The sequence below is a fragment of the Sminthopsis crassicaudata genome, chromosome 1, assembly GCF_048593235.1.
Source record: "Sminthopsis crassicaudata isolate SCR6 chromosome 1, ASM4859323v1, whole genome shotgun sequence".
Lineage (NCBI taxonomy): Eukaryota > Metazoa > Chordata > Mammalia > Dasyuromorphia > Dasyuridae > Sminthopsis > Sminthopsis crassicaudata.
The window spans coordinates 32744895-32889073 of NC_133617.1; the positions used below are offsets into that span (position 1 = coordinate 32744895).

General features: G+C 40.7%; 3 protein-coding genes and 1 non-coding gene across 4 annotated transcripts in view; all 4 read left to right on the forward strand.

The window, feature by feature from the left end:
• The window catches only part of BCL7A (BAF chromatin remodeling complex subunit BCL7A), a 34204-nt gene extending 29964 nt beyond the window's left edge, over positions 1 to 4240 (forward strand). Inside the window, exons 5-6 of the mRNA XM_074298187.1 lie at positions 1824 to 1945; positions 3890 to 4240. Of these exons, the coding sequence (XP_074154288.1) occupies positions 1824 to 1945; positions 3890 to 3961 (194 nt within the window). The 3' untranslated portion in view covers positions 3962 to 4240. The remainder of the gene's footprint in view (positions 1 to 1823; positions 1946 to 3889) is intronic.
• A 36243-nt stretch (positions 4241 to 40483) lies between these two features.
• Positions 40484 to 107190, forward strand: MLXIP (MLX interacting protein). Its single transcript, XM_074298199.1, has 17 exons — positions 40484 to 41066; positions 77857 to 77963; positions 78498 to 78583; positions 79033 to 79122; positions 79563 to 79604; positions 80777 to 80948; positions 81885 to 81974; positions 82542 to 82633; positions 83384 to 84017; positions 84373 to 84479; positions 84710 to 84893; positions 94076 to 94200; positions 95583 to 95684; positions 95801 to 95928; positions 96100 to 96223; positions 101107 to 101236; positions 101355 to 107190. Exons 1-17 carry the CDS (start codon positions 40600 to 40602, stop codon positions 101483 to 101485), a joined length of 2811 nt encoding a protein of 936 aa, XP_074154300.1. The 5' UTR covers positions 40484 to 40599; the 3' UTR covers positions 101486 to 107190.
• A 21261-nt stretch (positions 107191 to 128451) lies between these two features.
• Positions 128452 to 144179, forward strand: part of LRRC43 (leucine rich repeat containing 43) — a 28640-nt gene continuing 12912 nt past the window's right edge. Inside the window, exons 1-6 of the mRNA XM_074298215.1 lie at positions 128452 to 128797; positions 136140 to 136400; positions 139103 to 139213; positions 140847 to 140986; positions 143191 to 143429; positions 143998 to 144179. The exon at positions 143998 to 144179 is cut by the window's right edge and continues 6 nt beyond it. Coding sequence (XP_074154316.1) covers positions 128699 to 128797; positions 136140 to 136400; positions 139103 to 139213; positions 140847 to 140986; positions 143191 to 143429; positions 143998 to 144179 — 1032 coding nt within the window. The 5' untranslated portion in view covers positions 128452 to 128698. The remainder of the gene's footprint in view (positions 128798 to 136139; positions 136401 to 139102; positions 139214 to 140846; positions 140987 to 143190; positions 143430 to 143997) is intronic.
• On the forward strand, positions 140083 to 140189 carry LOC141552438 (U6 spliceosomal RNA). Its single transcript, XR_012485218.1, has one exon. It is a non-coding gene; the product is annotated as a U6 spliceosomal RNA (small nuclear RNA).

The window sequence follows — 144179 nt, forward strand, 5'->3', positions numbered from 1 at the left end:
TAATCTCTGTTCTAATATCTAATTTCTAACTGAAACATTGTGTTTTAGGGCTCCTCAGCCCTTATATTCTCTGTTCAGCATCCTATCTCTAAGTGAAATGCTGTGGGTTTTTTTGGGGGGGGGGTGTTCTTAAGAAATAGAATATTTATCCTGTCTGACTTTGAAAGGGAACTGAGATATTTCAGAACAACTTGATGGAGTCAAAAGGCAATGTCCATTTTTCTCTCTTTCATAGAACCACATGGTTCTGAGTAGAAATTGAGGCTGGAGCTGCCGGCACCACGGCTGCAGCTTTTGTGTCCACTAGATGGCACCGGCCTCAAGCCACTGGTGAAAGTGGAGCCGCCGCAGGTCTCTGGCTGAAACTGGACACCTTTGTTCCTGCCTGGGTGACTGGGGTCAAGGGCTGCAGGATATTCACCAGCAGCGCCAAGGTGGCTGGTCCCCTGATTGCTGTAGACCTTCCTTGCTTGCTTTAGGGTGACAAGGCTTCCCTGGCTTACAGGATGGCCCAGCAGCGGTGGAAGGGATCCGGTCACCTTTCTGGCTGGGGTGGGCTTCCTGCTTCTGGCCCGAGAGGCAGTGGGCAGTCAGCACAGGACGATGCAGCCGCTGGATGGACTTGTTTTTGTTTGACTCTCCTTATTTGTTATGAGGGAGGTTCCCTTGGGAATGAGGGAGTCCCAGTTGGGAAATAACAGTGATGTAAGAAAGAAAGTATCAGGGAAACACTTCAAAAAGGGGGGGGGAAGGAAAAAAAGACCAACAAATTGTGGTCTGTGCACAGAAAAATACTTATCAGAAGTGACAGATGTGGACTATTCAAGAAAGACTCATGAATGAGTGAAAAAAGGAAATAAACAACCTCAGGTGATGTAAATAAAAAGAGATGACTAGGTGGCTTTGTGGGTGGAGTGCCCCAAGTTCAAATCCAGCCTCACACTAGCTTGGTGACTTGCCCTGTTAACCATGATTCACCGGGGTAGGAAATAGCAAACCCTCTCTTTGCCGAGAAAAAGCTTTGCCCGTGGGGTCATGAAGATCTGGACATAACAAAAACAAATGAAAAGAACTAAAATGTATGAAACTGAACAAAATTTAATTATAATAGTGAAGTTAGTTCCTGTAAATGAACAGGTTCCGTAGATAAGAGCAAATATTAAAATTCAAATCCTGTCTCAGACCGTTGTTAGTTGTAGGATCTTGGGCTAGTCACTTAACCCTGTTTGCCTCAGTTTCCCCATTTGTAAAATAGGAACAATAATAGCACCTGCTTCACAGGTTGTTTTGAGGATCCAGTAATATAATATGTCAAGCTTTTGCTATAAAGTGCTATAAAAATGCTGCCTGTTACTATGAATAAAAAGGCAGGAAAGTACACTTCCATTTCTGCTGGAGAGGTGAGGAATGAGGGGATGATTTTTTAAGTGCCTGCTATGTGCTAGAACCTGTGCACTTTATGTGTTTCATTTGAGGTATACACATGCATATGCATGTGTAAGTATTGGTTAGCTTTGTGAAACTAGGTCATCTATTGTTTCCTATCAGCTCTTCTATTGGGGAGGAGGACCCTTTGTCCAGGAGGGGGGCCCCTCTGAGTACAGACAGATGAGGGTTGGTAAAGCTCTGGAACCAAAGGGGCCTAAGTCTCTCAGCCATGTCCAGAAACAGAGGGAGGCTCCCCAGCGGATGGTTGGTGGGAAAGTGTCGACTTCCCAAACAGACTTTGGATATTACTATTGCTATTGGATATTGCCATGACTATTATTACTGTTGGATATTGCCATTGTGTTTGACCGAGAGCTTTTTCTTATTTCTTTCAGATACTTCTGATGAGCAGAATTCACAGTCCTCAATGGAAAATTCAATGAACAGTTCGGAGAAAGTCGAAATGCAACCCTCTGGGGACAACGATATAACCACAGAAGCATCAAATAACTCTCAGGTACTCTCATTTCCCTGGGTCTTTTGTTTGAAGAAGTGGAGGGCACATTAAAGAGGCATTATTCCCATTGATTTTTATCACTGTTTGACATCAAAGCAGCCCCAGTGCTAAGTCAAACACTTCAACCGGTTCTTTATTTGTGCCTTTTTTTTTTTTCCCCCTTTTGTGCCTTGGTCTGAGCTGTTGAAGAAGTTGTCTGTTATCAGGTAACACAATGGAGTCAAAAAGACCTGAGTTCAAAGTCAACCTCAGGCACTTATGAACTGGGTGACCCTGGGCAAGTCATTTCACCCTCAGTTTCCTCATCTGTAAGATGGAGATGATTATGGCACCTTCCTCCCAGTGTTGTGAGAATAAATGGAATGAACATTTATACAGCATTTTGCAAACCCTAAGATACTATATAAATACAAATGATTGTTAGTAGTATTATTGGTATTATTTCTAGGACCAGTGAACCCAAACTTCCTCTTCTAGAACTAATCAAAAGCAAGAGTTCTGAGTCAGGGCATTTGCTTCCTGAACCTTGAGAGGTGTTGAATCTTAATCCCAGACTCAGGCCTGACTAGTGGCCAGAGAAGGGCTTCTTCACCTAGGGCCCATCCACTTTTTTTTTTTTTTTTAGATTTTTAGTGACTTGGATCTTTTTGGGAGTCTAGTAAAGATCCCTTCTCCGAAGAGGTTTTTTTGGGGGAAAGTAGGGGAAAGTAGTTAGATGGTGCAGTGGAAGAGTGCCAGATTTGGAGTCAGGAGTTCAAATCTGATTTCACAGTGGCTCTGTGATCTTGGGCAGTATGTTAACCCATGTTTGTTTCAGTTTCCTCATCTGTAAAATGGGAATAATAGTACCTGCTTCCCAAGATGTTGGCAAGAATCAAATGAGATAATATGATGCATCTTCACCAAATCTTTCTTCAGTTTATGACAGTCTAAGATTATGAAACTTGAGCCTTTTTTCTTTTTTTTTTCTTTATTTAAAAAAAAATTGATTTTATCATCACCTTCATTTCCTACTAATCGTTGGCCCTGCATTTCAGCAGAACCAGCCACCTCTGCAAAAAAGGAAGATAATTGCTTGTCTCTTCTAAGACATCACACAATAAAATATATATTATAATGGGGTTTAAAAGTGTCCAAAGGACTGAGTTCAAGTCCATCTCCCACACTAATTTGTGTCCTTCAAAAAGCCATTTGACATTTTGGGGATCTCAGTTTCCTCGGATGTAAAATAGGAATAAAAATCTCTTCACAGGTCTGTTATGAACAGACTTGTTATCTCAAGTGAGATAAATTGGTAAGAGGTATTTATTGGGCTTTTATTTACTTAGAAACCAAAACTTGAATTCAGAACCATTATACCAATACCTCACAACAACTCTGGGAAATGGTTGGTATTATTATCCCTCTTTTAGGGTTGAGGAAACTCAAGCAAGGTTTGCCTGATTTACTAGGTAAATGTCTACTTAGATTTTTTTTCCCCTTAGTTATTTCCACTCACAAAAACCAGCTACTGTGCTAAGGGTTTTTTGTTTTATTTTGTTTTGTTTTGTTTTTAGCTGAGGCAATTGGGGTTAAGTGACTTGCCTAAGGTCACACAGCCAGGAAGTGTTGTGTCTGAGACCAAATTTGAACTCAGGTCCTCTTGACTTCAGGGCTGGTGCGATGTACTAGGGTTTTAAAGAAAGGGATTGCAATCTATAATTCTGAATTCCCAGCTTCTGGAAGTATGCCAAAGTGTTTCAGCCAGGATGTGATTCCTGCCATCTTTGTTGATCCAAATTCAGCCTTTTTTTTTTTCTTTTTTTTTTTTAAAGAAAGCCTAAACCCAGTTTCCTCCTTGCCCAGAGGCCACTGGAGACAACTGAGGTGCATTCTCACACTGTCTAACCTAAACACTGCATTATAATCTCAATACTTTTTTTCTCTTTCCTCCCCTTCTTTCAGGATTCTGAAGGAGCACCACCTTCTAAAAAGATGAAACTAGAGGCTTCCCACCAAAATTCCGATGAGATTTAGACACGGAAGTAGATTTTTCCGATCCCATTTTTACCGAAGGTACACCAGTGGGGGCTTCACTCTAGAACACCCTGACCTACGCAGCTTCTCATGGATGAGAACAGAACTCCTAACTTTTTAAAAGTTTACTGAGCAAAAAAAAAGAAAAAAAAAAGAAAAAAAATTCCAAGGAGACCTAGGAAGATGTGACTTCTCTCAGACACTGAAAAAAATACAAAATGGAACACTGATTTATTTTATTTTATTTTTTTTTTTCCTGTGAAAGCAAACGTTCAGAGGTTCTAAGTTACTGTCTTTGGCAAGATTGGAGTCACCAACTCAGGAGGGTCTAATGCACTGTTTCTTTAAAAAAAAAAAAAAAAAAAAAAAAAAAAAAGGTCCCAGTTACATTTGTGTTGCTGCTGTATCTTTTCATTTCTCTATTTAACCATGTAAGATATTTAAGGATGGTACAGGTCAGTTACTTGCTTCTTTTCTTGATCGTTCCAGCAATTCCATCTGCTTTGTTTTTGTGCCTTGTGTCCCTGAGAATAGCTCTTGAGGTCTGATTTTTTTCCCCTTCTCCTCAAAAACTCTCCCGCTCCCAAGCCCCCCTACCTCCCCACTTGCTTTTTGTGCCCTCTTGTTCCCAGGCTGCTGCCAACTCATGATCCCTGCCCCATCCTTACCTCGAGAGGGAGCAGAGATTGGAGGAAAAGCAGAAACGTTAGCCATTTTCCCCCTTGGAGAAGCGGAGGAGCCTGAGGTGGTGTGCACAGATTTGGGGTTTGAGCCATCCAGCCCTGAGCTCCGGCCCGGGTACTGGAAGCCTGTGGGGATTTTCCCATTAGGTAGTAGGGCTGGGGTGGGGAAGAGGAGAGGTTCTCCCAAAGTGGCCTCCTCCCATGTCCCCAGAGAAGGGGTCTCTGGCTGGGGATGCTGCGCCAGCTCCCCAATTTGCTGCTCTTTTTAAAATCAATCTCTGGGAAGCCGAGCCCCTTCCTAGGGGACATCACCCCGCCCCTCTCCACTTGGCCATAGCTTTGGGATCAGGTTAATGATTGTGCAACCCCCCCCACCTTGAGACTTGTCCCGGCGCTTCCACTCCTCAGTCACCCTGATATGCATTTCTTAGCCCTCCAAAGTGGAAAATGGCGTTTTTAGAAATCGATGTATTCTCTGCAGGCTCTGTACCAAGGTCTGAGGCTGGGAAAGAGGGAGGAAGATTGGGGGAGTCCAGGAGGGGCTGGTGCTGACCTTGCTTTTCATAGGATGTTGCTTGGGCTTGCCCTCTGCCTCCTCCCAGCCTTCACCCTTCCATCCTGCCAGAATCAAGCCCCCCCTTTTTTGTTTATTCCTTCTCGCCCAGCAGAAAGGGCATCCTTCAAACAGCTAACGCCTCCGCTAGAAAAATGGGCTGTGCATGGAGGAGATAATAACCTTTGCACCCTGTTGGGAGAACAGCATCAATACTGTTTCCTTCGGTTCAACTGCAAGTGCCCCTTCTGGGTATGGTTAGGAAAGCTGGCTCCCGTAGAATAGAAGCCTGTGGTTCGGTCTTGGACTTTGGAATCTCTCTTCTCAGCATTCTCTTTTACAGCCTTTCCAGTTGTGGATTCTCTCTGGAAGTTCATCCCTTTTACTCCGATGACACTTCCTACAGGCGGCTGACCTGACCGCCAGAGTCTCCAGGCTTGATTTTCTATGACTTTCCAAGGGGGTCTGGCTTTTCTTTTTTAAATAAATCTATTCCTGCACTTCGAGAAAAAAAAAGTTTAAAAAAGGAAAAAAAAAGTTCCTGCATTTCAAATACCTCATGCAAAATTTCTCCTTAAATAAAGGGAAAACAACTCAATCTTGAATTTTGAGTTAGTGATGCTCAAAGGGTAGCTCTCTTTTAAAAACTTAAACAAACATCCTCGTATCCATGAATTTTTCTTCCCTGGGCAGACATACATGCTGTGAGAACTGTGCATTGCAATTTCTGAAAAACGAAGGAAATAACCTCAATTCCCCTTTCACGTGGTGAGGTGAAAGGCTTTATCTGCAAACCCTACGATGACCTTTGATTATGGCTCATCTCTGTTTGGATAATATGAAGGTGCATTTGGAGCTTTCTTTCCTTTTCTTTCGGGAGACCAGAGGTTCCGATACAGACAGCCAGAGGAAAAGTGGTTTTTTTGTTTGTTTTTTTGTTTGCTTGTTGTTTTTTAAAGAAAGGGCGAAGTTCATTGGGGTCGTTCGCATCTCTTCAGCGTCATCCCCTCTCGAGGACCCGACGGAGCGAGATGGAGCAGGGATGAAACGCTGAGACCGTTGCTAGTCTTTCTCTGAAGTGCCTGAAAGCAGGAATGGACCCGCTGCCACACTCGGGGAAAAGGGGGTCTTGTCGGATCCCAGCGGTCAGGAGGGTACTCCGAAAGACACGGGCAAACACAGGCTGGCCTGCCCTGGGCTTGACAGTGACCGAAAGTTCTTCTGCTGACCACGTTTTAGAAATAGTGCAAAAATCCAGATGTGCTTCCTGGGCGGAGCTCACCGAGCCACCCGGTCCCCGCCACCTGGCATACAGGGATCTGCGGCTTGAGCAGAGGGCAGGGAGAGAGGCCCACAGGCCTTCTGCATGGACCGGCCCCTCCCAGGATGAACCTGACTGTGTTCCCTGGGGGAGGGGCCTGTCTCGTGCTGGACGCCGCAGTGACACATTCCAAATAGTGCTGGCACTTCATGAAACCAACCATCAGTGACCCTCGCGGCAGTTAGGGTCTCTCTTCTGGGTGGTGTGACCTCCTTTCATAAAAGTGGAATGGTTTGGAATGTCAATGATCTCTAAGGACCTGTTAGAAGGTGTAAAGATTTTTTTTTTCAATGCCTAATCGTTTTGGGTTTTGTTTTTTTGGGTTTTTTTGGTTTATTTCTCCCCACCCCCACCCCTCATGATTTTTTTTTTTCTGGTGTGTTGTATAGAGGTATGATTTTTTTTTCCCACTTATTTATTCCATCAGTAGATATGGTTTGTACAATGTACAATGACTCCCATTTAAAAAATAAAAGAAAAAAATTAAAACATGAATGCCATATCCCTGTTGTCTTGTGTTTGTTGAGTCAGAATCCGCTATAATAGGAAGAAAGGCCTCCAGGAGCCCAGGTGGAAACCCACCTCCAATTGGGTCCTAGCAGAGCAGCCCAGGTTGCGGCTAAGTAACGGCCTACTGGGAAAGCATCGAGGCAAGAGTTCAGCTCAGTTGTTCTAACTCAGTGAGATGCCTTTATTAAGGGTCTCCTGTGTGCCTGGTTCTCAGGACAAAGAAACGTGCCAGAGGAAAACCCAGTCTGGAACAAGGAAAGAGCTAGACTGGGTGCGGCCGTATGGGACACTCAGGGCCATGGGACAGCGCTCAGCCACGGGGGCTTCTGTCTTTCTGGTCCTGGGCCAAAGCTCAGGAGATGGTTGCCGGTCTCTGAGTCCCCTTCATTATGGCCCCCGGGGCAGGGACAGCAGTGACAAACCCTGACAATTCCAATTAACTGCAGAACTGCGCAACCTCATAAAAATGGCTAGCACCAGGTCCAGGAGAGCCTGCTTATCCCGGGAATTTGGCTACAAGACGGGTGACATTCACCTCCTGAATTATCACACTCCTCCAGAGCATCTTTGTTCTGGGAAATTCTGGCAAATCTCAGTATCCTGCTGTATCTTTCCACTTGCTCTGTGTGCCTCAGTTTCCTTATCTGTAAAATTAGTGGTTTGCCTGTTTCCTTCTCCAGCTCACTTTTCAGACCAGGAACTGTTAAGTGACTTGTTATGGTCACATAGCTAATGGCTGAAGTCAGATTCGAACGACTCCAGCGGCACTCAGTCCACTGTGCCACCTGGCTGCCCACCCCAATTTACTTATCAAAGAAAACAATTGAAGTTTTTCTGTGACGATCAAGGCCCTCCCAACCTGGCACCTAGCGACCCTTCTCAGCAAACCTTATCTCAGATTATTTTACTTTAAGCACAGGAGGCTCCAGCCAAACTGGATGGCTGTTCCCCTAATCCTCTGAGGCTTTGTTTATACCATGAACCAATCAACGAGGATATGCTGTAGTGACAGGCTCTGTTCCGGGTTCTGGGAAGACAAAGAAAAAATAAGTCGTAATCTCTGTTCTATCAGAGAACAAACATATGTGTGTAGGACGGTCTAAAAGTCTTAATGATGTTTTAACCGATTAAAATTTAAAACCACACTAAGACTTTTTGGGAAACCCTATATAAGTAAATACAAAAATAGATTCAGAGCCATTGGAGCTAGGGGAATAGGGGGAGGGCATTAGTAATCAATGATTAAGCTTTGAAGAAAATAGGATTCTAAGGAGTGAAATTGAATCGAAAGTGAGTTTTCTTGTGTCCAACTCTACATGACCATTTGGGGTTTTCTTGACAAAGATACTGGGAAGGGCAGCTAGGTGGCGCAGTGGATAGAGCACCAGCCCTAAATTCAGGAGGACCCTAGTTCAAATCTGATCTCAGATACTTAATACTTCCTAGCTGTGTGACCCGGGGCAAGTGACTTAACCCCAGCCTCAGAAATAGAAAAAAAAAAAAAAAAAAAAAAAGACAAAGATACTGGGGTACTTTGTCACTTCCTTCTCCAGCTCATTTTACAGATGAGGAAACTGAGATACACAGGGTTAAATGGCAAGCTAGATTTGAACTCGGGCAGATGATTCCTTATATGAATAAGGATATATGTGAATTATATAAGGTTACATATGAATAAGACTTATTCAAAGACCACCACTTAGGGGAAGCTTTTCCTTGATCAGTAATAGCCTTCCAGCCTAAGCTGCTGCTTCTTTTTTTTTTTTTTTTCTAAGCTTTTTATTTTCAAAACATATGTGGATAATTTTTCAACACTGACCCTTATAAAACCTTCTGCTCCAAATTTTCCCCTCCTTTCCCCCATCCCCTCCTTTAGATGGCAAGTAATCCGACACATGTTATACATGTTAAAATATATGTTAAATCCAATATGTGTAAATATATTTATACAATTATCTTGCTGCCAGCTCACTATTATGCTGAATGCTGAGGATGAAAAAGGACAGAAACTACAGGCCCTGCCCTCAAGGAGGTCCCATTCTAAAATTCAAAAGGCTAATAAAGACTAACTATGGTATTAGATAAGTTGGAGATAATAGTGTTAGAAATTGGCAATAATCAATAATGTTATAAATAGGAGGCATTAGCATTTGTTCTGGCCCCCTCTAACGCAAGTAACTTCTTTTCCTGAGTTTTTGTCTTCTGGTCTCCTAGACTTTAAGCCTGACGAGGGCAGGCAGGGTTTCTCTAAATTTTGCATCTTCCCCCAGCACTAAGCACAATGCCCTGTATACAGCAGGCATTTAATAAAGAATTGAATTGAGTTTGAATATGGCAAGGGTTCATATATGAGATTTGGGATTAGGAAAGTGACTCAACATTCAGCTCAGACTCAACCACATCTTCCAGTGGCTTCCTGGAGCTCATCTCCCTGGAAATAGAAGCCATTCCTCGTCAATCATGTCTTTCAACAGCCCATTAAGTGTGGAAAGCCCTCAACACTGGGGATCCTGACATGGGATACAGGAGTTTCTCACCAGGGGCTCTGCACTAGTTAGGATCTTCATGTGCCCCATGGCAATCAACCAGCTCAGTCCTTGGAATTGCACAGCACTCCACGGTACATTTATGAAGCACTTACTGTAACTTTACAAGGCAAAAATACTGTTTCTGTTCTCAGGGAGCTCATAGTCTAATGGGACAGATGCCATGGAAATTGGATACGATACACAGAAGCGATGGAAGGAAATCTTATAGGAGAAGGTACTGCTGAAGGAGACGCCGCCTGAAAGTCAGCTTTTAAACTGAGTTCTGAAAGAAGGCAGGGAAAGCAAGAGTTAGAAATGGAGGGAAGGGCATTCGTGACATCAGTGACCAGTGCAAAGGTGCAGAGACAGAAGATGGGACGTTGTACATAAGGAACAGCAATAGATTAAGAGGATTAAAGCTTATGGACGGGAGTAAGATGTCTGACAATTTACAGTATAGGAAGGGGATAGGATGTGAAAGCTTTTAAAGTCCAAGTGGGATTCTCCATTCAATCCTGAAGATAATAGGGAGCCACCGGCTATCAAGCGGCCACACTACAATTCTGAAGGATCACTTTGACTGTCCAGGACTACCTGCAGTGGGGAGAGACTTGCGGGAACAACCTAGAAGATTCAGGTGAGAAGGGACAAAAGTCTTCTCCCTTTGAAGAGAAGGGAACATAACAGTGACCCAGAAGTCTTAGTTAAGTTTAACATTTAGGCATTTGGGACATTCTGACAGTGAAAAGAGAAGAAGGAAACATGCATATATTAAGTACCTACTGTATATCAAGCACTATGAGAAATACTTTACAAATATGATCTCATGGGATCCACAGCAGCCCTGGGAAGTAGGTGTTGTTATGATCAACATTTTACAGTTGAGGAAACTAAACTAGTCAGGGCCTTAAGTACCTTGCCTGGGTCACACAGCCAGTAAATGTCTGAGGATGGATTTGAACTCAGCTCTTCCTGTTTTCAGGCCTGGTGCTCTATCCCCCTGAGTCACCTCCTAAAGGCCCTGGGTTTGATGCCTGCTTCCTTCCTATTTGTACTTGAGCAAGTCCTTTCATTTCTCTGGGCCTCAGTTTTCCTATCTGTAAAATGAAGAGGGTAGGAGAGATGACCTTCAAAGTTCATTCTAGCTCTAACTTCATGATTCCACATCTCCCAGGGGATCCATCCCAAGTCTAGTCCTGAGGGACACGGAACTTCTGGATAAGACCCGAGTTCAAATCCTGCCTCAGATATTCACTAGTAGTTTCTCTAGGGCCAAGCCACTTAATTTCTATGGTCCTCAATTTCCTTTTCTGTAAAATGAGGATGATCGTAGCTCCTATTTCCCAGCGCAATTTCAAAGATCAAATGAGGTAATAAAGTACATTGCAAAATTTATGTTTATTGTCATTAACCCACGTATATGAGTATACATAATCTAATCTATTGATTACCTCCTATTTATAACATTATTATTGCCAGTTTCTAACACTAAAGTAGCTACTTGTATGAGAGAGGGACAAAACAAATGCTAGCACCTTCCTTCTATCTGTGTGCTGGTGGTCAATCATCCAGTTGTATCCCACTCTTCATGCTTCCATAGCCCATGGAGTCTATGGGATTTTCTTGGCAAAGATGCTGGAGCCATTTCCTTTTCCAGTGGATTAAGGCAAAACAGAAATTAAGTGTTTGGCCCAAGATCATACAGCTAGTCACTGACTCTCCCTTAAGCCCCAGTTCCTCATCTATGAAAACTGGATGGCTTGTCTTGAAGCTCTTTTAGCTTTCGATATAAGATCCTGGGAGCCCATCAAGCCATGTGATCTCTGGACCTCTGAGGAAGCGCTTACAGACTGAGGGAAGGCTGCTTTCCTTTCCTCTAAGACTGGGATGTTGGTGGGGGGAGAGAGGAATAATGACCGTCCTCTGCCAGCAGCTTCTAGGAGAACTGGTTCCTTTGGGAAGAAGAAATGTATGAATTTAGCCAAGAGCACAGCTGCCGCTGTTCGGATAACAGATGCTTGGTGCTTTATCTAAATGGCCCAGCTCTACCTGAGCTTTATTACTATGTCCTTTTAATTAAGTTTTCTAGCAATAAGTGTTGCCTAAATCATGCTGTGCATTTCTTTGTGAATCACATGGAAGGGAGGAGAAAAGACTCTTAATGGGAAATGGGACCCGGGCTATCCCTTAGCCGTACGTACTTGGAAATTTCCTGGGAATAAGATGGTGGGCGGTTCAGAGATATGTGCCAAAGGCAGGATGTGTTTATGAAATGTTACATGAGAACCATTGGCTGGATGGTCAAAGGATTTGAATAGTTCTCAGAAGAACTGCCAGTGACAGATGGACACAAGAAAAAATGCTCCAAACCTCTGAATCATATTAGACGTGCAAGTGAAAACAACTTTGAGATATCCCCTCAAAACAGATAAATTAACAAAGATGACAGTAAATGGGAACAGTTAATATAGAATTATTTTAAGTCAATGTGAAGTTGGATTTTTTCCTGTTGGGATTTGAACTGGACTACTTGATCCAGATAGCAAATGGGAAGAGGGAAAACTTTCCAGAGATGGGTAATGCTGCATTTCTCTCTCTCTTTCTTTCTAAAAAAAAAATTACTGTTGCATCTATAATCTATATCAAATTGGGGTTGCCTTCTCAATGTGGGGAATGAGGAGGGAGGGAAAGAATATGGAACTGAAAATTTTTCCCCCACTGCACTTGAGCATTTATTATTATTATTGTTATTATTATTATTATTTTACCCAGTTGCATTAAAAATAATTTTTTACATTTGTTTTTTAAAATTTTTGAGTTCTAGATTCTCACTCATCCCCACCCACAATTGAGAAATCACATGTGAAGTTATGTAAAACATTTCCATAAAAATCAAGTTGTGAAAGAAAACATAGCTCTCCTACTCTAATGAAAATAAAAACCCTCAAGAAAAATTAAGTTTAAAAAAAAGAGAGAGAAAGAGAGAATGCTTCAATCTGTATTCAGAAACAACCTGGAACTCAACATTTTAAAAACAAATGTTGAAAATTATTTTTACATGTAATTGGGGAAAATAAAATACCAAACAAAATTTTAAAAAGAAAAAATAATAAATTATTGCTGCTGAATTTATTGACAAACATTTTACATTCCTAATTCAATATGCCTCTGTAACTTGTCCAAAGTTGTAGCTGAGATGGGGAGAAAGGAAGAGGGAAAGAAATAAGGATTTAAGGTTTAAGAAGACAATGACATTACGCCATTCTAGACCTTATTGCTTTGACTCAAACTGTCTTTTTAGCTAAACAAAGATGTCCGGTTACTTCAAAAAAATATGTAAGCAAGGACATTAGCTATCCATTAGCTAAGAGCCAAATGGCTCAGGTCATTATTCTGACCTTTCCAGTTACCGATGACTGTGGCACAGCAGAAAATGCTTGAAGTTTTAGCATCTCAATTGATCATGGCCCAGTCCTCCTTTCCTAGTCATCATTTATGAAAAGGCTGAAAATACTAATGTCTTTGATTTTCCCAGAGACATTACGATGGGAGTAACTGTAACCATCAGTTACAGGAAATGGCGAAGTTTTGAATGCTGTGGATCAGTTCACTTACATTGGCAGTCTACTTTCTAGGGATGTGCTCATTGATAATGAGCTCTATACACTCATTGCCAGAGCTAGCTCAGGGTTTGGGAGGCCCTGGAGGAAAGTGTGGGAAAGGAGAGGAATCAGACGGAGTGAAGGTCCACAGAGCCATTGGGCTGACATCATTAGTGTTTGCCTGTGAGAACTGGACAGTCTAGCAGCACCATGCCAGGAAACTGAATGACTTCTATTTGAATTGTCTCAGGAAGATTCTGAAAATCCCCTGGCAGAAAAAGATTCCAGATCCCGAGGTCCTTTTTTGAACTAAACCGCCAAACATTCCAACTCTATTGCAGAGGGCACAACTCCGATAAGACTGTCCAAATGCCAAGTGAAAAGATTATTTTAAGGAGAACTCACACAGGGCAAATGCTCACAAGGTAGTCAGGAAAAAAAAACGATACAAGGACACTCTCAAGGTCTCTGTGAGGAACTTTAGAATAACTTATATGACCTGGGAGACACTGGCACAGCATGGTGTGCCCTCAGCAGAGTAGGTACCATACTCTATGAGCAAAACCGATTTGAATTAGTCCAAAGGAAACATGAAATATGCAAAGTTAGAGAAGTCACCCCAAATGTTCATATGGACTATTTGTGTCTTATCTGCGGCAGAGCATTCCAAGCCCATATTGGTCTGATCAGCCACAGCTGGACACACTGTAACTCGATTCTAACATAGTGATGGTAATTTGGTTCTCTTTGAAAAAGGAAGGATGACCACAACAACAGAAGTTCAAAATATAGATATCTACTTTATTTCTCCTGCCACTAGAAGAAATCTTCCACTAAAATCCTCAGTTGATAAAATTCAATTCACTCTATTTATTTATGAGTATTTGTCTTACTGGCATTATATGCGAAAGTTGTGAATGACCATAAGCATTTCCCTGGTATCTAATTATTTCAATATGTCTTTATTTTTAGAACAAGTCATAACACTAAATTCAATCCCATTCTGCCATTACATAATCTACAAATGCTTGCTTAGGAGCAGTAGGCAATCTCTAGCACCATATTTGAAAAGTAAATAAAAATGCATATAAAACAAATATTCCAAAGTTTCCATGGGAACACATCTCTTAGTATGACTCCCATATCTTAGTCTAATTCTTAAAACATCGTTTCTTCTTTTTACAATTTTTATTTTTTTAAGATTACATATGCATATATGAGTCAAGTTGGGAGAGAAAAATGAGAGCAAAAGGGGAAAACCACCAGAGGAAAAAAACCAGGAAAAGAGTATGCTTTGATCCTCATTCAGTCTCCAAAGTTCTCTGTCTACATGTGGATGGCATTTTCCATCCAAAGTCTACTGGAATTGCCTTGGATCACTGAATTGCTGAGAAGAGCCAAGTCCATCATAGTTGAACATTCTACAAGCATGCCTTTGCTGTATACAACATTTTAATGGTTCTGCACATTTCACTCAGCATCAGTTCATGTAAGTTCTCTCCAGGCCTCTCTGAAAACATCCTGCTGGTCATTTCTTATAGAACAATAATATTCCATAACATTCATAATCCATAACTTATTCAGCCATTCATCCACTCAGTTTCCAGTTCCTTGCTACTACAAAAATGGCTGCTGCAAACATTTTTGCACTTACGGGCTCTCTTTACTTTTTTACGATCTCTTTGAGGTATAGTAATGACACTGTTGGATCAAAGAATATGCAGTTTTATAGCTCTGTGGGCATAGTTCCAAATTGCCTTCTAGAATGGTTGGATCTTTTCCCAACTCTACCAACAATGCATTAGTGTCCTAGTTTTCTCACATCTCCTCCCACAAGTTGTCATTACTTTTCCTGTCTTAATTTACATTTCTCTAATAAATAGTGATTTAGAGCTTTTTTTCATATGAATGTAGATGGCTTTAATTTCTCTACCTAAAAATTGTCTGTTCCCAACATAGTCTATTTTTAAAAAATATTTCAAAACTCTGGTAGGGTGGCTAGATGGCAAATGGCACAAAACCTGGAGTCAGGAACATGAGTTCAAATTTAGACTCTTAATAGCTGTGTGACCCTGTTTGTCTTCGTATAGCTGTGTGACCCTGTGTGTCTTTGTTTCCTCACCTGTAAAATGAGCTGGAGAAGGAAATGGCAAACCATTCTAGTATCTTTGCTAAGAAAAACCCAAATTTTTTTAAACCATTGAATGAAGAGTAAGATACTGCTAAATAACAATGATAAAAACTCCAGCAGGAATTAAATTAATAGTCCCTCAAAATGTTCTGAAGCAAGCTAACCTTGCAACTAATGACTACAAACAATATTAGTGCTAGCTAAAGTACAAATTGTTGAGTGATAGATACTCCATTCTACTTTCAACATGACGTATCCATGCTGCTTAATACAAGCCTAACATAATAAGTGCTTAATAAATGAAATGATGTTATAAGGGAAGGAATTAAACATATATATAAAGGTTTTTCTACTTAACATTATTAAATAAAAGAAGTGGCAAATTTTGAGAAAGCAAGAAGATCAGACAATTATATATGTCAAATGTAAATTATCCTAATAGCATATTCTTATAATAGGTTCTAACAATTAGGTGAAGGACTTCATGTATATAATTGTATTTTTAATTCTCTGTACAAAGCAGACGTTCTCCGGAGGGTTTTACATGCTTGACTTAAGGAGTTTTCTGTCTTCTGTGCTACTTTGGAATGTTTGGGTTTTGATTTATCAGTTGCTATTTGAATTTTAAAAATATTTTTGTTGAATCCTTTCGGTCTCCATGACCCCGTTTGAGGTTTTCTTGGCAAAGATATTGGAATGGTTTGTCATTTCTTTCTACAGTTCATTTAACAGATAAGGAAACTGAAGCACACAGGGTTAAATGAGTTGAACCAAGGTCATACAGATAGTTAAATATCTGAGGCTAGGTTTGAACTCAGAAAGATGAATTTTCCTGATTTCCAGCCCAGTGCCTCACCAATCTGCCCTTAGGAGGTTTAAATCTAAGATGAAAAATGAGATAAATGAATATAGTCTTAAAAAGTTCAATGGCATTGGCCAATAATCAAAAGAGATAATTTTACAAGTCAGATCCTTTTAAATTCTTTTTAAGATTCTTCGTTTAGCCTGTTTTTGGCAGTTTCTATTTTAGGTGCAGGGTTTAAGTAAACATAGAAATTCTCTGGAGTTTTGAGTGAATTATGGGTTCCTGATCCTTCAGCTGGTTATTGAAAAACTAAATTTAGAAGGGTAGATTAGTGAGGTCTGTTGGTGGGTTTTTTTTTCATTTTTTGCTGTTGTTTTGAAATAGCATATTTTGGGGGCAGTTAGTAGCTACAGTGGATAGAGCACCAGCCCTGACATAAAGAGGACCTGAATTCAAACTGACCTCAGATATTTAACACTTCCTAGCTGTGTGACCTTGGGCAAATTACTTAACCTCAATGTCTCAGCAAAAAAGAAGAAGAAGAAGGAGAAGGAGAAGGAGAAGGAGGAGAATGAGAAGGAGAAGAGGAGAAGAAGGAGGAGGAAGAAGAAGAAGGAAGAAGGGAGGAGGAGGAGGAGGAAGAAGGAAGAAGAAGGAAGAAGGAAAAAGAAGGAAGAAGGAAGAAGGAAAAAGAAGGAAGAAGGAAGAAGATAGCATTTTTTCCAATTACATATAAAGATAGTTTTCAATATTCATTTTTAAAAAAGGTTTTGGGGGCAGCTAGGTGGTGCAGTGGATAGAGCACCAGCCCTGAAGTCAGGAGGACCTGAGTTCAAATCTGGTCTCAGACACTTAACACTTTCTAGCTGTGTGACCCTGGGCAAGTCACTTTACCCCAACTGCCTCAACAATTTAAAAAAAAAAAAAAAAAAAAGGTTTTGACTTCCAAATATTTCTCCCTTTCTCCCTTCCTGCCCCCCTCCTCAAGCAATAGATTACACATGTGCAATCACGTTAAACATATTTCCACGTTAGTCACGTTGTAAAAGAAGAAACAGAACAAAAAAGGGAAAATCATCTCAAGAAAACAACAAACAACAAAAAAGTGAAAATAGTATGCTTTGACTTGCATTCAGACTCCATAATGCTTTCTCTGGATATGAAGAGCATTTTCTATCACATCCATTGGAATTGTCTTGAATCACAGTATTGCTGAGCAGAACTAAGTCTGTCATAGTTGATCATTGCACAATGTTGCTTTTACTGTATACAATGTTCTCCTGGCTCTGCTCACTTCACTCAATATCACTTCATGTTTTTCCAGGTTTTTCTGAAATATGCCTGCCCATTATTTCTTATGAAACATTAATATTCCATTCCATTCATATACAACTTGTTCATCCATTCCCCAACTGAAGGGCATCCCCTCAATTTCCAATTCTTTGCCACCACAAAAAGAGCTGCTACAAATACATCTCGGTCCTTTCCCCTTTAGCATAATATAATAAAAAAGAAGATTGTAGTGAAGTTGCAAATCTATTATGTATAATTTGCTATTACTGTCAAATGTAAAACAAAATTATCATGTACATTTTTTCCCTTTCCTTCCTCTCCTGATCCCCCCCCCATCTCCCATTGTGGAGATAGCTGCATTAGACTCAAATATGTATGTGAAATCATTCTATACAAGTTTGTATTTATCAGTTCTTTCTCTGGATGCATATAGCATCTTCTGTCACATGTCCTTTGTGTTAATTTTTGTGCTTGGCTTTTTTAAAATGGTAACTATACTTTAATATATTTAGTATAATAGCAATGCTATGTATATTATTGTTTGCATTTAAAAACTACCTGGGGGGGGGCAGCTAGGTGGCGCAGTGGATAGAGCACCAGCCTTGAATTCAGGAGGACCTTAGTTCAAATCTGGTCTCAGACACTTAACACTTCCTAGCTGTGTGACCCTGGGCAAGTCACTTAACCCCAGCCTAAAAAAAAAAAACTCCCTCTGAGAAGGTTTCCACAGATTTTTGCGAGACTGACAAAGAAATCCCTAAAACAAAAAAGATTTAAATCCTCTGTTCTAGGATGAAGATCAGTGAGATCAGATCCCAGATGCTCACCTATATCCATCCATTCACATTTCCCCTCAGCTTCCCCTAAATGCCTTCCGCCCTGTTTATATTCTTTCCCGTGGTTTTGCTTCTTTCCTATACCAGATGCTGTGAAGTTCTTGGTCTTATTGAATTACCCTCCTCCAACCTCATGTTATGGAACCCTTCCCACTTTTCCCTAAGACAGAGAAACCTAGAGCTATTAGTAAATCTCCAGTGAGAAAACATTAGGCAGTTTTAAGCATTATATTGTGGTCATTCCCATCTTTTCTATCTCTTAGCAATATATAGATTCTGGAGTTGGAGATATAAAATGCAGTAAATAATGCATAGTGGAAAATGACTTGGTCTCAGAATCAATTGTAAAGACCTAAGCTGAATCCTGGCTTGGTCCACTGTTGATTTTTTTCTGGGTAAGTCATATATTTTGATATTTTGCATTGTTAGTGGAGTTGTGAAAGAATCCGGCCATTCTGGAGAGCAATCTGGAATTATGCCCCAAAAGTTATCAAACTGTGCATACCCTTTGACCCAGCAGTGCTACTACTGGGCTTATATCCCAAGGAAATACTAAAGGAGGGAAAGGGACCTGTATGTGCCAAAATGTTTGTGGCAGCCCTTTTTTATAATGGCTAGAAACTGGAAAATAAATGGATGTCCATCAATTGGAGAATGGTTGGGTAAATTGTGGTATATGAAGGTTATGCAATATTATTGTTCTGTAAGAAATGACCAGCAGGAGTAATACAGAGAGGCCTGGGGAGACTTACATCAACTGATGCTGAGTGAAACGAGCAGAACTAGGAGATCATTGTATATTTCAACAACAATACTGTATGAGGATGTATTCTGATGGAAGTGGATATCTTCAACATAGAGAAGAGCTAATCCAATTCTAATTGATCAATGATGGACAGAATCAGCTACATCCAGAAAAGGAACACTGGGAAATGAGTGTAAACTGTGAGCATTATTATTATTATTTTCTTTTCTTCCCAGATTATTTTTACCTTCCGAATACAATTCTTCCTTTGCAACAACAACAACAAAATTCGGTTCTGCACATATATATTGTACCTAGGATATACTATAAGATATTTAATATGTATGGGAATGCCTGCCATCTAGGGGAGGGGGTGGAGGGAAGGAGGGGAAAAACTCAGAACAGAAGGGAGTACAAGGGATAATGTTATTTAAAAAAAAATTACCTATGAATATGTATTGTCAAAGAAAATGTTATAATTATAAAAATTAATAAAAAGAGCCTCATTCATCAGAACTGATCATCGCATAATACAAGGTCCTTTTTATACCTAAGGGGAAGAGGTAGGCAGGAGATTGAAAGTCCTCCCCGACCCGTGCTCAAAAAGGTCTTTTTAAGGAGTTTAACTGGGATTCTCCCTTCTGTCTTGCAGTTTACTGGAATTCAAAATTCCAGCTCTATTTCTGTCTTTAACCAGAGCTCCCAGAGTATCACTGATCCTTACAGACTATTATACCTCAACAGCCTGTTCTGTCCCAGCCTGTTCTACTTAGGGGATGTATTCTCACCTTATCATTTTCTTTAAGCAGGAAGCATGGTTTGATTAATTTGCTCAATTGACCCCTCAACCTTGGAGCATTATCATCAACTATAATCAATAAGGCACAGAATTAGTTATTGGAAGAGGCTTCCTGTTAGGAGAGACCTCCTATGAAGTCCTGGCTCAAGAGTCTCTGGGCTTCGTTACTCATCTGAAAAATGAGTGGGTTGAATGTGATGGACTCTGAAGCCCCTTCCACCTCTCCATCTGTGATTCTTTGGTCCTAAGAAATAGATTCTACTGTGTGACTTAATTTCTCAGTCCCCTATTTATTTTTTCTAGCTCTATAAAGTAATTTCTTGGCAGTTTGATTGGTATGGCATTAATCAGTAGAATAATTAAGGTAGAATTGTCCTTTTTTAATATTAGCTCGGCAGACTCATGCACAGTTGATATTCTTCCAATTGTTTAGATCTAACTTTATTTGTGTGAAAAGTGTTTTTTAATTGTGTTCATATAGTTCCCGGCTTTGTCTTGGCAGGTAGACTCCCAAATATTTTATTTTATCTACCGTTATTTTAGATGGAATTTCTCTTTCTATCTCTTGCTACTACTGGCCTTTGTTGGTAGCATATAAAAAAGTTGATGATTTGTGTGGGTTTATTTTATATCCTGCAAACCTTCTTTTACCTCTGATCTTATTAGGAATTCTTCTAGCTTATCCCCCATTATATATAATGCTTGCTGATTGTTTTAGATAGGTACTACTTATCATTAAAAAAAATATCCCATTTATTCCTATGCTCTTTTTATATTTTGTCAAATACTTCTCTGCATCTATTGAGATAATCATGATTTCTGTTAGTTTGATTCTTGCTATGGTCAATTATGTTGATATTTTTTCTGATATTGAACCCAACCCTGAATTCCTGGTGTATTTAGATATAAATATAAATGGTCACTTGATCACAGCATATTATCCTAGTGATAAGTTGCTGTAATTTCTTTGCTAATATTTTATTTAAGATTTTTTTGCATCAATTTTCATTAGAGAAATTGGTCCATAATTTTCTTTCTCTGTTTTGACCTTTCCTGGCTTAGGTATCAGCTCCATTCCTCACTGCCCCATGTCTGATTCACCTTCTCCTCAACCCAACCCCTTTGAGGTCTCATCCTAAAGCTATTCATCCCTTTTACTATACTCCCTGGAATGCCTGTTCCATAGACAACAAACTTGGTTTTTTTCATCTTAAAACTCTTCCTTTCCCACTTCTTACTTCTGACTTTCAAAGGATCTGGGTCCCTTCTGAGGACACACCCTCCCTGGACTCCCCCTTCAATATCAGATGCACTTTCACTCATTCCCCCAGGTGGGGAAGTTGGAATATTCTTTCTCCCTGTTTCCATATGGGAGAAAAATAGAAACCATAGTTATTTTGTTACATTTTGATAAATTACCTAGGATATACTATAAGATATTTAATATGTATGGGAATGCCTGCCATCTAGGGGAGGAGGTGTGGGGAAGGAGGGGAAAAGCTGGAACAAAAGGTTTTGCAATTATCAATGCTGAAAAATTACCCAGGCATATATCTGGTAAATAAAAAGCTATAATAAAAAAATAAATGCCAAAACCTGAAATAATTTTGGAAAGCCAATTATTAGATTGCAGGTAGGAAGAGAGCTGGAGAGAAGAAATGGCCCCTTTGAGTTTTTGTGAGTTACACAATATATAGAGTTCCGATAAAGGAGTAAGGACGTTTGTCTGATTGGACTCACAATAAAATGGACTCACAATTGGACTCTCCAAGAGAAGGGCAGTTGGAGGTGGATATCAAGCAGAATTATAGATCTAACTTGGGTGATCCTAGTATTCCTCATAACCATCTGAAGGTCTCCGACATCAGCCTGATCTCTACAGGAAACTTTAGGGTTAGACAATTTTCTAGATACATATAGATTCAACAATATTAAATAAAGTTTTCCCAACAATGTAATAAAATATTTCCCTCTATATTCCCCCAGCTTAGCACAATGGCTATCATACAAGAGGTGCTTAATAAATGCTTATAGACTATTAATCAGCCATGATACCTAGGGAGAGAGAGAGAGAGACAGAGAGAGAGAGAGAGAGACAGAGAGAGAGAGAGAGAGAGAGAGAGAGTGAGAGAGAGACAGAGACAGAGAGAAACAGAGAGAGAGAGAGAGAGAGAGAGAGAGAGAGAGAGAGAGAGAGAGAGAGAGAGGGAGAGAGAGAGAGAGAGAGAGAGAGAGAGAGAGAGAGAGAGAGAGAGAGAGAGAGAGAGAGAGAGAGAAGGAGAGAGAGAAGAAGAAGGAGAGAGAGAGAGAGGGAGAAGGAGAAGGAGAGAGAGAAGAAGAAGGAGAGAGAGAGGGAGAGAGAGAAGAAAAGGGAGAGGGAAAGGGAGAGAGAGGGAGAGAGGGAGAGAGGGAGAGGGAGACGGACAGGGAAAGGGAGAGGGAGGGGACAAGACATTCCTAGGGTCACACTAAGCAGGGACAACATTTGAATTCAGCCTCCCACTCCACCACTAGCCACCATAATAACAACTGCCATTTATTTATTTGGAAAGGCTCTGTGAGTGATCTCCTTGGCCATAGGTAAGTGCCATTGGGGGAAATCCCTTTAGTAATGCAGCTGTGCAAAAGATCTGTAAGTTTGTAGTCATAGAGTTGCCTGGAGGCACTGAGATCACATGTTACTAAGGGGTAATCACAACCTGAAGATCACATGTTACTAAGGGGTAATCACAACTCTTGGAAATCCATTGGCTGGAGTCCCAGGAGGTTCCCTTAGGTACAATGTGGTGTTTCTGCTGAGCTCTTTGTGGAGCCCTGAATGGATATCCTGTCTGCCCTTGGCTCCCTAGGCAGATGTTGTCATGGAAACTGCTAGGCTGGGGGAGGATGGGAAGTCCTGTGAACTTGGGGCTGGTCACAGAGCCAGGGACCCCAAGCCCCCTCCCCACTCTGACATCTTGAACATTTGTTGACATTTTTATAGTTCTTGACAGTGTGCAAAGCACTTTCCAACAAAGGGAGTATGCTGAAAAGAGACAATATTTGGGAGGGTTTAACAAAGTGTCCAACACATAGTAGGTACTTAATAATAAATGCCGGTTCTCTTTCCCTTCCTCCTCCATTGGGCTTCACAAATCCCATGAAATAGGTTCTGCGCTCCAAGAGTTATTCTCACTGCAGTTTTACACATAAGGATCACGCTAACCTAACACTCTCTAGCACTCTATCCAGGGCGCCTCTCAAAGAACAGTGGCTTGGGAGTCAGGAGACCAACCGATGCTGGTCCTGATTCCGCTTATAACTCTCTCTCTGCCTTTGGCTGAGTGACTTCTCACCTTTCCCATCAAGGACCTAAACGGGCAGGTTGGATCAGATGGTCTGTAAGGGCTCTTCTAGCTCTGATTTGCTGGGAAAGCAGTATCCTATGGCCTCAGTTCTCTTATCTGTAAAATGAGAGTAATCATACTCTTTTACCGAACTAGGAGTCCAAAGACTTTTTGTCTTTGAAATCCCACTGAGTGGTTGCAGAGTTGAGTGAGTCACTTCACTTCTGTACTTTTTAAGATTAGCATCTGTCAAGAAAGGACTTGGCTGAGGATCCAGAGCTGGGTGACTTTGGATTTATTTCTTTTCTTCTCTTCTCTGGGAGTTAGTAGAAACAACCTGAGACTTGATTCTTGGATAAATGCCAGTCAGTAAAAACCAGTATCTGGCCCAGAGACTAAATTATCTTTTTTTTTTTTTTTTTTTTTTTTTCTCTGTACAACTGAGGCATTTCCAGATCAGTTATTTCAAGATGATTCAGGGTTTTTTTTTCTTTTGGGGGGGGGGGGGGCTGAGGCAATTGGGAAAAAGTGACTTGCCCAAGGTCACACAGCTAAGTAGTGTTAAGTGTCGAGATTAGATTTGAACTCAGGTCCTCCTGACTTCAGGGTTGGTGCTCTACCTATCATGATTCAGTTCTTACAAGGAATTGGTGGAAGAGTTGAAACTAATGCTCAAGTCTGATTTGCAGCTTCCTGTCTGGGATAGGGATTATTATATCAGAGATTTAGAATTAGAAAGGATTTCAAACTTAAGCCCTTAAACCCTTACTTATTTATTAGTCTTCTACTTCTTTCTCTGAGTACTTTACTCTTTCTCTTTCTGTTTTTTTGTCATTTTAAATTTTAAAGGTTTAATAAGTTAAACCCATATGACATTAATTAAATTAATGCTTCCACTTAAAAAATATTTTATAGTATTTTTCCAAACACATGTTAAGATAGTTTTCATTATTCACCCTTGCAAAACCTTGTGTTTCAAATTTTTCTCTCCCACTCTCCACCCTCTTCAAGACAGAAAGCAATCTAATATAGGTTAAATATGTGTAATTCTTGTAAACATATTTCCATATTCATGTTACACAAGAAAAAATCAAATCAAAAGGAAAAAAAAAACACAAAAAAGCAAGCAAGCAAACACCTGTCTCTTTGTGTCTGTCTCTCTTTCCCTCTCCCTCCCACTTTCTCTCTCTCTATTTACCCAAGCATCTTTTCTCCCATTCAACAATAAAAGCAGAAGAAAACCTTAAAGCAAATACACATAGTCCAGCAAAACAAATTCCCACACCTACCATGTCCCAAACTGTGTGCCTCCCTCTGCATTTAAGTTCATCACTTCTCTGGCAGGAGATAAGAGCTGAGTTTCATTTTTATTTCTCTGGGCTTGTGGTTTCTCATTATATCAAGCAGAATTAGAAAGTCTTTCAAAGTTTTATTTTCCTTCTTCATAATGTTGTCAATATTTCCATCATTTTCCAATTCTTCTCCCTTCCATTGGAAGCAGTCCATAGAGATCTTCCCACTTTTCTATGATACCATCCAGTTAATCATTTCTTCCAGCACAATAACATCCCATTCTGTTCATGTATCACTATTTGTTCAGTCACTCCCCAAGGGGTAGGGACCTCCTTAGATTATAGTTTGGGGCTATGAAAAGAGCTAGGATAAATATTGTTGGGCCTCTTCCTCATCTGTTGATTTCTTTGGAGCATAGTTCTCCTAGTGGTGTGGACAAGTCAAAGGGTATGCACAACTGGGCACTGTAATCTAATCTAATTTGTATTTAGAAAAGGGATGTCAACTGATTGACTATCCACATATCTATAGATAAAGCAATTATTAAGTGTTTACTTGAGCTGGAATCCAGCAAAATAGTCTGTATCCTACATTCTAGTATGAGGAAGGAAGGAAGGAAGGAAGGAAGGAAGGAAGGAAGGAAGGAAGGAAGGAAGGAAGGAAGGAAGGAAGGAAGGAAGGAAGGAAGGAAGGAAGGAAGGAAGGAAGGAAGGAAGGAAGGAAGGAGGGAGGGAGGGAGGGAGGGAGGGAGGGAGGGAGGGAAGGAAGGAAGGAAGGAAGGAAGGAAGGAAGGAAGGAAGGAAGGAAGGAAGGAAGGAAGGAAGGAAGGAAGGAAAGAAAGAAAGAAAGAAAAAAGGGGGGGGAAGAAGGAAAAAAACAGTTTCTGCTCTCCAGGAGGTTATAATCTTATGATGGAAGTCAACCCAGAAAAGAAAGCTCAAGTGGGCTGGAGGGGTAAGGATGGAGCAGTCAGTCAGAGGACTCTCAATGAGATGTCTCAGCTGAGCTCTCTCTTTAGAGGCTTTGGAGTTCCTGGCCCTGCTCTCCAATCCAGGAGGCAGAGAGGGTTGATGGGATTTTACAGGCTCTGCATCCTCATTTTCAAAGCCAAAAAGACACAAGATAGACATCTAAGATTTTCTGGAGTTCTACTCTGAGGGAAGGGCATGCCACACTAGAGGGAATAAAACCGGTCTGATTCCCTCTCTTTGGGGTCAGGCCATTTCCCAGGCTGAATCTGGGCTCTGATCCCTGAGCCAGAGAGCCTTGTGGGAAGGTCCCTCGCCCACTGCTGGGGTTCAGGTCTTTGTATCCCCAGTGAATAGTACTGTCCCTGGCTTATTGAACACCTTTGCATGGATATGCCCCTTTCTCTCCTCTGACACTGTGAGCCCAGCCTGGTGCAGGCCCTCATCCCTCACAACTGGATTACCACCATAGCTACTGCAATACCTGAGGTAGGTCTCTCCCCACATTAATTCATCTTCCATTCAATCACCAATCTGCTTTTCCTAAAGCACAGGTTCTACTAGGTCCCTTCCCTACTCACTTAACTTAATTGGCTCACTATTGCCTCCAGGATCAAAACTCACAGAATGCTCTGTTTTGACAAAGCCCTTCATAACCTGCCCCTGTAATGCTGGAGAAAATGAGGCAGGATAGAGATTAGAGAGTTATAATAATTTAATTTATTGGAGAGTTTAATTGATTGATTGGATCCGACTCTCGTCTCAAAGTATCCAGTATCGAGTGTCTGGTTCCTGAGATTCTTTATAGGGTTTAGTGGTTTAAAAAGAACAATGACAGGATGGGGGAGCAGAGTGAGCACGGACATTCTGATAAGTTGGGAAGGTCTGGGGTCCTGATGTCTAAGACAGATGGTCTTCTTATCTAGATTAAACATTTACAGTTTATAACCCTAGAGTAGCTAGTCCTAAATTATATTAGGAGGTGGGGGCGGGGAATGATGTTGCAACCAGGCAGAACAATTCAGGGAAACTGAGGTAGAATAATCAAAGGAAACTGTGGCAGAACACCCCTTCCACCTTTCCAGTTTTCTTATACCTCGAGCTTTTTGATCCAGTGAGAGTACCATTTCAAATGTGACCTCAGGCATTTACTAGCTGTCTGACCCTGGACAGGTCACTTAATCCTGAGTGCCTCAGAGAAAATCCACCAAAACAGGGTCAGAAAGGGTAGGACACAACTGGAAAAAAAAAAAAAGACTCAACAACCAATATCCAGGGTCCCTGTTCTTTAGTCATTTCAATATTGTTTGACTCTCTGTGACCCCATTTGGGATCTTCTTGACAGAGATTCTGGAGTAGTTGTGATAAGGTCAAAAAGGAGTTCAAGATAAAAATCATTAACAGGAAATTCTTGCCTGAGGAAAGGTTAAAGGAGATAATTTGAGATACAAACGATTAAGAGAAATTCCTGTCTTATTTACAAATATCTCCGGAACCTCTTGGATAACATCTCTGTGCAAACATTGTTTTGATGACCGTAGTTATGTATAAAAGGAAGTTCTGAAAAATGTATTCCTCGCACTCGGTCTACACCAGCCTTGTGCCCGCCAACTGGCGTTCCCTTGCCAGGCAGTTTGGTCTTCCTGAAGGCCAAATGCCTGTGTATCCCTTTACTATCAATAAAGACTTTGTTTTGATACAGCATTGAGTAGCAAATTCATTCGCTACGGAACCCAACCTTTCGTTACTCTGGGGAAGGAGAGAGGTTAATCAGACCCAGGAGGAGAAGAGCTGATCCATCTCGGCTTAGAGCCCCAATTTACTCCTCATCATTTGGTCATTTCTTTCTCCAGCTCATTTTACAGATGAGAAAACTGAGGCAGGGAGAGTAAAGTGACTTCTTCATGACCCCATTTGGGGTCTTCTTGGCAGAGACACTAGAGTGGTTGGCCATTGTTCTCCACTTCATTTTACAGATGAGAAAACTGAGGCAGGAAGAGTAAAGTGACTTGCCTAGAGTCACCAAGCTAAGAAGTGTCTGAAGCCATATTTGAACTCAGGCCCTCCAGATTTAAAGGCCAGCGCTCTATCTGGGGTACCACCTAGTCGCCCTGCATGTTGCCTCAGTCAGAGATAAAACCTGAAGAAATGGTGGACCCCACTTTTGACCTGAAATCATTGCCTTGTGAGCTTTGGAGACTCATTACACCCACGTGCGTCTGTTTCTTCATTTATTAAATGGAGCTGGGGAGGAGGGGGACCAAATGGCCTCCGATGTCCCTTCCAGCTCCAGACTTCGAGCCCAGGACTGGCCGGGGGTTCTCTCGGCTCCTTCTGACTCAGGAGCTAGGAGTTATGAATAGAGATCCTGTATGGGTATCCTGGCTAGGAAATAACAATGGGGCCCTGGTAGAAAGGCCACGTGCCTGAGGACTGGCCAGAGTAATTGGGATGGGAATGTTTTTCAGACAACTTCCCCGAGATGGCAGCAGCCCTTTAAAGTCACCAGACTTGTTTATTTGTGAAGGGACTGTGCCAGATGGCTCTCTCTCCAGAGAAGGCTCTGAATAGTCCCGCGCTTTCAGGACACAATATTGGGGAAAGCCCCTCATTAAGGAGCCCCCAAGTCTCTGGGGCCATTTTATTAGGTCTGGGGAGCCAGTGACGCAGTTATGGGGACCCTGAGATGTCCCCTTTCAGGGAGGTTCTTTAATAGAGAGTTGAAGGCTGATTTAGAACTCTATGGGGCTCTTGCCCTCCCTCTTAGGCCCTTCCCAGGGCTCTCCTGATCCCCAGAGCAGTAAGAGGGGGCATAAGTAGGACATAAGAAATTTAAATGTGAAAGACAATTTCTAGAGGTTCTTTCTCCCTGAGGCTGAACCCCATGAGCTGAGGGTACCGCTGTAACATATAAAAAAGCCATGTTGCTATTTTCCTTAAATCTAGAAATTAGAGGGGGGGGCAATTGGATGAAATGACTTGACCGGAGTCACACAGCTAGTAAGTGTTTGAAGTTAAATCTGAACTCAGGTGCTCCTGACTCCAGTGTTGGAGCCCAATCCACTAAACCAGATAGCAGCTACTCAGCTGACCCCTGGATAGAGAAATGACTAGTTTTGCCTCCAATGACTGTCTTCTCCCACTCTTAATCCCAGCCCTAGAAAATAGTGATGTATTAAGGAACCCACAAACCCATGTGCCCTCATGACGTTGGTTATAGGCTCAGGCTATTGTTCCCAGGGACTTTGTGCTACTGTTTGGTGTAAGTCAGAAAAAATTTGGATAAACCTAGACCCAAGACTTTGGAGACTAGCCAGGGAGATCGTAGGGAGGGCAGAGTGGGGAGGGCATGGGGGCCAGGCAGAGAAAATGCCAGGAACCAAAAGATAAAGTGGTTTTGTTGTTTTTTGTTTTTTTCCTGGAGTCAGCAGTAGGATAGACCTGAGTATATATTTTGGAGTAAGGTAGAAGACTGAAAAAGTAAGAAGGGGCTGGGTTATGAATGGCTTGGAAGGCCAGAGAATTTTTTATTTAGTTTTGGAGGCAATAGGGAGCTACTGCAGTTTATTGAAGAGTGGGGAAATGACATGATCAGACTTGGACTTTAGGAAAATCACTCTGGTGGTTAAATGAAAGAAAGTTCAAGTCTGGTCTCAGAAATGACCATATGTCACTCCACTCTGTTTGCCTCAGTTTCTCATCTGTAAAATGAGGATGATAATAATAATATCCATCTCCCAGGATCATTATGAGGGTCAGATGAGGTAATAATTGTAAAGAGCTTAACACAGTGCCTGGCATCTAGGGCTATATTTGTTGTTCGGTTGTTTTGGTTGCGTCTGACTCTCTTTGACCCTATTTGGAGTTTTCTTGGCACAAATAATCTATTGATTGGCCATTTCCTTCTCTAGCTCATTTTACAGATGAGGAAACTGAGGCAAACTGAGTATAGTGACATATCCAGGGTCACGCAGCTCAACATAGTTAGTGTTATGTCATATTTGAACTCAGACCTTCCTGGCTCCAGGGCCTGTGTTCTGGCCTCCAACACCTGATAGTTGCATGACCCTGGGCCAGTCACCTAACCCCGTTTGCTTTAGTTTCCTCCTCTATAAAATGAGCTGGTGAGAAGTGGCCAACCGCTCCATTATCTCTTCCCAAAAAACCCCAGTGGGGTCCTGAAGAGTGGGACACAACGGAAAAAGTCTCAACCACAACAATTTGTGAGGGCCCCAGAGGATCAGTTTCCCAAGTATCAAGAAGAACAGCAGGCTCTTTCAGTGTGCCACAGACCATTTCCCTTTGGGCCCTCTGCAGTCGAGGCTATTCTTGCCATCTTCCATCTCTGGGCCTTTACACAGGCCTGAAATGTACTCCTTCCTACCTTTTAGGGCCCTCACTTTCATAGTTGTTTTTTTGTTTTTTAAACATAAGCCATTTAAAAAAACTTATATACATACACACACATACATACTATATATATTTATGTGTGTGTATATATACATATCCCTCAATACTCAGCTCAGGCCCTACCTCTTACACAAAAACTTCTCTGATTCCTTCCTGCCCAGCATCTTCTATCCCTAACCCCAAATTACATTGTCTATATTTCTGATTTACTTGTGTACTTACACATTATCTGCTCCAGTAGCATGTAAGCTCTGTAAGCATAAAGACTATTTCAGGTTTGTCTCTGTCCACACAGGGCCTATCAGGAAATACACACTTGGCCACACATCAAAAGTAGGAAAAGATTTTTTGGGGCCATTAAGCCTGACCTGTTCATTTTCTTTTTAATAGCTTTTTATTTTCAATATACATGCAAAGACAGTTTTCCACATTCACCCTTGCAAAACCTTGTGTTCCAATTTTTTCTCCCTCCCTTCCCTTCACCCTCTTCCCCTAGACAGCAAGCAATCCAATATAGGTTAAACATGCACAGTTCTTCTAAACATATTTCCATATTCATCATGCTGCACAAGAAAAATCAGATCAGAAAGGGAAAAAAATAAGAAAGAAAAAAAAAAGCAACAAATATTAAATATTATGTTGTGACCCACATTCAGTCTCTATTGTTTTCTCTCTCTGGATTCGGATGTCTCTCTCCATCCCAAGTCTATTGGAATTGGCCTGAATCACCTCATTGTTGAAAGGAGTCAAGTCCATCACAGCTGATCGTCACATAATCTTGTCCTTGTATACAATGTTCTCTTCACTCCTTTCATTTTAACAAAAGAGGAACCTGAGATCCTGAGAGAGGGACTGATTTGCTCAGGATCTCACAGCAGTTAAGTGTCTAGGTCAGGAATCTAAACTCAAGCCTTCCTCATTCCGAATCCAGTCCTTGGTACTATAATATCCTGATACATATTGATTGATACCAAAGATGTAGAGGGGAAAATCTCTGATCTTATTATTTTTTAAAAGCCAACAGCAGACTGTCAACAACCACTTACCCAGATGCCGACTTTCCCATCTATATAAATTTTTTATGAGAATCATTTCCATATATACTGAGGATATCCTCAGTGTGGGTCTAGGTAGGGAATGGGCAAAGATTTTTGAAAGCAATATTCCATAATAGGCCACATCTTTATTATTACACAGTTGATGGAAACATGTAGAGCACACAAGATCCTACAAAGCTGATTGTTTGCTAATGATTTTTTAAGAACCACTTAATTTGGCAGCACAAACCACTGCCCTAAATGCTCTCTTTCAACCAGCCATCTTAACATAAAAATTATTCATGATTCCTTATAAACTAAAGCAACAGAGAAAGGCCTTTTGAAAGATTGTCTGGTCATAAATAACAGGGGAGGAATTAAACAGACCAACATGTTTATTATCTATCTACACCGGATCTTCCTTTACGTTCATTATCTTTCTATGGAACACAATTCATTCTCTCTTGTTTGTAAACTTGGGGGTATCTTTGACTCCACCTTCTTCCTCAACTTTCATTTCCAGTCAATAGGCAATTCTATAATTCTAGTCTAGGCAATTCTATCTTTGTAGTGTCTCACATCTAAACCATCCACCCAACTGTATAATCTTGGAGCCATCCTTAACTCTTCACTCTCCCTCATCCTATATCACTAAATAAATGCCCAGGTTGATATACAGAATATAAATTCTCTCTATATATAGAATATAGAATATAAATTATTTGAAAAATAGGCAAAATAATCCTATCAAATTCCTTTTATGACACAAATATGCTAATAGCTAAACCAAATCAAGAAAGGAACAAACTATAGACCAATTTTCTTAATATTAAAACAAAAATTTAAAACAAAATACTAACAAGGGCATAACAGCATTATATTATAAATACATATACTATGACCAGGTAGGATTTATACCAGAAATGCAGGGATGATTCAATATTAGAAAAACTATCAGCATAATTAGTACATTAATAACAAAAATCATGATTATCTTAATAGATGCAGTAAAAGTTTTCTCCTTTAAATTAATTTATTTTCATGGGTCATAAATAAATTGGAGGAACATGGGATGGTTTACCTCTCAGACTTGTGGAGGAAAAAGGAGTTTGTGTCCAAGGGAGAACTAGAGACCATTATTGATCACAAAATAGAAAATTTTGATTACACCAAATTAAAAAGTTTCTGCACAAACAAAACTAATGCAAACAAGATTAGAAAGGAAGTAATAAATTGGGAAAACATTTTTATAGTTAAAGGTTCTGATAAAGTCCTCATCTCCAAAATATACAGAGAATTGACTTTAATTTATAAGAAATCAAGCCATTCTCCAATTGATAAATGGTCAAAGGATGTGAACAGACAATTTTCAGATGATGAAATTAAAACTATTTCCACTCATATGAAAGAGTGTTCCAAATTACTATTGATCAGAGAAATGCAAATTAAAACAACTCTGAGATGTCATTACACACCTGTCAGATTGGCTAAGATGACAGGAACAAATAACGATGAATGTTGGAGGGGCTGTGGGAAAACTGGGACACTGATGCATTGTTGGTGGAATTGTGAAAGAATCCTGCCAATCTGGAGAGCAATCTGGAATTATGCCTAAAAAGTTATCAAAATGTGCATACTCTTTGACCCAGCAGTGCTACTACGGGGCTTATATCCCAAAGAAATACTAAAGAGGGGAAAGGGACCTGTATGTGCCAAAATGTTTGTGGCAGCTCCTTTTGTAGTGGCTAGAAACTGGAAGTTGAATGGATGTCCATCAATTGGAGAATGGTTGGGTAAATTATGGTATATGAATATTATGGAATATTATTGTTCTGTAAGAAATGACCAACAGGAGGAATAGAGAGTGTCTTGGAGAGACTTACATGAACTGATGCTGAGTGAAATGAATAGAACCAGAAGATCGCTGTACACTTCATTGTTGTATGAAGATGTATTCTGATGGAAGTGGATATCTTCAGCATAAAGAAGAGCTAATCCAATTCCAATTGATCAATGATGGACAGAATCAGCTACATCCAGAAAAGGAATACTGGGAAATGAGTGTAAACTGTGAGCATTTTTTTTTTGTTTGTTTTTCTTCCAAGATTTTTACTTTCCGAATACAATTCTTCCTTTGCAACAATAACAACAACAACAACAAAATTCGGTTCTGCACATATATATTGTACCTAGGATATACTATAAGATAATATGTATGGGAATGCCTGCCATCTAGGGGAGGGGGTGGAGGGAAGGAGGGGGAAAATTCGGAACAGAAGGGAGTACAAGGGATAATGTAAAAATTAAAAAAAATTACCTATGCATATGTACTGTCAAAGAAAATGTTATAATTATAAAAATTAATTTAAAAAAATAAATCAGAAAAAAATTTTTATTTTCATGGGATTTCACTTCTTATATGTTCTTACGTGCCCCTCCTCATTAAATAATTAAAATAAAATTATATGTTGATAACAAATATTTTAGTTCAGCAAAACACATTTTCCCATCAGCCATGCCCCAAAATGTACCTAAGTCTCTCTTGGGAGTCTAACTTTGGTTTTACATAAGTTAATTATTGCCACTAACTACACTCCTGCACTCAGTTGAATTGCAGCCACTTACTGTAGTGATATGAAGAATTGTTTGAGTGAATTCTAGGTGGTTTAAAATGAGGAGACAGTTTCTCTCATTTATTTAGATTCCTCCATTTAGCAGATCAAAATCTTCTCCAATCAATCAATCAACCATCATTAAGCATTTATGAAACTCCTACTATATGTCTAGCACTATACTAAGCACTGGAAATACAAAAACAGGTGTGAAACAGTCCCAGACATTAAGAAATTTGTAATTTAAAGAGGGGAGACAACATATATGTGTGTGTGTGTGTATGTGTGTGTATGTGTATACAATTTGTATATATTCTAGTATATGTAGATATATGTGTACATATATAATACATGCATGCATATATATACATAATACTTACAAAATGAATATAGGGTAGTTTGGGGAGGAAAGAGAAGGGAACAAACCTTTATTACATATCACCTACTCTGTGCCAATTGTGATAACTGCTTTACAGATATCTCAATTGATCCTCACAGTTCACTAGTATATGGGAGGATTAAGAAATCTTTCATATAAAAGATTGTTCTTGAGCCGTGATCTTGAAGGAAATCGAGGATTCTGAGTACAAATGAACAGAGATAGGAAGTAAAAGCAAAACCTGCGCTCCACTTGGGGCCAATCTGTTGGAGAATAAAAATCTATAAAGAGGAGACCACTCTCAGTGAGGAAAAAGTCCACTTCTTCATCAGAGAATGAAATAAAGGACAAGTGATGCCAAAGGATTAAAAAGATTAAGATTAATTTCCTGTTGATACTATTTATAATTAATTGATTTTGTCCTATAAACGCTTAAGCCATAGCTCTTTATCTCTGAACTTAGGGCAGAGTTCCACTGACATGTAATGGGTTAAGTTGAAAATTTCAACTCATCTTGCCTCAAAGAATTGTGGACATTTTGGAAAATACAGGGAGTGGGACCTGATATCCCAAGTTATCCTTCAAGGATGTCTGTTTATTCTCCAAAAGCCTGAGCTGGCATTTCAAAAGTGGACTCAGATAATGAACACTTTTTGGACTAATGAGAGAAGAGGGGTTGTTGCTAGCCCCCATTAACAAAATTCCAGCCAATCATGTTATTTCTTCTGTCTCAGATTTGTCATATTACTCTCAATCCCATGAGGTCATCCACCCTGTTTGTTCTTTGTTATGTACCCGACAAAACCTATATAAGGGGAATTGTCCTCTTGCTAGAGGTCTTTGGCATTAATTGAGGCAAGCCATTGACCCCTTTCTTAATATGGTAGCATGGCCACAAGTAGCTGCTCTGAAAGCTCAGTGTCCATTATAATAACGTATTTGTATCTAGTGTCTGACAGAACTTACCAGAAAACTTCCTTTTCACATTGATTAATGAAGCAATAGGAATTGCTTCTAGGGCCATCTTCTGATCTATGTCTTGCCACTGCACCCAAATGGCTCCAGAGGAGAAAGTGAGGTTGGTGACTTTGCACAACCTTCCCTCACTTAAATCCAATTCACTTGCATGTCACAACATCACCTCCTTGATGACAAGGTCCTCTCTGAGAAAGGATAAACAACAATAGCATGTGCCTGCTGATAAATATTATCTTGTGCAGATCTCTGCCTTGGTTTATCCTTTTGTTAAATTCCAATTAAGACATGTTTCTGAAATGAGCTCGTGGTGAATAACTTTGATTTTTTTTCCCATTAGTAGGATTGTGAGACCATGCCATGCAAGTGAATTGGACTGATTTGCCCTCAAGGTCTTTCTTTCGATGCTTCTTGGGTTAGCAAGTCTTGCCTCTAAAAGGTGGACCAGCAGACAATAGTCCAGAGTTAAGACAGGCTATGCTCCATTCCTACAATGTTCTCCTCTTTCAACTCTAAATGTTAGAACCTCAAATTCAATCTAAGTACCATTTCCTAAACATGATTATTTATAATCACCCAGGCCCCCTTCAAAATTACATTTTATTCACATTATTTTTGGTATCGTTACTCTGGGCAAGTTATTTACTCAGTCAATAAGTATTTATTAAGCTCTTATTAAATGCCAGACACAGTGCTGAGCCCTAGGGGTACAAAAAGAGGCAAAAGATAGTTCCTGCTCCCGAAAGAGCCTACAGTCTAATAGGAAAGACCACAGTGAAAACAACTTTGTCCAAACAAGCTATATATAGGATAAATAGGAAGCAATTCACAGAGGGAAGGTACTAGAATTAAGAGGGAAAGGCTTCCTGCAAAAAGGGGGATTTTAGCTGGGACTTGAAAAAAGCCAGAGGCAGCGATAAGAAGGGAAAGACATTCCAGGCTTAAGGAGCAGTTAGTGAAAATACCTAGAAATGGAATATTTTGTTCAGGGATGAGCAAGGCCAATGTCACTGGATCAAATATTGGGGAGAGGAGGCTGGGGTGGGAAGGTTTAAAGTATGAAGACTGGAAAAGTGGAGGCATCTATTGTAGACAGTTTTCTCTACTAGTTACTCATAAAAGGCAAGACAGATATGGAATGATAGGATGTGAGAATCAAAAGAGAGGTTTTTTTGAGAGTAGGAGAAATATGGGCATGTTTATAGGCAGTTAGAAAGCAGCCAATAGAGATTAAAAATAAGCGTGAGAGTGGGGATGGAAGGGAAAATCTGTTGGAGAAAACCAGATGAAATGAGATCACTTCTGTGTGTAGAGTGTAGATTTCCCTTAGCAAGGAGAAGGGTCACTTAGCAATCATTTTTGGTCACTCCGAGAGTCTTCTCTCAAATTTATTTAGATTTTTTTTTTTTTTGGTTAAGTAAAAAGAGATTCTTACTTAATCACTGAATGGGTGTTGCCTCAGTCAAGCTGAGAGATGTTAAAAGTCCTTGGTTGGTTTTTTCTGTTTTTTGTTTTTTTTAATTTTATTAAAGCTTTTTATTTACAAACCATATGCATGGGTAATTTTTCGACATTGATCTTTTGTTGCACATTTTCCCTCCTTTCCCTTACCCCCTCCCCTAGAAGGCAAGTAGTCCAGTACATGTTAAATATGTTAAAATATATGTTAAATCCTATATATGTAAACATATTTATATAGTTATTTTGCTGCACAAGAAAAATCGAATCAAGAAGGGAAAAAAAATCCTGAGAAAGAAAATAAAATGCAAGCAAACAACAACAGAAAGAGTAAGAATGCTATGTTGTGGTCCACACTCTGTTCCCACAGGCCTCTCTCTGGGTGTAGATGGATCTCTTCATCACTGAACAATTGGAACTAGTTTGAATCATTTCATTATTGAAGAGGGCCACGTCCATCAGAATTGATTATCATATAGTCTTGTTGCTGCGTATAATGATCTCCTGGTTCTGCTCATTTCACTCAGCATCATTTCATCTAAGTCTCTCCAGTTCTCTCTATATTCATTCTGTTGGTCATTTCTTATAGAACAATAATATTCCATAATATTTATATACCATTAATTTTTCAGCCATTCCCCAGCTGATGGGCAGCCACTCAGTTTCCATTTTTCTGGCCACTTACAAAGAGAGCTGCCACAGACATTCTTGCACATGTGGTTCCCTTTCCCTCCTTTAAGATCTCTTTGAGATATAAGCCTAGTAGTAACACTGCTGGGTCAAAGGATGTGCACAGTTTGATAACATTTTGAGCATAGTTCCAAATTGCTCTCCAGAATGGTTGTGGAGCCATTCACAGTTCCATCAACAATGTATCAGCATCCCAGTTAAAGCCTTTTGCTTAAAAAGGCCAAGGTCTCCCATTACTTCCAGGGCCATCTCCAGTCATCCTGATCAATATCTGGCCACTGGACCCAGATGGCTCTGGAGGGGAAACTGAAGGAGGCAACCTTGCACAGCCCTTACTAAAATCCAAGTCACTTGCATATCATGGCATTACTTTTCTTATACCATGGTCTTTTTTGAACAAAGGACAAACAAAAACACTTTATGTGTGACAGGGTGAAGGAAGAAGGAGAGGAAATGAGGAAGAGCAAGTTTACATCAAATGGCCTTAATTTTTTCAGCAAAATATGAGGCAAGGTTCTTACCTGAAAGAATAGGGAGTAGGGGAACTATGGAAGATTTGAAAAAGATGAAAATATATGGAAGAGCCATTATGGAAAATGAGGGAAGGGCCATTCTAGAAGGCAGAGTAGATAGAGCAGGGGTCCTGGATCAGGAGGAATTGAGTTCAAAGCCAGCCTCAAACATTTAACATTTCCTAGCTGTGTGATGGGGACAAGTCACATAATCTCAACTGCCTAGGGGGAAAAAAGAGTTGATAAGGAAGGATAGCCTAGCAGAGGTGAGGACTGAGATACTGTAACATAAATTTAAACTGGATCCAGTCAGAATGGTTTTGTGGTTTTCTTTGCCTTTGTTTAGCAGCAGGCATGTAGTCCTGAAGCCCTACATTCTGAAAGATGTTGATAATGACAAATGATCCAGGGAGGAGCACAATGTAGAATTGAATTGGTTCAGCAAGGATTCAAGATTAGGAAAGTAGGATAGAGTGTTTATCGCAGGAGTGATGGTCTGGGAGACAAGGAAGGTTTAGGGATTGGAAATCCCAATGTAAACAAACCCAGGGTTTGCTAGTAAAAGGGTAATTGGCCATGTGGAGAACTAAGAGACTGGTCAGATAAGGGAATTTGTCTTTGTATTCCTAGACCCAGAACAGGTGTTTTATATATGAACTTGTTCTATGAACTTGTCACCACTCTAGTCTAATACACTCATGACCACCTACCATCCTGAATCAGGAAATAGTTTCTTCACAGGTCTTTCCACTTCCATCCTCTGCTTCTTCTACTAGTTTAGTAACAAACAAACAAAAGAAATTGGGTGAATTCTCTCAGCCAGGCAGCACCGGCCTGCCCACATTGTCCAAGGGTAGGTGGGTAGTTATGTGCCCCTAAAGCTCATTAGGATACCCTCTTCCCTGATAAACCTGCTCTTCACTGATGAACCTGCTTCATATATATATGTATGTATATATATATATATATGTGGAAAAGTGGAGGCGCCTATTGTAGACAGTTTTCTCTAGTAGTTAACTCATAAAAGGCAAGACAGATATGGAATGATAGGATGTGAGAATATATATATATATGTATATATAAAAATTTCTTTAATCCTCAGAAGAATCATGTAACAGCTACCATTTTTCATTATTTCCATTTCAGAGGTGAAGATACTGAGAACTCAGCCAACAGAGACTAAAGTGTGAGTGGGGATGGAAGGGTCACCCAGCTAGTTCCCATAGGAATCTAAGTATTAAGTCCCTCCCGATTTCAAGTCTGGCTCTCCTTCCAGTTCACAGGGATCTTCCTCTAGAGCCTCGAATGAAGCTCTGCAAAGAGCAAAGGCTTAAGAAATGTTTGTCGAATGAATGAAAGGCTCCCTTGCTTTACAAAAGCTCTTACACTCATGATCTTAGTTGATCTTCACAAATCTCCCGTGAGGTCTCCAGGGCAGGGATTAGGACAACTCTTTTACTACCGCTGACAGGGAGGACAGGTTTTCTTTGTCGGAAAATTCGGTAGGGCTGGTCCCTGGCACAAGTTGGAAGATGGCATTTTGACAACTCATTCCAAACTTCCCTGAAGCCCAGTTTATATCGGTAATTTGTTCAGGCTGGTGCAGGAGGGGGAGCTGTTCTTTGGAGATGAGTGAGATAACACTCAGGAGTGAGAGTGCAGCTCTGCCTTCACGGAACATGGAGAGCAAGAGCCGTCATGGGGTGTGTGGGAAACATCGGAGCTGTAGCTCCCGCCGGCCCCTAATCTGTGCATGACTTTGGGCATTCCACTCAACCTTTGAGTTAAGTGTCTTCATCTGTGGGATTTAAAATTCCTAAAGAAACAGGAAAGATCTTTTTATTTATTTATTTATTGGAGATTCTTTGGAGATTTTTTTGGAGATCCATTACAGCCCTGGATGGGTGGTAGGGGCTTAGTCAAGTTTGTGACCACAGGTTTATGACACTTTCCTCACCTCCTCTTCAAGGATCTTAAACATAATACTTTTCCCAACCCCTCTCCCCCAATGTTTCCTTCTCCGATACTTTGTATTAAACTAGTAAACAAGCCCCGATTACATGCAGGTGCCACGCGAAATGCTTATTAAAAATAACTTGTCCTCTCCTATCTGCCATCCCACTGCCCTTCTATGCGACCTCGATTCTCCGTGCCCCGCCTTCCGCTGTCCATCATCTCCTGCACCACCACCCGCGTCTCCCCACGTGCGTGCTTTATCTCTCTGCCCCGCATCTCTCTCCATCATCTGTTATCTCTCTCTCCTCCTCGCCCCCTCCGTGCCTCCGTTTGCAGGGATGTTCTGGGCAGAGATTCCTACATTCTTTAGACTGCCCCCCCGCCCCCCCTCGCGCCTAGCTCAGAGTAGGCGCCTAATAAGTGCTCGTTACATGACTGCGGTGAGGGTGCTCGCTCTGAGACGTGTCACTTCCCCTCGGAGAGCCCCGGCTTCCTCCTCGGCAGAATGTCGGGGTGGGGCCGGACTGGCCTTTGGGCTGGAGGTTCAGGAGTCCCGGGGCCGCAGCCCGGCCTCCGGCCTCCTTGGCCAACAGTCCGGGGGAAGAAGAGCCCGGGACCCCCGCTGGGGTGGGCCACATGCCTTGCACACAATAGGCGCTTAAGACCGCTAGGACCCGGCTTGTGGGGATCAGAGATCCCATGTCCCGGGGTCCCGCCGCGGAGAAGTTGCTTTGGGGCGGGGAGGAGGCGTAGGAGGGGCGGGCACGTCTTGTTTGCCCAGCCAGGGAAGGAGGCCCAGGAGGAGGGGAGGGAAGGAGGCCCAGGAGGAGGGGAGGGAAGGAGGTGGGGGGCGGGGCGCCCAAGTGTTGTGTAGGTTTAAAAAAAAAAAAAAAGAAGAAGAAAAGAAAAGAAAATTTTTGTCCTCCGTGGCTCTGGGTAAACCGCACACCCGGAGCGAAGGCCTTGCGCCTTTAAGAGCTCGGCCGAGGCCGCGGATTGGACGCGCCGCGCCGTGACGTAGAAGGAGGCGGGGCTTGGTCCGGCGGTCGGCTCCCCTGCCTCAGGCTCTTCTGGGGAGCGAGCGGGAGGCGGCTCCGGCGGCGGAGGTTCGAACCTGGCCCCGGCCCCCGCCCCAGCCCCGGCCCGGGCCCCGCGCTCCGCCCCAGCCCCGGCCCCGGCCCCGGCCCCGGGGGATGCCCCCGGCGGGCCCGCCCTCATGGCCGCCGACGTCTTCATGTGCTCGCCCCGCCGGCCCCACAGCGGGGCCCGCCCGGTGCTGCTCAAAGCCCCGGCCCCCGACGACGACGACGACGACTCGGACACGGACGAGCCCTCGGCCCTCAGCGCGGCCCCCGCGGGCTCCGGCCCCTCGGGCGGCCCGGCCCGGCCCCGGCCCCGGCCCGCCGCCGCCCCCGCCCCCGGCGGCCCGGACGAGGACGAGGACGACGAGGCGGAGGACGAGGAGCCCGGGGGGCGGCGGCGCAGCCGGCAGCAGATCATCCACAGCGGCCACTTCATGGTGTCGTCCCCGCACCGCGAGCACCCGCCCAAGAAGGGCTACGACTTCGACACGGTCAACAAGCAGACGTGCCAGACGTACAGCTTCGGCAAGACCAGCTCGTGCCACCTGTCCATCGACGCGTCGCTCACCAAGCTCTTCGAGTGCATGACCCTGGCCTACAGGTAGGCGCGCCCCATCCCCCCACCCCGCCCCTCTGCGCGCGGTCCTCGTTCCCGGCCGGGGCCCCGCCCCCCACGGCACCCCAGGACTCCGAACTGTGGTTCCGAGCGCCCCCCCCCACCCCCGCCCGTGCGGTCTGCTGGAGGATGGGGAAGATCCTCTGGTCCCCCTCTCCATCCTCCCCCGCCTCCTGCACTGCTGCTCTGTGGGGCTGCGTCCTATGGGTGACATCCCTTCCTCAACAGAGGCTGTTTCTCTTCCTATCCCGTCCTTCCAGTTGATGGCGCTCTCGCTTTGACCCCCTCGGAAGCCGGGTGCCCATTTGGCCGGCACGCCCCTTTACCCCATCCCCCAGCTGGAGAATGACCCCCCCTCCCCTGCACAGGGGGCCCCTCTCCCTAAAAGGGAGAATCCTAGAGATGAGGCTGCTCACTCCTCCGGACTGGGAGACCTGGGTCCCGCCCTCCCAGCTGGGATGATAACAATAGTAACCTTTCTGTAGCCTGTCAAAGGTAACAGTTTCCATGTGCGCTCTCACTACTAACCCGAGGGAAATGCTATTATAATCCCCACTACAGAGGAGAAAACTCTAAGACACTAAGTGGCTAGTAAAGAGCCAGGCTCCAACACTCTTACTTGACTGCTGGCTAGCTGCCTTGACCCTCCGGAGGTAACCCTCCCATGCAAATCAGATCCCTCCCCTCCACCCGGGAGAGCACTGGAGTTGTCTGACCTGTCTGACCCCCCCCCCCCCATTTTCTCTCCCATGTAGACCTACCCACCCCTCGGGGCTGGACACCCTGGGAGGTGATTCCCCCATCACACAGGATGTTCCTTCCTGCTTCTGTACACAGACAGAGTGTCCACACTCTCCCCACTTTAGTGAGCATTCTCCTCCCCACCTACGTACCCAGCTCTGCCTGCTGAGGGACTTGAAGGTGACCAATGGGAGGTACCTGCCCACCCTCCCCTTTCCATCCTCTCCCTTATGGAGAGCGCTTTCTCTTCCCACCTTCCTATTTGGAGTTGCATGCCGTTTCCCTGTGGAAGGTGGGGAGCACAGCAGAGACTTTACCTCCAGCTGGGAATCTGGGAGCTAGCCCCTCCATATGTACATTTAGGGAGCTCCTCTTCCTACCCATAAATCCTCTGGAAATGCTTCCTCCTATAAGGAGCTGGGGGAGAGAGGACTGAAGGGACTTATCCCCATAATAGGAAGCCAGGATCTAGGAGATACCCTCTAGAGGGGGCTACTGATTCTAATTGGAAACTTTTCCTTCTCCCCTCCCCCAACAGGGAAGCTCAGGAAATAATATCCTTCACTCCACACTATACTTGCCCCTTCTCCCTTCTCTGTCCCCTGGGACTTCTCCCCTCTTTCTGTGATACCAGGGAAGCCAGGATTCACCTCCTTCCCGCCATTGAGGGACCTGAGAAATGGCCCTTCCACACCCAGTCTGGGAGTTCCCACAACCCTCCACCTAGACTTAGAGGTCTGGGAGACAGCCCACCCTGGGGAGCTCCCCACCCCAGCTGCCTGCTCTGAGCTGCCCCTTCCCTTCCTGATGGGCTGTAGGAAGGTTCTCTCCCCTCCCCCTCAAGGTTCCCGACAGCCTGGCTTGTGTACTGGGTGGCAGTGTGCCAGGCTGACAAGCAGAAAAGGAGAACCAGGAGTTTGAGGGCCAGAAGGAACTTGGACAAGTCTGCCTCCAACCTCCCTACTTAGAAGTGAGAGACCTTTAGAGATAAACCGATTTCTGATCCTCCAGGCACAGAGAGGAAGTTGAGCCTCCTGTTGGGAGGTTGGGACTTGTTCCTGGCAAGTAAGGGGCAGAAAGCACCATTTCCTCCTACTGTGTGTTCGACATGTACACGAGGGTAGGGGTGAGAGGAATGAGTTCTGTAAACCTTGAGTGCTATAGATGTCAGTTATCATTAACATGCCTTATTATTCCAACAAAACATTTACAGTTAGAATGGATCTTTTAGGAGTTCCATCCCTTGGGCAGACCCCTTCTCATAATGTTTTTAAATGTGTAAAATAAAATACAAGCAATTATAAAGGAAACAAATTACATTGAAATTATTATCAAAATATTTTTAAAATGAGTTCATAGGCTTTACATTAAGAACCCTTGAACTAGTCCTTTTACCTCAATTTTACCTGGGAGTTCACTGATTAAGTGTAACCCTTCTGGGTCTAAATTTTTCCTTCTTCTCAATGAAGGGTTAGATTAGGCTAATTTATTAAGTATTGAGTGTAGCAGGTAGGTGTTGGAAATGCTGAGGCAAAAACCACATACTCCCTGCCCTGAAGGAACTTAGTCTTCTGTTGGATGAGGGGGAGGGAAGAAAGGAGTGGAAGGGCCCAGGTAATGTATACACAATAAATACAGATCCAAAGTTTTTTAGGGAGTTGAGAAACTCTAACAACTGGGGAGTCTCAGAAAAAGCATATTATAGAAGATAGCTTTAGAATTGATCCTTGAATCATCACTCAGAGGCTTGTGCTTGGGACATCTGGGGGGCGTTAGGGGGAGATTTGTACCAAGTCTGGGAAAAGGAGTTGGGGCCAGGCCAGCTTAGAGGGGTTCCTCTTTCTAACAGGCACAGTAGGAAGCCATTATCTTGAGGGCAGTGACATGGTCAGACCTGTGCTTTAGGAAGGTGACAGTTGTGTTGAAGATGAGTTGAAAAGAGGAGAGTCCAGCTTTTATAAAAATCATAATTCACATTTCTTTAGCACTTGGTTTCCTTCTTTTGAAATGGTCTTCTTGTGGTCACTCATGCCTTCTTTGCTAGTGCTCTTTGCCATTTCAGTGTATGCAACAAATAAATGAAGGCATTGAACTAGATGACTTCTTCCAGTTTTAAATTTTAATGCTTATTATGTTGCTTCTGGTTTTAAAAAACCAGCCTCCATGTTTTTGTCCAGAGGAAGAACTGAGGAGAGCAAAGGGTAAACTTGATTAAGGGCAAGTCTTCTGACTTGCAAATCCTTCTGAAGGATTTGTATCTTCATTGTAGATACTGGTGAGAGAGGGCCATTGACTTCCTACAGTTTGGGTCTTGCTTTCCTCCAATCTCTTTTTGTTTAAAAGAAACCCTAGGATGTTGAAGCTGGATCCATGGACTATGTAGAGATTACAGTGAAGGAAGGTCCTTGTCCAAGGAGACATATTGAACTGCTGACAATTAGGGATTAGGACTCTGGTCTTCTGATCCATTCTATACCTGGCAGAGGACCCATTGGTTTTAGACAGGAGGCCCCACCTCTTCCCTGTGTCAGTTACTGGGAACCATAGATGTGCTTCCGAGGAACTGTGGGGGACACGATAAGCCTGAGCCTTGGGTGCTGGGAGCCACCAGCTGCTGGAAGTGTAGTCTGGCCCTTCTTGGAGCAGTGGGAATCTTTGGGCTTGGAGACATGTTTCACCAGCTTTTGAACACTGGAATATGGAGCTTGCTGGTCCCGGGGGTTCCATGCCCAACACCATCCTCACAGCCTGATTTCAATGCTAGAAGAATCCCTGAGCTACATTCAGCCAGGTGCTGAGGCTGGGAAGGGATGGAAGGATGACAGCTCCTTTCCATTCTGTCATGGTGCATGACATAAGGATTTGGACCAAATAGCTCTTTTAACTTTCTTTGGAAGATTTGCTGGTGCTTAACCCTTCACAATTTGGGATTGGGATCACTGCTGAGCTGGGCTGCAGGCAGCATAAGAAAAACCAGTTCAGCCATCTTGCCTGGGAGTCTCTCTCCAGGAATAACATATACTATAAAGAAAAGAAATTGGAACTTCTTTCTCCGTCTCCTTGGTAAGCTGAGTTGCTGCTTTCTAAACAGTTAGCTCCAAGTTTAGTCTTAATGTAGTAAGTCAGACATAGTTCAAATAGTAAAAACTTGGCTGTGGTTGGCATTTTTCTTCCTTCTGGAAGAAATAATTAGGCTATATGTTCCTCTGAGTTCTGGTAATAACTCCATTTCCTTTAAAAAGAATTTCCTTGGTGACTTATTTGTCACATGTCTAACTCTTAGCACTGACTTCCATCCTCTAAGGCACAGCACTGGCAGTTCCTCCCCTGGTGTTCTGGATTTTCTTATTTGTATCTGCACAGATCTGGATGGGGGCTTTCTATTTAAAAAAATAAAATGGTGGCATTGCTGTGACCCTTTGAATTTGTACTGACATATTCCAGTAAGGGAAGACCAAAGGAATATAGCCCCTCTAGGTTGTACTGTTTCCTTTATCATTTGTGTGTGTGTGTGGGGGGGGGGGGGGAGGAAGCCTTAAGTCACATGTGGAAAAGTAACAGTTTAAGGAAACTTACTTCCATTATTAGGGATGTCTTACAATTGGGTATTAGTTATGCCCATTATTAGAGTGGACACTCTCTCTGAGCCTCTTTTTGATCTGTAAAATGGCAGCATTGAATCAGAGCCTTACCATTTCCTTCCAGCTTTACAACTTGAGCCTGTGATTTACTTTTTCTGGAAGTACAATGGGATTTCCCTGATAAAGTAAAAAAAAAAAAAGGGGGGGGGCTAAAAACTTAGTTTACCTCAGCTATGCTATCAGAAAAGGAGGAAAACAAAGTTATCCTCTTCTAGGGTGTCTGGTAATCTCAAACATGTTTTCTAAAACTGTATTCTTTCTTAAACTGCTCTTGGAATTCTGGGTTTAGTGGTGGCAGACAACCACAATACAAACGAGCAGACCTGTTGGCCATGGCCTGCTGCTCAAGAGTGCTATGGATTCATTCAGTGAAGAGAACTATGAGAGATTAGTTGAAATGGATAGTATCGGAAAACTGGCTTCTTTTAGGTCTAGGAGAATTGAATTCATTCAATAGAATATATTCTCAGAAATTTTTAAAAAAACCTAACTATTTTTGTACCAGTCTGTTGCAGATAATCGTGCAAGAAAGGGAATTTTGGAGAGTCACAAGTTTTAATTTTCTTATTTGAGTTTTAGTTTTTAACTTCTAGGGATCTATTAAAACACCAAATCCAGAGTATAGAAGAAAGGCAAATAGACAATTTGAGTTTACTTTTAGTAACTAGTCCTGCAGTATATGCTGTTTCCAAGCTTAATAATCATTCTAGCAGAATTATAAAGACATTGGCAAATAAGACATAGCAAATTTAAAAAGAAATTCAAATTTTTAAAAGCAAAAATATAGTCTGAAAACAGTCTTCCTTTAAATATAACTGGCAAGGTAAAGGAAAATTTGTTTTTGTGTATGAAGCATTCTTACAAGGATAACTAGCCAAGTATTGTTAAAAATCAGACTTGTTTTATGTAGTATCACAAATAGTATACATTTTTTCTAATTATTGCTTTTATTTATTCTTTTTTTTTATTAATAGTTTTTATTTACCAGATATATGCATGGGTAATTTTACAACACTGACAATTGCCCAAACCTTTTGTTCTAATTTTTCCCCTCCCCCCCCAGATGGCAGGTTGACCATTACATGTTCAATATGTTAAAATATAAATTAAATACAATATATATATACATGACCAAACAGTTGTTTTGCTGTCCAAAAAGAATCGGACTTTGAAATTGTATACAATTAGTCTGTGAAGGAAATCCAAAATGCAGGCAGACAAAATTAGAGGGATTGGGAATTCTATGTAGTGGTTCATAGTCATCTCCCAGAATTCTTTCGCTGAGTGTAGCTGGTTCAGTTCATTACTGCTCTATTGGAACTTTTGGTTCATCTCATTGTTGAAAATGGCTGTGTCCATCAGAATTGATCATCACATAGTATTGTTGTTGAAGTATACAACGATCTCCTGATCCTACTCATTTCAGCATCAGTTCATATTAGTCTTTCCAGGTCATTCTGAAATCATCCTATTGGTCATTTCTTACAGAACAATACTATTCCATAATATTCATAACAAATAGTATACATTTTAAAGAATAAAATAGATTTTTATTTCATTCTCCCAAGTACAGGGAATTCAAACATACATAGTCTTAGTACAGTTTTAAGCTTCATTAGCTTCAATGTAAATTGTATTTAAAAACCCATATAAATAAAATGATAAGAAAAATGAACCTTCAAGATGTAACAGAAAATCCCAAGGGATTGAGTAATTGTACCATATTTGCAAGTCTGACTTTTAGGGATTCAACCCTACACCAAAAGATATATACATGGAATTTATTTTGTAATTAATTTAAATTAACATTGTTTTGTATTTCCCTTAGTCATTTCTAGTTATGATCCTCTTTTGTATCAAAGACGAACAAAACAGTTAAGCAAAATGAAAGGGACCAATTGATCTGAGTGTGTCTGTGTCAACATGCTGTCCCTTTTACCAGAAGGAAGTTGATGAATTTCCTTCTCTCTTTTCCAAGACCAGGATTAGCCATTGCAATTTCTTTTTTGTTTTTAATTTATTCTATTTGAAAAAGATAAACAGAAAAGGAATACAAAACAAAAGAGAACTTTGTCGTGTTGGCCATTGCAATTTCTTGTTGTTTGACCTTACCATAGTGATTGGTATTGACTTTATCTGTACTAAAGTGAGCCCTATAGAAAAAGAGAAGTGTGACTAAAACTTCTCATTTGTTACATACACATCAGTTTTCTTGGCCACAGAGTACAGCATTTATATGAACTTGAACAGCCCTGCTTCTGCTCTTCTTATTTTAGTGGCGATCATAATTTAAACAGTTCCCTGAAGATTTGTTTCCAGAAAAGGACTTTGTCATTGGAGAAAGTGTGAGAAGTGTTTGGCACAAGGATTATTCACTACTAAACAGCTCAGGAAAGAATGTTTCATAAATGACATTTTCCTTCCCCTACCCCAAATTACTTGAGAAATAAATTTTTCCTGAAAAAAAACTGAGTATTGTTTTTGAAGTAAACATGGAGGCTGAGGATGACTTCTTTCTCCCTTGTCAGTTTTTGTAGTTTGTTACTGGATAATTTTATCTCCCCTGTTGGTTTCATCCCTGTTTTCCCTTTGCCTTTATTGCGTTTTACTGCTATAGATCCCCTCATTTCCTTGTACGAGGCTGGCAGTGGGATACCCTTCCTTCAGCTGGCAGGGAAGTTCTTGACTGCAGATGCTGACAGAGGAATTACCCAAAGACAGTTGCGGGGTTGTGGCATTTGGCAGAGAAGTGAGAGTACAGCGGCAGGTTCCTGACCTTAGCTCTCCCCTGGCAGAATTGGCTTCCTGAGAAGGAGAGCTCACATGCTAGTGAGGGAGAGACTTGGCTCCTACAAGAGAAGGAAGTGAGCTACTTCTTATTAGAAAAACAGTTCCGCTGGGATTCAAGTCTTGATGACTTCCAGTTGAAGATCTCCTTTTCTTCTTTCAAGATTTAGGACTCTTGTCCACCACTAGTGAGAATGAGTGCTGATTATAGGGCCAGCTGATTTTTCTCTATGTTCCTAGCCTAGGTTTTGTCTACCTTCCACTTCCTGTCCCATGACTTCATTGTTCTCATTCTCCACCCCCACCCCCTACTCCCCCAATTGGTACACCCTGTGCTTTTGGGGTTTGATTTCCTGTTAACTGCTGCTGTTTCCAGATGAGTTTCAGGTGTTTATTTGAGGAGGAACAAATTGTAGAATGTTGGCTTTCTGAAAAGTGACTTTTAGCATACTGTGCTTTGTCCATCTGTGAAAAGGCAGAATCTCTGCTCCCTCATTTGTACTGATTTCTTAACATTGATAGATGAGGTCTGAAGGAGTGTATGTGGGTGTAACTTAGCAGTCACCAAAAGGAAGTAGGAAGGAACAATATCTTATATTTCATTGTTCAGTGAAACCTTCCTTTTCCTTACCCCAGGGAATAGATGAATTCTCAGTTTTGGAGATCCCTTAAATAAACCAAGTTGGACTCAATTGTAAGAGATAAGGAGAAAAAAAAGGAGCCAGTGGCAAGTAGAGCAGATCTGGTTCTTGAGTCCAAAGTGGTCTGTAAATTAGTCAGTTTCTTTCTTTTCTTCCCACATTCCCCTACATCCCTTTCCCCAACTTACTTTCTTATTCCACTCTGAATGCTAAGTGAAGAAATGACCTTGTAATGGTTACATTGTTGAGTGAGAGAGGGAATTAAAGATCTCTTGAACCAGCAGAAAATCATTGAATCTGAATTCTTGTAGTCAGACAATGGGAAAGAAGTTTCTTAGTTTTGGGAAACATAGTTGTCAGGTTGTCACCCCACCATAATTGACAATCTGTATAAACCAGGACCTCTATATTAATATTAAATATAATATTCATTATCTACCTACAAATGGGGGCAACTAATACTTGTCTCACTAAAACTTTTCAACATGATATAGTGGTAAGAAGCTAATAAGTTATTAAGAGATAGGGTCTGATGCCAACTGTCTGCAAAATAGCAAACCACTTCAGCCAGCTTTTGTTTTAAAGTTCTGTTATTTTATATTTTGAATAAGACTAGTTTAAAAGATGCCAAATAGAATCATTATTGAAGGGAAGGGGTGGTCAACATTTATTGAATTTCAATAGTGAAAAATAGAAAAAAAGAATAGTAATTCTAGTGGAAAACATTAATCATGCTTGGTTCTTGCCTTCTTTCCATATTAAGAAATGCTGTTTTAATCTTCCCTTCTTATTTTTTTTTTCATGTAATAGTATTTTTTCCAATTGTACGTAAAGATAGTTTTCAAAATTTATTTTTGCAAGATTTTGAGTTTAAAATTTTTCTTCTTCCCTTCCCCCTCCTCAAGACGACAGGCAATCCAAAATAGGCTACACAAGTACAATCATGTTAGACATATTTCCATATTAGTCATGTTGTGAAAGAAGAATCGGAACAAAAAGAAAAACCATGAGAAAGAAAAAAGAAAAAACAAATTTTAAAAAGTGAAAATAGTATGATTTGATCTGCATTCTAATTCCATGCTTCTTTTTCTGGATATGGATGGCATTTTCTATCACAAGTCTTTTGGAGTTGTCTTGTATCACTTTATTGCTAAGCAGATATAAGTCTTTTCGTCATTGATCATTACCCAATGTCACAGTATACAATACTCTCCTGATTCTGTTTCCTTCACCCAGCCAGCATCAATTCATGTAAGTCTTTCCAGGTTTTTCTGAAATTAACTTGCTCATCATTTCTTATAGCACAGTAGTATTTATATGACACAACTTGGTTAGCCATTTCCCCAATTGATGAGTGAGCCCTCACAAAAAGAACTGCTATAAATATTTTTACATGCGTTGGTCTTGCCCTTTTTTATGATCTCTTTGGATACACACCTAGTAGCGATCTTATAGGATCAAAGGGTAGGCACAGTTTTGTAACCCTTTGGATAGTTTCAAATTGTTCTCTATCAGTTCACAGCTCCAACAGCAATACATTAATATCCCAGTTTTCCCATATCCCCTCGAACATTTGTTTTCTTTTCCTGTCCTACTAACCAATCTGATAGGTATGAGGTGGTACCCTGGAGTAGTTTTAATTTGCATTTTTCTAATTAGGGATTTAGAGCTTTTTGTTAATATGATTATAGATAGCTTTAATTTTTTCATCTGAAAACTGCCTGTTCATATTCTTTGTTCATTTATCAGTTGGAAAGTATTTTTTTTGAGCATTGTGGTCAAAAACATTTTGGTTACTTGATATGAAAAATTTTTTTTTAAATTTATTTAGAAATTTTTTTCCCACAGTATATATGCATGAGTAATTTTTAAAAATAATATTATCCCTTGTATTCATTTTTCCAAATTATCCCCCCCCTCCCTCCACTCTCTCCCCCCGATGACAGGCAATCCCATACATTTTACATATGTTACAATATAACCTAGATACAATATATGTGTGTAAATACCATTTTCTTGTTGCACATTAAGTATTAGATTCCCAAGGTATAAGTAACCTGGGTAGATAGACAGTAGTGCTAACAATTTACATTCACTTCCCAGTGTTCCTTCTCTGGGTGTAGTTGTTTCTGTCCATCATTGATCAACTGGAAGTGAGTTGGATCTTCTTTATGTTGAAGATAACTTGATATGAAAATTAAAGAAGGCTTAATTTCTTTCTATACTTAGAGACAAACCTTTTGTAAAAGTTTCTTACTTAACTACATATTTGAGAAAAGTGCAAATCAGTGTTAATCTATTAGATTTCCTTAAGCTATAGTTCTTTAGAATGCAGATCTAAGTAGCACATAAATTAATTATTAATAACAACAGTAAGAAGTTAGAGGTTGTACCAGATTTAACAGATGGTATAAAAGAAAGTTACATGTTCTAGAACAGAGCTCTTCCAAATTATTTAAAGCTGTAAACACATGATTGATGCATGACAACAAATAGAAGTGTCTACATTTTTAACAGAGTTTAGTGTTTTAATAAAATATGATTTATATAAATATTTAATCTGATATACATTGAGTATTGTGTAATCATTGTGCTATATTGTAATATGGCATAACTCCTAAACAAATCATATACGTCATCATAGCTTCCCAATTCCTTAGAGGCATTTAGATATGTGTTGGACTTAAGATTCAGGAAGACCTGAATTCCATTCTTGATTCAGACCGTTATTAATTGTGTGACCCTGAACAAGTCATTTAACTTTCCTCAGCCTCAGTTTCCTTGTCTGTAAAGGGGAGATAATAATAGTGCTTGCCTCACAGGGTGGTTGTGAGAATTAATTAAGATTTTTATTTTATGCGTGCACATGGGCACATGAACACACACATGCACACACACAAATAGCAGTAGTATCACAAACATTAAGGCATTATATACATGCTAGCTCTTATTATTGACGTAATAATTCATTAACCAACCCAGATTTTTATGGCTTTTGTCAATGTAGGGACAGTTTTCTTTGCCTCTGTGAAGATTTTAATCCTCTTTCACTAGAAGGGGAAAAGACAGAAGTCAGTTTGATGAGGAGTAAATTTGAGGCTCTAAGCCGATATGGGTCTGATTAACCTCTCTCCTTCCCCAAAATAACCCAAAGGCAGGTTCAATAGCAAACGAATTCGCTACTCAATGCTGTATCAAAACAAAGTCTTTATTGATAGTAAAGGGATTGACAGGCATTTGGCCTAAAGGAAGGCCAAACTGCCTGGCAAGGGGACGCCAGTTATCGGGCACAAGGCTGGTGTAGACCGAGTGCGAGGATTCCATTTTTTAGACCTTCCTTTTATACATAAGTAGGGTCATAAAAACAACATTTGCACAGAGATGTTATCCAAGTAGTTCCGGAGATATTAGACAGGAATTTCTCTTAATCATTTGTATCTCAAATTATCTCCTTTAACCCCTCCTCAGACAAGAATTTCCTGTTAATTATTTTTATCTTGAACTATCTCTTTTTTGACCTTATCAAGTTAACTTTTCAACAATAGAAAAAAGACTGCTCACACTGGACAGAATTCCCTGGGTGCCTGCCCCTCTCATGGATGTCCCTTTAGCATATGAGAGGCTAAGCCTCTGATCTGACAATCTCTCTATAGAGATACATAGATAGAGCACTCTGTATCAGTACTTACCTGTCTTAAATTTTTTACTGGCCTCTACTGAACTGCCTACAAATGTAGGCTTCATATCTAAATTCCTTGAGAAGGCTAATAGGAGTCACCCATTACTTCTCACTTAAGTGTTCTACAGTCTGACTTCTGAGATCATCGTTCAATAGAAATTGCTCCCTTTTCTCAGTCCTCATCCTTATTGAGTTCTGTGAAACCTGACACTATCAATCTGTTTTGAGTGTTATAGATCCTTGGAGGCAGCACAGAAAAGAGCAGTTGGAGAATTCTAAAAACTAGTCTAACTTAGGAACTAGGACTTCTTGGTCAAGTTGTGAAAGAAATAGGTAGTGCCCCTCTGTTAAATGGAGAATTGTCAAGAGACCTTTTCTTTCAATCCTACTCCCTTTTCCTCCACAAGGTAGGAAGATGTTTTGTAGAAACCCAGATTTGTGTACCCATTAAAAAAAATGTCATTGAGGTCCTAACCCTGCTTTATCATTGCTGCTATTTTTTGTTCAAGTGGTTGAACAGCAGAGGGGTTACAGAATAACAGACACCCCAGGCTGGTTACTCAAAGTGACTAAAAAAGGATGTTAGAGAGACAAATGTTATTTAATTCAGTAATTATATGTTGAGTTCCTTTTGTAAACCAAGATCAGCCTTCTTTCCCTCTCATTTCCCTTTACCTACCTTGAGAAAGAAAGAAAAATAAAACTTCTGTTACAAGCATTTGTAATCATATTAAATATAATTTTTCACTGGACATTTCTAAAAACAAATGTATTAATTTGCACTCTGAACCCTGTCAAGATGTGGGCATTGTTGCTTGCCATTGTATGATGAAAGTTCACACATTTTCTTTTTACAAATATGTTTTGCTTTAATCAGCCAAGATTCACCTTTTCATCCTCCAGTACTAGTCCTCCACCTCACTTATTGTGATCTCAAGAAAAATAAAATCCACTACACACATGTGCGGCAATCAGAACACATTTGCATATTGGAAATTTCCTAAAAATTATTTGTCTTATTCTGCATTTGGAGTCTTTTATCTCTATCAGAAGGAAAGGTGTGTGGCATGTTTCATCATGAATCCTCTGGAAATCTACTTGGTCATTACACCAATAAAATATAATTTTAATTATATTTAATTAGCATAATAGCATTCTTCACATTTATAGTATAACTTATTCATTCATCTCCGAAGTTTTGGACACCTCCTCCCCTGTTCCCATTTTTTGCTAATACCTCAAAAAGTACTATAAATATTTTTGTTAGATTAGATTACTCAATTTCTTAATCTATTCTTTCTAATCCCCCTTTTTTCCCTTTCTCTATTGTTTCTCTGTGTAGTGAAATAATATTTCTGTACCCAGCTCTTCCTTCTTTTTGACCAGTTCAGATGAGTTTCAAGTTGTCAACTGCTCCCTCACCCACTCCTCTTTTGTATAGATAGATGTCTACTTGTGTACCCTTATGTAATGTGGCACAATTTATCCTAACCCTTTTTCCCCTCACCCTCTAATGCATTCCTAGTCCCCTCTCTTTCCATTCTTAAAGCCAGCATGTAACAGAACCATTCCCAGACCTTGTCTAACAGGACTCCTGTGAACTCTGATAACAGGGATTGGAGGAGAATGGTATCTATCATTTCTCCATAGTTGAATGTAAGCAGTTTATCCTTAAGTCTTTTTTCACTGTTCATTCGTGCTTATATTTTTATATTTTTCTTTACACCTGTATTTATAGTTCAGATTCTTTTCATCAATTTTCAACAGAGTGCTTGTTGGTGTTGAGTTGTTTTTATCACATCTGACTCTTTGTGACCCCATTTGATGTTTTTGTTTTGTTTTGGCAAAGATACTGGAATGGTTTACCAATTTCATCGTCAGCTCATTTTGTAGATAATAAAATCAAGGCAAACAGGATGAATTGACTTGCTCAGGCTCACACACCTAGTATATGAGGCTAGATTTAAATTCAGTTCTTCCCGACTGTAGGCCCAGTATTCTATCACTTTACCTCAGGAATATTTAGATGTCCTCTATTTCATTAAAAATTCTTTTTTTTTTTTCCTTCATTATAAGATCATACTTAGTTTTGCTGAATAAGTTATTTTTGGTTGTAAGCCCAAATCCTTGACCTTCTGGAATAACATATTCTAAGCTTTCTATTTCTTTATTTCTTTTTTTTTTTTAAGTGTTTAACATTCACTCTTTTTTCTTCTTTTTTTCCTTTTTAAAATATTATTATAGCTTTTTATTTTCAAAACATATGCATGGGTAATTTTTCTACATGGACCCTTGCAAAACCTTCTGTTCCAATTTTTCCCCTCCTTCCCCCCACCCCCTCCCCTAGATGACAGGTAGTCCAATACATGTTAAATATGTTAAAGTATATGTTAAATACAACATATATATATATATATACACATACATATTTGTACAATTATCTTGCTGCGTAAGAAAAATTGGATCTAGAAAGAAGGTAAAAAAAAAACTTGAGAGTGCTGAATCTTGTATGATCTTGTGGCTTCTTGGTACTTGAAATCTTTTTCTCTCTCTGCTTACAGTATTTCTTCTTTGACCTGAAAGATTTGAATTTTGACGGTGATGCTCTTGGGAGTTTTCATTTGGAGGTTCTTTCAAGAGTTAACTGTGGATCCTGTTTCCACTTTGCCCACTGGTTCTAAGAAATGGAGGCAGTTTTCTTTTAAGATTCCTTGAAATGTGATGGTTAAGTTTATTTTTTTTCCATGGCATTCAGATAGTCCATTGAATCTTAAATTTCTCACTTTTTCTATATTAGGTGTTTTTTTTTGTTGTTGTTGTTTTGTTTTTTGTTTTTTGGGTTTTTTTGCTATGAACTATCTTAAATTTTCTCCTGATTTTTTGGCTTTTTAACTTTCTTTTAATATTTCTTATTGCCGCATGGAATCATAGGTTTCTAATTGGTTTATGTGAATTTTCAGGGAATTTATTGTTTGAAAAGGATTTGTGTTTCGAGTGTCAAACTGTTCCTGTAGTTTTTACTTCTTTTCCAACTTTTTTCTCTGACATTCTCATTCCATTTACAAAAACATTGTCCACTCTAAACTCTTGTTTGATATCAACTCTGAATTCTAGTTGCCCGAGTTGCATGTTCCTCTGAGGCATTGATTGTAGATATTTTGAGCTTATCTTGAGCTTTTCTGCTACCACAATAACTCGTTTTGGTGAAATTTTCCTCCCCTATTACTCTTGCAATCTTCCAGCCTATTTCTTGATTTCAGACTTGGTGATAAAGTTGGATTTTGTGGCACTTGAAAAGAAGACCTGGGTGAGATGGCTCCATTGCTGCTTTTTGGGGGGCATTAAAAGGTGTATTATTCCAGGATCTCAGTGATAGGATGAAGACCCGCCAACTCCTAAAAAGGTCAGATTCAGAGTAAAGTCTGATTACTTTTTCCCTAGTCTGAGTTCTACAAGTTCCTAACCTGAGATTGAGTCTGAGCAAGTGTAGACTGCTGCTGAATCTAGATTCTGTCAGTCATCATGGAAAGCTCTGCTGGCTCAAAGCAGCAGAATTGTAGACTGCTTTGGTCTGTGATTCGTGTCTTTGTGGTTCCTCTGCAGGCTGGATTACATGTAAGACTTTGCTTTGTATTTGAGGTCTGAGTCACACTGCTGCTGCAGCTGTACATGGTTGAGGGCTTCCCTGTCTGGAAGCCACTGTCATGTGTAGGTACCCTTCTCCTTCCATTCTGGATCTGGTAGTGAGTGACTCAGCTGCCACCTGTCCCCATCCCAGTGTTCTGTGTGAGTCTGGGGGCGGGGGGAGGGTATTACGAGAGGCCCTTTTGCCTTGTTGCATAGACTCTTCCTGGGTTCTGGATTGCTCTGGCCTGAGACTCCTTGTCCGAACAAATAATCCACGGTGACTTTTTCTGGATGTTCTTTCAGGATTCCTACAAAGCCTGGGTATTGGATTCGTTTGTTTTGGGCGTCCTCCTTGCGTGATGTTGTGATTGGGATGGGTAGAACCAGAGACTCATCTTTAGAAATCATGGTCTCCAGGAGTTCCTCCATGGTGCACTGGCAGATGGCTATTGATTGCTTGTGTGCTCAGCTGCCTGCTTTCTGCTGATAACTTTCTGTTTGCTCGTCTCTGTGTGGGAGTTGGCTGGCTTCTTGGCACAAGGGGGTGTATAGAGTGTTGACGTGATTGCCAGGGGTTGGATAAAGTGTGTGAGACAGGTGTAGTATGGAAAGAAATACTGTCGGAGAGCTCTAGATTCTGGACTTCCCTTAGCACAGGATTTCTTCTTGTTTCCTGCCAATGTCCAATTTCTAAATAGTCCGTCTGAACAGAGCCCAAGTGATAACTTTCACTTGGGGAGGACAGTCTGAGTCATTCCCCAGAACTATAGGGGAGCCAGAATGAGACCTTACAGAATATAGGTCATTGTCCCAAAGGGGACCGAGGAGTTGGGAAAATCCCACAGTTCAAGCTAACTTCTTTTTGGCAGGAGTCAGTGAATTGTGGCATTGAGGTTGGCTTAAGGAAACATGTCCTGTGAACTGGCGGTCCTGGATGGGCCTGAGTGCTTTCTCCTTGTGAGGAGGCAGTTCTGGTTCTCTCTGAGCCATATGGGTGTCGTGGAGCACTTGAGTCTTGTCTTTTTTAATGGCTCTCCCAAAGTCCTTGGTATGAGAGGGGAGAAATTGGGAGAGGAGGGTGGTTTTTCAGATAGTCCTTACTGTGCTGTTGTAATCTTCTTACAAAGGGTTCATTGTCTGGGGACTAAGTGCTGGTCAGGGTTGGTTTGGCTTGAATCACTCTGATGCTGTAAAACTGGATCTTTTAATCTAAGACACTGTTCCTGGAGGTGGGATGGGAAGAGAACTGCCAGTCCCAGGAAAGGGGGGAAAAACACCAACTTTCCATTTCCCTTCCCTCTCTCCGTCTTATCCAGCTCAGAGTATGCAGCTTTCCCACTAGCTGCGTGGCCAGCCCAGGTTCATTCTGGACCCCAGCCAGCACGCTGTTATCGTCCTCCCCACGTCAATGCCCGGCAGGCATTGGGTTTCTGCTAATCACGCCACTTGCTCATGGTCTCAGCCTCACTTGGCTCTTGTCTGTCCTGTACTTGAGACCACCTGTTCTGGCCTTGGCTCACTTTCTGCCATCGGCTCAGCTGAATTCTCCTTGCCGACCTTTTTGGCTTCGTCTCTGCTCCTCTCATATCCATAGTGCTTTATGCTAAGTTCACTTAGTAGGGAGAGAAATAGTCATTTCTCTGGCATGGCCACTAAGTAACATGAGACTACAAGCAGGGACTTGGAGACAGATGGTCTGTTTCTTTTTGATGCTGACATTATTTTACCTCAGTGTCTTCTTAGGTTTACATTTGTTACAGTCCCGTTAAATTAGTCGGATCCAGCTCTTGTCTTTTCAGCAGTGTAGACATAAAGGTGAGCATAACATCCATGTTGCAGATGTAGAGGAGTCTTATTAAGGGGGCCCTTTCTTAAATGCAGGAAATTAGTTTCTCTGTAGTTGAGGTTATAACTGCAAAGGTAATGTAGTAATCAACAGCCTAGAGGCTGAAAAAATGCTGAGCATGAAATGTTTTTGAAAAAGTGTAATTAGTCTCTAGCTCTAGACAGCTAAATTGAAGTGTTTATTCTAAAAGCTGGAGTTGGGAGGGCTTTGAAGAAAGCTCAAGGGTATTTTGTGTGGGTTATTTTGTTCATCAAATAGAAAGTGATCTCATAGAGTAGTAAACTTTGAGGAATACCAAAAGCCTTATTTTCTTAATATATGTTCTTTTTTACGCTTTGGTTTGTTGAGGGCTGATATTATCTGGTAATGATAAAATTAAGTCAGTTAATAGAAACATTTTAATAGAACTAATTTATCAAATTACCTGACCAGTTACATAGGAGCGACTTGAAGACACAGGATAGTTAAGGTTTGGGAAATAGGATTTGGGAAGAGTCTTGCACTATGGATGAAGAAGACTCAAGAGCTGATACCACAGGGGGAGTCTCAGAACAGCAAGGAAACAACTTAAGGTAGCTGGGGGAAGATGGAGGTAGCAGAGATAGACTTTGTCTGCTTCAGGTGGTTGTGCCAAGAGCCGGCCCTCTTCAGTACACTGGGCAATAAAAATAAGAGGCACTAGAAAAGACCTTTAGAAAGCCCTTGTGTACTTTTCAACTTTGTGATTCTGTGGCCAATTAAAAAAAGATGTTTGAATGCCATTTACCTTTTTGCTGACAGTAACCATTTATTTGCCACAGAACCTAAACAGAAGAATGCAGTAGGAATGGTCATGTGATATCATTGTCCCAAGTGGTATTTAGAGACCGTTCCTAGATTGCTTCTATCTTAGCAACAAATTAAGCTACTAAAGGTCCATATCTGAAGGAAGTTCAGAGACCATTGCTCAAATGCTGACAGCTCAAGTTTTCAAAGTTTAAAAACTGCATTTTGATTTTCTAAAGCCCCTCTTTTGAGCAAGTTAGACAAATGTAGCCTTCCTCTGGAACAAAAGAGATAGGGGTAGAGAGCAATAGTTGGGGCGCTTATTAAGGATCAAGAATATTACTAGCAAGAAAGGCAGGAATAAGACAAAAGGAGGTCTAGATGATGTTGAGTCTTTATGTCCCCTGTATCAGAAAGATTTCTTTTAGGAGGTGAAATTCCATAGAGACTTTGGAAGAAATAATGGAAGCTTGCTCCAAAAAGGGAGCTCCTCTTAGAAGGCTATTTTAAGGGCTTTTTTTTTTTCCCCTTTCTGTTTGGGCCTTACAGTTGAACCAGTCAGACTGTGTCCTTTAAAAAGATCAGGAATCTAGTAATATATAAGATGTTTTTATGTCTCCTTGACCAAAATTTAAAAAGAAGGGGGGTAAAAACACATCCATGTCAGGCAGTTTGAGGTAGTTTGAGATAGAGCTACCCTGCTGTGAGAGGTCCTTGTCCTGCCTTGGTGTGGGAGGGGGTCACATAGACAGGGTGATCCATGAGCCTTCCTTTGCAAAGCCTATGGATAAGTCAAAGAATTGTTTGTGCCGACATTATCTATGATGTCTGTAACGTTTGAAGAGGGGGAGGGAAGACAACCTGCCAGGTGGTGTCCTGAGACAGGAAGTGGTTCCTGTAAGTCCCTTGATGCCCCTCAGTTTTTCAGGAACTTGAAGAGTTATTAGACAGAACCAGCCCTGCATTGTCCCCTTCTCTAATGTTGTATCTGTGCAAGCCATATCAAGGTGGCTACTTAGTTTGATTCTTCCCTTGATTTCTGTGTCATATGAATCCCCAGTTTGGTTCTTGGATGTGAGCAGGGATCCTATTTCATTTTTGTTAGTGTTGAATTTGGATGGTGCTGCTCCCCTTTTTTTTTCCTTCTCTTTTTTCTCTTGAAAATCCCCTTTGCTTTTCTTCAAACTTAACAAGGAATGGGAAAATTTGTGTTGCAAGATCTCTATTCCTTCTGATTTAGTCCGATTTTTGAATTGACAAGTTCACTTCAGTCAGAATTGGAGATTTAAAATAGGGCAAGAAGAAGAGTAAATTGGTTATCCCTCTTAATTCCATTTCCTCTCCAAAAATCTCTCTTCTCATAACTGGCAGCTACCCCATAGGCAAAAGGAAAGTAGCAGGCAAAGCTGAAATTTTGATCAGTAAAATTGTTGGTCTTAATCCTTCTCCCTTCTAAACACATCAGTACCACGGGTCCATTTGTGGGGATAGAAAGGAGGTTCAGTAGGGAAGAGTGTTCTCCTGGAAATAGCCTTTCCTGATTGTGTTCCCAGAACATCTCATATGGAAGTGGATGGAAGTGAGGAACCTGAAGTGCTTTAGGCAAAAGGATTTCCCTCCTCCCTGTTTCCCCTGTTTGTCCTGTAGCTTATCAGTGATTGAGGAATTTTTTCCTTGCCTCTCTCCTGGCACCACTCCAGCACTGCCAGGTCTGCTCTCTCACATCCTCAGGCTTGACTCTGTCCCCCCAATGCCCACTTCTCCCTTTTCTGCTTCAGGGGGTATCAGAGGCAGCCAGCCTTGTTCTCCATTTCTTCCTTCACACTAAGGTTCCACTCTCTAGCCTGACTAAGTGGTGCTTGATAAGGGTAAGTGATGTGAAGTACGCCTGAGTGCCTGTGTGGGAAGGGAAATGTGCCCTGAGAGCCCATGTGCCTGTGTGCAGCCTTGCTGCAGGAGAGTGTCACCTGGGGCTGGAGGGGCTGGTCCTCCTGTGCTCATCACACCCCTGGAAATGCCCAGGCCTCTGCTTCTCTTGAGCAGTCATCCGGTATTCCCTCTGCGCATGTCCTTATGTGGATGGAAAGTGAAGAAGGAATTCTAAAAAGATGGCTTCCTTGTTTGCTGAATAGGATGTTAGGAGCCCTTTGGGCCCCAACCTGTTTGTTTCATTTATTGTCTTCAATTTGGACGAGGGGACTAGTTTGTCCACGTGAAATCCAGTAGTTCTTCCTTATGTCCTGTCCCTGTACAACTGATCTGTGAACCTCTGAAAAGATGCAAAGGAAGCCATTAACATCTCATTCTGTGTGCTTTGGGGAGGGGAGAGGAAAGGAAATAAACTAGGTGATGTTACAGTGTCCTTTTTGTAGTTGCAGGCATTTAACTGGGACAGTAGGAAAGCATATTTGAATTCCAAAAGCCAGCAAGCCAAATATCTTTCTAATTAGAAACGCTGCTATTATATTTGAAGGTCTTTACTGGTTCATACCATGTCTCCATCAGGAAATGGTGATCTGGTCTGAGATTCTGTTGATAAATAAAAGGAATTTGACATTTGGCTATGCATGGTGGATTGGATCCGATTTCTCCAGCACATTTTAGGGCTTTGACATCAGAGAAGGCAGGTCCTTCCCACCCCCAAGCCAGGAGAGACTAGCAGATCTCTGACTAATCCTGGTTTGTACAGTTACTTGTAGAGCCCCAGGCTCTTATGATCTCTAAATATAAAACCACTTGAGTTGGTTTTATATTTTTCACTTAACTTTTCTCACCGGGGCTCACACATTTTCATGTCTTTCCTCTCTCAGACATCAATAAAAATTCAGAACTCTTGCCCTTTATCTCTAGGTTGACTTTAATGAAAGTTTATACTCCTTTACAATGGTGGGGATTTGTTTTAGGTGAATGCCTAATTCAATGGATTAAAGAATAAAGACTTTTCTTGATTTTGTGCTGTTGAGAAAATAAATGTGTGATGACTTTTTGTCACTCACCTTTCCTTCTAAATTTTCTCTACCTTTGAGTTTGTTTTTTTTTAACTTTTGAGGTGTAGGTGGAGGGAGAAGGCCCTGAACTGCTAGTGAAAGAGCAAGACTGGATCCTCTGACTTTGGTTTTATAGAAGTGCAGTAACTAAAACTTTGCTTAGCTATATATGGAGCTGTGGACTCATGCAACTTTCTAGAAAGTGCCCTTGTTTCAGGATTAATAATATCATGCAAAAAAACCTGAGGCTGAAGCTGTGGGTATGATGAGCAAACAAAAATTACTTCTTATATTAAACTTGATTTCATGTCGATAGAATGGGTCTTTTTGTTGCTTTAACTTCTGAAAATCCCAACTCTTAGTAAGTGTGAAAACGAACATTTTGTAGTGAAGTCTGCCAGTCAGCTGTGCTTGCTCAAAATGAGCTTCTTCTCAGAGTGAAAAGAACTAAATAATTGAGGGAATTTACAGAAGCAAATGTATGATTCTGGAATAGGTAGAAGAGAAGTTAGGTTGATTTTTGTAGATTCATTGTGTGTGTATGTGGGGGGGGGTGCAGAGCTTCTCTGTAGAGATTGAGTTTGTAATTGTACCCTTCTAGCCTTCTTTCCTTTTTGGGGGTGGCAAAGGAGGGACATTAGTAGGTTGGGATACTAAAATACTGGGTTACTCCAATATCCCCCTTGAGGTGGTGAATGATTTTCTTTTATAAAGCACTCTTGCAGTCCCCAATTGATAAATAATCAAAAGACATTATGAACTGTACCCAAAGAGCTATAAAATCATGCATATCTTTGACTTAACAATACCATTATGAGGTATGAATCCCAAAAGAGAGTTTTTTAAAAAAGGAAAAGGACCTATATGTACAAAAATATTTCCAGTAGCTCTTTTCTCGTCGCAAAGAATTGGAAATTGAAGGGATGCCTATCAATTGGGGAATGGCTGAATAAATTGGTAGAATGTGATTATAATGGGATATTATTCTATGGAAAGGTTATGATGATGGAATATTATTGTTCTATGGGAAATGGTGAGCAGGATGCTTTCAGAAAAATCTGGAAAGTGTTTCATGAATTCAAGGAAAAGGAAATGTATTGTGTACAAAGAAACAGCTATGTTGTGGAATGATGGATCAGCTGTGATATTGCTAATATCAGCAATACAATGACAATTCTAAAGGAATTATGATGAAAAATGCTATCTATACCCAGAGAAAGAACTGGTTGTGTCTGAATACAGATTGAAGCAACTCTTTTTTTATACTTTATTTTTCATAAGGGTTTTTTGTTTTGTTTTTTGTTTTTTGTTTTTTTTTTAGGGAAGGATGATGTATGTTCTCTTTTATGGAAATGTTTTGCATGATTTCACATGTGTCTTCTTAAAAGGGGAGGAAGGGAGAGAACTTGTAACTCAAAGTTTGGTTTTTTTTTTTAAATAATATTTTATTTTTCCAAAGACATGCATACATAGTTTTTCAATATTCATCCCTCCAAAACCCTGGTTTCAAATTTTTCTCCCCCTCTCACATCATCCCCTCCCCAAGATAGCAAGAAATTTGTTATGGGTTAAACGTGATTCTTCTAAACATATTTTCATATTCACTATGCAGTATAAGAAAAATCTGATCAAAAGTTAAAAACACAAAAAAGAGAAAAAATCCAATAAGCAAACAGCAACAACAACAAAAGGTGAACATGCTAGGTTTTGCTTCACATTCAGTTCCCATAGTCCTTTCTCTGGATGCAGATGGCATTTTCTATCCCAAATCTATTAGAATTGCCTTGAATCATCTCATTGAAAAGAGCCAAGAGTTATCATCACATGATCTTATTGTTACTGTACACAGTGTTCTCTTGGTTCTGCTTACTTCACTTAGCATCAGTTCATTAAAATCTTTCCAGGTTTTTCTGAAATTAACCTGATCATCATTTCTTATAGAATAATACTATTCCATTACATTTATATATCATAACTGATGTGCATCCACACAATTTCCATGGAACTCAAAAGTTTTAAAAGCAAACGTGAAAACAATTGTTTTACATGTAACTAGGGAAAATAAAAATATAAAATAAATATATTTTTTTTCTTTTTTTTTTCTTAATTTTTTTTTTTTTTTTTTTGCTGAAGCAGTTGGGGTTAAGTGACTTTCCCAGGGTCACACAGCTAGGAAGTGTTAAGTGTCCGAGACCAGATTTGAACTCAGGAACTCCTGACTTCAGAGCTGGTGCTCTATCCACTGTACCACCTAACGGCCCCCAGTAAATATAGTTTAAAAAAGAAATACTCCTAAAATCTCTGCTGTTCAGTGTGCTTCCTTCTGGAAAGTAAGTAACCAGAAACCTCAATTTGGTGACCAGGATGGTAATGGGTGAATCATTATAGGTCAAACTGCCCATCACCCTCCTATTCCCTTAGGATCTATGTTGGAATGATCCTTCCTATGATTGGTATTTAAAGTATGAGGGACATAGCTTCTGTTTTTCAGGCAATACAAATTTCATACATGGGTTGGACATTTATTAGTGATATTTAGCTATTATCTGCTAATACATCTGCCCTGGGTAATTTGCATTTATAATCTCAGTACTTTTCCCTCTGGGAAAAGATTAGGTATCTGGTGAAAATAAGGAATCCTTGGGGCAGCTAGGGGGCGCAGTGACGGAGCACCAGCCTTGAATTCAGGAGGACTCGAGTTCAAATCTGGTCTCAGACACTTAACACTTTCTAGCTGTGTGACCCTGGGAAAGTCACTTAACTCCAGCCTCAGGGGGAAAAAAAAAAAAGAAAGAAAGAAAGAAAATAAGGAATCCTAAAGAAAAATCCTGCTTCTGCTTTAGACAATATTATGTAGTTATATTATGTATTATTATATATTATATTATGTGGTTTTATGAAAATGTCTGAATCTTAAATACTACCACATGAGAGCTCCTGTAGAAGGGTAAGAGACTGAGTCACTTCTTAATTCAATGTGCATGCATTCTTAGAGAGCTTATGTGTACAAATTGTTCTCAGAATTTGGGGTGGATATAGAGGAAGGACACTTTGTTTCAGCTCTCACAGACTTAAAATGTCTTTGTGGGGAGATCGACCAGCTAAGGAATGATCATGTGCTATTTTATTATATTTTCTGATTCAGTAAGCATTTATTGAATGTTCAATGTGCGTAGGATACTGTATTGAATGTTCAATGTGCGTAGGATACTGTACTAGACCTTGGGGTACTAAGACAAAATAAAACAGTTTCTGCTCTCCAGATATTTATTCTGTTATACTGGTGTGGGGGGGATGCTGAAAAGCCTTTTGACAAATTCCAACACTTATTAAAAACATTGGAAAGCATAGTAATAAATGAATGTTTCCTTAACATAATTCATGTGTACTTAAAATCAAGAGCAAACATAGGCAATGAAGAAAAATAGAGGGCTGTCCAATAAGGTCACAGTAAAGCAAGGATGCTCATTTTTATATATTTAACATACTTCTAGAAGTACTGAATATAGCAAGAAAACAAGAAAAAGAGAAGAAAGGATTTTATTGTTTTTGTTTTTTACAGATAATATAATTTACTTAGAAAAAACTAAGAGTCAACCAAACAGAAACAAAATAAGCAGAGTGGCAGAATATAAAATACATTCACAAAAACCATCAGCATTCCTTTATATCACCAATAAAACCAAACAAAAAGAGTTTAAAAGAGAATTCCATTCAAAATGACTTTAGAAGCTATAAAATATTTACCATGATACATCCAAGAACTATATAAGTTCAACTATAAAACACTTTGCAGAAATTAAGCCAGACCCAACTAATTGGAGAAATATTAATTGCTTTTATGTAAATTAATTTACTTAGTACTGTACTAATCAGTTACCAAAGAATTAGTTAGAATTTGAACTAAAAAGAATTAGATAAAATTAATGAAAACTAATTAGTTCAAATAAGAGCTAGAAAAAAAAAGTGAAATTCATGTGGAGGATCAAAAATTAATTTCAAAGATGATAATAAAGTGGTAAGAAAGGCACCTGCCAGTGTCAAACTTCAAATTGGTTCACAAGACAGTAATTATTAAAATGATTTGGTACTAGTTAAAAATTAGAGAAATTGATCAGTAGAACTGATTAGATACACAACATAAAAGAAGTGAATACAATAGCATAGTTTTCAGGAAAACCACAGACCCCATTTACTTGTAGGTGATTCCCATTTAACAAAAATTGTTGGGGAAAAGCAGAAAACAGATTGTCAGAAATATAGTATAGAACATTATCTCACACTGTATCACCTAGATAAACTCCAAATGGATATATATGACTTAGGGACATAAAAGGTAACATCATAAGCATATTAGAGTAGTATGGTAGACCTTTCAGATCTGGGAGTAGAGGAAGAGTTTATAACCAAGCAGTGAAGAGAATCACAGAAAATAAAATGGAAATTTTTCACTATCTAAAATTGAAAAGGTTTTGTCCAACAAATCTGTAGTGGTTAAAATTAGAAGGGAAATAGATAATGGGGGGAAGGGACAACATCTCTTCAGTAAGTTTTCTTTGATAAAGGGCTCATCCAAAATACTTATTCAAATCTATAAAATTTTGTCTTATTTCCCAATAGGTAAGCAGTCAAATGAAAAGAACAGGTGGTTTTTAAAAGAAAAAAGCTAAGCAATCAATACTCATGTGAAAAAGTGCTTCAAATCTAACACACATTAAATTAAATTGGAGGTTCTATTGCGTACCCACTACATTGGCAAAGATGACAAAAGAGGAAAATATATATTAGAGGGGCTGTGAGAAAACAGATAACAATGATCCCATTATTGGTGAAGATGTGGTTTGCCCAGCCATTTTGGAAAGGAATATGCAACTTTGCCCAAAGAATTAGTAAAGTAACCCGAGTATACTACTATTAGACCTTTACTTCAAAGAGAGCAAAGAAAGAGGGAAAAGCACTCATGTATAAAAATATTTATAGTTGCTCTTTCCTTAGTAGCCTCAAACTGGGAACTAAGGGGATGCCCACCTACAGTGATATGACTAAACAAATCTTGGTGTATGAGTACAATAAAATATTACTATGCCAAAAGAAATGATGAAATGTGCAGTGTCATAGAAAACTGGGAAGACCTCTATGAACTGATTCAGTAAAATGAGAATTCAGAACATACAATAACATGTTATAGAGGAAAAAGTCTAGTGAATGCAGTGATGAACTGTAAGCCCAGAGGACCAGGCTTGCACTCACTTTCTCTAAGAAGTTATGGACTCAAAATCTAGGAGAGAGATGTGCATATTTGGATATGGCTAATGTGAAATTTTGTTTTGCTGGATTACTTCTTTTTACTGTAAGAGCTTTGTTTTTTTGTTTTTGTTTTATTGATGAGATAATGGGAGGGAGAGGTGATCAATACTTGTAAAAATATATTTTGAAGAGTTAAAATAAACCTGGGAGACTTGAGTTGAACCTGGAAGTATTGGGGACATTGAAAAAGCCAGATTAGCTGATGTGACCCAATTCTATTTGTTATTAGCTGAAGGTGTTGAATTCCAAAATCAGGATTTTGGACTTTACTCATTTATTTATTTTTTAGAAGAATTTATTTTTATTTTTTAAGCAAAAGACCGCTTTGGGGAAAGGACATGGCTTATATATCTATTTATCCTAAGAATATCCCAACTTGACTGTGATCATTAAAGCATCTGTTAAGTATCTTCCAATGAATGGATACAAGCAAGCTCTTGTCATGGGCTCTTCTCTCTTCTCTTTATATTTTCTCCTTTGGTGATCTCAATTGTCATGAATTCAAGTATTATCTCCCTGTACATGACTCCAAATCTTCTCTAAGCAAAAACTCCCTCTGGTTTAGTTTCATGTTACCAATCGCCTATTGGACATCATCTGGCTGTCTCACACTCAGTATATTTAAAATAGGACTCATATTTCTCCCCAGAGCCAACTCTCAGATTTCCCTGTTTCTTTTGAGAGAGTACAAATTCCTTCTTAATGCCCGATTGTAAGTCATTTGTCAAGTCTGGTTGATTCTATATTTCTGCAACATCTCTCATGTCAGTTGACTTCTTTCCATTCCCACAGACCTCATCACTTGTCACCTAGTCAACTGTACTGCTTTCCTATTTAATCTCCAAGCTTCACACAACTGTACAATCAACACTCCTAAAGCACAGCTTTTGCCATGTCACATTTCCCCAGCTTCCCCTCTAAAAACCTTAGCAGGTCTCTATTATCTGATATGAAAAGATAAAATCCTTGATGTGGCATTTGAAATCCTTCACCATCTGATTCCTGTCTGTCTGTCTGTCTGTCTAATTTTTGGTAGTCTTCTCCTTGACCAACTCTGAGTTCCAGTCAAACTGGCCTCCCAGCTGGTATCCCACACAGTATTCCATCTCCCCTCCTGTGTGAAGGGCACTAACTCCCCTTACCTGTGCCATGGAGGAAGCCTGGCATTCTTCCAAATCACAGCTCAGGGGCTCTCTCTTCATCAAGAGGCCTTTCTGGATGTCTCCACCCTCCTTAGTTTTAAATGCTCTCTCAGTGTTGGTTTGTATTGCTTCATGTATAGTTTGTGTTTGCTTACACCTAGGCCTTATGCTGTATACCCCTAAAAAATATTTGTTCCTTGAGTATACAGGAACTATATATTTTTTTGTTGTTGTTTTGGTGTAGTACCTAGCATAGTCTCTGCTACATTATATATCTTTAATAAATGTTTGGACAATTAAATAGAAACACCCACTCTCCTCTGAAAAGAACACTGGATTTTCTAGGAACAGCAATATAGAAATCATTAAGAAAAGTTGAGAGGAGAACTGCATGACAGACAGTCTCATTTTACCAGTTGTGTTGGGGTATGTGGAGTACTTATTTTTATGTGTCTGGTGAGAATTCAGGGGAAAATCTCATTTGGACAGTAATCTCATCTGTAAATCTGAAAGATTTTTGGTCTTAAGTTTTATAAAGGTATGTTTTGTGGGTTTAATGATTCACTGAATGACATTTGACTCTTGGTTTTTTAGCCACTTGAAGCCTTAAGAGCCAAATTTAAAATCAAGGATTTGAGTGCTCTTATACATTTTTTTGAGTTGATGTTTTGAGAACTCCCAAATCAAAACTTGTTTTAAGCTATGACGGTTCTAGAGGGGACTTCTTTCTTCCCTGAGGCAGTAGAGGACAGAGGCTCCTTTTAGAAATCAATTCCTATAGTTGCCAGAGTTTTATTTTTAGGGTTGGGGGATGTGACAATGTTACTTTATCCTCTGAAATGTGTAAGCAGTTCAGATTTCTCTGGCTCTTGATCAGTGTAAGTAGCTTGCTTTGCCTTGGAATTAATTGCCTAATAGTAGTAATGATGTCTGGAGTTTATTTAGCACAGTTCTTCAAAGGGTCTCCCAGCTTTTTGCCACCTAATCATCATCTCTCCTCCCACCAGACTTGAGAGAGAGGCAGTCTGCAGGGAAACTAAAGCAGGGGTGTGGCTGTAAGTTTTGTTTTTGTTTCTTTTTTAAGGGACTTGACTAGAGATTCTTAGCAAATCTGCAGAGATACAACACTTATGTTAGACTGAGGGACCCTGCCTTTAGATTAATATTGCATTTGTAAAAATGGATAGTCTCTTAACTCCATTGCTTTACCTGATGTCTAAGACAAATTGGGGTTTGTTTCATATATTAAAATGTTAAAAGGAATATTTGAACCCAGTAATTATCACCTTTTTATTTCACTTAAAAATCTTTTTCTTTTCAATGCCAAAGGCATTGGATGTCTCATGTAGGCTCATTTCCCCCTTCTCTACCTTTTCTCGATTTTCTTTCTGAGCAGAAAGACCCTGTAAGAATCAGCATGGTGTTCTGACTCAAGAAGTACAACCAATAACAATTACTTTTAAATCCACAGACTTTAAAGTAGCAAATTAAATGAGAAATTTGTATGTACATGAGCACTTCTTACAGCATGATTTCTTAAATCCAAATATGTGTAGCCCACTCCAGTTATCAATCTTAACTTTCCAAATAAACTTTCCAATGACTAATGACACTTGTCTCTGATCCCACGGATTGTAGTACAAGAATACTGTCCCTGGAAGTTCCTTTTCCCCACATGTAGTCACGTATGGAAAGATGCCGAGGCCCCAGGACTCTGATTCCATCTCTTCTTGCTACAGCCATTTGTTAGGTTTAGGACATGGGTCTGCTATAGGCTCCAGCTTTTGTACAGCTAGAGAGGTGGCACTTGGATGCAGAGAATGGATTAGGCTGATCACCCACATTGGCTGAGAGAGCAGGCCAGCCAGCTCTGATCCTGATTTACGAGGTGAAGTGGGGCCCGCCCCCCAAGACTACAGACCTCCGAAGGGCGCTTCGCAGTTGTGACTTTGGTCTTGATGCCAGGCCCGAGAGCAGCACTGCTGGGACCCAGTGAGGTCCCTTCCAGTGAAAGGCTGAAGCGCCGTGTGTGGGTGTGGGAGCAAGGCCTTGAAATGCTGGCAGGCCTGTAGGGAGGAGGCCTGTGTGGGCCGGCCAAGGAGAGGTGGATTTGGAGAGGGCCAGAGACGCGGCAGTGATTCCGCTACACTTGCCCACGCTCCCCCTCAGCCTGGCTTTCTTCAATGAACCTTTGTCTTGACCATGGACTGTTAGTCTTGGCTCCTGACAGCCCGTAGAGTCCAGCCCCACTCCTGAAGAAAGGCCAAGGAAGATAGACTAGGCTGGGGCAGGGATATAGGGAGAGAGCCCAGTCTGGAGTCGGGGTCTGGGCTGGACGCTGGGCTTGGGGGCTTGAGGGAAAGTCATTTAATCCCTCTTGTAAATAAGGTCAGAAGTAGACCTGAAAGGCAAAAGTCATTGCGTCTCACCCCACATCTTACAGCTGTGCCTTCCAATTCTAAAAGTAACCCATTGTAAAGGCCCACTTAGCCTGCAGTGGCAAAGAAAGGATGCCATCTGGTGTCAGTTTAATCCAGCCATCTTACTGTACAGATGAGAAAACTGAGACCCAGAGACGTGGAGTTTTTTGCTCTTTGTAGTTAATATGTGGCAGAACCAAGATTTGAATTCAGATTTTCTTTCCGTTATCTCCTTGTGCCTCATACTTCTCTCTCCCTTCCTCTTGGGGACTTGAGAGTTAGACTCCAAAGCCATCTGCCTCCCTTTGCCTTTAATAGTAAGTTACTGGAATTGTCTGAAGCTGATTGAATCCAGCTCTTACTTCTGGCTCTGTATTCATTTTTAAAAATTGTTTCAACACATCTTACAAATGCCCAATGCTGGCCAGTTGAATTCTCTGTTATGTACAATCCCAGAAAAGTTACTTTTTTTTTTTTTTTTTTTTTTTTGAGGCTGGGGTTAAGTGACTCGCCCAGGGTCACACAGCTAGAAAGTGTCAAGTGTCTGAGATCAGATTTGAGCTCGGGTCCTCCTGAATTCAAGGCTGGTGCTTTATCCACTGCGCCACCTAGCTGCCCCCAAAGTTACTTTCTTAATAAGATTAATTCCCATGCACTGTGCCATCCAAGTAATTTTCTTCATTAGAATATTATGTCTCTGTCTTAAAAGGAGTTTGTAAGATATCTGGATCTTTCATTGATAGCAGAGAGGAAGACTTGAGATTGTAAACTGCATTTTAAGGAATTAATAAATTCTTATTTCTTGGGGGGGAGTAGGGGATGTTATGCTAGGGCAGTGTGAAAATGTTGCCTTCATGGAGGCAACTTATGTACTAATTGGTGACCTTGGAGACTGAGGGCCAGACTCACTGCTGGCTTTTGACCACTTTAAAGGCCAAGAATGTTTCTGGAATGTAGGCCTATGGGAGTATCAGCCTTGGCAGAGAGGGGAGCTGAAATAAGGGAGAAGGCGAAGATGACCCCCTATGGATGAGTGAAGATGGATTCTGTGAGTCCTTTGGAGCTCCTGGGGGCAGGGCAGGCATTTGCCTCAGCTGCTGTTGCCAGTTACAGGTGTTCCTGACCTAGAATTGCTTCTGGATTTGGGTAGACTAGAGACAGAATACTTGGTTCCAACTTCTCTATTGTCTTTAACCTTCTGCTGGTTTTGTTTTTGTTCTTGGTTTTTGTGCTGCACTTCATGTTCCTCCAGTTCCATAGACTGACTTTAGAGATGGATCCCAGGGTTTTTTTGGGAGGCATGGATACAATAGTGTCATCCTATACAAACAGTGACTGAAGAAACTTCCAGCAATCATCCAGATCAACCAATCCTTGAAAAAGACTTCCCATGGGCTCTCCAATAAGTGCCCCGCCATCTCTGCTTGTGGTCCTTTTTCTAAACGTTAGTTTAGACACTCTCATTTTCATTGTCGGGGGGCAGAAATCCTGGGGAAAGCTAGAAATCTAAAATTACCATGCACTTGTGTTGGCAGATACCTGCTAAATAATACATAAAACCTACCAGGATTGACTAGTGATGAAGTAGGACGTTTATATTGCCCGAACCACAGACCTCAGAGGTCACGTATTGTCCACCATGATCAGCCAAGGAAGGACCTCTTCACCCTGGGGCATTTGGGATGAGAGGGGAAATCTACCTTCTTCAAAATCTCATTTAATCTGCCTTCTTTCAGACTATTCAAATAAAATGAGGCCTGCCAGGAAGAATGTTGCCATTTATTTTATTCTACTTTTGAAAAACAATCCCTCTTGTCGTCACAGAGAGAACCGTGGTGACAACAAAGGGTAGAATTACTCTGCCAACTAGTGCAACCTTTAGACCTGTTATCCAAATGTGTCTCAGCTCTTCTTCCTGGAGGGAACGTAAGCATTCTGATACTCAGGGACATGCTGCTTCCCTCCCTAGTGTTGTTATTCTCAATATTTTCTTTTGGTGAGAAGGGCTTACTAAGGTTATAAGGCATGTGTTAAAGAGAAAATGCCCTATTAATGGAAGGAAAAAGACAGAAGGAGAGATAAGCTCACTTGGGCAGGGAGGGATTTTTTTTTTTAAATTAAAGTGTGTGCATTCTTATTTTTTTCACAGTAGTATTTTATTTTCCCAAATATGTGTAAAGATAGTTTTCATCATTTTTGTAAGACTTTGTGTTCCAATTTTTTCTCCTTCCCTTCCTTCTTCTCTCTCCAAGATAGCCAGAAACCCTATATAGTTATACACATACAGTACTTTTAAACATAATTCCATATTTGACATGTTGTGCAAGAAAAATTAGATCAAAGGGGGGAAAACATGAGGAAGAAAAAGCAAACAAACAAAAAGATGGGAAAATGCTATGTTTTGAATCACATTCAGTCTCTATAGTTCTCTTTCTGGATGCAGATGGCTCTCTCCATCACAAATCTGTGAGAAGATTGCTGTGAGAAGAGCTAATTCTGTCATGTTGATCATCATGTAATCTTGCTGTACAAGAACATTGTACAATGTTTTCCCAGTTCTGCTCATTTCACTCAGTATCAGTTCATGCAAGTCTTTCCAGGTTTTTCTGAAATCAGCTTGGTTATTATTTCTTATAGAATATTACATTCGTATACTATAATTTATTCAGCCATTCTCCAACTGATGGGCATCTACTTAATTTCCAATTCCTTGACACTATAAAAAGGGCTACAAACATTTTTGTACATGTGGGTCCTGGGAGTTTTCATTTGGGGGTGGTCTCTCTTAGGAGGTGATTGGTATTTTCTTTTCATTTCTATTTTACTCTCTGGTTCGAGAATATCAGGGCAGTTTTTGTTAATAATTTCTTGAAAGAAGATGAATAAGCTTGTTTTTTGATCATGGCTTTCAGGTAGTCCAATAATGTATAAATGATTTCTCCTGACTGTTTTCCAGGTCAGTTATTTTTCAGTGGAAATAAATATATCATTTCTCCTCCTCCTTTCTCCTTCTCCCTCTTCTTCCTTTTCTTACTTCTCCTCCTTCATTACCACCGGCTATTGTTTCTGTCTCTTCTTTTGACTTTTGTTTTATTTCATGGAGTTATTAGCTTTACTCACTCATTCTAATTTTTAAGGAATTTTCTTCAGTAGCATTTATACCTTCTCCATGTGGCTATTTCTGCTTTTTAAAGGGTTCTTTTCTTCATTGGACTTTTTTTCCCCCAAATTTTATTTATTTATTTATTTTTCTTCCTTATATATATTTTTTTTCCCCTCTTCATTGGATTTTTGGGTGGTTCTATTTTTTAAACATGTTTTTTCATTATTTTTGTGTATGCTTCTTTACCTTTTTCGTGAAATTTTCTTGCATTACTCACTTTTCCTAAATTTCACTCCATCTATCTCATTTAGTTTTTAAAATCCTTTTTGGAGCTCTTCCAGGAATTCTTTTGGAGTCTGAGATCAATTTACATTTTTCTTTTAAAGTTTTGGCTCTAGCAGTTTTGACTTTTGTCTTCTTCTGAGTATGTGTTTTGACCTTCCATGTCATCACAGTAACTTTCTATGGTTAGGTGTTTTTTGTTGTTGTTGCTTATTTTTCTAGGCTATTTTTTACATGTAAATTTATGTAAAAGTGGTCTCTGCTCCAGGATGGAAGGTGCAGTGTCCTTAAGCTTCAGTGTTTTTTGGTAGTTATTTTCAGAATTCGTACTGAGAGTTTGTAAGTTTCTAGTTCTTTCAAGGTGGTATGACCTAAGGAGAGATGTTTTTAGTACTTTACTGGCCTGCTTTCTGGTCTGTGATTGACCTCATACACTCTTTTTTGCCTTAGAACTGTGACCATGGTCCTTGCTTCCCTGAGGCAAGAAGTTTTGATGTTCCTAGTGACTCTTGCTTTGGGACTGTAACATAGGACTGTGACCTGGAATGCATCAGTCTTGTACCCAGTGCCAGCAGAGAGTCTCCTTCTGACCAGTTGTCAATCTTCTTTACTATCTGTGGGCTCAGCTCTGGAAACTACTGCTGCTGCTACTGATTCAGTTGCCCCTAAAACCTGCTGCTGGAGTTTGCTGGGGCCCAGCTTTCTCTGGACTGTACTTTATTCTCACCCTGGCCTTTCTTCACAACCTCCCAAGTTGTTTTTAGGAAAATGTTGCAACATGGTTTTTTGTGCGTTCTGCCCCTCTGGAATTCTTTTTGAGGTGTTTTTAAAGTTGTTTGGAGGGAAATTTGGAAGAGCTTAGGTTAGTCCCTGCCTTCTCTTCATCCCTATGACCCTGCCCCTGCAACATCTCTTTTTCTATTTCTTTCTTAAATCAACAGAACAGTAAATCTAATGTTGATTTGTAGTGTCTACACTTCTCTGAGTTGTAAATACACTCTTGAGAATAACATTGGGAGCCAGAGTAAGAAATAGCTTCCGTACTCCTTGTATGTACTGTACTGGGGAAAGGTGGTTTGTGTATGGGTTAAATAATTTCTGGATCAAACCAGTTCCAATAGATCAGTAATGAACTGAACCAGCTACACCCAGCGAAAGAACTCTGGGAGATGGCTATGTACCACTACATAGAATTCCCAATCCCTCTAATTTTGTCCGCCTGCATTTCTGATTTCCTTCACAGGCTAATTGTACACTGTTTCAAAGTCCAATTCTTTTTGGATAGCAAAATAACTGTTTGGACATGTATACATGTATTGTATTTAACTTATTAGTGATATATAAGAATGCTGATGACTTATGTGGGTTTATTTTGTTGTATCCTGCAACTTTGCTAAAGGTGTGGATTGTTTCTTTTTTTCTTTTTTTTTTTTTTTTTAATTTTTTTTTTATTATATATATATATATATATATATATATATATATATTTTATAATATTATCCCTTGTATTCATTTTTCCAAATTACCCCCCCTCCCTCTATTCCCTCCCCCCGACGACAGGCAATACCATACATTTTACATGTGTTACAATATAGTCTAGGTACAATACATGTGTGTGAATATCATTTTCTTGTTGCACAATAAACATTAGAATCCGAAGGTACATGCAACCTGGGCAGACAGATATTAGTGCTAACAATTTACATTCCCCTCCCAGTGTTTCTTCTCTGGGTGTAGCTACTTCTGTCCATCATTGATCAACTGGAAGTGAGTTGGATCTTCTTTATGTTGAAGATTTCCACGTCCATCAGAATACATCCTCATACAGTATTGTTGTTGAAGTGTACAGTGATCTTCTGGTTCTGCTCATTTCACTCAGCATCAGTTGATGTAAGTCTCTCCAGGCCTCTCTGTATTCCTCCTGCTGGTCATTTCTTACCGAGCAATAATATTCCATAACCTTCATATACCACAATTTACCCAACCATTCTCCAACTGATGGACATCCATTCATCTTCCAGTTTCTAGCTACAACAAAAAGAGCTGGGTGTGGATTGTTTCTTATAGCTTTTTAATAGAATCTCTGGGGTTCTCTAAATTTGTATTTAACTTATACTTTAACATATTTAACATGTATTGGTCAACCTGCCATCTGGGGGAGGGGGGAGGGGAAGGAGGGGAAAAGTTGGAACAAAAGGTTTTGCAATTGTCGATGCTGAAAAATTACCCATGCATATAATTGGTAAATAAAAAGCTATAATAAAAAATAATAATTTCTGGACCATTTCAACTAGAAAGAATCTGCTCCAAAAATGTTCTTTCCAGAGAAAGATTTCTGAATCTAGAGAAGTGAAGGGATTTTTCCACCATAGTTAAATAGAAATAGATCCCTAGATGAAAACTTCCTGGAATATTAGTCGAATTCCAGAGCTCCTAGATCAAGGAGAAAATGCCGCAAGCAAACAAAAAAGCAGTTCAAATATTGTGGAGCAGAGTCAGGATAACACCTCAATGCCAGGCACTGTGTTACATCCTGAAATATTAAAACAATAAAAACATCTCTGTTCTCAAATTTACATTTTAATTTTAATAGAGAAGTTGTTCAGTATACATTAATCTGGCATGGTTCATCAGCAGTCCAAGTGTCTAATATGTTTGAGGTACATTTTTCTGGGAAGAGGAGGCTGAAGGGAAAACTAAAGATTCTTAAATAGGGCTTGGTCTTGCTATTTACTGTTAGTCTTTTCCTCTGGATACCAGATGAATGGTTCTCTCAGAAGAGTAGGGTCATGAAGGATATTTTCCTGAATGATCAGTAGTTAATAATCTTCATGAATGATCAAGAATTACTACTCTGGGCATTTATAGGGTCAGGGAAAAAGTATTTTAAAATATATTTGTATTTTAATATATTAAAAACATGCAGTATATATAACATATTTAAACATAGTGATATATTTAAATACATAATGTATTTTAAATATATTTACATACCTCCAAATATATGTTTGTTGCCTCCATCTGGGAGTTATTCCATCAGAGTCTTGCCATCAGTAGTCTAGTTCTCTGAGAAGTATTTCTCTCACAATTGGAGGTGAAATTTTCGAATAATGATTGGCTTTACCACTCCTAATTTGTTCCTCTTATGTTCTTATCTGATTTCGGTTCTTTTGAGGGGGGGTAGTAATTTTTACATAGGGTCTACAATAGAAACTGAGCTCCCAAATACAGTCAGTGTTCATGAGTAAGTCATTTTAAGATAAAACACTGAATATCACTTTTTTTCCTGGCCATGTTCAAGCAGGCAGAACAGCTGGAATTGGCTTTCCTAAGTGTTTGGGAAAAGGGTGTTCTGGGATCCCATGGGTGCCATTCAATGGATGGTGTTGAATGAAGAGATTTTGCTCATATTTCTCTTGCCTTTCTCTTCCTCATGTATCAGACAGTAGGAAAAACATCTGTATTTGAGAAGTGACACTTGTGGCCCGGGGCTCAGTGAGCTTTCTTTTGCTTTGTTCCTCCTTGGTTTGTATGTGGAACCATAAATAGCAGAATGAATGACCTAGGGGAATATCGATGCGTTAGAAATCCACATAGGCAGACCTCGGGTGATGGGGCCCCGGGCAGTGCCCCCCTCAGTGGTCAGAATCGGAGCTTGCAGGAAGGGTCACAGTCCAGGCCAGTATTGGGACTTATGGTCATGGAGGGGATTGGGGTTTCATGACCTGGAAGGGTAGCTTTTGGCAACCTTCTGATTGGCTTCCACGAAATCGCCGAAGTCATTGAGTTCTTGCTTTTGCTTTTCAGTGGGAAACTGGTATCTCCGAAGTGGAAGAACTTCAAGGGGCTAAAGCTGCAGTGGAGAGACAAGATCCGGCTGAACAACGCCATCTGGCGGGCGTGGTACATGCAGTGTAAGTGACCTCCCAGCCCAGGCCCAAGGCCTTCTTAGGAGAGGAGAGCAGGACGGTTCTGGCAGGTGTCAGGTCCCTCCATCCAAAATCTCACGTAGAAGAAGCCCAGGGGGACATTGTGTGTACAGAGGGTGATCCCTGGAAATGAGACGACCAGGGCTAAACTTCCGTTTTCTGGGTTGAGCAGCATGTGTCTGCAGGTAAAACCAAGGCACGAGGGGAAGCCGAGCAGGTGAGGGCAGATGCCATTCCTAGCTCTTATACAGCGCGGATCCTGGCCTTCAGTTGATCTGATAATTTGGAGACTAGAGCCTAGCAGTACATTTGTGTCACACGGGTGGGTTCTCAAATAAGCTTCTCTGCCCTGGGAATATTTTTAGGCATTTTCCCCCTAATCTCTACCTCTTTTGCCTCTCCAGGTTTCACAGAAAGATAGCCAAAGATAGCCACGGGGGGAATCTGGGTCCAGACCAGATGGGAGGGATCAGGCTGAAGTCTTAGGTGGAGTTACAGTCCTTCCCTTCTTCCTCCTAGACTTGGAGAAACGGAAGAATCCCGTGTGCCACTTTGTGACTCCCTTGGATGGCTCTGTGGAGGTGGATGAGCATCGCCGGCCAGAGGTGCCTGGAAAAGATTGTCTTTTAGGGAATATGAGGGAGTGGGGGCACTCGTGCACTAAGTACATGGACATCTCTGAATTGATTCTTGTTTCTTTAGAACCTATCTGATTTTAAGAGTTGAAAGGAGTATTCACTTGTTGTTCTATAAGCACTTAACTAAATCTTCTATTCACTCACTTCAGTGCCTTTTTTTAAAAGCTCTTTCTGGGCACCTCAAGTTTGGTAGGACCTGAATAGAAGTACAAAGCCATAACTTCACCTTTCAATTCTTAAGGGCTTTTGTGGCCTGAGAGAATCAGAGGTACCCTGTGAGTGTGAAATATTATTGTGGCCAAGGGACAGGTACTCAGCCTCCCTCTTTTGTCCTTTATAGGGCATGTCTTATCTTAACACTGATAGAAGGAATCATTTCTGCCTCTGAGATGTCCTTTCCCTTTTCCACATTCCAGGCCATCACCACAGAAGGGAAGTACTGGAAACGTCGAATTGAGATTGTGATCAGGGAATATCACAAGTGGAGAACGTACTTCAAAAAAAGGGTATATGTCCCTGGAACTAGAGAGCCCTGAATCCCAGCTGCTAGAGCATAGACTGACAGTGGACTGTGACAGATGTTTATGGGCTCCCGACACTTTTTCCAAATCTTTAAACCAACAAATGGATTCTTATTCATTCCACCTTGCTCATCTTTTCCTTGTTATCTGTTATTATTCCTTGAACCAGTAAAGAACCAATAGCTTTCCAAAGTTTGGTTTGGAAAACACTAGCTAAGCAGAGCAATTTATGTGGTGCTAAGGCCTGTTTGGGCTAGCACGATCCTCCTGGGCCCCATGCTTTGGTTCTGCAGTCTCCCAGCTCTCTCTCCCAGAGAAAGTTACGATTGACTGTCTTATAAAGAGAGAAGCAATCTCAGTGACACAGCAACACACCCTGCTCCCGTGTAAGGTCTTTGGTAACTTGGGTGTCCCTTTCCTCACAGCTACAGAAGCACAAGGACGAGGATCTATCCAGCTTGGTTCGGGTGAGTATAGAGCCTGCCTAGAGCACTGTTCAGGCCAGTTACTCTTTAAGCCACTTTTGACTGAGACAAGAGTGAATTACATGGCTTGGCATGGGGCACCATAGCAGGAGGTATTTTGTGAATGGAACAAATTCCTGCTTGTTAATAGAAAGAATTGTGAGGAAATTGGTTTACAAATTAGAGAATATTATATAAAGGCTGGAGCAGAATCTATTATGCTTCAGGTGAAGTCAAAAAAGCAGGAGTAGCCATCCTCATCTCAGATCAAGAAAAAGCAAAAATTGCTCTTATTAAAAGAGATAAGGAGGGAAACTATATCTTGCGAAAGGGTAGCATAAACAATGAAGCCATATCAATACTAAACTTATGCACCAAGTGGTAGAGCATCTAACTTTCTAAAGGAAAAGTTAAGAGTTGCAAGAAGAAATAGACAGCAAAACTATAATAGTGGGAGATCTCAACCTTGTACTCTCAGAATTAGAAAAATCAAACCACACAACAAATAAGAAAAATTAAAGAGATAAGTAGAATATTTCAAAATATTATATAAATATGAATTGTTGGTGTTTTTATTGTCATCATTGCCAGGCTACTTGCTCTTTTTAAAACAGGAGCCAGAAAATCAAAATTTGTCTGGAAGCAGCTAGGTAGTGCAGTGGATGAAGCTGAGTTCAAATTTAACTTTGGACACTTGCTAGTTTTGTGACCCTAGGCATGTAATTTAATCTCTACCTGTCTCAGTTTCCTGAGATGTAAAATGGGGATAATAACAATCCCTATCTCCCAGGATTGTGATAGGGATCAAATGAGATAAGATTTTTAAAATGCTTAGTACACAGTGCCTGACACTAAATATCTATTTATTGACTTTCTTCCAACTTAAAAGAACAGTCTTGGGGCAACTAGGTTGTGCTGTGGATAGAGCACCAGCATTGAAGTCAGGGTGATCTGAGTTCAAATCTGGTCTCAGACACTTAACACTTCCTGGATGTGTAACCCTGGGCAAGTCACTTAACCCCAATTGCCTCAGGGGGAAAAAGAGGGTCTTTATCAGCAGCTTTTGTCTTATACTCTTAGGGTAACTAGATGAGGCCCCACATAGTTAAGAATTCAGGGTTATATTTTCTTTTTTTTTTTTCTTTTATATATATTTTTGCCTCCTATGGGGCTAGGATGATGACCTGCTTTTCTGGCATAAGAGTGGGGATGGGTGGGACACCCCAGTGCCCATGGAAGAAGATCCACTCTTGGACACAGACATGCTCATGTCAGAATTCAGTGATACCCTCTTTTCCACTCTTTCATCGCATCAGCCAGTGGCCTGGCCCAACCCACGTGAAATAGGTAATTTCAGTCTGTTTGTGTCCCTAGTGGCAGAGGATTTTACTTATTTCCCTTCAATCTCAGTCTTTCCATTCCTAGTACAGTTTCTGAACTTTGCCTCGCTTCCCCAATGTCTCTCTAGTGGTATTGCCTAACTGTTTTGAAGTTGGCATTTTGGAGATTGGGAAGTATTTGTTTGTCACTGCCATTAGAGACTGAATACTGAGCTAGATGGGCAATGGGATTGATCCCCTGTGGCACTTCTGCTGTTAAGTTCAGTTCATCAAACATTTAGTGAGTTCTGGCTGTAAGGTGCTGAGAATACACGGGTAAAGATGGATTATCCCTTCCTCTAAGGAGCTCTCATTCTACTGGAAATTATCTTAAGACCAATGTGCTTAACTATCAGTGATTATGCTATTTTATTTGTCCAGGAGAACTTAAAGCAAATCTTTACTATATTCTTTGGCCCTCGGGGATTTGATATCATACCTTTTTTCTGCCAACCTTTTTTATTGGACATGGGCTGAGAAACAGAACTTGGGGGAGTCTCAGCTGTATTGGGCTAAACCTAGTAGTTCAGTATTGATATAATGAGTCCTTGGGATTGGGAGCTCTTCAGGCTGCCTAGAGGGGGCATACCCAGTCTGGTTTGGAAACAGAGGTGAAAGCTCCTTTGTTCCTCAAAGTAGGGTTGTTGTAGCCCCTGCACTTCTAGCCTAAGTGTGATAGGGAAACCCAAAATTTGCAAACAATATAAAGAGTAACTCATGCTCTAGTGAAAACAAAGCATATTTTTGAAGAAAGCTGTTTACTACCTCACTTTTTATGGGGATGGCTCAGGACCACAGAAGTGTATCCTAACATTGTTGGTTGTTTCTCCAGTCTTTTCTACGCTATTGTTCCATTGACTGAGCAGACCGACTGAGCTCCTTTCTCTTCTCTGCCTCCTTGTAGCACATTTGGGAAATGCTGACATGATCCAGCCGGGGCTAATTCCTCTACAACCAAACTTTGACTTCATGGACACATTTGAACCTTTCCAGGGTAAGCCCCTTCAAATCACGGTCACACCTCTCTTTGTAATTCCCAGAGGAGCCAAATAAGTGGTTAAGTACTCTGGACTTAAACTAAGTGAAAACTAAGGTGACTTTGTGCTGTTCATAAGCAACAGTGGGCACGCTGTATTAGACCTTTTGCAATGGTAGTGAGGGGGAGAAGATGTGTGTCTGGCCTTGGCTGAGCCTTGGCTGCTGTCCTTAGCTTGGGCTGTGGACAGTTCTCCATCTGTGCAGCAGAGGGCACTGGTGACAATCCTAGCCTAGCTGGGATGTCTCAAGCCCTTGATCCTCAGACCTGAAGAGCTATTGAACTGTGGGGTTGTGGGAGTTGTTCTGAGCGAGTTTTGGTGGGCTGTCAGGAACTGGGTCCATAATAAGAAAACTGTTCCAGAAGAAGAGTGAGTCCCAGCAAGAGCGAGCAGTTTCTGCCTCTGTTACCACTCTCTGGGTGAGGGAAGACACCTAGCATTGCTGAATCCACAGGCACCTCTTTTTCTGTTCAAAGCCTGTCTAGGGGCTTTGGGACTTAAAGGGCCCTGATCTTGTCTTTCAGACCTATTCTCGTCCAGCCGCTCCATCTTCGGCCCTACGCTTGCTGGACCTGCTCCTTCAACTGCAACAGACCCCAGTAGTCCACCAGCGCAAGTAAGGGTGTCCGTTTCTAGGAATTTATCTCCAGGCTTGTGCGAGGGGCATGGCCATTGTGACTGATTTATAAATAAGAAAATTATTATAAACCTTCCTTTTTGGCTCTGGAATAAGTGTGTGAGGTGGAATGCAGAGTTTAATCCTACCTCAAGTTTGGGAATACTTGTAAGGATACTCTTGTTTATACGTTTTCATACTTTACAGGAGACCTGAGCTAAAAATGTCTTGAATGTTCAGAAGATGTGGGTTCGAACTGTTTATTTCTTTCCCTTTCTTTTGACCCCTTTCTGGTCTAATCTAGGGTGAAGCTTATCTTAAAAGGATGGGTTGTGAAATCGTTATATGTCATTCCCAAGCTTGGAAATGTGGGAGATCTGTAGCTCCAGATAGACACCAGTGCCCCTAGAAGGCCCCATGTGTCACTGTAAACCGTGGTTCTCCCATCTCGTAAAGGATTTGTGGGGAACTCTGATCTTCAAAGTGTGAAGACCCTCCATAACTGTGGAAGTGTTCGTGTTGTCGTGGCTTTCTGTCCTGGCTCCATTTGGGAGGCCAATCTCTGTTGGGAGCATCTGGAAAAATGCAGAGAGGCATTACTCCCCTAGATTTTCAGATATCTTCACCTTTGTTCTCTCATTGGAATTGAGCCCTTTGGGGTCTCAGTTTGGATTCTCGGTGCTTACATTGTGTTAGAAACTGATGAGGAACAATTCTTAAATTCTGATATTCTCTCCTTTTTTTCCTTAGGGGCCTGCCCTGTCAGCCAGTACTCTGCCCACTGTGAGCCTCCCTGACAGCCTCATTGTCCCAGCGGGGCCATCCTCCCTAAGCCCCACAGAAAGGCGCAGCTGTGAGCGTGGGCCCCGACTCGGAGGCTATGGCCCGGCCACAGACTATGATAGCCCTGAGCCACCATTGAGTGGCGCACAGACTTTCCTCCCAGTGTTTCCAGGTTCTCTGCTCTCTCCTAGCCCAGCACCAACACCATCTTCACCTGAAATGCCATTAGTGCCCCCTCCAGTGGCCACTTTGAATGCCCAGGCTCCATCTGCTTTTCTGCAGCCACAGAAATTTGGAGTTGGCAAGTCATCTTCAGTCATCACCCACACAGCTTCGGCTACCTTCACCCATGATGCCTCTGCAACCACTTTTAGCCAGAGCCAGGGCCTTGTGCTAACGGCACAACAGCCAGCCCCACCAGGACCGCCCTGTAACTTGACAGTGCCTCCAGCAGTTGGGCCAACCCAATCTCGCCTGACTTTTGTCTACCTTAAATCTATGCCCTTGGCTAGTGGGCGGGCCAAGCAGCCCCCTAAAATAGTGCCTGCTCCAAAACCTGAGCCTGTGTCCTTGCTCTTAAAGAATGCTTATATCACCCCAGGTAAGTAAGGTAGATAATTTAATGGGTGATGTTCTTGACCCCCCCATAAATGGGGCAGGAAGAAGTAGTCTTTTGATCCTATTTTTTCTGCCTTTTATAATTTGTTTGGGTTTGTGAGGTGCTTGTTGGGAGCACAGGGTAATGGCTTAAGAAATTTGGGGGTTCTTGGGAGCTACCTTCTTGAGCCTTCTCTTGGGAAGGGATCCTTCAAGTGTGGGAGATTGACAGGGCTTGTTGGTTTTGTGCCCTTGGCATGGGCAGTAACTGAAGGGCTTGGTACCTCTTCCCATGCTAGTCCTTGCTGTCCCTGTTGTGCTCTGAGAGCCTTTGCCCTAATCTCTTCCTCGTTCTTCAGCTGCCTTTTCAGGACAACCCCAAGCAGTGATTGTGACCCCTGGTCCTCTGAAAAGAGAAGGGGTGCTGACCTCTACCATGTCCCAGCCCAATGTGGTCATCACCAGGGTAAGGAAAGCAAGGTCTCCTCGTCCTGGGAGAGGAGGGCACTGGGCACTGGATGCCGGGGGTTCTCTTGTTACTCTTGAGATCTCCCTTTTCCGCTCCAGAATCACTAGGTCCCTTGCCATGAGAACTAATACATCTTTCCCTCTCTTGCATGCAGTTGGCAGCAGGCAGCAAACTGGTCTGAATCCTGCGTCTTTAGATAAGTAATGCCCATCTCACTGTTGTGGCAGGCTCCTGGCGTCCCAGAGTTCCATAGTGGTGTCTTGGTTGCTGCAGACCTTGGCCATGCTACTAGTAGCCAGCCATCCCCAGCCTCCCGGCTCTTCTCCCCAAGTGCTGTGCAAGACTCCTTAGTGAAGGGTGAACAGATCTCTCTGCATGGAAGTGCTTCCCAGATTGCCTCTCCATCTTCCAGTGAGTATTTAATTTTAGAGGGAGCAAACACCTTAAGTTATGGGTAATATTTCTCTGATTTGACAATGTCTAATACTTCTCTGTAAGTTTAGGTAAGATACAATTCTTACCCTCGTAGAGTTTAGCCATAATACCCTATAACATGTAATACAGTCATACATAGTCAATGCCTTAGAGAGCTCTAAGAGTGGATTGTGAAGTCCAAGGGATGGTGGTAGAGGAAGCGTGCCAAGGGGCAAGAAGCATGGCACTTTGGTGGTCCTTCCTCGTAGAGATGAAGGGGGCATTTGAAGGAAGTCCAGGCATAGGGGATGAAGGTCAGGAAAGAAGGAGAAAAGTGCAGGGCTATCTGAGGCACTTCTGATATACCTTAGTACAGCAGACCTTGGGCAAATCAGTTACGGTCCTTGTTTGTGAAGTAGGAGGAGTGGACTGGATGTTCTCTCAAGTCCTGAATGGCTCTAGCTCTTTGATCTTAAAGCATTAAAAGAAGACTGGAAAAGTTGGTCTAGATTGTAGCACTTTCAATGCCAAGAAAGTTAGTAGGTGGGGAAATAGGGAGCCACTGGACATTACTGAGCAGAAGCATACTGAGCAGAGCTAAGTATAAAGGTGACTAGGGGCTTCTTTCTCCTAATTCCAGTCTTCCTCTCCCTTACTTCTTACCACGTGGTCTTCAGTCCCTGCTGTTCCATGAAGAAGACATTTCATTTCTTGGTTCTGAACATTTTCTCTGGTGGTTTCCTCATGCCTAAAATGCTTCTCTCACTTCCTTCAAAAGTCATAGAAAATCCCACCTTCTATAGAAAGCCTTTCCCAACCCCACTGAATTCTATTGCCTTTCCTTTGTTAATGATTTCCTTTTTCTCCTGAATATAACTTGCTTTGTATATATTTGTTTACAGTGGTTGGCACTTAATAAATTTTGACTGATGGACTAACTTATTGGAGAGAGGAAAAAGCTTTCTTTTAGGAAGCTGTTATCTGCCTGTCAGTAATTCCTTCTACAGTATACCTGACCTGATCATATAGCTTTGACTTCAAGATCTCTGTAGCTCCCTCACAAAGCAGCCAGTTCCATTTTTGGACACCTCAAATTACCAGGAAGTTGTTCCTAAATACCACACCTAAATCTGCCTCTCAGCTGTTTCCAACTCTGTGCACCTCATTTGTTATTTAGGGCTGAGCAGCAGTTTGAGCTATGGGACGGTTTCTCTTCCACTACTTCAGCAGATAGCTAGCTTATTCTCTCATGTTTTTTTCCCCATATTTTTAGTTCTTTCCACACATCCTTATGTAGCATGATCCTCTGATCCTTCACTATCTTGTTAGCCTTCTTCTAAATCAGGAGTTCTTGACACTTTTTGTGTCATGTACCCCTCTCAAAAATCTTAGGAAGCCTATGTTATTCCCCTGCTCAGAGTAATCTTCTATTAAAGAAAATATTAATATTTACAAAATGAAATAAAAGAGCATCTGGCTTTCTCCTTTCCTACAAACAAAAAAATGGAGTCTCTCCTAAAGGAAATCCTGGGGGGATATATTTGTGTTTCAGTTAAAGTAAGGGGTTAAGGCTCTTAGATTCCGAATTGAAACATCAGAAAAGAATGTTTCCAAAAATAGAGCAGAATTGTGAATCTCTACTGCATTTATCTCTTGCTTTTTTTAAATTTTTTTTAAAGAATATGATGGATTCTATACATTACTTTCAAATTGTCCTGCTTGTCTTTTCTCCCTTTTGAACAACCTTCTGTTCTCTTTTGTGCATTTAAAAAATGTTACATTGTCCCCTTTTTTGACTTTAGTATTGCCGAGGTCCCTTTCTTCAACATTCTTCTTCCTTCCTCCCATTTACAAGTTTAGAGAAAGAAAAAATTCTTTGTAAAAAATAAGCAGGGACAAAACAGATCCTTTAAATGGCCGGGCCCCAAATGGTGTTTTTCTGAACCTTGCATTCATCATGTCTCTTTCAAGAGGCAGATAACTTAACTTAATGGAATCAAAATAACATTCCATTTTCTTGGCATACCAATTTGTTCAACCATCTTAAGAGATAATCCAAGGTATCCCCATAGATTCTAATTCTTTTCTGTCTCCTTCACTCCTACCCCATCCCCAACTTTTCAGGATGTGCTTTTATTATCCTTTCCATCCCTGCCCCCAGTCTCCATTTATTTCCTTATTGAGATTACTATATGTCTATACCAAACTATTTTTGTGTGTCTATTTCAGGTAAAAGTAAAGTTCATTTGATCACCTTACTCCTTTCAAACCTCTTACTTCATGTTTGTGTGCCTCTCTTCTATCTGCAATCATGAGAAATTAAAAGTTCTCCCCCTTTCTCCTCCCTTACATACCAGTGAATTCCTTCCCCCCTTTTTTTTCCCCTCCTCCAACCCTAAAAAGCAGAGCCAGCCCACCTCCCAGTACTCTGCAAAGAGGTAAAGGCTCTACAGGTAACCCCAACAGCATGCAACTGGGTGCTTCCCTGAAAGTTTACCTGTCCAGGGGTCTCAGTGTTCCCTTTCTATCAGAGATTCTCAAAAAACCTCTCTGACCAGCAACCTATTCCCTGTAGAATAAAAAAAAAAAAAAAAAAAAAAAAGCTACGCGGAGGACAGTTTTTCATCTTTTTTGTTTCAGTATTTCTGGCTAGTTGGTAACATCAGTTTGCTTGACCCTTTCTTGTTTCCAAAGAGTATCTTTTTTGGGTATGGATTATCCCTTCTCTCTAAGCTCTTGTCCTCCTAGTATTTTCCTCTAAGAGCTTTCATCTCTTTATCTTTCACTTTGTTCCTTTGAGTTCATGCCACTTCATTTGTTTTCTATTCATTTTCCTTTGACTCTGCTTATAGTTGTTAGAATTGCTATCTTCTTTTGGAAGATCTTCAGATTTGTAATCACTTTCTATATTTGTCAGTGTTCTCTTTGATTTATCTCTCTCTCCAACTTTAGTTCTTTTATTGGGACTTTGTGCCAAGACCGGGCTCTGCTTCCTGTGATACATAAAGGGGTTGGGGGATTGGGAGGATTTCCCTTGAGTGGTGTCATCCTGGATTTGGATTCTGACCTCTACCTACTGTGCTTAGGGTCTCCTGGAGCTAGACATTCAGAGCCTTTCAGTTGGCACTTGTGTGTCTCTCTTGTACTGGCCCCAGCCTGGCTGTAGGGACCCCATTTCCTATTTGTTAATGAGTCAGCTTCTGGTTAACTTCTTGTGTAGTTTAGGGGCAGGGGAAATCACTTACTGTAGTTTCTCATTGGATTTCTTGATCACTATTTAGTGGCCTGCTTTCTGTCCAGCTCAAGAAACATATTCTGACAAACATGTCCATGTGGTTTTTTGTTTTTTTTTCTTCTAGTTCTTAAGAATCTACCAGAATTCAGAGAGGAAAGGGAACCATGTGTTCACAAATCCTGCCCCAAAATCGATTATTTTGTTTAATGAAGAACTAGAAACTAAAGAGATGTGCATCAGTTATGGCATGTCAATGGAATGGAATCGTGTTAGGAAATGATAATGGTCAGAATCATTGAAACTCGGGGTGACTTGATGCAGAATGAAGAGAACAGAACAAGGAAAACAATTATAAGAGCATCATAAAACTAAATGACCCTGAAAGCCTTAAGAACACTCATCTGTGTAGTGACTTCTGTGAATCCAGAGGACCGATACTGAAATGTGCTTCTCACCTCCTGGCAAAGAGGTGATGGACAATAATAGTAACAGCAGCAGGAGCAGCAGCTATTATTATTGTAGTGTTTACTCTGCTAGGTATCACACTAAGTACTTTATAACAACGACCCTGGGAGGCAGGCTGCTGTTTTTATCTTTGTTTTAAAGATAAGGAAACTGAGGCAAACTGGTGATGTGATTTGCCCAAGTTCACACAACTAATAAGTGTCTGGGGCTAAATATGAACTCAGGATTTCTGACTCCAGATCTATTATACAAAAAAAGGAGACATAGATTTTTTCGGACAGGGCTAACGTGGGAATGTTTTGTTTGACTATGCTTATTTGTTATAAAGGATTTGTATTTGAGAAGAAGAGTCTAGATCTAGAGAAAAAAATGTAATAATAAAACAAACCCTTCCTAAAAATAACTGCCAGGCCAAACCCTCTCTTTTCCTTTTTCCTTTCCTCTGCTTTGCCTTTCGTTTTTTCCTTTGCTCCAGGCTCATTCAACACAGTACTGTCTTAGGAACGTAGATTTAGAGCTGGAAAGGACTTCAAGGGCCATCACCCTTGTCTTACTGATGAGAAAACCGAAGCCTGGGCCCATTAAGCGACTTCTCTGTGGTCACCCAGATAGTGAGGGTCAGAGATAGAATGTGAACCCAGTTCCTGGACCTTCAGAGCCAATGCTCTTTCCTCTGTGCCTGCTGGTGTCTAGGCTCAAACTTGCCAGAGTGCTACCCATTAATAATGCCATTGGGAAATGTTTTTTAAAAATTTTCTTTTTGCAACCATTGTAGATAATGTTAATTTGTGGTGGTTTTCTAAATTGCTCTGCTGTAGCTATAGGGATCCTTTTCTATTTGAGTTTGACACTGCTGCTCCAAACTAGCTTTTTTTTTTCTTCTTTTATTATCTACCTCCACTTGTTTGTCATCATCTTGATCTTTGATCAATCTCTTCTCTTTTTGACTTCTCTAGAAGGCTACCACAATTGCTATCTCTTGAAACTCTTCAACAACATCAGCATTTGTTGCAGTAGATTTTTAGGCAGAGCCCTCTGAGCTGTTCTTTGTCTCTTTCTTGCAGGCATCATCCTTATTAACTCTGAAGACTTTTTGTCACTTTCCCCAGAAACTCACAACTGCTCACTGATCCCAATGGGTCATCTTGGCATTTCTGGTTCCGTATCATCCTTTAAACTCAGTGATCTTGTGGGCCAATAAAATCTCCAGATCTTTTTCAGATGGACTCCCATCTACCCGTGGTCTTCTTCCATTTTGTATTGGTAAAATTACTTTTGGAACTGTAAGACTTGGTACTTAAGACTAAATACCTTACTATTTAACTGAATCTCTGTACTAGTCTGTTGAAAAGTTTTAAAATCCTTATTCTGTCATCTAAAAGTATGTTAGCTTTCTCTCCTACTTTTGTGTCATCGTCTTGTGTCATGTGTTGATCAACATTCAACTTAGACATTTTTTTCCCAGGTAGAAAAGATTTTTTTAATCTTAAATTTTCCTTTTATTGTGAACTTAATCATCAATAGACATGTACATTTCAGTATGTAAACAAAATGATGACTTTATATGAAGCCATGAATTCATTTATTAAATATGATTTTCAGGTTTTTTAAAAAGTGCATATTAAATCCTAACGTAGATATTCAAATCCAAGGACACATTCATAGAGAACTCCCAAGAGATCTGCTTCCAAGATATCATCAAATTTTCTATTTTTGACCTCAGATTTATCTCCAATTATGCCCTTTTGCCCACTCTTATCTAAGGAGTATCCCTCGTAACAAAAAAATATTAAACTGTTAGTGTCTATTCTTGGGGTCTGTCCCTTTAACCTTTAAAATATTTCACATGATTGTACAGTTTTCTAGCCTATGTCTCTGTCAAATTAACAAAAGCATCATAGACTTCGTCAAGTGTTTTTCTGCAATCTAGGTAAACCCGTATATAAAACTGTTTTGATATATCAGTTTAGTCAGAAAAGGAAATGAAAAATTGGCAAAGTTTGCTCTTGATGCTGACCTGCCAGTTCCTTGGGATCACAAGAAAAAACTTTTATAACTTCTAATTACTTTTAATATTGTATATCCTTGAATTTTACCAGAAACTGAAGTCAAAGCTCTTAGTGGCCTATAATTTTCAGGCTCTGCTCTCTTAACTTTTTTGAAATTGGGACTTCTGCCATTCCTTGATCCCACCGTGCTTCTTTTAGGGCTCATTTGACAATTTTGTTGGTGTTATAGAATGTCATTTGTCTGTACTAATCAAGAGCAGCTTGGGGTTATGTTTTTATCTCTCTATTTCTATTGGGTTTCAGTTCTCTATTAGCTAGTTCTGTTCCATCCTTTCCAGTCCAGAAGCCATTCTCCTTAATAAAACAGGATTAAAGTCACAGTTGACTATTTCTACCTTCTCTATATTTTGTGTTATCATCTCATCAGTCTTTTAGACAACTTCCTGCCCCGTTCCTTATCACAGTTGTTTCACTTTTGTCTTTTCAGAATTTCCTTCTTGATAGTTTACCATTGCTTACAGGTCTGGCATCCCCTGAAAGGGTTTAGGCTGTGGAGTCCTACTTACCTTTTCTGTGAGCTTCTTAAAATCTCTTTTTTCAAGGACTGTTGAAGAATGCTACCCCTTCGTGGTCAGAATGAACTTAATATGCAAAATGTGAAATACAAGTTTTGGATGTGGCCCAAGTGGGAATCTGTTTTGCTTAACTATATTTGTATGATATAACTTTTTTGTATTTCTTTTTCTTTCTTTTTTTTTCTTTGTGTGTGTGTGTGTATGTGCAGGGATGGGATAAGAAGGAGAAAAAAAACCAAATGTTTGATAATTGAAAAAAAAATTTTAAGATTTGTTCTTTCACAATCTATTCTTGGCTTTCATTTCCTTTATCACAGATTTCAAAGTGGAATAGTAATTTCTCCTTAAGGTTCCCATTATTTCACCCAAGCAGTTAGATCTCTTCAATAGTGACAGTCATGTCCAGGTCCCCCTTAGTCATTTCACCATTTTTTGAAGGTTGACATTTTTGAAGCAGGGCAAGAAATGGTAAGGTCCTCTGCCTTTGGCAAGAAAAGAACCCCTCACCAAGGATCTGGATAATTGAATCCTCATCATGATTCTATCACTCCTGTTTTAAGCTTGTCATCACTTCCTCAAACTCATTTATTTGTCTGTTTCTACTTTCTGTCCAGGTGGTTTCCACTGTGCCCTTATGATGCTTTTCTTTATCTTCACTAAAATACCCTCCACCAAGTTTCTGCCCTTTGGTTCCCAGCTTTTCTTAACATGAGTCTATCTTTATCTTTTTTTTTTTTCTTTTTCTTTTTTTATTAATTTTATAATTATAATTTTTTGACAGTACATATACATGGGTAATTTTTTTTAACAACATTATCCCTTGTATTCATTTTTCCAAATTTTCCTCTCCCTCCCCTAGATGACAGGCAATCCCATACATATTAAATGTGTTACAGTATAACCTAGATACAATATATGTGTATAAAACCAAATTTCTTTTTGCTAAGAATTGGATTCCAAAGGTATAAATAACCTGGGTAGAAAGACAGTAGTGCAAACATTTTACACTCAAGTCCCAGTGTTCTTTATGAGTCTATCTTTTTAATATACAATGCTACAGTCTCTCTTTTTACTTATCCTCTTTTATTTTAATAAAGTCTACCCTTCCAGAACCATGTTGCAATCATGGGTCCTATCCCATCAATTTTTTCTGATGCTTGTGAGGGCTGATTTGTTGCCTAGTATTAATATCTCTAGTTCACCGTGTTTGTATATTGTATATGTATAACTGAGACCATGTGTTTTCTGGTCTCCTATCAGCTTCTGCTTCTTGCTTCCTACTCTGTAGCTACTCTTTATGAAATTTAGCTCAGTAAATACATACAGACATGCATATATATATGTTCTTTTCTTTTTTTTCTCCCAGTTTAAAGCTCTTATTTATTTGCAAAGTTTTAGGAAAATATGTAGGGGTTTTTTTTTTTTTTTTACCAGCCTTGGCACACTATCCCTGACCATGAGTGTTCAATTCCTTATATTTGTGTATTGATTTAGTAAAATGCCAAGCTGATAAGATCACATTGTGGAAAGTTCTCAAGGTTGTGCAAATGGATTTGACAAGAATGTTGGATTTGAACTTCATTGTGGACAAGTATAATTTAATGCATTTAAGGAAAAACCATTTACAATTCACCTCCGAAATGATAATTTCTGAGATTTCTGAGTGTTCAGGTATAGGTCAGAAAAAGATCTTAAAGACCCAGATTGTTTCTAAAGATAAATACTTATTATTTCTTAACGATATTGTGGCATTAAATGAAACATTGTCCATATATTGCTTTCTGACTGTAAGTGATATGTAAATGTAAACTGTTATTTGAATATCCATAGTCTTGTCAGAGGTAGAGTTCAGGTTGAATCTGTTACTTTGGCAATCCTTTTGGGTTCACATGAAGGCAGATGTTATTCTGGGTCCATTGGAAACCATTTTTTCACTAAGTAGAACTCTTTATGTTTATATTCTTCAATCTTTGGTAAAGAAGAAGGGAAAATCTTTGTGAATTGACTAATTTTGTGGTATTAAAATTTAGTGTAAATGTTTGATTTATTTGGAAGCTTGGAAGCTTGTAGAAAGACCTTCCGTCTATTATTTGCTGAACTGTTTTGTTTGGGTTCCATTTCTTTTTTTCCTCATCAGACATACTTGTATTTTTTAAAATTTAAAATTATTATTTTTCCCATCAATTACATGTAAAAACAATTTTTAACGTACTTTAAAAAAAATTTTTAGTTCCAAATTCTTCCCTTCCCCTCTCATTGAGAAGATAAGTCACAAGTCACATTTTCATGTTTGTCATGTTGTAAAAGAAGACACAGACAAACACAAGAATAAAGGAGAAAGTATGCTTCAGTCTGCAATTAGACTTCATCAATTCTTTTTCTAGATATAGATAGCATTTTTCATCATAAATTCTTCAAAATTGTCTTGGATCATTGCATTGCTGAGAATAACTTAAGTCATTCATAATTGATCATGATATAATATTGCTGTTACTGTATACAATGTTATCCTAGCTCTATCCACTTCACTTTATATGGATGTCTTTCAAGGTATGTTTTTTTTCAATCTATTTGCTCATCATTTTTAATAGCACAATAGTGTTCTCTCACAATCACATACAACAACTTGTTCAGTCATTCCCTGTTTGATGGACATCCCCTCATTTTTTAATTCTTTGCCACCACAAAAATAACTGTTATAAATATTCTTGTACACATAGGCCCTTTTTTTTTTTTAATCTCTTTGGGATACAGATCTTAATAGTGGTATTGTTTGGTCAAAAGGTATGCATGGTTTTATAGTCTTTTGGGCATGGTTCCAAATGGTTCTACAGGATGGTTGAATCAATATATTGGGTTTCATTTCTAAGAAGAGTTTGTATTCTTGCTTTTCAGGCCGAGATTGTCCGAACTCTGGTCAGGCCTCTCCTTGTGCATCTGAACAAAGCCCCAGTCCTCAGTCTCCCCAGAACTGCTCAGGGAAATCCACTACAGACCCCCCAAATGTGGCTGCATTCAAGGTATCTCATTCTCTGGTTTGGGGTCCCTTTGGAGATGGTGAAAGAGAGAGGGCAGCTAGGAACCCATGAGGCACTTCTCTATTGTGGATAAGCACTCTAGGGCTAGATTAGGAAGGAGAGCTGGAACAAGCTCAATAGATCTTGAGAGCTAAAGCATCGTAGCTTCTTTGTGCCATCTTCTTTCTAAGTGAGCCAGTTCTTTCATCTGTCAGGAATCAGGTTCTACCAAGTGCTATTGAGAAGGTTCTCCAATATCTATTGCTTGGTAATGATGAGTAAGCCTGACTCACCCCTACTCTGTAAGTCTCAGTAGCTCCAGAATCAAATGGGAACTCTTCCCTAATCACTTCCTTCTTACCTGTCCAGTCTTCTTGCACTTGATTGCACTCCACATATTCTGCAACCTACCCGTGCTAGCCACCTTCTTATTCTACGTTTATCACTCTCGGCTTTCTCTGATGCTTAGGATGTTTTCCCTTCTCACTTTTGCCTCTTCCTTCAAGACTGAATGCATCCCACTTTCCACAAGAGCCTTTCTCAGTCCCCCCCATCTGTTAGCACCTTTACTTGAGCTTTGTCTCCTTGTGTTATCTCGCCTTCAAGAACATGAATTCCTTTTTTTTTAAATTAATTTTATAATTATAACATTTTTGACAGTACATATGCATAGGTAATTTTTTACAACATTATCCCTTGCACTCACTACTGTTTCGAGTTTTTCCCCTCCTTCCCTCCACTCCCTCCCCTAGATGGCAGGCATTCCCATACATATTAAATATCTTATAGCATATCCTAGATACAATATATATGTGCAGAACCGAATTTTGTTGTTGTTGTTGTTGCAAAGGAAGGATTGTATTCGGAAGCTAAAAAAAATCTGGGGAGAAAAACAAAAATAATGCTAACAGTTTACACTCATTTCCCAGTAAGAGCATGAACTCCTTGAGAGCTAGGACCGTGGTGTGGCTTTTCTTTGTATTCACAGTGCTTTAGCATGGTACCTGGCACATAGTAAACAATTTAATTAATGCTTCCGAACTGCCCTCTCTATCTATGAGAAGGACCAACCACATTTGCTGAGGATTGTATCTTTTGGTAAGAGTCAGAGAAGAGTTATACATCAACCAATTTTGATCTGTTCCAGACTTGGGAACTCTGTGGCAGTGTTTATAAAAAGTATCTTGGCTTTCTGATGACTTCAGTGGGTTGTATTTTTTTTAATTTTCTTTCCAAATGCAGTATTATTACCAGTCAAGAGAAACATTTGCAACTAACTCTCTTATGTAAGGTTGATCACATTAAAATATGAGGCAGCAAATACAAGTTCTAGTCCCAAGGGGGCCCAGTGTAGTCAGGTGTAACACATCTGCTTCCTCAATCAGAGCCGGAGAATGAAGCACATATCAGCTGAACAGAAGAGACGTTTCAACATTAAGATTGGCTTTGGAACCTTAAACAGTTTGATCTCCAACAACTGCAAATTGGTAAGTTGACTGAGAACATGGGGATGGTTCTTGGAAGTCTTATGCACAGGAGGGAGCTTTTTGCCTTCCCCTCTGTCACTGGGCTCACTGAGAGGGCCGACTTTCCCTTTCTGTAGACCAGCCACGCCATCACCCTGCAGAAAACAGTAGAGTACATTGCCAAACTTCAGCAGGAGAGAAGCCAGATGCAGGAGGAAGCGCGGCGCCTTCGGGAGGAGATTGAGGAGCTAAACGCCACCATCATGTGAGACACCGCCTTAGGCACGGTGGGGTCAGAGAACATTTCCCATCAGGATGCTGAACATCAGAAAGTGGGGAAACTGGGGTCTTTCTAGCCCCCATCACCATGGAGGATGCCTGAGCTCAGGTGACTGACTCAGAATTATTTAGCATATTTCTGACCTTGTTGTTTCAGCTCCTGTCAGCAGCAGCTCCCTGCCACAGGGGTCCCTGTGACTCGTCGCCAATGTGATCATATGCGGGACATGTTTGATGATTATGTAAAAAGTCGGACTCTACAGAATTGGAAGTTCTGGATTGTATCTTTTGTTTCATTCTGTCCCCGAGCCCTGGGCCCTATCAGAATCTACTGGATGGGGAGGGGGGAGGGAAGTGGAGGAGGACAGGAGAGGAAATTACAGAGAAATAACACTTCTTGTTCTTCAGAAGCATCCCCAAGAATTGTTGTCAGTGGGTTTTCATTGAGTTTATTGAGGTAGTTAACTCCACTGGGTCTGGCAGAGTAGAGAGGCCTGGCCGGGGATTTGGTGAGATGGTCCTCAGGTTCCTTGTTCCAGTGATGGGAGTTAGTCCGAGTCCTTGCTAGCAAAGGATATTGCCCATCAGGAAGTTTGCTTATAGGATCCCAGGACTTAAGAGTCAAAAGAATCATTTAGTCCAAGAACCTCATTTCAGAGACATATCAGCTGATCCCAGCATCAAGGGGAAGTGCTTGGGGACACAGGCAGGTGGCCAGGCCAGTCTGAGGTGCTGAATCCTGAACTAGTTCTTGCTCCCCAGCTTAGAAACTGCATGGCGTGGGGAGGAAAGTGGGGGCCAGGGCATAGGGAGGTGATTGGGAAGGATATATGGCAGCATAGGGCCACCACATAGCTCCAGGCCACTTTGGTTCTGCCTCTGAAACATCTGCAAAACCTGAGTGAGCTGCTTTATCAGTGGTTTTAGTGCTGATTCTCGGAGATGATAGCCTTCCAGAGAGACTTAATCGGTACCCATCTTTATGGTGGCAAGTTATATGCATAAGGCAATTTGAAAGAACATATAAATACTGACTTTAGTTTCACTACTTCAGTTTACTTTGGTTTATTCGTGGGTACCATGCATTCTTGTTTTAGTCACCAAGCAATCAAAATGAGTCAGTATTCTCCTGAGTAAAACAGCTTAATTGCAGTGCATCTAACTTTCTTCATTTCTTTAAAATTAATTATTTAGATTAAATTTTTACATTGGAAAAAACAACCTTCCCCTCACAGAATTTACATTCTATAGTGGTCACACAGTGTCAAATATAAATGCCCCTTTTAGATCTTGTATCAGAAATAAGTCACACTATTTAACAAGTTTATCTCAATTCAGATAAAAAGATTAGACACTTATATACATGTATATGTATAGTGTCTAATTTTTTTTAATCGCCATATGACGAGACAATGTGCAATGAACTGAACAGAGGCCACAGAGCCACTTACTGAGAGAGTTGTAGTGGGGATTGTTTTTCTTTTTAATAGTAGCTTTTATTTTTATTTTTATTTTTATTTTATTTTATAATTATAACATTTTTTGACAGTACATATGCATGAGTAATTTTTTACAACATTATCCCTTGCACTTACTTCTATTCAGATTTTTTCCCTTCCTCCCCCAACCCCCTCCCCCCAGATGGCAGGCAGTCTTATATATGTTAAATATATTACAGTATATTCTAGATACAATATATGTGTGTAGAACCGAATTTTTTGTTGCACAGGAAGAATTGGATTCAGAAGGTAAAAATAACAGTTTACATTCATTTCCCAGTGTTCCTTCTCTGGGTGTAGCTGGTTCTGTCCATCATTAATCAATTGGAATTGGATTAGCTCTTCTCTGTGTTGAAGAAATCCATTTCCATCAGCATACATCCTCGTACAGTATCATTGTTGAAGTGTATAATGATCTTCTGGTTCTGCTCGTTTCACTCAGCAACAGTTGATTTAAGTCTCTCCAAGCCTCTCTGTATTCCTCCTGCTGGTCATTTCTTACAGAGCAATAATATTCCATAACCTTCATATACCATAATTTACCCAACCATTCTCCAATTGATGGACATCCATTCATCTTCCAACTTCTAGCCACTATGAAAAGGGCTGCCACAAACATTTTGGCACATACAGGTCCCTTTCCCTTCTTTAGTATTTCTTTGGGATATAAACCCAGTAGTAGTATGGCTGGATCAAAGGGTATGCACATTTTGATAACTTTTTGGACATAATTCCAGATTGCTCTCCAGAATGGCTGGATTCTTTCACAACTCCACCAACAATGCATCAGTGTCCCAGTTTTCCCACATCCCCTCCAACATTCATCATTATTTGTTCCTGTCATCTTAGCCAATCTGACAGGTGTGTAATGATACCTCAGAGTTGTCTTAATTTGCATTTCTCTGATCAATAGTGATTTGGAACACTCTTTCATATGAGTAGAAATAGTTTTAATTTCATCATCTGAACATTGTCTGTTCATATCCTTTGACCATTTATCAATTGGAGAATGGCTTGATTTCTTATAAATTAAAGTCAATTCTCTGTATTAATAGTAGCTTTTTATTGTCAAAATACATGCAAAAATGGTTTTCAAGGCAAAACCTTGTATTCCAAATTTTTCTCCCTCTCTTCTTCCTCCTTACCTCCCCTAGACATCAAGTAAGTTAAATATGTGCAATTCTTCTAAACATATTTCCACCTTTATCAGGCTGCACAGAAAAAATTATATAAAAAGGGGAAGAAAATGAGAAAGAAAAACAAAAAAAAAAAAGCAAACAAGAACAAAACAGATGAAACTGTTACGCTTTGATCCACACTCAGACTCCATAATTCTCTTTCTGGATGCAGATGGCTCTTTTCCACAAGTCTATTGGATTTGCCCTGAACCACCTTACTATTGAAAAGAGCCAAATCTATCACAGTTGATCATCATATAATCTTGTTGTTGCTGTGTACAATGTTCTCTTAGTTCTAGTCACTTCACTTAGCGTCATTTCATGTGAGTCTCTCCAGGCCTCTCAAATCATCCTGCTGGTCATTTCTTATAGAACAACGATACTCTATAACATTCATGTACCATAATTTATTCAGCCATTCCCTAACAGATGAGCATCCACTGTTTCCAGGGCTGCCACAAACATTTTTGCACATGTGGGTTACAAATTCTTGGGGAATTGTTTTTCTAACGTTGATTGGACAGGGTTGCTGAGACACAGCTTGACATGGCATGTTCTTCTTTTTTTTTTTTTTTTTTTTTCCCCTATTTTTTTTTTTTAATTTTATTTTATTTTATAATTATAACATTTTTTTGACAGTACATATGCATGGGTAATTTTTTACAACATTATCCCTTGCACTTACTTCTATTCAGATTTTTTCCCTTCCTCCCCCAAACCCCTCCCCCCAGATGGCAAGCAGTCTTATACATGTTAAATATATTACAGTATATTCTAGATACAATATATGTGTGTAGAACCGAATTTTTTGTTGCACAGGAAGAATTGGATTCAGAAGGTAAAAATAACAGTTTACATTCATTTCCCAGTGTTCCTTTTCTGGGTGTAACTGATTCTGTCCATCATTGATCAATTGGAATTGGATTAGCTCTTCTCTATGTCGAAGAAATCCACTTCCATCAGCATACATCCTCGTACAGTATCATTGTTGAAGTGTATAATGATCTTCTGGTTCTGCTCGTTTCACTCAGCACATGGCATGTTCTTCTAATTTAAATTTTTTTTTCCTTCTGTAGCAGCTCCTTAGTATTTTTGAGTAAGGTCATGACATTATCATACTTACATATTAAAATCTTTCTTTGACACCAGCTTTAAAGAAGCTAGGCCAATTAGAAGGCTGTTTTAACAAGGGACCATGGGAAGATGATCAGTATCTGAACTAAAATGCCAATGACATTGTGAATGATGAAAAAATGATCCGGGATAAAGAACCTATAGGATCTAGCAATTAAAACTGAAGCAAAGATAATTCTGAAGACAGAGCAGTGACAAGGTCAGTTCTGAACACACGTTTAGGAAGTCAATAAGTTTCTGGATAGAGGTATCTAGCAATCGTTTGGGAATACAGGACTGGAATCGAGGGAAGGGATTGGGGCTGGATATGTGAATTCAAGTGTCATCTACAGAGAGTTCATAATTAGTTCCATAGCAATGACTTAAGTGATAATGGAAAGAGTATTGGAAAAGAAGAGAAGGACCCAGGGAAGAACCTTAAAGGAAACTCAAATTTAGGACACAGGAAAAGGATGGCCAGTGAAAGAGACTGAGGATTTGTGGTGTTAGGGAGGAAGAGAACCATGTATGAGCAGTATCTTGGACAACCAAAAAAAAGTGAGAGTATTCAAAGAGAGGAGAGGGGTCAACTTCCAGATGCAATAAGAAAGTCAGAAATGATGAGAAAAGGCCATTGGTTGTGGCAAATAAAAAGGAATCTGGTGACCCAACAGAAACCAGTTTCAGTAAAGCAGTAGAGTTTGCAGCCATAGTGGTGGCTGAATTGAGGCAGGGTGTAAGGAAATGGAGGCAGAGGGTAAAGAGGAAGAAGAGACAAGATGATGGCGCCAAAGAATGACAAGAGCAAGGGAAAAGTTTTTGTTTTAGGTAAAGGAAGACTTGCGTATGTTTGTAGCCAGGGGACAAAGTGCCAGTAAAGAAGGAGCATTTTCTATTATTTTGTTTGTGACAAGAACTGTCCTGCATTAATTTGGAGCTTTCTACCCATCAGTTACAGAATCTAAGATGTTTAGAAACTACATGGAGAAAGGCATTTTTAGTCCAACATTGACTTTGTGGGCATAGAAGGTAGTGTAGTAGAGTGGGATGAACAACAAGTGCTGAATTTGGAGCGGTGGGTCTCAAGTTCAGATCCATGTCTACCAGTTACAAAGGCAAGTCATGTCATCTCTCCAGATCTAAACTTTTTCACCTTTGAAATGAGGGGCTCAAGACTAGGTGACCTCTAGGGCTCTGTCCAGTCGTAGTATTGTCACCCTTGGATCCCAGCCCTCTCTTGTGTGATGTTGGTGGCCATCTCAGGAGGTCAGTAAGAGATTAAAGGGAAAACCCCAGGAGGAGGGAAGAAGGGCATCAGATGGTCCCTTAACCCTCGGTGGTTCTCATGTTTTCCTTAACCTACGTGCTGGGCAGTTCAGCATCATCATCAAACCATTGTTTGAGTCGTTCAAGGGCATGGTGTCAACCACCAACCTGCACGAGCTCCATCAGAGCGCACTCTCCTGGCTGGACCAGCACTGCTCCCTCCCTGTTCTCAGGCCAAGTGAGTGGGCGGCTCGTCATCCCCAACAGGGTGGTTGGGGGGGGTTGCTGGGGGGAAAGGTGCATGTCGTCGGGGCTGTGTGGCGGAGCTAAGTCCCCTCATCCCTCGTCTCCTGCAGTGGTTCTGCTCGCCCTCCGCCAGCTGAGCACGACCACCTCCATCCTCACGGACCCATCACAGTTACCGGAGCAAGCCTCGGAGGCTGTCACCAGGATCGACAAGAGGACGGGGGCCTCGCAGCAGCCCTGAACCTCTGCCGCCAGCTCAGGGATCCCAGAGCCCGGCTCCTTGGCTTCTCCCCAAACTCCGCTTCCCTGCCTCCGTGGGACTTGCCTCTGATAACAGTTTGCATCTCAGCAGAAATGCCCAGCTCAGGTTTGTAGCAGGTCGGGGTCCTGCCCACAGCAATAGCCCGTCTGCTGGAACTCGGCATGATGGGGTTCCTGCGCTTTGTGACCTCAGGCATCCGCTTCTCTGGGATTCAGGTGGCGAGAGCTGGTCCAGAAAAAGGGAAATGTCTGTGCTTGATCAGCCTGGGCCCGACCCTACTTCACTCCAGACCAGTTTTTCTGGAAGGCTGGGGGAGTACAATGATTTCAGGATAAAAAAAGGGAGACTCCATCCTGTGGTTGGTTAAAGCCTTCGCATGCCCATCTGTGTTTCCAGACTCTGGGCTCGTGTTTCTCTCTCTGTACTTTGTGGTGGTGAGGAGGGCTGCTTTTCTCTGACTCCACCTCTCCTGATGTAGCATTTGGAAGGTGTCTGCCGGCAACTTCGACAGGCACCTGTAGCTTGTAAATACACTTAGATTTCTGCGCGGCCGCTGCTGCAGGCCACCTGATCTCACTGCATGGCAGGGAGTTGGGGGGGAGGGAGGGAGTGCCTTCTTGGGGAGCGCTCAGGCTGCCTCAAGAACCAAGTCATTCTGGGGCAGGGATAGAAGAACAAGAAAAGCTGCTGCCTCCATCTGGAAAATAGTGGTTTGGAGAGATAGCAGGCCATGGGGCGGCTTATGTATTATCAGGGATATATGATATCCCTGATATGAGAACTGAGTGCGGGGGTAGGAGGCTCGCAGCCTTCCCGGCAACTGGGATATCCACTGTTTCCCTCCGTTGGCTTGTGAGCTTCAGTTACTAAAGGGATTGAGAGCCTTTTACAAAATAGAGAAGAGGCTCCCAGAAGAAGCCACTGTTCTTAAACATCAGTTTCTGAAAAGCCAGGTCCTGTCTTACTCTCTTCCTGGTCAGCGCAGCCTCTATCCAAGATTAATCTTCCACAGCCTCTCAACCCAAGATTTTCGGACCAAAGAAATTCCTCTGGGCAAAGTCTGAGCAAAGGGAACCCATCTAGCTCCCTGTTCAGGTGGTTGAGGTTTTGTACTGGATAGGTCTTTGGAGGCATCTGTGGATCGGGAGGTACCTGAGCCCCTGATCCAGGGAGAGGTCCCACACGTGGGAATTGGTCCATCTGCAAGTGACTGGCTGTGTTGGTAGGGTGGATCTTTTAAATAGAGAAAAGCTCCCATTAGGATCGAAAGCACTCGAAATGTGTGGTGTGCAGAAGCTTGCTTCCTAGCCGGTGATCCTCCATGGAGGCTGCTTCCACGTGGCCTCTGTCACCATCAAAGAGCTTTACTCCAGCCGTGAAAGCCCGCCCTGCTGCTGCTGCTTCCAGCTACTTGGGGAGAGGGGGGGGGGGATTAATTTCCCAGTCCTTGGGAAAGTGTCCCATTGTTCTCCTTTTAAAAATATGCCGGAACCACTTAATTTTTCCTGAAGGTGATAGGTAAGAGGCTGCTTTCTTCACTCACTACTGCCGGGATTAGGCAGTGAGCATCATATGTGTGACGGCAGAGCTAATCCTTCAGAGTTCTGGGTGGTCTTCTAAGCTCCCCCCTTCTCTCATCCACATTTCCACTGCAGTATAGGTAAAACTAAGTACATTTTATTTCCACCATTTGGGGGCCTGATTTGCATAGAAAGTAATCTTAAGTTTCTCTGATAAATCCCCCTCCAGGCCAAGGACACATCTCAGCATTCAGTTATCCTTCTTTGGACTTGCTTCCTGATTGGGAATTTGGAAAAAGGACTGCAGCAGTAGCACAAAGTCCTTAGGGAGTTACCTACCCTTCGATGTGGATTAGGAACGTTCAGAGAAGCTCACAGAAGAAGCTGCAAGGGAGAAAGAGGGCTGGTAGGGCTTTCCTGAAAGAGAAAGACTTTTCCCAGAGGAGGCTTGTCCCTCAGAGTAGAGTAGGAGAGGAGAGATGTCCCTCCTCTGAGAACTTTAATTCAGATCAGCAGCAGATCAAAAGGGAATTTAGCCACCCACCTTTCTAGATTTGACTGCCCCTCAGAGCCAGCTGTTCCTTGAAGTTTTCTCTGGCAAACCCATTCTTCACAGGATCAGACCCCTTTCAGCCTAGTGTGAGTTATCCAGAGTGAAAATGAATACTGCTTGGGAGTTGGGGCAACAGAGAGAGAGCAAGTGGTGAAGAGGAACGCAGCCTTGGCTTTTGTCTCTCCAGCCACTCTGCAATGGCTTCTTGGGCTGTTGGGGAAGGGGCCTGAGCCCGAGCTGCCCAATAGTACTTCAGAAGGGGGATGGGAGTGGGAAGGGGACTGGGGTTGTGGGTAAGGAGGGGACAAGCAGACTTTCAATCTTCTCCAAATGTGAAATTGGCGTTTTGCTTTTCTGACCTGCCTTTCCCTTCTAAATCAGTGTTCTCAAAATATTTAAGGCAGTAAGTAGGTTAGACTTCATGAAGTGTATGTGTATGTGAATACTCACAAATTGTATAATAAGGTGCATGTTTTCATTGTTTACCCATTTACTTAAATTCATTTATCCTGGTGCTCATGACAACCATGGTGATTAGGAAGCAGAGTTGTAACTGGGACTTCAGAGATGGTAGGCCCTGAAGTTTTCCTCTGAAGATCACCTCTGATTGGGCTTGAATTTGCCTTCTCTTGCCAACTTGCTGGACAGAGAATGGTTGGGAAATTCTAGGGTTTTGATCTGCTGATTCGGTGCAGGATCTGGGATTGTTTTAGCCAGCTGCCCCGGGAAATAGACAGAGAGCAACTCTGACCTTATATCTGTGATTTGTTTACACTCACTTTTCCCCTTTCTCTCCCTTTCTCCTAAAGAAACAGCTGAGTCTTTTGAGGGGAAAAAAAAATCAGAAAAGTCCCCTCTGCCACACAAATCTCAGAAAGTGCTTTTCTAATACCTAACATCTCTTTGATCAGCATTATCAGTTCTTGTTTCATGATGAGCATCGGAAGCGTGAAGACGTTGGCTAAAGCGGACGTTCAGTGGGGTTTTCTGTGCATTCTGACTTTGGTGCACTTCCTCCCACCACCCTCTCCCAGCCTCCTCCCACATCCCTCCACGTGGGTTTACATAATCTGAATGATGCTTTATTGCCTAATTAGGGTTGCCTTCATCATGCTGCAGGATGGTGTTTGGGTTTCTGTTTTCCACAGGACAAATAAAGTGTTCATGAGGAGAGAATGTCACCAGTAGAAAGCCAGTGAGTAGAGAGGAGTGCGAGAACATAAGGCAGGTGTGAGAAAAACGCCCAAGAGTGCCAAATATGCCTGATGCAGCCCAGAGCCCAGCCCAGGCTGGCTTGTAGGCGGTTGTCAGTTCTGTCTGGGAAGGCTCTGCTTAGCTCCTTCCATCCGGCGCTCCTCTGGAGATCACATCCTCGGGAAGTAGTCTCCATAATCCAGGGCTGAAGCAAGCCTGGTCTCCCATCTTCGACCAGAGCAGGTGGAAAAAGAGTGCCCAGATGCCTGGCACTCTCAGGCGGGCTGCAGAGGAGCATCTGCCAAAATGTTGTTGTGAAAGCTTCCCCGTTCTCCAAGGCTGCCACTTTGGCCCTGTTGTTTTCTCTTCTAAGAGTCTTATGGACTCGGGGAAAGTTTCCCTAAGTACTGATGATGCCCACTGGGGGAAATAGGAAGGGTAGGGATCGCTAGGGAGCTTAAGGGGGTTGTGGTAGCCATGGCAACAAAGCATCCTGCAGGTCCAAGGCTGAGACAACATTGGTCATGATGGCTCCACTCTCGTGCCTTTCCTCCTCTCTTCCCTAGAGATCAGGGCCAAAACCAGATGAGGATGCTAACCAATACACCTCAGGGACTCCAGACTTCTGTTTAATCTCCTGTCTTGGGTGTTAAGGGGGTCCAGTGAGACTTATTCTATGTACCCAAAGCCCAACTCTGTGTCTAGAAAGTGAAAAAGGCAGATGGAGTTTGCAGTGATGTTTTGCCTTGTTGGCCACGTTCTCTCCTGGGTTTAGGGTAGGCTGTGAGATGTGAAACCATCTGGCTCACTACTGGTTTTTCTGGTCTCGGTTCTTTCATATCTCACTTGCCACCAAGACAAGCAGATTAAGAAACCACTGCTGTGGATGCACAGAAGGTGATGCTCACTAACTACCTCTCTTTGGGTGGTGTCCTCCCCATGACATAGCATGTGTGCTCAGTCCCAGGCCATTTCCTCAAAAGCCCTTAGTTCATTTGTGTACACAGAAAAATGTCTCTAGTTTTCTGTGAGGGAGAGCTCCTTTCCTTGGGTGTCTCCAGCCAGGCTATGAGGAGAAGCGGTAAGTGTAAGAATCCAGAGCACTTTTTAAACTTATTCCAGCTCCTTCACCTCTGCGATCTCACCCCATCTTTGTGGTAACCCTGTCAGAAAGGCACAGCAAGTATTATCCCCATTTGACAGATGAGGAAATGGAAGTCTTGGGGACGTGGCCTGATTTTGGAAGGTGAAGGAGCCTCACTGTGATTGGCTCTTCATTTCAGTTATTGGGGAAAGGTTTTTACCTTGCCCAAGAAGATAGTAGAGGAAGTCTGGCTGTGAATTTGAAGTATTGAATAACCCATGGGGCCCATATGGAATCTGTGAAGGCCCTGGCCAAGGCTCCCAAAGCCTGTGGCACAGAAGGCTACCTGTGCTGGGGGAGAGGGAGACTCAGACTGAGGGAGGGGTCTGCCTTCCTAGCTCTTACCAAATGAGACTTTTGCTGGTGCTCACGAAAAAAATCAACTTGGGGGAAAAAGGGAAACTTTTGTTTTGAATGTCTTTTTTGTTTTTGTATAAATGGAATTTGAATTTTGTGTGACTCACTTCTTTTTATGGTCACCATATGACAATGCTTATTTTTTCCCTTGTTCCAACTTTCTCTCAGATGAGTGAGTCTGAAATCAGAGTCTGAGAAAGTTTGAAATATTTTTCTCTGGGTTTTATTTTGCTTTGATTTTTAGTAGAGATTAGGATGTCTCTGGAAGTATGAGAGTGAAAGGATTGAGGAGAAACTTTAGTTTTAAATATTTCAATATTAAGATTATAGAGTTGAAAAGGACCGCAGAGGTCTTCTATTCCAATCCCCTCATTTTTGATTTGAGGAAACTGAGATCAAGGGAGATTAAGTGATTTTACCCAGAGTCACTCGGGAAGTGCCAGACTGGGAATCTTATCTCTGGGCATCTTTACCTACGGTTTGCATTCTATTCATACACCAGGATGAGCTCTTAGCTTTCAGCAGTGAGGAATTCCTGGCCTCTCCCATCAGGCTCCCAGGAGCTCCTGGTGCTGACAAAAGGAAAACTGAATTCAGAGGCTTTTACTGTAGCACCACGGTGTGATATACTGTCACTTTCCTGGTTTTCGTTTCTTGCATAAGTGGTTTTATTGTGAGTTTTGTTCATTCTTTCAGGGTTCATTTCAGTAACTAGATTTGCTTTGGGATAGAACTTCAGAAAATAGAAACCTTTAGTCCTTTTGTCTTTGTGTGAAAGGCAGTCCCTCTGCGCCATACATCACCCCCTCCATTTTTCTGCTATCCAAAAGCACATTTCCACCAGCTGTATTCAACACTACAATGCATTTTTTTATGTATTTGCAGCCAAAACAATAAAAACTTATTTTTTGGAAGAGCTTGTGCTGTGAGTTGTATAATTTTTCAACTTTGATCATAGGAAGGTATGCTGAAAAAAGTGAGAAAAACCCTCTTTCAGTGGTAAATTGGGGAAAGGAAGAATAAAGGGGGCCAGATTGATAAAAGGGAGTGACCAAGCTTGTGAAGAAGCCCCCAGAACCCCCTGAGATCTGACCAAGGACCCCTACCAACAAGCTGCCACTCTGATGAGTTAAGTTAGCCTTTATGGAGGCACTTGAATGTGTGCAAAACACATGCATAGATGGTGGTCTCCTTTAGGCATCACAACAGTTGAAATATGTTCTGCTGAAAAAAAAAAATAAATGAGAAAAGGTCAGTGATTTGTCCATAGTCACATAAGCTAGAAATCTGGGACAGGATTTGAACTGAGGCTCAAGGCTAATCATGCTCCACACGCTGTGCCATTAAGGATGCTCCCACCAACTGACCCCACGTTTGGCCTTCCTCCATTTTCTCCAGAGTCCTGCATTCAGGAATCTCCTTGATGAATGACTCCCAGGCCATCCCAGAAGTTGCCCTTGGTGATTGTCCATATGACCCTGGAGGGAGGGCACCTGAAATGGCTCGAAGGCCACCCTTGCAGACACTCCCAAAAGTTAGAGCAACTTTGCTTAATTTCTACATTTACAGGTGCTTTTTTGATCCTCTTGGTGTTGGGAGGTGCTGTCTTAATTCAGGGAGATGCAGTTCCCAGAAGAGTTTCAGCAGCTTTGCCCCACACGCTGAGGTGACCCCCTGTAGCAGGAGGCCCCTTCCGGGCCCACCCCAATCCTGTGATCACACAGCCTGCTCCTGTCAGATCCAAATCTGTTGACTAAGGTGTTAGAAAGAGGCCCTCGTCTTATCGAACCGACTCATCTCATTCAAGGGGAAAATGTATATATCTTAAATAGAAAAAATATGAATTCATTACACAAAAGTTTCACTCAATGCTAGAAAGAAAACTGATGAATCCCAGGCTCCTTTTCTGCACTCGGCTTTGTTTTGCTAATGAACCAAATTTGAGGGTCCTTGGGAAGGACATTAGAGAGTCTGGATATATTGGGGAAGAGAGAGAGTCCTGTCCAGGCAGAGGAGGAACATAACATAAAATGAGATCTTAGGGGGTAGGAGTGTGGAAGGATGAGATGAAGTCAAGCTGAGGAGCACGAGCTGAGACTACAGAACCGAGAGATGTTGTGAATCATTTCTGAAACTGGAAGGGATGCAATTATTCTGTAAGTGAAGGCCATGTCCTGTTTACCTCAATCAAGGTCTGTATAAGATTCTGCTCTGAGCAGGTGCTCCAAACAGCAATGAATTGTGATTCCAACCAGGAACCAATTCAAGAAACATTAAATGCCCACGATATGCCTAAAATTCAAAAAGTTCCAGTCCTCGAGGAGCTTACTTTCTACTTGGCTGCTACTGTTGATAACATTTTTTTAAATAAAATTTTTTATTTACAAAACATATGCATGGGCAATTTTTCAACATTGACCCCTATAAAACTGTTTCAACTTTTCCCCTTCTTCCTCCTCCCCCCTCCCCTAGATGGCAGGTAGTCCAATACATGTTAAACATGTTAAAGTATAAGTACAATATATTATTGTATACAATATATGTATGCATGTCCACACAGTTATCTTGCTGCACAAGAAAAATCAGGTCAAGGAAAAAGAAACCTGAAAAAGAAAACAATGCAACCAAACAACAGAAAGTGAGAATATTGTGTTGTGATCCACACTCAGTTCCCACAATCTCTGTCTATAGATGGCTCTCTCCATCACAAGATCATTATAACTGGCCTGAATCACCTCATTATTGAAGAGAGTCACGTCTGTCAGAATTGATCCTCATACAGTATTGTTGTTGCCGTGTACAATGATCTTCTGGTTCTGCTCATTTCACTCAGCATTAGTTCATGTCAGTCTCTCCAAGCCTCTCTATTCCTCCTACTGGTCATTTCTTACAGAACAAGAGTATTCCATAACATTCATATACCATAATTTACCCAACCATTCTCCAACTGATGGGCATCCATTCATCTTCCAGCTTCTAGCCACTACAAAAAGGGCTGCCTCAAACATTCCTCTCCCTTTTTTAAGATCTCTTTGGGATATAAGCCCAGTAGAAACACTGTTGGGTCCAAGGGTATACACAGTTTGATAACTTTTTTTGAGCATAGTTCCAGATTACTCTTCAGAATGGGTACATCCATTCACAATTCCACCAACAATGTATCAGTGTTGCAGTTTTCCCACATCCCTTCCAACATTCATGTTGACAACATTCTAATGGGAGAAGGTAACCCATTAAAGGAAGGTGGGAGAGGATACCTGGAAGAGAGCATGGTGGATATTGTCTGAGTAACAGAGCCCAGGTAGAGGAGAAGGCAGGCTAACCTGAGCAGCGCCTAAAATGGAGGTTGGGGAAGAACTGACCAACTAGAAGGTGACTGCAGGGGTGGAGTGTCTCCATTAAAGACCAGTAGAATGAACTTCCAGAGCAAGGAGGCCCCAGGATCAAGTAAGTTCCCAGTGCTGAATGAATGCAAACGTATTAAAATATTTTCTATGTGTTAAACACTACAAAACAAGCCAGTGTTTCTTATGAAGAGACCAAGGAAGCTCATCCCATCATCCCTTGCCCTCCATTTGTGACCAGCCAGCCCCCATTTTCAAATCGTACATTTCCCTCTTGGCATGCCTTGTCTTCTCACATTCTTTGAAATCCCTTACTTGTTGTTTGTGGCGGCCCTTTTTCTAGTGGCAAGAAACTGGAAACTGAGCAGATGCCCATCAGGTGGAGAATGGCTGAATAAATTATGGTATATGAATGTTATGGAATATTATTTTTCTGTAAGAAATGATCAGAAGGAGGATTTCAAAGAGGCCTGGAGAGACATCAACTGATGCTGAGTGAATGAGCAGGACCAGGAGATCATTGTACTTGGCAACAAGAGTATATGATGATCAATTCTGATGGATATGACTGTTTCCAACATGAAATAATTCCAGGCCAATTCCAAAGATCTTGTGATGAAGAGAGCCATCCACACCTAGAGAGAGGACTGCAAAAGTCTGGATCCCAACATAACATTCTCACTGTTGCTTTTTTTGTTGTTCGCTTGCATTTTGCTTTCTTACTCATTTTTTTTCTTTTTGATCTGATTTTTCTTGTGCAACAAGAGAACTGTATAAATATGTTTACATAGATTGGATTTAACAAATATTTTAACATGTATAATATATATTGAATTACTTGCCATCTAGGGGAGGGGGTGGGGGGAAAGAGGAAAATTTGAAACACAAGGCTAGGCAAGGATCAATATTGAAAAATTATAAATGCATATGTTTTGAAAATAAAAAGCTTCAATAATAAAAAAAAAAAGAAAGAAAACATCTGTCATTTGTATGGTAATTGCCACAATGAGAGGAGAAAGTCTGGAAGATTTCTGGCATATTGGGTAGACCCATAGCTAATTTAAGGGAGGACACCTGTGGAAGGTGATGTCTGCAGATTTAGATAGTCAGGATGAGAGGGAACACCTGAAGTGACAGCACAGGGTCATCTGGGAGCAGCCTGGTCATACCCACTACAACCTTTTCCGTGTATATTTACTGTCTCAGAGTCCTACTGATATTTAATGAAAGTTTGTTAATGAATGGTTAATTCTCCCAGGTTCAATCCTCGGCCCTCTTCTCCACATTCTAAGTTTATTAACTCCTATGAATTTAATGATTCTTTGTACTAATGATTCACACACACATATTTTTGTATACATTCATATATACATATCAATGAACATGAAATAGAAAAGGATTTCTATGACCTTTTTATTCATGGTAGATTTTTAAAATGGAAGTCCTTTATAAAATCCATGTTTAGTTTTAAAATTAACTCAGATTTACATGGGTCAGGCTGTACATATAAAAGAAATGATTTTATTTTTTTATAAAGTAGCAGGTATTTTTAATTATTATTCCTCCATCCCACTTCCACAAACCAATCCTAAATTACTGGATATGGATTATTTGGTTTCTGTCCACCTTTGGGGCAAACTGAAGGCATCAAAAGAAAGAAAAGTCCACAATGAGAATCTGTATGGACCATTTAACCAAATTAGTTAAGCATGCAAATACTCACACCTTTGCTCCATTTCTGACCTGGAAGTCTCTATTGAGCTTGTAACCATAAAGGAAAGCAGAAGCCCCTGCCTGCCCTCTGAGAGCTTCTAAGCCAAGGGATTTCAGCTCCATGGGCTTGAGTTTGTTGCTCTCCCTGAGAGAACAAATGTGATGATCCTATTTGAGAATGAATGGATGAACTCTCCTGACTTGATGGAGAGGAAGGCTGTGATGGGGGCCCTGGGGATTCTGAGGACCCCAGAGAATTCCAAAGAAAGAAGAGCGCATGAGAAGAGTGGGATATAAGGAGAAAAGGGCATGAGAGGCCTTAATAAGGCCTTAATAAGGAAAAAGGCAGTGTCTTGTGTTGTATGGCATGGGGACCCATAGAAGTGAGAGCAGATATTTCTTGCTGTCCTGATTCCCAGCCACATTTGGCTTTGAGTCTCAATTCTAACATTAACTGGTCACAATGTGACATTGGGTAGAATAATCTTGTCTTTGATCTCTCTGAATTTGTTTCCTCATTTATAAAATAGTTGACTTGAACTAGGGCATCTAAGTCACTGTCCAGCCCCAAATTGATCTGTTTTTATTAGGCCTTTGAAAAAAATTTGAAAAATTTAAGGGAAAAAATTTTTTCAGAAATAGAAGAATTTGGAAATTTAATTAGAAAAAATAGAGTCCAAAGGGGGCTGAAGTCATAACCTTATTTTGGAGAGGGAATCAGGTACAAGGTGTCTACAATCGTTGGGAATAGCAGGAATAAGGCTGGCCTTTCCCTTTAGATGTTCTTTCAGTCCCATCTTTTCCCAGTCCTCCTCCCTTAGTCATGGAACCAGCTGGTCAATATTTCCGTCAAGTTGTAGACCTATTCCCATATCCATTCAAAACAGACTGAACACGTATCAAAAGTCATAATTTATTAGATATACTCAGAGGATTCTATATAGATTTTCATCATCCAATAAGTAAAATATGTATAAATACATAAATAAAATACAACAAATAAAATAAATATCAATAAATTAAAAGGGATGTTCTCTGCATGTTGTGAGACACATTGAGGACAAAACATAGGGAACTACAAAAGGAATTCCTCACATAGTGGGTACATATAAAAAAATACAAGTTAATAATAATGACAACAACAACAGGTGGAATTTGTATAAGACTTTAAGGTTTGCTCAGAACTTTCTCTCCATTATTTTCATTTGTTCTTCTCAATAACCTGGGGAGGTAGACATTATGATCATCCTCATTTTATAAATGAGGAAATGGGCTAAGAAAGACAAATTATTACAGCTCACGGTCATGTAGCTAGTAAAAGTCAGAGAAGGGACTGGCTGCCAAGTTCAACATTGTTTCTCTGAATATAAATTCATTATCTTGGTGGTTTTATATAAATAAGGATTAATTAATAACAATATAATAAAAACATGACATTAAAACTGCTAATCTTTAAACCTTGTTCTCTGCCCCTTCAGAGAAGACTATGAAATAATTCATTATAACAGTGAGGAAACCATTTTTAAAAATTTTAAAGGATTTTTTAAAAATGCTTTTATATTCCCAGAATGGAAAATGTGATTTCATTGATAGAATGCTCCCAACACCAGATCTCAGAGGGCTGCCTTGAACAATGAAAGGGTCGGGGCCAAGGGCCAGTGGGTCAAAGGCAGGATTTGAAAGCAGGTCTTCCTGCTTTCTTAAAAATGTTAAAGTCCTCTAGAAACGTGAATTATTTTCACTATTCTTGACATTTTGTCTACAACTGTTGGCCATTTTTATGGCCTTGAATGGAACTGACTGGATGAAGTCTTCTCAGTTTATGAGACGAGCCCTAAGTCACATAATCCCTATAACCACTCTTGAACCCTGGGCTGCAGGGAGTCATGTGGTCTCTAAAGTCAGGCCCATAGGAAGCAATCAATATTGGTGACCACTGGCCAAGGAGAGTTACTTCTTTTCAGTCTATCCAATGAGAGGGCTTGGGTCTTTTGTTATTTAAATTTGAGAGGAAGCTGGTCAGATTCATGGCGGGAAGTGGGATGGCTCCCAGGTGTGTCTGAGCCTCTCTCTGCAGGGACTAAATAAATGCTTTCTCTTTGTACCTAAAGAAGTCTCTGACCAATTAATTTGGGGAAGGGGGTCTAGCACTCAGATTATACATTGAGAGTCTAAAATGATGGCGGTTCTCAAACAGATGTGTCACAAAATGGAAGAACTGTTTAAAGGTATTCAAAGTAAAAAGTTTCTTCTTAAAAGGATCCAAAAGAGGAATATCCAAAGGAGGAGAAGTTGTGTCTGCGTCAAGCAAGCTCTTTTGGAGATTCTCTAGTTGAATGCCGAGATAAATTATATCATTTTTGAAGTCTTCAGAGAAGTCCATCTTTAATTCACTTATCTTTTGCAATTTTTTCAGAAATATACTGCTGTTAGTATAGATTGCTGAAAGATTTAGCTCAGGTCCATAGGATACTAAAGGTTCAGTTACATTTTGCAAGGAATTTTCCAGATTTTCCTAGAAAGATGAAAAGGGTCAGGGTCAGTCAATAAGCATTTTTAAGTGTCTACTATATGCTAAGTATTGAGAATACAAGTTTTAAGTGCCTACTATATGCTAAGTATTGAGAATACAAGTTTTAAGTGCCTACTATATGCTAAGTACTGAGAATACAAGTTTTAAGTGCCTACTATATGCTAAGTACTAAGAATACAAGCATTTTTAAGTGCCTATTATATGCTAAGTACTGAGAATACAAGCATTTTAAGTGCCTATTATATGCTAAGTACTAAGAATACAAAGAAAGAAAAACTCCTGTCTTCTGGGAGCTTATATTGTAACTTCATTCTTCATCATAATCATCAGAGGTGTTTATTCAGCTCCTAGACAGTGATTCCAGTGTCTAGAGAACTCAGATAAGGAAATTCACTTGACCAAATGCCAGATACATACCAAGTAATTCCTTAGTCCCTGTGGTGTGCCATGCACTCTGCTAAGCTTTTTTGAAATTATCATCTCATTTGATCCTCACAGTAACTCTGTGGTAGGGAGCTAGATGGTCCAGGGGCAGAGCACTGGGCATGAAGAACTGACTTCAAATCCAGCCTCTGATAGTGACCACATGGCACTGAGCAAGTCATTTTAGCTCAGCTTCTTTGGCTGTAAAGTGGGAACCTCCTGGTTGTATTTGTCATGAGGATCAAATGAGATGATGTAGTGTTTGTAAAAACAGCTGATCAGAGAGACTGGCACATAGTTGTGCTGTATGAATCATAAGCTGTCCCAAATTACTTGAGTATGTTATATCGACTATTTTGGTAAGGGAATTTTCTTTATCCAGGAGTGGTTCTCAAAGTGTGTTCCAGAGAATTCTGGGAGATGCTGAAACTCTTTCAGAGGATCTACAAATTATCAATTGTGGTGCAGTGGATAGAGCCCCAGCCCTGAAGACAAGAGGATCTGAGTTCAGAAACTTAACAGTGGTGACCCTGGGCAAGTCACTTAATCTCAATTGCCTTGTTCCCACCCCTCAAAAAAAAAAAAAACTAAACCAAAATTAGTTTGAATTTCTAATATGCCAGATATTTATAAATATAACCCACATAAAGAAAAACTCTTGAGGCACATCCTCAATTTTTTTTTAAGTATAAAGATACTGAGAATTACTCTATACTAGTGAAATCACTGTGTTAAATAGAAATATAAGGCAGTCCCTATCTACAAATTTTGTATTGACTTCTCTGCAGACATGTCTTCCCTGGCCCCCATGTTCTCCTCTGGCACACAGTCCCCCAGTGGAATGTAAGCTTCTTGAGGACAAGGGCTAGCTTGTTTTATCTTTGTATCCTCAACAGTTAGCCCAATTTCTGGCAAATTGACAACACTCAGGGGTGGGCAGGTGACACAATGGATAGAGAACTGGCTCTAGAATCTAGGAAACTCATCTTATGAGTTCAAATCTAGCCTCAGATACTTCCTATCTGTGTGACTCTGGACATGTAACTTCATCTTGTGGGCCTCAGTTTCCTCATTTGTAAAATGAGCTGGAAAAGGAAATGACGAGTCACCCCAATATCTTTGCCGAGAAAATCCTAACTAGAGTAACAAAGTCACACAACCCAACATCAACAATAACAAAAATTGCTGCTTAATAAAGGTTAAATGTTTTCAATTTAGAGCTGGATGACAATCTTAGATTATCTACTCCAGTTCCTTGATTTTAGAAAGATTTTAGAAATTTTTAGAAAGATTTTAGAAAGAGAAGTGACTTGGCCAGCACGGGTTGGAAATTTGAACTCAGCCACCCCAACTCCAAATCCAGAGCTCTTTCCACAGTTCTACATAACCTCTCTTGGTCTGGGAAGATTAGCCCCCTCAGGCACTTGCACCAAAGTCTGAGAAAAAAGATCCAAAAGACACTTACATAACTTTCATAAACCTTTTTAGCAATGCTTTTTAATTCGAAAATTTTCTTCTCCAAAAGTGTTGTTTCAGGTACCGGGGTTTCCTGCGAGGGAGCCCACCATATCACGAAACAAAGAATCAACAGGGAAAAATAGCCAGCTCCTAAGAAAAAGAGAGAATTGACATATCCTGGTCAACAAATTATTCCAGAATCTGATCTCCAGATATCCCTGCCCATTTCTTCCTGGGACCTTCAATCAATCTGTCAGTCAGTCAATGAGCATTAATGCTGCTATTCTGTGCCATAAGTGTGATAGAAGAAAAGAACTCATTTTTTCTATATTGAGATATGCCTTCCTAAATCTCAATTTCCACATCTGTGAAATGGGGATAATACTAGCACCTGCTTCACAGAATTGTTGCAAGGATTAAATGAGATTAATTTAGGAATAGGTATGTTGTTCCTAAACATGCTGAATAAATGCTATCTGCTATTTGTATATACATATATATGTAATTATATATTATCCTATTATATTATAAGTCTTTCAAGATAGAAGGTCACACAGCTAGTAAAAGGATTCAGCCTCCTGCCCCTTGATGTTAACTATCTAAGTGACCTTGGGCAAATGATTTAATTTCCTCACTTGTAAAATGGGGTTGGATGAGATAGCCTCTGAAATCCACTTCAGTTACAGATCTATAATCCCAAGTGTCCAAGCTAAAATTTAAATCCAGGTCTCGTCTTTTTTCTTTCTTTCTTTCTTTCTTTCTTTCTTTCTTTCTTTCTTTCTTTCTTTCTTTCTTTCTTTCTTTCTTTCTTTCTTTCTTTCTTTCTTTCTTTCTTTCTTTCTTTCTTTCTTTCTTTCTTTCTTTCTTTCTTTCTTTCTTTCTTTCTTTCTTTCTTTCTTTCTTTCTTCCTTCCTTCCTTCCTTCCTTCCTTCCTTCCTTCCTTCCTTCCTTCCTTCCTTCCTTTTTTAAATAAAGCCTTTTATTTTTTGAAACATATGCATGGACAATTCTTCAATATTAGCCCTTGTAAAACCCTGTGTTCCAATTTTCTCCCTTCCCCTACACCCTCCCCTAGATGTCAAGTAGTCCAATATATGTTAAACATGGTAGAAATACATGTTACATCCAATATATGCATACATATTTATAAAATTATCATGCCGCATAAGAAAAAAAGAGAATCAAAATAAAATGTAAACAAACAACAACAGAAAGAGTGAGAATGCTATGTTGTGGTCCATACTCAGTTCCCACAGATCTCTCTCTGGGTGTAGATGGCTCTCTTTATCACTAAATAATTGGAATTGGTTTGAATCATCTCATAGTTGAAGAGAGCCATGTCCAGGTCTCTTCTGATGCTGAGTCCTACTTTCTAGTTTGTTATGCTTTTCTAAAACAAGTTCAATTATTTCTAACTCACAAATAGGGAAACTGAGGCTTGAGATTCCCCTGGAATTACATAGCTGATAACTGTTGGAAACAGACTCATGCCAAGTATCTCCTGAGTGTGAATCAGGCCGCTGACCACAATCCCGTCGTCCCCCCCCCATCTTTTCTGATGGCAGTTCTGCCCTTCAGGAGCTCATTAGAAAGACAAAATGAAAGGTGAAAAATCAAGAGTTTTGACCCCAGAGTCAGTAAATGCTCAATGAAGTGTAATACAATGGAAAGAGCATTGGATCTGAAAGTCAAAGAACTTGGGTTCAAATCCTGAATCCTAGCTCTGTCTTGGACAAATCACTTAAACCATTCTTGACCTTGTTTCCTCATCTTAAAAAAAGAAAAAGAAAAGAAATGAAGAGAGAGAGAGAGAGAGAGAGACGAAAGAAAGAATTGGATTGGTTGACAGCCTCTAAACCCGTTCTCTATAAAGACCCTCTGGATCCCGGTTTTGATTCTAACTCATGCTACTTCTATTATTGCCTTTTCATACCCATAAAAACGGAATAAGAGGTAAGAGTAGAGTGTGAACTAGACTACCTCTCTATGGTTTCTTCCAACTCTTTGCCATACTCAGTTTTATGATCTAACGCTCAAGGATTCGAAACTCCTAGAATCTCATAGAAATAGATTGGTACAATCCATACCTGGATGCCGGTCCATCGTCTTGAGAAATTGTTGTGACTTCTTCAGAGTAGCTTCTTGAGACGGGTGTGTTAGCCATGGTCCCGAGATGGTATATATGGGGATCTATTGGATGCCGAGGGTGGGAAAAATGTGGGGTGGTAATCAATTAACTGCGTCATCACTAATGGCAAAGATATTGCTCAGCTTTTCTTCAGAACAGTGGTCAAAACCTCACTTTCTAGTGGCAGCAGCTAGACAGGAGGTGGAAGGAAATTTTGAGGTTTACCATTGAGGCCGGCAGGTGACTCAATGTGATCAAGTATTAGGTCTTCTTGGAAAAGATTTGATTAGGCAAATTTAAATTAAAAAAATCAAAACCCAGAATGGATATACAAATTCTGTGGAAAAGATGACTTGTTGGAGCTAGGGAAGGCAGGGGAAGAGAGGAGAAAGGTTCTGACAGGTAGGGAATTCCTTTAGGAGTAAATTGGGTAGACAGGCAGTTAAAGTTTCTACTGATTCATAATTGAATCTGGGAGATGTCAGGGAGTGATTGTAGAGGTCCAACATAGTCCAAGTGCCCCTGTTTAGCATAGGAAAATGTGCCAAAGATCTGAAATATGTGCTAAAGAAAGTGTCTTCTTTCTACTGTGAATGACTGTCCCTGAAGCAGACTGCCTGGACCTCTGTGATATCAGTAAAGTCACTAGGCAGAGTTGCCAAAGAGTTAGACCATTCTTGTTTCCTATTCCCAGGAGAAAAATGCAAAAACTAAAATTTCCCTCCAACTTCCCATTACTCATTGAGGGAAATTTTATTTTAAGCGTTGGGTGATAGGATTCTATATTTAGAACTAGAAGAGACTGTAGAGGGTAATTCAACTCTATTTTACAGATGAGGAAACTGAGTCACAGAGAACGTGAGTAGGTTTTTTAGGGTCACACAAGTATCTGCCACTAGTTTAGACTTAAGTAAATCACTTTTCCTATCTAAGAATCCACTTATTTATAAAATCAGGACAGAGGAGGAGAGAAGACTGTGAACTAGATTGTACCTTCAGTGCCCTCCATATTTCAATGCCTTGAGACAAAGCTCTACCTTAATTATGTATTTACTTCTCTTCACCCTCCCCCAATAGAATTTAGTGAGGAATAATCACAAGAACTACAGAGTAAGTGGTTTGATTTGTGACAGTCAGTTTTTTAATATTGGCAATTTTCTAATATAATATGTACTCTAGTTAAATGAAATCTCCCCAGAAGCTAGTTTTGTTTTTTCCCTTTCTGTTTTCAGGAAGAAATAAATGATAATGAGAAGCCACTAGTAAGGCTCTAGTCACAGAGTAACTTCTAAACTATGCCGAAGAGTTGATGACATCTACTCCAATCTTTTCCATCTTTTGTCTAAGTGATATAGAAAGTGTGTCTGAGGCCTGGGGAGTTCCTCAGTAGTCAAAGGGAAATTAAATTCTAGTCATCAAACTAAAACTTCTGAAGATAGGAAAGTAAATTCACAGGCCTTAGAAAGGTTTCCAACAAACTTTGAAACCAAAAAATTTTCTCTGGCCAATTCTCACTTAGCTAGAAAATTCAATAAACAAAAACCATCCTCCCCCATAGCTCTGTCCTCAAAAAACCCTAAGTAAGCTTTTTTATAGAAAAAAATTGCTCTCTTAGCTCGTGTAATGGAAATAACTGGATCTGGAAGTAGGTGATGAATTCAAATCCAACTTAAGCAAGTCCTTTTGCCTCTTGTTTCCTCACCTGAAAAATTGAGATAATAATAATTAATAATATTATTTTACTTCACTGATTTGTTATGATAGAAGTTCTTTCAAAACTTAAGTGCTATATAAATGTTTTTTACCCTCTTGAGGGGGAGGGAATGAAAGGATGAACCTGTAATTTAATTGGTGCAAAAGTTTCTCAGCAAAGAAATCCCCCAATCAATGCTAATCGGTAACTACTCCAATATTGATCATCAAGAGCTTCCTACTCTCTCTTTTTCCTTATCTCATACCATTTAGATGTCTTTTTTTCTATATCTTATGTCATTCCTGTTTCACATGAAGAGGTAGCTCTTCTCCTTTCCAAGGCAGACTCCTTTACACCCATATTCCATTCAATCTTCTCCAGCACTTTGCAGCTTCTATCATCTCCACTTTTTCACCAATCTTCAATCTCTCAAATGTCTCCTAGTTGCTTCTTCACTATAAACACACCTATGTGTCTCCTTCATGCTAAAAAAAACCAAAAACCAAAAAACAACCCTCATTTGATTTGAACATCTTCATTAGCTTATTCTCCTTTGTGTGTCTTTTCCCTACTGTGGTTCAATTTTTTTGAGATGGCCATCTACATTGAGTGCCTCTACTGTCTTTCCTCTGTTGTTGCTATTGTTGTTCAATGTTTTGTGATCCATTTGAGGTAATGGAAAAGTTATTGGAGTGGCTTGCCATTTCCTTCTCCAATTCATTTTACAGATGGTAGGGATTGAAAACAGTTAAGTGACTTGCCGAAGGTCACACAGCTAATAAGTATCTGAGACCAGATTGAACTGTTCTTCCTGACTCTAGGCTGATTCTTCCTCACTCTAATTGACCCTCCTTTCTTAACTATTTAATTCTCAGCAGTCCTCCTTGTGTTCTCATCATTTAACTGAAAATGCTTTCTCAAATTACCATTGATTTGTTAATTATCAAATGGCCTTTTCTTAATCTTTATCTTTCTTGATCTTTTTACAATCTTTGACATTGCTGACCAACCTCTTTTCCTGGTATGTGACCCTGCTTTCTCCTAGTTCTCTTCTTACCTGTCTAAACTCTCCTCCTTATCCTCTGCTGGATCTCCATCCAGGTAATACCTACTAACTGTGGGTGTTCCTCAAGGTTTTGTCTTGACCTTTCTTCACTTCTCCCTCTATACTATTTCCCTTGGTGATTTCATTAGTTCTCATGAATTCAATTATCAAATCTTTTCCCCCAATTTAAAAAACATTTTATTTAAAGTTTTGGGGTTTAAATTCTTTCTCTTCCTCCATTCCCTCCCCCCCCTCCCTGAGAGGATAAACAATCAGCTATAGAAATACATATGTAATTATGTAAAACATTTCCATATTAGTCATTTTATATCAGATGACTCAAATAAAAGAAAAAAAAAGAAAGGAAGGAAGTGAAAAATAACATATCTCAGTATATATTCAATCTATAGTAATTCTTTTTCTGGAAGTGGATAATATGCTTCATCATTAGACCTTTGGGATTGTCTTAGATCATTGTATTACTGAGAATAGCCAAATAATTTCCCAGTTCTTCATTGGACAATATTGCTATTATTGTGTATAACATTCTCCTGCTTCCGCTCACTTCACTATGCATCAGTCTATATAAGTCTTTTCAGGTTTTTCTGAAATAATCCTGCTTGTCATTTCTTATACCAAAATAATATTCCATTAAAGTTATATACCACAGCTTGCTTAGCTACCCTGCAGTTGATGAGCATCCCTTGGACTTTCAATACTTCACCACCACAAATGCTGCTATTAATATTTTTCCAAATGTAGTTCCTCTCTCCTTTTTTGGATGTCTTTAGAGATATAGACTCAACAGTGATATTCCTGGGTCAAAGAGCATATGAAATATGAAATATGAAATATCAAAGAGCTCTTTGAGCATAGTTCCAAATTGCTCTTCAGAATGGTTGCATTGGTTCACAACTCTACCAACAATGCAATAGTGTCCCCATTTTTCCACATCCCCTCCAAGTGTTTGGTCACATGAGCCACTGACCCCTGTGAAGTTGTACTTCACAGTTTTTTTTTTTAAATTTGCATTTCTCTGGTTAATAGTGATTTAGAGGATTTTTTTCATATGACCATGATAGCTTTGATTTCTTTGTCTGAAAACTGCCCATTCATATCTTGACCATTTGTCAATGGGGGAATAACTTGCATTTTTCTGAATTTGACTCAATTCTAAATGTATTTGAGAAATGAGACCTTTATCAGAGATATTTGTTGCAAAATACCTCTTTCCAATTTTCTGCTTTCTTTATAAATTTGGTTGTATTGGTTTTGTTTGTGCAAAAATGTTTTAATTTTATATTATCAGAATTACCTATTTTACATTTTGTAGTGCTTTCTATACTTCTTCGGTCCTAAATTCTTCTCTTATCCATAAATCTGACAGATAAATTATTTTGTGGTCTCTTAACTTGCTTATAGTTATCATCCTTTATGTATAAGTCATGTACCATCTTAATATTATTTTATTATAGGGTTGAGATGTTTGTCAAGTTTTCTCAGCAATTTTGGTCAAATAATGAGGTTTTGTTCCAAAAGTTTGGATTTGGGGGTTTATCATATACTAGATTACTATGATCATTTACTATAATATAATTTGCATCTAATCTATTCCACTATTATATTTCTTAGCCAGTATCATATTGTTCTGATAATCATTGTTTTATAATACAGTTTGCGATCTGATATGATACTTTTTTCATTAATTCCCTTAATATCCTTGAAATTTTGTTCTTCCAGATGAATTTTGTTATTACTTTGTTCAGCTCTATAAAATAATTGTTGATAGTTATATTGACATGGTGCTGAATAAATAGATTTATTTAATAGATTGTAAAGATAGAATTGTCATTTTTGTTATAGGGACTTGACCTACCTATGAGCAATTAATATTTTCCCAATTGTTTGACTTTATGATAAATCATCTTTATGGAGATGATTCTCGGATTAATTCATCTAGCCCTAACTTTCAGAATGAAATCACAAACTGCTTAGTGGACTAGATGTCCCATGGATATGTCTAAAACTAAACTCAATAATCTTTCCCTTCAAATCCTTGTTATTTCCAAATGTCTGTATTATTATCAAGGGTTCTAATTCCAAACTTCTGCATTATTATCAAGAGTTTTAATCATTCTGGTTTGAAATCTTGTCATCATCCTTTATTTCCATTCCACCTACCCCACATGGCCAAAATGCCAAGACTTTTTATTGTTCCCTTCACAACATTTTAAAAATATATCACTCTTTCTTTCCACTCAAATAGCAGCCACACTGGTGATATCCTTTCATATATGTATTATTGCAATAAGTTTCTGCGTGGTCTCCCTGCCCCAAATCTTTCCCTGCTCCCTATCCATCTCGATTCAGATATCAAAATTATCTTCCTGACAATGTCATCCTTTATTTTTTTATATTTTATTTTTCGAAATCGATGCAAAAATAATTTTCAACATTCACTTTTTTAAAACCTTGACTTCCAAAATTTTCTCACTCTCTTCTGCCTTCCCTCCTCTCCAAGACAACAAGCAATTCTATATAGGTTAAACATACATACAATTCTTCTAAACGTATTTCCATATTCATCATGCTGTACAAGAAAAATCAAATCAAAAGGGAAAAAAAAAGCAAAAAACAACAACAAAAAGGTAAAAATACTATACTTCGATCCACATTTGTAGTGTATGATTTGTAGTATGCTGGAAAAAAGAGCCTGGACACTATTTTCCAGCAAATTATCAAAGAGGACTGCCCAGATGTTTTAGAAACAGAGGGTAAAATAGTAATTGAAAGAATTCATCTACCACCTACTGAAAGGGACCCTAAAATCAAAACCCCAAGAAATATAATGGCCAAATTGCAGAACTATCAGATAAAGGAAGAAATACTGCAAGCTACTAGAAAAAAATCATCAATTCAAATATGGAGGAGCCACAATAAGGATTATCCAGGATCTAGCAACGTCCACATTAAAGGATCGAAGGGCCTGGAATATGATATTCCGAAAGGCTAGGGAACTTGGTATGCAGCCAAAAATAACTTAACCAGCAAAAAATGAGCACCTTGTAAGAATTCTAACATTCAGTCTCCATAGTTCTCTCTTTGGATTCGGATAGCTCTTTACATCACAAGTCTATTGGAATTGTTTTGGATCTCCTCACTATTGAAAAGAGCCATATCCTTCAGAATTGATCATCACACAATGTTGCTATTACTGTATACAATGATACATTGGTTCTGCTCGCTTCACTTAGCATCAGTTAGTGTGTCTCTCCAGGCTTTTCTGAAATCATCCTGCTTGCTCATCATTTCTTATAGAACAATAATATTCCAAAACATTCATGTACCATAACTTATTCAGTCATTCCCCAACAGATGGGCACCCACTCAGTTTCCCTCCTTTAAGATCTCTTTGGGATATAAACCCAGTAGAAATGCTGCTGGATCAAAAGGTATACACAGTTTGATAGCCCTTTGGGCATAGTTCCAAATTGCTTTTAGAATGATTGGCTCATTTCCCAACTCCACCAACAATTCATTAGTGTTTCAGTTTTCCCACATCCCCTCCAACATTTGTCATCTTAGCCAATCTGAGAGGTGTGAACTGTAACTTCAGAGTTATATTAATTTGCATTTCTCTCATCATTTTTTTTCATGTGACTAGAATTGGTTCTAATTTCTTCATCTGAAAATTGTCTGTTCATATCCTTTGCATGTCATCTTTTATTCAGTAAACTTTGGTGGTTCCCAACCACCTCGTCAAGGATCAAATATAAAATCTAGCTTTGCCCTTTATCACTGCCCCTTTCCCGCCTTTCCCACAATCTTCTCCCTTATGTGAGGGATAGAAAATCCTATCCAAAAATGACTACTCAGAGACCTCTCAAAGTAAAAAGCAGAAAAGTTGTTTATTTAATAAATTCTCATGAGAATGAGCAATTCCACCGTGAGGAGGGAAAGAGAGAAAGCTCATGGTAGAAGGGCTAAAGAGCTAGGAAAAGATATACAGTTTTTATAGGTTTTAATTACAAAGGATTACATCATAGGTTGGGAAACATTAAGGGATAGGTGCCCCCCCCCCCTTAATTGGATGTTATTCGTGCCAAAAACAGCAGATTCCCTGGTTCTGGTAGGAACCATACATCAGTTGTCTAAACATTGATAACTTGAACAGTGATAAATGTCTTCATTCTGGGTTAAATTCCTATATCTAAAATCTAAGTAAAATTTGGCTGATACTCAACATACTTATGCAGATCACAGAGACCTAGAGAAAAAGGAATTTAACATTCTTGTAAGCTCTTCACCATATCTTACTCCACACACTTCCCTGTGTACTAGGACAGGACTTCTTAAACTGTTTCCATACAGGATTCCTTTTAGCCCAAGAAATTTTTTAACGACCCTGAATAGATGGGTACATAAAATTGGTATACACAAACTAAACATTTACTGATAATAAATTACAAAGAAACTTATTTTTTTTAATTCTTTGGTATTTTGCCACTTATTAAAGGTGAAGCAAATTTTCATACTAATGAGATGCATATGCTTGTTTATTTTTATGTAAAAAATTAAATCTTGTAATATTTTATATCTTTTGCTGTTGTCAAATTTTTCCTTCTCCCCACATTCAGTTAAGTGACCCCATATGAAGTTAGAATTCACAGATTAAAGCTTTGTTCTAGTACATGAATGCTACTCATAAAGGACATTCTCACCACATCTAGAACATTCTCCCTCACTTTCCTCTTTCAGGATTCAGCTCAAATTCTACTTTTTAAAAATTTTAACTTTAGAAAAACAACTTTAAAAAACTTTAAAAGGTTAAATTTAAACTAAAAATTGTCTTTACAGGATGATTTCAGAGAGTCTTGGAGAGACTTATATGAACTGATGCTAAGTGAAGTAAACAGAACCAGGACTTCAGGAGATCGTTGTACAACGGAACAACAAGATTATATGAAGACCAATTCTGATGGAATTTTCAACAATGAGATGATTCAGGCCAATTCCAATGGTCTTGTGATGAGAAGAGCCACCTACACCCAGACAGAGAACTATGGGGATTGAGTGTGGATCACAACATAGCATTTTCACTCTTTCTGTTGTTGTTTGCTTGCATTTTGTTTTCTTTCTCTTTTTTTCCCTTTTTGATCTGATATTTCTTATGCAGCATGATAATTATGGAAATGTGTACGGAAAAATTGTGTATGTTTAACATATATTGAATTACTTGCCATCTCAGGGAGAGGGTGGGGGAAGGAGGGAAAAATTTGGAACACAAGGTTATGCAAGGGCGAATGTTGAAAATTATCCAAGAATTAATTTCTTTCTTTTCCTTCCTTCCTTCCTTCCTTCCTTCCTTCCTTCCTTCCTTCCTTCCTTCCTTCCTTCCTTCCTTCCTTCCTTCCTTCCTTCCTTCCTTCCTTCCTTCCTTCCTTCCTTCCTTCCTTCCTTCCTTCCTTCCTTCCTTCCTTCCTTCCTTCCTTCCTTCCTTCCTTCCTTCCTTCCTTCCTTCCTTCCTTCCTTCCTCCCTCCCTTCCTTCCTTTCTTTCTAAAATAAAAAAAAAAATAAATAGTGCTTTATTGTCATCCAGGAGGAGTCTGATGGGGCCCACTAAGATGTTGGGACAGTCTAGGGCTCAGCTCCATGAATGTCGCGCTCCCGAGATAAAGGGTTGGAGCGATGGGGCAGAAGGTGATGGCTCTCGGTAGCCTGGACCGCTTCCTGGGGAGCCGTTGGCGCTCAGACGAGCCCCGTGAAGGACCCGGAGGGAAAGGGTCCCGGCACGCCATGCTTGGCGTGGATCTCCGGGCAGAGCGGGGTCCGGAGACGCTCGCCCTCCGCAGCTGCAGGAGGTGCCCACAGTGATGGCGCCGCGTCTCTCTCGGGGTGTGCTCTCCCCGGGGCGCTGCGGGCCCTCTCCGGGAGGCCTTGGTTTGGGGGAGCCCGAGCGCTTGCTTCACACCTGGAGCGGCGGCAGCGCGGGCGCACGTTGGCAGAGCTCACCTGCAGGGGGGGGGGGCCCTACGGCCCCCGCGGGGACACGCCTGGACAGGCCGGGCTGCCGCTGCTGGAGGCCGGGGGGAGCGCACGCCCCATTGTGGGCGCTACGGCCCCCCCACCTCCCTTCCCCCCCTAGCCCTCAGCCTCCCAACCCGCGGCTGCCCCCCGCAGTGGTGCCCCATGGCCTCCCTACTTCTACTTTTCCTTCTCGCTCCCCCTTTCCCTCCACAGCTCCGCTTGCGCCTCCTCTCTGAGATCACCCCTCGCTCCTGGAAGCGGGGCCGCGTTTTCGCCTCCTTTGTACCCTCGGGGTTTAGCACCGGGCCTGGCGCCCAACAACAAGCACAAGCGAAGTGCTCAATAATAAGGATTAATTAACACCGAAGCTCAGAGAGACTTTCAACGAATGGGCGAGTAGTTACCTGCAGGGTTACCCCGGACACCATTCAGAAGTTCCCGGGGCCTCCCCTCGTGGTCACGTGAGGCAGCTTTCCCAGGGGATAGTCTGTACTGGCGTTAGGAAGGTCTGAGTTCAAATCCCGCCCTCAGAGACTTCGTAGCTCTGTGACTTTGGACAAGTCACCTACTGCCTGTACTTAATTTCTCCAACTATAAAACAGGGGTAATGATAGCGCTTATCCCCACAGAGTCATTGTGAAAATCAAGTAAGGTTATATTTGTAAAAAGAAATCAACAAACACTTAGCCTGGCAAAAATAGATGCTACATAAATGCTTGTTCCCTCTCCCGCCTCATCTGCACAGTAAAGAAAATCATATAATGACTTTATTAGCATTTTTTGAGGATTTAGATGCACTGGTTCGATCCTTGCATTTTGGGTGGGCTAGGGGAAAAAAGAGCAAGACTTAAGGATGTGGTTTATTGGGGTGGGAAAAATGGGAAATTGCACTTCTATAGTATGCGAGCTTTTTGTTAATGACAGGATGAAATGCTTCCTGCCTCCTTACACCTTACTCCCCTCACATTCCTTTCTGTCCAGTGGTCTGGCCTGCTGGTGACCTCACAAACAAGACCCGCCATTCCAGCATTCTCTCCGGCTGTCCCCGGGGCTGCCTCCTGGCGTCCTCCAAGCCCCAGTTTAAATCCCACCTATAGGGGCAGCTAGGGGGCGCAGGGGACAGAGCACCAGCCCTGAATTCAGGAGGACCAGAGTTCAAATCTGGCCTCAGACACTTAACACTTCCTAGCTGTGTGACCCTGGGCAAGTCACTTAACCCCAGCCTCAGGGAAAAAAAAAATAAATCCCACCTATAACCACTCAGTGTTGTTATTTATCATGTATCCTGTAGGATCTTGTTCGTATATTTGCTCTTAGCACGACTGAGGACACAAAAGAAGGTTCCTGCCCTCAAAAAGCTTACAATCTAAAGGAGACGGCAAGCAAACAAACCTATACAGACGGGGATAAATGGTAAATAACCGGGGCAGCTGGTGGCGCAGTGGATAGAGCGCCGGCCCCCCGAAGTCAGGAGGTCCTGAGTTCAAATGTGACCTCAGACACTTAACAATGTGTGACCCGGGCAAGTCACTTAGCCCCAATTGCCTCAGCAAAAATAAATAAATAAATAAATAAAATGGTAAATGTCCAGTAATAGTTATTAACAGAGTGGCCCAGAGCAGACACTTAATAAATGATGATTGAGGTAAGGAAACTGAGGATCGTGCAATTCTGCGCAAGCGCGGGCCAGAAGGGAGGCGGGCCAGAGCGACGCTTTTACTGTTGCCTGGCAACGCACTCCCGCCAGTACCTCTGGGCGCCTGTCTTTTCTCAGACTGTCCCCCTCAGACACCCGTCCCTCTTAAGGCCTCGCGCCCCCTTCCCATGGGCTTCTCGCCCCCCTCCCCCCCCCGCTAGGGCTCCTACTTCCAGCTCCCTTAAGCCTCTCTCCCTTTCCCTCCCTGGACCTTGTCCCCCTCCCCATTAGGACCTCGCTCTCTCTTCCCCTTTTTAAGGAGTAGGGCCCTCCTTCCCCTGAGGCCCCGCCCCCTCCCCGCGCGACCCTCCAGGTCCCTTCCGCCCCCCCGGGGCCTTGTGGCCCTTGTGCCCCCTCCCCATCATGGAGACAAAGCAGGGGGTCGTGACCGTGAGCAAGGCTTTCCAGGAGCACCTGCGCCAGCTGGGGCTGCACGAGTTCCCGTGCGGGATGGGCAGCTGGGTGAGCGGGGGCTTGAGGGAGGGGGACCTCGGGCCCCGCCCTGGCAGAAGTGAGGTCCCCCCGGGGGGTGCTGTGGGTCAGTGATACCCTCCCACTCCCAGTTTAGTCCCTCTCTCCAATGCCCCCCAGGCCGGCCTCAGAATTTAGCCCCCTAGGACAGGGTTCTAGTCTTCTTGGAGCAGGGTAGAGAGAATCTGTAATCCTGAAGCTGGTAAACCCCCACCCAGGGAAGGGCTGTCAGCTTCCGCCATGAACTCCAACCCAAGGTGGAAAGCACCCCAAGCTCCTGACAAAGTGGGAACCGCCCCCGCCCTTCCCCCTCCCGCGGGACCGCTCCCGGGGACGCGCAAAGCTTGTAACGTGGGGGATGCAGAATTTGTAGTCAGAGTAAACGCCCCCCTCTTACGACCCGGGAGAGCTCCGGGCCGAGAAGAGGCTGCCCTCGGCATGTGCACCTGGCAAAGGTGCAGCTGCTGCTCCAGGGCGTTAGCCTGGGTGTAGAGAGGCCTGGTCACTGCTAGGGACGTCTCCCAGCTCTGCCGCAAAGGATCACTTTTATAAACGGACACTGATCTCACAGGGACTGTGGTGGAGGGGCCACTGCCCCCCCTTCTGCGGCCTTCCTCACTTGTGCAGAGCTTGCGCCCGAGAAAAGTGTGTCCCGTAAACCCCCTGGCACCGAGCGCCTGGGGCCAATGGAAGGTTCTGTGCCCGGGGCAGGGCTCGTAGAGCAGAGCTTGTCTCTCTAGGAGGACTCTCAGTTTCCAGCGCACAGTTTGGTCCCTACTCCCAAACTGCTTTATAAAACAAAGGGGAAAAGTGGCGGTCAGAGGCCAGGGGCCACGGTAGAGCTTCTTGCCCTGGCGAAAGGGTCTTAGCTCTAGTGACCTCAGTATAAAATCTGTACATCCAAGGGGCTCCAGGCCCCAGGATAGGGTCTGTCACTCCAAGAGCGGCTCCGAGCCCCAGTGCAGAGCTTGCCGGCTGTTATTTGTCATTTATAAATATCTGTTAATTTAATCTTTAATCCGAGCTTTGTCAAACACTGGTGAAAATGAAAAAGGCAAAAATCAGAGTTCTACTCTCAGGAGCTGGGGATTCTAAGAGATAGAAATTGAGTTTTGGTTTTTATTTTAAGCTATAATAATATAGAAATTTCTAACTCCTTTATATATCACTTCATAATCATGTCAATATTGTCGTATGTATCACATGTAACATTATGATATAATTGTAATAGTGTGTTCACAATCATAATTATATCACTTCCTTTATAGTTTTGGGTGATTGTAACATTGTAACATTGTAACCGGATTGTAACATAAACTTCATAGCACACACAAATTTTGTAAAAAGAAAATTCTAGTAGGTTAAAATGAGCAGCTGATTTGGATATAAAAAATGATACCATCTGATGGAAGTGGATATCTTCAACATAGAGAAGATCTAATTCACTTCCAGTTGATCAATGATGGACAGAAACAACTACACCCAGAGAAGGAACACTGGGAAATGAGTGTAAAAAGTTTGCACTACTGTCTTTCTACCCAGGTTACTTATACCTTCGCAACCCAATACTTAAAGTGCAACAAGAAATTCGGTTCTGTACATATGTATTGTACCTAGGATATACTATAACATATTTAACATGTATGGGACTGCCTGCCATCTAGGGGAGGGGGTGGAGGGAGGGAGGGGAAAAATTCGGAACAGAAGGGAGTACAAGGGATAATGTTAAAAAAAAAAAAAAACTATGCATATGTACTGTCAAAAAAGTTATAATTATAAAATTAATTTTAAAAAAATTAAAATGATACCATGAGCAAATGAGGGGAGCATGGAATAGTCTACTTGTTAGATTTGTGGATAAGGGAAGAATTTATGATCAAACAAAAATAGAAAGTATTATGTGATGTAAAATGGCTAATTTTGATTACAACAAATTTAGTTATTCTTATTTGTAAACCTATTTCATTCACCTTCTAGAATGTTATTCCAGATTCTTTCTTTATAGTGGTAGCAGCTAAATCATATGTAATCCTAATTGTGATTTCTTTGGTGCTTGAATTTTTCTTTTTTTGCTGTTTGCAGTGATTTTTCTTTGACCTGGAAGCTCTGGATTTTGGTTACAGTGTTCTGGGGAGTTTGTGGTTTGTTTTAGGAAGTGATCTATGGATTGTTTCCATTTCGACTTTGCCCTGTAGTTTTAAGAAATCTGGCCAGTTTTCCTTTAGGATTTCTACGATGTCTGGATTCTTTTTTTTTTGGTCATGGCATTTATGTAGTCTAATGATTATTTCATTTTTTCCCCTTGATCTGTTTTCCAAGTCTAGTAAGGGTTTTTATTTTAGGTTTTTTTTGATGCTATAAAATACTTTATTTCTATTAGTCTTTTGATTTTGTCTTAACATTTCTTGTCTCATGGAGTCATTGGCTCCTGTTTGGCACATTGAAATTTTCAGGGAATTTGTTGTTTGGGCAACTTTTTTTTTTTTTTTTGCTTATAATGCTTTTTAAAAATTTTTACTCATTGGATTCTACTAGACTATGAGGTTTTTTGAAAGCAGGACTGTGCCTTTTATCATTTTATCTCTTATCACTGGCATGTAATAGGCATTTAACAAAAGTTTTTTGAACTGAATTCTCGAAAGAGTAGATAATAGAGGAATAAAGGAGAAGGGGAAAGAGATATACAGATGTAAGAAACAAAATATCTTGCCAAGAACTCCACTGATTCACAGATGAATGCAGGAAAGATTTATTTTACATTCTTGCAAGAATGGGTGTCTAGACACACTTTTGAGACTTCAAAAGCAGCATTTTATTTCCTATCTTGAAGCACAAGTCCCTCCCCTGATTTGCCATTAATTGAATGTTATAGAAGTTACATGACATGAATCTCCATTACATAGCCTGTCCCTTTGGGAAACCTTTCGATTGGTACCTTTTTTTTCTCTTCCCAATTTTTTCTTCCATCGCTTTCATTTCCCCTCATTTTTCCTTCTAGCACTCTATTTTCACTTCTAAAAACATTGTAATTCCATTTTTAACCTTTTGCTTCAACTATTCCAGTAATGCTACTAAAATTAGTGCCAAAGATGTGTTTTTCTTTAAAGATTTGTTTGTAGCTGTTTTGGAGTCATTCTTTTCTTCTGGATTTATGTCTTTAGCATCTCTGCCACCAGAAAAGCTTTTTAAGGGAGTATTCTTTTTTGGTTTTCTCATTCTTCTAGCCTACTTCTTAACTTTGGAGTTTATATTAGGGCCATGGTCTGTACTCTTGGAGAGGTCTGGATTGGTTCCATTGCTGCTGTCTCAGAGTACTGAGTATTGTGTTATTCTGAGATCTCAGGGACATCTCAGTCAGGGGACCTGCAAATTTTCAATGCTCCCCAAATTGGGTAAAGTCTGATTGCTTTTTCTCCCAAGTTTCTAAGCTGAGTTTGGGTCTGAGAAACAGTGGACTGTTGTAGCATCACTGTCCAACTGGGATGCTCTCCAGATTTCCTTTGATCAGAGATTCCCATCCTGATTATTCTTCTTCAGGCTTCAGATTAGGCTAGAACCTGGAATTGAGACAACACTCTGTTCCTGGGATCTGAGCCACACTGCTGCTTCTTGCTTCCCTTAATATATTGCCTGGGGACTACTTCTGAATAGCACCCCTTGATATATAAGCCCCTCCTTTGGTCCTCCCTGGAGTGATCTAGAACTGGGTAGTAAATGAAGTTGCCTCAGTCCCTAAGGGGGATTTAGGACCTCTTCTTGTCCCTGGTTCCCACAGTAAAGAGCCTCTTGGTAGGTGCTAAAATGCTCTGCATAGCTGCTTATGGCCAGACCCTGTCCTCTCTCTGCCTTATTATGCTGACCTGGGTTGGAAAAAACTGTGAGTTTTTCCCTTCTAAATTTCCCCATCAGGATTCAGACTTTCTAGATCTGTTTGAAAGAGTTTTGGCATAGTGACATAAAAGCTACTCTACCAACTTGACTCCATCCCAAAGAATTTCTTTGAACATCTGTTGAAATAATTTTGAAATGCTCCCAGTTCCAATAGGTGAGAATTGGGGGATTCCAGATAACATAGCACTATATAGTTCTTTTGCAGGCTCAGGAAAACAGGCCCAACACTTTCTGAATTGGTTTGTTGGATACTTTGAAAATTCTGAGTTTTATAGGACCGATGCATGCTTGGAATTGACAGTTAACTCTCTTTCCATCTATGAAATCATTTGGGGCTCATTCATATGTTCTCTAACTTCAATATGTTAAAAATCTATATTTTTGTTGGGGCTCTGTGTGATTTCCCAATTCAGATAGCAATCCTCTTTTTAGTGGATGGCATTTAGTAGATGGCAAATGTGGCCTCCCCAAAAATCTGTTATCCCCTATCCATCCATCTGATGATGAACCTCTTTAGATTTAGCTAGACTGATTCTCAGAAAACACCCCCACTGATTCTGAAAAGTCACACAGTCATTTCCAAAGCTTTTTTTCAGCTTGGTAGAATTAGGCTGTGCTTTGAGATTCTGAAATTGCTGCTTTGCCGTGATGAAGCTTGGGAATAGTAATTTAACATTGATTTTGTAGTTATTTCATGCCTGTATTTCTCAGCCAAATTACAAAATCCTCAAAAAGAGGGAATTGTGACTTTTAATTCTTGGGCCTTTTCCCAGGTAATCAACAATCTAACTGCTTTGACTCTCATGTGGTGTTCAATCAATCTCAACCGTCTATTGATTTTCTTGCTCTTATTTTCTTGAAACCATAATTTACTGTTTTCTTTTGGTTTTATATCAACTTCATTTTTCATATATCCGTCCTTTCTTCACTACTCATGAAGCTCTCCCTTGTACTGAAGAATACAAAAGGGAAAAAAAGACAGTTCCACAAAATCAACCACTTATAGGGCAACTCAGGTGATGCTCCATATCTCTGCGAGGGAGGAAGTGCTTTTTCTTAACTTTTCTGCTTGACCAAGCTGAGTCATTATAATGACACATGATGTTCAGTTTTGTGCCTGTTGGTATTTTTTTCCATTTACATCAATGTGAGCATTGCTTTCATGGTTTTAATTACTTTCCTCTTTGTCAAGTTATGTATGTTTCCGGATTCTCCATATATGTAATTTATGATGGCACAATAATATTAATTATACTACAATTTATTTTGCCTTTCCCCAATTGATGGGCATCTAGTGGAGTTCCAATGCTTTGCTAACATAAAAGATACTGCAATGAATATTTTCTATCGTTTATCTTTTTTTTCACCTTTTTTGTTTTATTGATACCTTTTTAACTATCAGAGTTGCTTTTTAGGGGAGGCAATCAGGATTGAGTGACTTGGCCAGGGTCACTCAACTAATAAGCGTCAAATGTCTGAAGTCAGATCCAGGTTTTCCTGCTCCCAGACTCGCTTTTTGATAGAACCTCCCCCTAATTCCCCTGTTGTACCAAAGAAAAACGAGGAAGTGAAACTCCAGATTAACATGACTCTCTTGACATCCTGTGGTCTCATGGTGCAAGCAGCATTCTGTATACATCTACATTAAATATGTCTTTTAATTTTCTATTTAAATTTAATGTCTTTTGCATCACCTTCTCTTCCTCCACCTTCTCTTAGTCAGAGAGCTATCCTTTATAGCAAAACTATTGAGCAAGAGTAAACAAAACCATGGGCAATTATGACAGTGTATACAGTATTCCACATCCATAGCCCACCACTTCTGCTTTGAAGAAAGGGGATACATTTTCTGATTCCTTTTTCAGGAACAAATTTGGTCATCAGTAGACATCATTCAATTTCTTTAGTTGCTGTTGTTTTTTCATCTTTATGTTCTTTTCTTGATTTGATTTCCTTCATTTAAAAAAAAAATTAGTTCCTATCTTCCCATGCTTTTCTGTATTTATCATACTCATTACATTTTCTAGCTCAATGGCATGCCATTATATTCTTATATCACTTCTTTCTCCATTTCCCATGATGAGCATCTACTTGTATTTAGTTCTCTACTGCCACAAAGTGCCGTTAAGAATGCTTTTCTCATTTTTAAAAATTATCCTATCTTGTTTCATTTTGTAAACCACCTACAAAATGCGCAGATAAAAATTCCGCACTGATCATAGAAGGTCTTCCTCGCCAGATAATCTTCAGAGACAAGTACCAGGAGGCTGCTATTGCTAAAAGTTGTTTTTAAGAAGAAAACCAAATGTTGTAACTGTTATCATGTTAAAATCTACCTCATCCGTATTTCTTGGTTAAGGCAAAGAATTGTTATAACAATTGTTAAAATGTTTAGTTTGGTTTCTTAAATTCCAGTTGAGTAATATATGTATGTGTGTATATGTACTTACAGTCATAGTACTATAGTATTATGTAAATACTATGTACATAGTTATTATAGTTTTGTTCACCTGCTTCAAAGAAAGGTATACATATATTCAATTTTACAAATATTTATCAAGAATCTATGCTTAGGTATCAACAGAAGTAATCAACAAACCCCAACTGTGTGTCAAGCATTGACAGAAATACAAAGATAAATGAGGATCATAGAACTACATTTACCATTTCTAGTTGACTGTTTGAAATAACTAGCAGCTATTGCTATGGGACAGTTAGGTGGTGCAGTGGATAATCGCATGCAAGTTTAGATCCAGCCTGAGACACTTACTAGCTGTGTGACCCTAGACAAGTCACTTAACCTTGCTTGCCTCAGTTTCATCATCTGTAAAATGAGCTAGAGAAGGAAATGGTTTCCCATCTTACCCAGTCCCCCAAAACAAACAAACAAAAACCCCCCAAACAAACAAGAAATTGTTTGGCCAGTGGTTTCCTATTGCTTCTAGGACAGGTTTCTTAATTGGGGATTTCAAGCTCATCTCCAATTGACTCCCAAACACTTCCCAGACTTTCTCCCTTCCTCTCACATTTGTCACAAACATTATGCACTCGCTCCAGCATCTGGGATTGCCCTCTCTCTCTTTTCCCCTCAGCTTCATAAAATCCCTAACTTCTTTTAAAAAGCTTTATTCAGAAGTCACCTCCAATAACAAGCCTTTCTGGGCATCCTCCGTCATTGTGCTTTCTCCTTTCTGATATTACTTGGTATTTACTTTTCTAGATTCTATACCTAAGTTGAACTCCTCTGGCTTTTTATTTAGACTCATTAAGGAATATCACTTTCTTACTTTCTAGAGTTTAAGCTCCTTGAGGGCAGGAACCATATTATTCTACCTAGCAAAAAGCCTTTCCCACAATAGGCTCCCGGGAAATACTCGTTGGATGAATGGATATTGTCAATTATCAGTTTAAACTTATATGAAATCTCCTTTTTCTACTATAGAACAGGACTCGTTTTTCCTCTCAAAACTTGAAATCCTGGAAAGGTTCAATTCCTAAAATACCAGATGATGTTCCCCCTGAAGAGGAGACCGTAGATGCCCTGTTGAGGCTGGTACAAAGTACAAAGTCTCCCTGGGCTCAACCCAAGGATGCAACCACAGAAGACCAATACCTGAGAGAGCTTGCCATCCACAACCCCCTCATCATTGAAGATGACTTCTTGTTCTCCTATTTCACATCCCTCCGAGTGGTAGACAAAGGGGTAAGTTCTGGAGACAGGAGATGGAGATTAATAGTACAAATGGGGAGCCTTCCTTCCAGAAATTATTGGTAAATTGAAGACAAAGAAAGGGAAATAAAGGGGGAATATAGGGAGCCTAGAACCACCAAGTTCTATTCTCCCTTTGTAGTTAACTTGGGAAATTTGGACTGAGGGGAAATAATGTTGATGACAAATTGAATAAGAAGGATTTTCCTAACATAACAGGCTGGCCTAGGAGTTTTGGTCACTTCTCTCCACGCTTCAGTTCCCCGCTCTGTAAAATGACTCAATAACCTTTGAAGTCACTTGAGGGTCAGAACATATGCTAACCTGGTCCCGCTTATCCAGAAGAATGGGCTGCTTGCTTTGTTTGGCCATCATGAGTCTGTTCCCTAGATCCTTGGAGGAAATTCAGGTGTACATCCACCCACTGGATTCCTTCCCCACCCATCTTATCAATAATCCTGGTTTATGACTTTTACTTACTAATGAAAAATCCATACTGGTTGTGTAGAAATAGGGTTGAGCTTGTAGATTTTAGTGGCCAAGAGTTAAATTAATGGCTTATCTTTATTTTGTTTCTGAATCAAGGGGATTTTTTTTAAAAAGTCATCTAGCTAGACACATGCTATGTTTACTTCTTTTTTCTGTTTTTTTAATCTCTCCCATGATTTTCCCATTTGCTCTGATTTTTCTCTCCCAAGATAACAATGTGTATTAAAAATAAATAAACCAAAAAAAAAAAAAAAATCAAATCCAATGAGTTACGAAGCAGCCAAATGCCGAGATAACACTGTATGTTGTTCAGGTTCTATTTGTGTCATTTTCACCTGTTTATAAGTTTTCAAAATGGTCTCGGAAAATCTAAACCAGGACTAGTCCTGAGGAGAAACAGCATAGCCATCACCCACCTACTCACCAGGAAGCTCTCCTTCCTACCCCCAACCTACCCACCCCCTGAAATTGGTTAGTTTGGGTTTAAGTGTGCATACGACATATATGGGCTTCATTAGTAAATTAGACTAAAATCTTCACTTTGCGTAATTATACTTCACATGGGACTGGAGAGAGAAAGATAAGGCAAAGTGCCTGCAAGGTACTTGTCAGTCTAAGGAGAGGCAATAAATATGTAAAGATAAAAGAACATGTACAGAGAAGATGCACAAAAGAGAAAGCAGTTGATGGACTTGTAAGAAACTAAAGCTCTGAGGAGGTGTTGCTGGGGGAAAGTTGTAGAATTATGGAAGAGAATACTAATAAGGCAGCTAAGTGGTACAATGCATAGAGCACAGGCCCTGAAGTCAAGAGGACCTGAGTTCAAATGTGGCTTCAGATACTTAACACTTCCTGGCTGTGTGACTCTGGGCAAGTCATGTAACCTCAATTGCCTCAGACAAAAAAAAAAAAAAAAAAAAAAAAAGGAAGAGAATCCTAAGATTATTGAGTCCAGAGATTCCTAATAGATTTCAGGGACTCTATGAACTTGGTGTGCATATATATATATATATATATATATATATATATATATATATATATATATATTTATGCACACGCAGAAATATAGATACACATATAGTCATGTCTATATGTATACATTTTTCTACTAACTTAAGAAATGTAGGATTTCCTTCAATTATTTAAAAATATGATTGTATAGGATTCACCAGGTTGCCAAAAAGGGGTCTATAACACCAAAAAAGTGAAGAACCTCTGATCTAATCAACTTTTTCCTTTTACACATGAAGCCCAAATATATATATATATATAATCTTGCCCAAGATCATACATGAGTTACTATGCATGTGACTCAGGGCTTGACACCCATTATTTCAGAGAACCTTTCATTGTGCAATATGGTTTCTTCATGACCACATATCAGTGGACTCTTTGAGCTGGAATTCCTTCCATTGGGATAGGTCATGATTCTTTGGTACCTTCTTGTTCTTGTATTTGTTTTCCCATAGCTCCTAGAGCAAAACTGTAATCTATGTTGTGTCATGGTCTCCTACAACAGTATCTAGGGAACCTCATGGAATAGTTCTCAGAATCATGTTTTTAAATGCAAATAATAAAATATATAGGATTACAAAGGAAACAAATTACATGGAAATACAGTTGTCAAAATACTAAAAAAAAAAAAAAAAAAAAAAAAAAAAAGACATCCACAGCCCCCAAATTGGGAACCCCTGTCCAGAGGATATACTACTGTGTTGAGGGCTTGCTTCATCTATGTTGTTTGGCATTTTGTGGGGGTTGGTATAACATTAGGGGGGAATCTCTTGCTCTCACCACAGCATCCTTCCCACCATTTTTTCAGATCATACATTTCCTGAATTATGTCTCGTATACCTCTTCTTAAACATTGGTTATCCCTGCAAATACACTACAGCCGACTTTGGCCCTCCATGTGTCCTTCGTCAATTTAGCCCTACTTATTTCTTTGGAGTTTTTTTTTTTTTTTTAGAGTTTGTGGTATTCCAAAATTCATAGTTGTATACAGTCAAAACTGGAAGAATGTGTTTGAAAGAATAGCTTTTTATGCCAGGAAGCAGTTTGGGATCATTAAAAGTTCAATGAGATTTCTTAAACATATTCTTAACTCCATTTAGATGAACAAGAATGTTGTTTTGCCTAAAATTAAAAAAAAATGATGGCACTGACTTGTGCTTTGGGAACAAAAGCTGCTCTCCCATATCTTCTAGGTCACCCTGATTGATGAGGACCTGCTGAAGTTCCTGAAGCTTGAAGAGCTGATACTGAGTGCCAACCGAATCAAGGAGGTAGATCCCATGAATCTGCCCCCAACTCTTAAGGTAACAAGTGGCTGATATTCCACGAGTCTTTCAGAGGTGTAGAAAGCCGAACCCCAAACATGCAGAGGGGTATGGCCAGTGCCATTGGGCTGAATGCAGTGGGGCATCTCTGGGTCTTTTCAAATGTGAGTGAGCCTGTAAGTGGGCTTTTTAAAAGGCATTCCCAGGTTTAAGTTTGAAGGCTAAATCCTCAGAATATTTGATTTAGTGCCAAGAGGGAGTGAAGAATGCAGTTCTGCAACATGCTGAGTAAGAGCTGAACCAGAGCCTGGTGGAGAGATTTTGAGAAGGGAAGAAGAGCTCTCTCAAACTCCTGCCACTTTGGAGACCTTTCTAAACTCCCCCCATCCCTTTGTCCCTTTGATTCTGCCTGAGATCAGCCTTATTTCCAATCCAGAAATATGTTCCTATAGCCACAGTTCTCCTCCCACCCCTCAGTTTTTTGTTTTCCCTTAAAAATGAAAGCAAATCTTCTAAACCTTGCTATAGGGAGCTTTTCTCCCCAAATTCCTATTGGTCTTCCCCATAATGCTCCCCTCCTCATCCAACCAATAAAATATGTTACAAAGGAATTAGGGCCCTTTCATTTCTTCAATAAATATTAAGTTGATATGAAAGGGCATGTAACATATGACCAAGGGTCCTAGCAAGGAAGGGACTCTAGACCCTCTAGGGAGGGGCCCAGTGCTGACCCTCCAGGAAGAAGGAATCTTTTTTTTTTCTTTTCCTCTGTCTCTGCCCTCAATTCCAGAGAGATATCTAAAATATAACTTCAGGATAGCATATAAAGAAGGTCCCCCCAGACCTTCTATATGCTATCCTGAAGTTTTATTGGACAACCAAGGTCCCTTTTAGAAAAGGGCCCCCAGGTGCTCACTTCAGCAGCACATATACTAAAATTGGAACGATACAGAGACTATTAGCATGGTCCCTGAGCAAGAATGACACTCAAATTTGTGAAATATCCATATTTTTAAGACAAATGTTTATAACTATAAAAAAGGGTCTTCAGTGTAACTTCAACTATAAATGCCCTCACATACAAAAGGCTCCCAGGTGTTTGTGAACCCATACAGAAACCAGAACACATCTCCATAGACACGAGTCTCCCCTTCTCTGAGAAGTGCTAAAGCCTTAATCCAGTATTCAGGAACCCTCAGATGAAGAGATTGCAGCCAAGGCTGGACAGGAGCATTTCTCAGCCTCACTAGTCATTGCCTGATCCACTCTGCCTCACCTTGGCTAATCACTATTGCCATGTGATTCCCTGCCTCTAAAGTTCAAGGGAGGAAAAACCTTCGCCAACAGAGAGGGTCTCAAAAGAGCAGCCCGTTCTTACAGACCAGCATGGGGAAAATGGCCCTTCTCCAGAATGACCTTCTGGGGCCCCAGTCAGTGAGTCCCATCAGAAGGGACCAGACTGAGAGTCTAGTTTGTCCAGACTGGTCAGCAGTATCCCAGGGCAGTAAAGTTACTGTTACGACACCATCGAAGGATATATGTATCAGGACGGTATGACCAGTTTAACAGAATTTTCCTTCCCGACTTCCCTGGGCTTCCAAAGAAGGAAGGCAAGTAGTTCTGTTTGCTTTTTCCTTCTGATCACTGCCTCTGTGTTGTTCTTCTGGCTCAGGTCCTAGAGCTCTATGGAAATGAGATGACCAGTATCCAGTGTCTGTGCTCACACCCCCCTCCAGCCCTCCAGCATTTGGGCGTGGGCCACAACAGGCTTCTTGGCTACCTGGAAAGCCACTACATCACAGCCACTTACTGGTAACTGAGACCTCTTTATTGGGAGGGGGTGGGGATGGCCTGGGGTGGAAAGGGGAGAGATTCCAAGCCAGATGTGGACATTTCTTTCTTGGTGGATAAAAGGGTTTGATTTGGGTCTTTTTTTTTTTTTTTTTTACCACTTCTTGGCTTATGGCTACCAACTTCTCATCCAATCCACTAAATGAGGGAAATCCAGAAAGCAATCACTGATTTAACATGAATTTTTTTTTAACCAATTAATTGTGTCAGAGTCTATGACATATTGCATGTATTTATTTGAGATATTCCTTAGTTATTGAACACACTGTGTTCATGCTTGTATTACACGGGTTCAGCTCTTATTTATGATCTGTGGTGGGTCAGCCATGGAAAATCAGAAGTACCAGTGCATGGTACCTTGCCATGCACTCTCCAATTAGTGTGTCTCGTGTTAGGTAGAATTTCCAGAGTCTAATACCATTTGTTTTTTTCCTTTCTCACATTCTAAGAAATTGTGCTTCAAGATTATCGCAAAAGGTACCTGGGCAAGTTGTTTTTTGTTTGTTTTATAAGAGTAGATTGATCTTGAAAGACCAGTCTCCATATTCAATGGAGGCCTGTTCAACTGAATTTCCAAGCTCTTTAGAAGAGAAAAAGAGCTTTGATTAGTCAAAATGGCAAATGAGCCCAAATCCCAGTCTTTGACCATCACTTGTCCTCTCCCTTTTTCTGCTGACCCAGACTCCCATGTTATATATAATCATCGGAGATTCCCCAGCCCTCTGTTCTTAGTCCTGGGCAAAATTGCTAAGAAAAAAAAAAAGCCTCTATTACGCAGTCTGATTAATAAAGAGAGTTAGCCACAGATAATTCATATAAACCTTGTTTCAAAATTGAATAAATGGAACACATATCTGGTGTATAGATTTGCCCTCTTTCCTGTGAGCTGTGTAACTGATTGTTCCTGCCCTTCATAGACTGAGTTCTGAGAGTGTCCTGTTGGAGGACTTGTTGTAAAAGGGTAGGAAAGATCAGAGTGAGGATGTTTATTCTGTGGGAAATTGTTAGTATTTCTTGTGACTGAGAGATAAAGCACCGATAAGCTGTTCCGAGTAGAGGGTTTTTTGGGGAGGGGAGGAAGGGATTTTTTTCCCCTTTGGTGTTTGGAGCTCAAATCTGTTTCATTTTTAATTTGTGTCAGGGGGAAAATCCAGCCTGTGGCCATTCTTTGCTCTCTTTGCCATGTCCCCAGGCTGAGCCCTTGAGAAACTAGTACTCAGCTTTCCGACCTCACAGCATCATCTCTGGCCGGAGAGGACTTTGGCCCTTCTTAGCTTGGACAAGGTGGTTTCTGCTGCTCTTGGCAGCCGGCTCGCCTGCTCACCGCCCCAGGAAGTGTCTGAGACCCGGTTCAGACCCAGATGTGCCCGACTCCAGACCCAACCTTCTGTTTTCTGGCTGGATCCTCCTCAGTCTCAAAGCACTCTTGTCTGGTCTTTTTCAGCTCATCTAGTGAGAGCTTGCCATGTTCCAGGGCTGGAGATGGGGTGGGCTCCTTCCAGAAGTGCCCGGACATGGGATGTCTCCAGACCAGGGTCAGCACCCTGCTCCGATTCCGAGGGTCTCTGCTGCCATCAGGGTCACCGCCCCCTCTGAGCACTTCTGGGGATAGATGATGGCTCAGGTTTAGAGCATGTCTTGGGGCTTGTGTTTTGCAGATTAGGCAGGATGTCATTTATGTCCAGCACCAGTCACAGGGCCTGACCCACGTAAGTGCTGGATCCTTACTTGTAGGTTGATCGATTGGGGTAAGGGGCCACGGGCCGAGGGACATTAGCTAGCGATGTAAAGGAACTAGGGATGATTGGAGCCATCGGGGAGGAATGGACTTGGAAATGGAAAGCGCACAAATTTAAAATCCAGTCCCACGAGCCTTTGTTAAGAAGTCACTGCACAGGCAGTGAAAAGCAGGACAGATCATTGAGGAGTTTGCATTCTAGTGGAGTAAGTATTTAAAATGTCTCATCATTAAATAATTAAAGGTGGTATTGCAGCTTTCATATTTTCTATATGTACCTGTCGACACCGTGTGCACTCCTAACTGGTCATTCCTGCAGTTAGCAAGAATTAGCTGACCAGGAGCCGAGGGATCCGGTGCCAGAATTCCCAGTGAGAGCTCTGGGTGCGCCACAGCCAGCCATTCTCAGGGACAGTTTCCCTTCTAGGCCCAACCTGGTCTCCCTGGACCTGGGCTACAATGACTTGACGGAGCTGCGCTTCATGGTTGCTGGCCTGTGTACCCTGTCGCAGCTGAGACTGCTGGTGCTGCAGGGAAACCCTCTGGCCCTGGTGCCCCATTACCGGGGCTACATCGTGGACTGCCTGCCCCAGCTCTACGTGCTAGACGACATCACGGTGTCCCCTGAAGAGAGGCACCTGTTCCAGGGCCTCAGCTGCAAACTGGGTGAGGCGCTTTTTCCTCTAACCCTTCCCCTGTGACGTAGAGGTTGAGACAGCTGGTTGGTACCATAGCCAAGTCACCAATAAGACCTTAGTGCAGATTCAGCTTCTGCTGTGTGACTGTAGGCAAGTCACTTAACCTATTTGCCTCAGTTTCCCTGTCTGTAAATATGAGGATGATACTAGAAGCTACCTTGTGGGGTGCTTCAGAAGATCAAATGAGATACCTGTGAAAAACTGGTATTAATAAATATTGGTCATCGTTATTTTCTACTCCACTGCAAGTCCCCCGACAGGATCAGCTCCTGCTAAATTGCATCAAATGGGAGCAAGGTCTCCCACTTCCACAGCCATGGGAGCCTCCCCAGGCCAGGAAAACATCCCTTTAAACTAAAACCTCCTTCAGTACTTCATAGGTTTGTTGCTGACCAAAGACTACCCCCTCGTGGCCAGTGCCACAAACTGCATGAGCCTTCCCAAGGTTGGGGTTCAATGAGGGGCACTTGCCTGGCACCCCGAGGACACCGCCTTCCCCAGGTCTCTATGGACTGACAGCCACCTTCCCGTTCCAGGGCTTGCAGAAGAAAAGGCCTATTTAACAGTGACTCTGAAGAAAGTCTCGGGGGTTTTGGACTCCTCTGTCTTGGACGAAGAACCAGCGCCTGAAGGCCCTTACATTGCTTATAGCTACTACGTGACGTATAATTTTGTAGAGGATGAAAAAGATGCTGGGAAGGAGTTTGCCAGTAATAAA

Coding starts and splice junctions, on each gene's coding strand:
- MLXIP (XM_074298199.1), top strand. CDS start 40,600: ATGGCCGCCGACGTCTTCATGTGCTCGCCCCGCCGGCCCCACAGCGGG. Junction 41,067..77,856: donor TGCATGACCCTGGCCTACAG/GTAGGCGCGCCC, acceptor TTTGCTTTTCAG/TGGGAAACTGGTATCTCCGA. Junction 77,964..78,497: donor GCGGGCGTGGTACATGCAGT/GTAAGTGACCTC, acceptor TCTTCCTCCTAG/ACTTGGAGAAACGGAAGAAT.